General features: G+C 42.2%; 1 protein-coding gene across 2 annotated transcripts; it reads left to right on the top strand.

The window, feature by feature from the left end:
• The first annotated feature begins 23,959 nt into the window (after positions 1-23,959).
• Positions 23,960-98,110, top strand: LOC117417189 (metalloprotease TIKI2-like). 2 transcript variants are annotated; one of them, XM_059035181.1, is made up of 7 exons: positions 23,960-24,421; positions 28,606-29,166; positions 62,222-62,368; positions 66,741-66,915; positions 86,751-86,841; positions 95,559-95,804; positions 97,599-98,110. In XM_059035181.1, the coding sequence occupies exons 1-7, from the start codon at positions 24,317-24,319 to the stop codon at positions 97,813-97,815; spliced, it is 1,542 nt and encodes a 513-aa protein (XP_058891164.1). In that variant the 5' UTR covers positions 23,960-24,316; the 3' UTR covers positions 97,816-98,110. The 2 variants fall into 2 exon arrangements, with proteins under 2 accessions (XP_058891164.1, XP_058891165.1); XM_059035182.1 differs by lacking the exon at positions 23,960-24,421 and adding an exon at positions 24,469-24,544.
• The last annotated feature ends 14,444 nt before the right edge of the window (positions 98,111-112,554 follow it).

Genomic DNA, 112,554 nt, shown 5'->3' with positions numbered 1-112,554 from the left:
TCCGTGCCGTTTCAGAGTCATTCCAGTAGGTGGCAATGCTGTGTGCACTGTTTAATCTACAAAGAATTCTGGAGAGTGAGATAACCAGCATTGGTGGCCATATGAATGAAAGTTAGGCGAGAAAAAGGTTATGAAGGTTTCTCCTGGAAATTAAAACCACAGTCTCCTCTTATTGGGTTCTGGTGCTTGCTGATTTTGTTGGTCGGCTGGGCCCATTTTTCAAAAGTAGAAGGAACAGCCACTTCCATCCAAAAGAGGTCTGCTCTGATGATGCTCAGTTTGCACAATAAGCCAAACACTCAATGCTGGTCTTGAGCAAGCTGCACCTACCAGAAAGATGACAGAGAGAGAGACAGAGAATTGCTAGAGACATTCACCAGCTCTGAAATAATGATTATATTAGACAGTAATGTACCAAGTTCATTGTTAGAGATGGATATCTAAAACAGAAAAGGGAATACAGTGAACAATGTTTCATAAGAGATTTGAATCTGTTACCTGCCACACTCAATCCTTTCTATTGACAATGGCTGGACCAGATTAGGGATATAAAGGGAACACTAAAACCTTCTGCAGTATTTGTCTCTGTGGCTGAAACCATGAATTATTGTAAAACAAAACAAAGCAAAACAATTATGATATAAAAAAACTTCCTCCAGTCTATAAAAAAGATCAAAACCTTACCAAAGAATTAATCACACAGGAGCTGCAGTAAGTCTTGAAGGAACATCTGCTTTTGTAAATGTTTGCACAGCCAACCCTGGCTTCTTTATTTGTAATGATGATGATTATGGTTGTGTGGTAAAAGGGGCACCCATCCCACACACTGTATATAGTATATTTTACCACATCAATGTTATTAGCAACAAATGAACATTGCATGGATTCCTTTGGTGTATTATTTTCTAATTACCCTCATTAAAGGATTACCACAATTACATCAGTTATAGCGAAGGACGACGGTATAACAGAACAGTGGGGCACCAGTGTGTCATTATGCTGGGATAATTGCACATGCACTGAGGCTGAGATTTGCTCACCTGTTTTCAAGAGTCTTACCCCCTTAACTTCCTCAGGGTAAGAGAGACAATGAAGGCATGTTTCTCCGAGAGAGCAGCCACAGTGCAAGCCAGAATCAGTGTGCAGGTACTCAGACAGTGTTTGGATAGACTCAGATAGAGCCTGTCGTTTGTTTATTTACTAGATCTGTTAACAGTTTGCCGTACGCAGATCTGGAATTCACAAACATCTTCTGTTCACTTCCGCTGATTTCAGGACAGCTGGTATCCAGTGTTTGTTGATATTACATGCATAGCATTCATAACATTGTTGTTAAATGTGCTGCCATAGCATGGGATACAATAATGCTGCAAAAACCGTATTCTTTAATAGATCTCAGTAATTGCAGTCAAAGTGTTAATCGCGTCTCAGACATGCATATGAAATGCAGAATTTGCAATTACTTTTGGCCTGTAACAAATGCTATTACAACGTATATATATATATATATATATATATATATATATATATATATATATATATATATATATATATATATATACTTATGTCACGTGATCACGACGGATTATGCACAAAGTCGTGATACTGCCTTTTTGAAGGTGCTATGCATGCTCTTATTTATTTCTTAGCAGACGCCCTTATCCACTTATCCAGGGCTATATAATGTCCAATTCAATTAAAGTGTCACCTATCAACTTTGTTGTTTTTTTTTGGCAGGTCCTAATGCAAACAGTAATAACCCCAACATGTTCATGTGTGTGTGTATAGTTAAGGTTCTGCGTTTCTGTGAGTGAGTGAGTGAGTGTGTGTGAGTGTGTGTGTGAGTGTGTGAGTGAGTGTGCGTGTGAGTGAGTGAGTGAGTGTGTGTGTGTGAGTGTGCGAGTGAGTGTGTGTGTGAGTGAGTGTGTGAGGTAGTGTGTGAGTGAGTGTGTGTGTGTGAGTGAGTGTGTGTGTGTGAGTGTGTGTGTGTGAGTGAGTGTGTGAATGAGTGTGTGTGTGTGAGTGAGTGTGTGAGTGTGTGTGTGAGTGAGTGTGTGTGAGTGAGTGTGTGAATGAGTGTGTATGTGTGAGTGAGTGTGTGAGTGAGTGTGTGTGTGTGAGTGATGCTTAGTGAGAGCTCCGCTGTTCCGAATAGCAAGGCCCTGCAGAGCTGCCAGTATATCTGATTGGCTGGGATGATCTCTAATAATTCTCTAATTTAAAGGAAACGTCTAGCCCAGGTCTGAGGCGCTTCCCTGAAATCGCTCCTCATTCCCATCAAGTCATTCGAAACCTCCTCGGGGATTCTCTGGAGGATTATCTATAATGTGTGTAAAGTCTGCTTCATTTAGCTCTGATGCTTTGTGATAAGAGCAACCAGGGGAGGGAGGGCTGTGAAGCATGCAGGCTTACCTTTCCATGTCAACATTCATAAGGGGAGTCTGTTAAAAAAAAAGAAAAAAAACACCTGACGCTACAAAAATACAAAAAAAACTGAACCTGAGGTCAGTGAATAACAGAGTCTCTCAACTCTTCACTTTTGCACAAGCCTTTAAGTGGTAATCTTACAGTTAAACTGACCCACTCTAGCAGCAATAACTGGACCACTCCACTAGATGACATCACTGAGCTTTGAGCAGCCTACTTCAGCAAAGCCCGACAGGTGATGCTCACTCAGTCAGCTGCATGTAGTAACCCAGTGCTTAGGACACTTTTGGCATAAAAATGGGATGCAGCATACAATCTAGTCAATGAACGAAGTACAGTTTGTAACACAAATACTAATGCTAAATGTTTAAGAGACAATGTGCTTTAATAAAACATTCATTTCTAATGGTTGCTTTTACATCAAGTCCTGCTTGAAGGAAGATTATATTGTTCTAATCTCTGTGACTGCCCGTGAGCCTCAGTAAGAGCAGCACTGCCCCTCGAGGCGTGGCACCTCGGCAGACTCGCAGTCGCTTATTATTTCTCAGCTCTCGGAGCGAAGGAAAGAGCATTCCAAGGCATAGATTGTCCGCACAGATAAGGAAGAGCTTAAAGGCTGGCCTGTGTCTCCCGGCACGAGCGCACTGTATATTTCTCTTGAGTGATAGAGTTTAGATAGCAGCACTGGGTAAGGAATGGTTTGGAAGCCAAGCATGCCCTTATTTATAAAACAATTCCCCTGCTTTCATGCTGATCTACAGCACATTGTGGCGCTTTCTCTTTTGATAAGCTCTCCCATCGCCTTCATGCTAACAGAGCCATGTCCCATTGCACACTGCCTTACTGAGGCCTCCACTTCTCTCTGCTCGGGGACAGCTTCCTTATAGAATTTAAAAGAATAGCAGAGTGTATGAGTGTGGTAGAGTGGCCGGGGGTCTATGGTGGCCAGGAGGCAGGAAGGAGACTCAAGATTGAAGAACTGTAAGTTTATTCTTTCAAAATCAAATTATAAACAGAAACACTGCTCACCGAGCCAAAACAAAAAGGTTAAACAAAAACAAGTGATGAACACAAAATGAAACAGAAAATCCCTCGCCCAAGTCTGTCACTATCACAGTGGGTTTTTAAATAAAAGTACAGGAACGTTTCTCTTATCTCTCTTACTGTAGCAGCAAACCTCCCTGTTCCCAGCTCCCTGGTCATCTCTCTAATGGAGCTCTGGGCTCTCCTTTTATAGGAGGTGGCTGCTCCCAATTATCACCAATTATTTGGGAGCAGCCACATTCTCATTTTTTTTTGGCAGGGGAAGGAATTAACCCCATCTCTGCCAACAACCACCAAAACACACAAAAACACCCCCACTATTACCAGGTAGAGCTCTTCCTCTGTCACACCAAGGCAGTGCAAGCACATACAGAGGGCCCTGATACTCTACAATAGTCTACAGGTTCAATATTTGTAAAGAAGTGTGTACTACTACACATGGATTGTAAAGAATTGAAAATGCAAAATATATAAGCATGTGAGAAACATGGTGGAACTGGGTGGAGGCTGGGCACTGGTCGAATCCACACCATAAGGAAGCATTTCCTTGTTTCCAGTCCTAAGCTGCTGTACATGGCTGCACACGGACTCCAGTATTTATGGTGTTATTAAAATCAAAGAATAATGCAAAAGCATTGATTACCCTACTGATCTGCTATCCACCCTGTGCAGATCTTGTTTATTTGCAGTAGTTTATCAAGTATTTGGCCCAGTTTTTTTGGTATTCATTATTTTTCTTTATTAGTGTGTGATTATTTGCTTTCATAAAGAGGCATATTATTCAAACTTTAATGCTTTACATTAGAACAACACTGCCTGAAAATCATACAGTAAATCACTGAATCTTTGAAGTAAATGTGTTTTTCTTCAGTTCTTTCCAAATGAACTGGACTTGTTTTCATTCCAGAGATTCAGTTTCCTTGACTGAATCCTCCGTCACATCTGTTGCTGTTCAAAGAACACCCACTCACCACAAATGATAATTGTTACATAAACCTGATTTCTTTCATGGCACAGATAATGTTAGCTCTGAATCATTTTGAACATTAGTGTTTAAGCAAGTGCAACACTTGGATTTCCTGCTATAGAACCACTGCTTTAATGGTCAGACCAGCTAGTGTGGATTTCATCTGGTTACTCTTTGCCAGACCATCCTTGGTAACTTACTGTAGTAAAAGCATAGCAAAGTCTAATAAAGGCATAGGGAAAACATGGTAAAGCATAGGTGATGGGCAGTGTTGTGTGATGCACTGCCCTTATGCATTCTAGGCATGATAACACTGTAATTATGCGTACCTACACATGTATTTACTAATGTAAAGTGTGACCACAACTGTATGAATGCATAAAGATTTTTAAAAAATGGCACCATTATAAAAGCTGCTTTTCCAGTTTGAGCAGCTGGTTTAAAATGGAAGATATCTGAAGCAGTCCTGCGTGCCACTGGCCGTGCCACAACCCCCCCCCCCCCATCATGTTCCAGAGCCAAAGGAACTAGACCCCCTAACCAGAAGTCTGGGAAGCAGTGAAGACTCTTTGTTAGTGCAGCAGAGTTAATGATTGAGAGGTTACTGAATATACCTGTTCACATAAACTTTGCAAATTCTTACACAGGACTCTGTCCAGTCCAAACATGATTACCGGAGAGAAAGAAAACAAACCTTTGCCGTGCAATACAGTAGCACACAGTACACATCATAACACAAGTCCTGGATCACGAAATGAAAGAGAAAAGGAGCGCTCTCTCTCTCTTACAAGCAGCAAGCACTTCAATCCGAAAGTTTAACTGGTTCAGGGATAGCAAAAACACTTTCACTGCAAACCCAGGGATTGCAGTAACAGCAGGACCAGGAGAACTTTCATTGCAGCTAAGGCCATTGCTTACAACCTCAGCTGAAGCTAATGCAGGAACAGTTCATTAAAAACAAACCCCAATATGACTCTTAAGCTGTTGACAAGCATTGCTTTTTAGGGGTTGCCAACTAATCACAGAACAAATGTTTTTGAGTCTTTGTGGTGAAAACCCCAACTTGTCCAGTTAGTTGAAATGCCAGCCACTTGCACACAGTGAGTTCATACAAAGGTGCAGACCCTGGTTATTCTCACTGGTGCACGTCCAATACCTGTCAACTGTGTAGAGTTCACATAAACCTCACTGGGTTATACGCAGGCCTCTAAACATTCCAAACTCAAACTCAGCTTTGTTGATCCTTTCAATATTGGACCCATACAAACCTATTTTAAATATCACAGTTTCGAAGTTGAATCAGAAGTTGTAAGTTCAAAGTATTTGTACATGTCTAGTATCATTAGTTTCATAGAGTTTTGTGATGTTTATCTTGAATACCGCACAACCTCCCTAATCCCTGCAGCGTCACACTGTTTTAGTCACTGGAGAGCATTGTTAGTCACAGCTCTCTTCACATTTTCATAATCCTCTGTCGCATCTTCAGCTCAGATCCATCCACTGAGCTCTTTCTTCAGTGACCAGGGTGAACCTGGAGCTGCAGCCAAGCCAAGCTATGGAGCTTTGGTCTTGTCTCAGAGGACTAAAACATTTTAGAAGAGGTTACTTGCATTACCAGCACAAGGACGTTCCTCTGCAGATGCTCTAGATAGAAATGACACTGGAGCAATCTTGGTTAATAGAACTGGACTGTACACTGATTTGGTGTATGCTATTGAAGGCAGAGCAAGCTATGATAAACAACGTGCACATGTATAATTCTCAGGTCTTGTCTATTGAATCTCTGTGTCTTGCCTGTACTTCACAGCCCACCCCATGGCCTTTGGCTGAAGCCTTCATCATGACATGGAAGGCACAGAAGCAGTTGTCCACTCTATATGGTTTGAGTGTTGAGGGATGGATTTAGCTTTGTTTGTCTCCTTTTCAAAGCGCTTAAATTAACCTTCTCAATGGTTGCTCTTTCTCACCCAATTCTGTATTAATCATTTTCTTAGTACCATGTAATAATTTGGGGATAGTGTCAGAGTTTCAGAATCTCTGGTCAGAGCTGCACAGAGGATAGTGCTGAATACTTCAGTTTCAAACAGAGATCTCTCTGCTCATTCTATTGTTAAAGTGGGACCCTGCACTGGGTCAGTTTTCTTGAAGGATACGATGGGCCGACTAGGAGCTGTAGGAAGGCCAATAAAGAGCAGATGTGCCTGGCCTTGAAGCCCCAGATGACTTGGATAAATAAGTCTAACATTTCTCTCTTCTTGGAAAGCGAGAGTCTGTAGACTGCAGCTGCCCCTAACAAGGTGGCCTTTGTTTCTTTTGGCAATTAGGAGGACTTGGTTGCCATTTATTTGCACAGAGAGCTTTGCCAAAGAATAAAAAATAATAATTAACCATGCTGACTATGGCATTAAAAAACAAATCACATAGAAGAAAAAAAAGAAAAGAAAACTAAGGCTAAATTAGATTATTGAAATTGTTTTGGTTTCAGTTCAGATCCAGTGTATTTTTCTTACTATTTTTGTACTACTATGTTTTAATGTTATTTCAAAATCCACAGACCCATGGCCTGTATATGTCACAGGATTGCTTAACAGTTTGATCCATTCCTGGTTGTTCTAGGAGTGTAATAAGACACACCTGAGCTTACCTATACACTGTTGGTTAATTCAGCTTAAAACCTGGAATGGGTGACACAGCTATGAAATAGGAGTCTTATTTCCATTTATATATACACAGTATCAACTGGTGTTCAGCTTTAGTACAGGTCATTAACAATCAATCATAAACTGAGGTTAAACTAAGAAATGACTTAGACGTGTGGCTAATCCCTTCATTAGTGTAATGTACTGTAGACACTGGAGAAGAAATTAACCAGGACTCCTGTCTGCTTTGCTTAGTTTATTATAGTATAACTTGTGTATTACAAGTCACAACTGTTTGAGCTTCAGACAGATAGATGAATGGCATTTCAGAACAATTTAGCTCAAATTTCTTTGAGAAAAATATGAGGAGAACAAAACAACCCTGCCAAGAATTTAAACACTACCACAAATCATATGGATCTTGGCAGCCTTGACAAGACATCAAAAAGGAAATGGATGTTCTAAATTAGGTAAGACTCAGTGCTCTATGTAAGATACACTTGCTTAGCAGACAGAGCGGTGTTAGGGTAGAGATCACATAGACGTTCAGAATAACAGTCAAAACTGAAGAGGTATTTGCTGGTAGGCTTGGAATCACAATCAAGTTCCAATTCTCGAAGACTGCCAAGAACACCTTTAATACACAGCAATACTAGATACAAACAAGACATCACTGCACTCGAGAAGGTACAGAGAAGGGCAACTAGGCTGATCCCAGGACAGGTTCAAATAATTCTCTTCAGCCTAGAAAAAAAATGAAGGGAAAAGGGGACTTGGTGGAAGTCTTTAAAATCATAAATGATATAGATAAAGTCAACGTGAGACACTACTTCAAATTTAGCACAGAGAGAAGAACAAGAGGACATAAATGGAAGTTGAGTAAAAGTACATTTAAAACAGAATGAAGGAAGCATTGTTTTACACAGAGAGTTATAAATGCATGGAATAGTCTATCAGGTGAAGTAGTAGAATCTAAAACACTGGAAACATAAAAAAGAATAGATGCACGAATGGCCTTTTCTCATTCCCAAACTTTTCTTATGTTCTTATATAGGAAAGTGCTCTTTCTTCCTCTTTCTAATTAGTTTTCTTTGCACTTCAAGCCCGGTGTTTATTATTATTTGTTTTATCTTAAACTGTTGGACAAAGTGGCAGGATCAAATTAATCAGCAAGAGGCTCAGCAACCAGGAAACCTTTTTTGCCATAATTCTATCCATTTACCAGCAATGCAGAGTGATCGGGATGAAATGCACTACCTGTGATATTTAGGGCAGTAGCAGGGAAACGATTGCAGGATTTATTTCAGGACTGTCACCCTTCAAGACTTCATGAAAAGGCATGGCGTTCACCCCAAGCAGCTGGCAGTCCAATAGCTTTAATGGATAGATAAACACACCTGAAAGTGGTTTACGTGTAAAAGGATCCAGCTCATTTCAACCCTTCTGGCTGTGATCCAGCTGCCCTGGCTTGAGTGTTTGCTTTGTATGAATTCGGAGCCTGTGCTGGTTCAGAGTGAGCTGGGGTGGTTCTTCTGGTGAGTGTTTGCTTTGTATGAATTCGGAGCCTGTGCTGGTTCAGAGTGAGCTGGGGTGGTTCTTCTGGGGTGGTTCTTCTGGTGAGTGTTTGCTTTGTATGAATTCGAAGCCTGTGCTGGTTCAGAATGAGCTGGGGTGGTTCTTCTGGGGTGGTTCTTCTGGTGAGTGTTTGCTTTGTATGAATTCGGAGCCTGTGCTGGTTCAGAGTGAGCTGGGGTGGTTCTTCTGGGGTGGTTCTTCTGGTGAGTGTTTGCTTTGTATGAATTCGGAGCCTGTGCTGGTTCAGAATGAGCTGGGGTGGTTCTTCTGGGGTGGTTCTTCTGGTGAGTGTTTGCTTTGTATGAATTCGAAGCCTGTGCTGGTTCAGAGTGAGCTGGGGTGGTTCTTCTGGTGAGTGTTTGCTTTGTATGAATTCGGAGCCTGTGCTGGTTCAGAGTGAGCTGGGGTGGTTCTTCTGGGGTGGTTCTTCTGGTGAGTGTTTGCTTTGTATGAATTCGAAGCCTGTGCTGGTTCAGAATGAGCTGGGGTGGTTCTTCTGGGGTGGTTCTTCTGGTGAGTGTTTGCTTTGTATGAATTCGGAGCCTGTGCTGGTTCAGAATGAGCTGGGGTGGTTCTTCTGGGGTGGTTCTTCTGGTGAGTGTTTGCTTTGTATGAATTCGAAGCCTGTGCTGGTTCAGAGTGAGCTGGGGTGGTTCTTCTGGTGAGTGTTTGCTTTGTATGAATTCGGAGCCTGTGCTGGTTCAGAATGAGCTGGGGTGGTTCTTCTGGGGTGGTTCTTCTGGTGAGTGTTTGCTTTGTATGAATTCGGAGCCTGTGCTGGTTCAGAATGAGCTGGGGTGGTTCTTCTGGGGTGGTTCTTCTGGTGAGTGTTTGCTTTGTATGAATTCGAAGCCTGTGCTGGTTCAGAGTGAGCTGGGGTGGTTCTTCTGGTGAGTGTTTGCTTTGTATGAATTCGGAGCCTGTGCTGGTTCAGAGTGAGCTGGGGTGGTTCTTCTGGGGTGGTTCTTCTGGTGAGTGTTTGCTTTGTATGAATTCGAAGCCTGTGCTGGTTCAGAATGAGCTGGGGTGGTTCTTCTGGGGTGGTTCTTCTGGTGAGTGTTTGCTTTGTATGAATTCGAAGCCTGTGCTGGTTCAGAGTGAGCTGGGGTGGTTCTTCTGGTGAGTGTTTGCTTTGTATGAATTCGGAGCCTGTGCTGGTTCAGAGTGAGCTGGGGTGGTTCTTCTGGGGTGGTTCTTCTGGTGAGTGTTTGCTTTGTATGAATTCGGAGCCTGTGCTGGTTCAGAATGAGCTGGGGTGGTTCTTCTGGGGTGGTTCTTCTGGTGAGTGTTTGCTTTGTATGAATTCGGAGCCTGTGCTGGTTCAGAATGAGCTGGGGTGGTTCTTCTGGGGTGGTTCTTCTGGTGAGTGTTTGCTTTGTATGAATTCGAAGCCTGTGCTGGTTCAGAGTGAGCTGGGGTGGTTCTTCTGGGGTGGTTCTTCTGGTGAGTGTTTGCTTTGTATGAATTCGAAGCCTGTGCTGGTTCAGAGTGAGCTGGGGTGGTTCTTCTGGTGAGTGTTTGCTTTGTATGAATTCGGAGCCTGTGCTGGTTCAGAGTGAGCTGGGGTGGTTCTTCTGGGGTGGTTCTTCTGGTGAGTGTTTGCTTTGTATGAATTCGAAGCCTGTGCTGGTTCAGAGTGAGCTGGGGTGGTTCTTCTGGGGTGGTTCTTCTGGTGAGTGTTTGCTTTGTATGAATTCGAAGCCTGTGCTGGTTCAGAGTGAGCTGGGGTGGTTCTTCTGGGGTGGTTCTTCTGGTGAGTGTTTGCTTTGTATGAATTCGAAGCCTGTGCTGGTTCAGAGTGAGCTGGGGTGGTTCTTCTGGTGAGTGTTTGCTTTGTATGAATTCGGAGCCTGTGCTGGTTCAGAGTGAGCTGGGGTGGTTCTTCTGGGGTGGTTCTTCTGGTGAGTGTTTGCTTTGTATGAATTCGAAGCCTGTGCTGGTTCAGAGTGAGCTGGGGTGGTTCTTCTGGGGTGGTTCTTCTGGTGAGTGTTTGCTTTGTATGAATTCGAAGCCTGTGCTGGTTCAGAGTGAGCTGGGGTGGTTCTTCTGGTGAGTGTTTGCTTTGTATGAATTCGGAGCCTGTGCTGGTTCAGAGTGAGCTGGGGTGGTTCTTCTGGTTTGCTTGTTTTCCACGTTGATTCATCAGTGCACAGACTATAGAATACAGCATTGTTAAAACTGCCCTTCAGACAACATACTTGTACTCACTTGATCCTTTTTTTTGTATATCAGTTATTCAATGAACTGGATCTCTGCCATGTCAAATTTTTTTTTTTTTAAATTTCGGAGCAGACTCATGGGTATTCTGTATGGACAGGGGAAGTGGGTGTTTAATGGGGAGCTGCTCTGTGGGTATTCTGTATGGACAGGGGAAGAGGGTGTTTAATGGGGAGCTGCTCTGTGGGTATTCTGTATGGACAGGGGAAGAGGGTGTTTAATGGGGAGCTGCTCTGTGGGTATTCTGTATGGACAGGGGAAGTGGGTGTTTAATGGTGAGATGCTCTGTGGGTATTCTGTATGGACAGGGGAAGTGGGTGTTTAATGGGGAGCTGCTCTGTGGGTATTCTGTATGGACAGGGGAAGTGGGTGTTTAATGGGGAGCTGCTCTGTGGGTATTCTGTATGGACAGGGGAAGTGGGTGTTTAATGGGGAGCTGCTCTGTGGGTATTCTGTATGGACAGGGGAAGAGGGTGTTTAATGGGGAGCTGCTCTGTGGGTATTCTGTATGGACAGGGGAAGTGGGTGTTTAATGGGGAGCTGCTCTGTGGGTATTCTGTATGGACAGGGGAAGAGGGTGTTTAATGGGGAGCTGCTCTGTGGGTATTCTGTATGGACAGGGGAAGTGGGTGTTTAATGGGGAGCTGCTCTGTGGGTATTCTGTATGGACAGGGGAAGTGGGTGTTTAATGGGGAGCTGCTCTGTGGGTATTCTGTATGGACAGGGGAAGAGGGTGTTTAATGGGGAGCTGCTCTGTGGGTATTCTGTATGGACAGGGGAAGAGGGTGTTTAACGGGGAGCTGCTCTGTGGGTATTCTGTATGGACAGGGGAAGAGGGCGTTTAATGGGGAGCTGCTCTGTGGGTATTCTGTATGGACAGGGGAAGAGGGTGTTTAATGGTGAGATGCTCTGTGGGTATTCTGTATGGACAGGGGAAGAGGGTGTTTAATGGGGAGCTGGTTTTTATAGTGATAGCGAGCTGGGATTCATTCGTGTTTGAATTGTGAGCACTGAACACCCATCTGAACCGCTGCCATATTGAGACTCCACTCTGTTCGATGTACTGTCTAGTCAGTGGAGGGGAGCGGAGAGCGTATTAGTGTACATGCAGGTAAACAGCTTTTCAACCAGGTGCCTACACCCTGTGGAGATTTTTAAATAGTCAACAGGTACTGAATTGCTCTTGGACACATCAGCCCCAGGCTACTTACTTAAGTCAGGTGGTCAAATATATATTTTTTAAATGTAACTTGGTAAAACTGAAGGAGACTTGGGCCCTCTGAGGTTATTATTTTTAGCCTCTCATCAGGAACATTTGAAGACTTTTTTTCCAACTGTGCGCCACATGGTACATTGGGAAAATCAAACACCTGCTTTCCCTAGTCTCTGACCATGAAGCAGCCTCATATAAATAAATCTTTGAAAATGTTTCAAGGAAGACAGGTTGGCAGGGAGAATCCTCTCATGTTCATAAGAACCAGAGCTCATGGTTGAAATAAATACATATGATTCCTCATCCTTAATGTTCTTGGCACATACTTCTGCTGGATTTGTTTAGAACATAAGCTCTACTGGAATATTCCAGTTCATACTTTGCATATTAAATATATATGAAGAAAATGTTCTGACTATACACTATATTAAGATAAACAAATATTCTAGCTATGGTTGTAATATTATACTGTCTGCAGCAGCCAGATAGATTGCATTTCTACAAAACTCGTTCCTTGTTATTAATCCAGGAGCACTTATACGGTATGTACAAGAAAGAAGAAAATAAATTATTGGAACATGAAAAGGGAAAAGGGAACAAAGGGAGTGATAAATAAAGGAACTAAAAAAACACACTTAAAAAGACATCAAACACATTGAAAACCGGGGTGAATAATGATGGAAGAAAAGAAAAACAAAGAAAAAAGTTAAAAGAAAACAACTTTAGAAAGAAAATAAGAGATAAAAGATGATAATAGATGTGTTTCAGACAAAGATGATGACTACAGAGATTCACTTTTTCTGTTCTTTCCTTGTATTGAAGTCCCCTCACCCACTGAACTATGAACAGACCCCCCAATAAAGACCATTTCTCAATCAGAGACCCACCTTTCAGTTAAATTCACCCCCCTCTCAATTAGAGCCCCCTTGTGCGTTACAATACCAATCCTCCCTGGAAGATATCTTCTTTAGATCCCTCTCCACCTCCACTCACCCAAGGAGACCTTGTGGAGCTCCTCCACTATGTTAGAGTACACCTCCCCCTTTCCTCCACTGCAGCCCCCAACTCACACCGCAGTCTCCCCTTCCCTCCAGTCAGCTTGACCTGAGGCTGGATGCTCACACTGAATCAATATTTTCTTCTTTTTCATCTCCAGGAAAGGTGAGAGAAGAGGAAAAGGAGTGCAGTGACAGTCAAGTGCATTCTGTCAGCTGGAAGTGAAACCCAGTATCCTGTTATCTGTCAATCTCCGCTCCAGGAAGCCTGTGTTCCCATGTCAAGTCCTGTTCCTGGCTGTCACTGGCTCCCCGAGACAAGCCATCTCCGCTCCCCCTCCCTCTCGCTCCTGTCTTCTCCCATTGTCTCTTCTTGTTTCTCTGACCTCCCCACAGTCTCCAATCAGGTTGTTTTCAGTGATTCCTCCAATTCTCTTTTCTCAGTAGATTTCTGCCTCACTGTCCATCTCCACCCTCTTTCTATCCTTTCACCCACTGTCTTGTTCTTATCAGTAACACATACAAGTAACATTGTTTTTATATATATATATATATATATATATATATATATATATATATATATATATATATATATATATTATAAAATGATTGGTAACACTTTACATTCAGGGTCTCTAATCACTGTATATATACACACACTTGTATGTATATACTTACACATAATTACACTGTTATTAGTCATAGTTACAATGTACTTCATGTGTAATTGTATATAGCATAACCCTCACCCTAACCCTATCCTTAACCCTAACCCTAACTGTAAATCTAGCCCTCACCCTAACTGTAAATCTAACCCTAACCCTAAAGGTTTTCTGATACAATTAAGTACTTACATATATCAAGCAAAAAGATGCACACATTAAATGCATTGTAACTATGCATAATAACATTGTAATGATGTGTAAGTACACATGTATTTACTAAGTAACTACTATGTAAAAACGCAGTAATTAGAGACACCATGTAAAGTGTTACCTTATTTTTCTACATTAGAGATGGTCTTCAAAGGGTTGATGCTCCAGGAGGGTTTAGGAGGGTTTGTAGCAGTCTCCTTGTTTTCTGAGCGGAGGATGAATCAGCACCCTCAGGATGTAGCAGTCTCCTTGTTTTCTGAGCGGAGGATGAATCAGCACCCTCAGGATGTAGCAGTCTCCTTGTTTTCTGAGGGGAGGATGAATCAGCACCCTCAGGATGTAGCAGTTTCCTTGTTTTCTGAGGGAAGGATGAATCAGCGCCCTCAGGGTGTAGCAGTCTCCTTGTTTTCTGAGGGGAGGATGAATCAGCGCCCTCAGGATGTAGCAGTCTCCTTGTTTTCTGAGGGGTGGATGAATCAGCACCCTCAGGATGTAGCAGTCTCCTTGTTTTCTGAGGGGAGGATGAATCAGCGCCCTCAGGATGTAGCAGTCTCCTTGTTTTCTGAGGGGAGGATGAATCAGCACCCTCAGGATGTAGCAGTCTCCTTGTTTTCTGAGGGGAGGATGAATCAGCGCCCTCAGGGTGTAGCAGTCTCCTTGTTTTCTGAGGGGAGGATGAATCAGCGCCCTCAGGATGTAGCAGTCTCCTTGTTTTCTGAGGGGAGGATGAATCAGCGCCCTCAGGATGTAGCAGTCTCCTTGTTTTGTCAGGGGAGGATGAATCAGCACCCTCAGGATGTAGCAGTCTCCTTGTTTTCTGAGGGGAGGATGAATCAGCACCCTCAGGATGTAGCAGTCTCTTTGTTTTCTGAGGGGAGGATGAATCAGCACCCTCAGGATGTAGCAGTCTCCTTGTTTTCTGAGGGGAGGATGAATCAGCACCCTCAGGATGTAGAAGTCCAGCGGGTCTCGGTCCGGTTCGTGCTGTACTCGCAGTATTCAAACAGCATTCACTTGCAAGCCTGTTAGGCAGTGCATTGGTGTCTGAAGTGTGGAACAAGGTCTGGATCGTAGGGGGCTTTGCTGTCAAAGGATCTTCAGGCATTTTCTTTTTCCGTCTTTCATGCTACTCTTTGGAAAATCACTTTCCACCCATCCCCATTTTCCACACATTGTCACACCTTTACCTCCCTCCTGATCACCCCCCTCCTGATCACCCACCATTAACAGACCAATGAGGGGTGCTGTTTACTTCTAGCTCTCATATGGGAGGTGCAGGGTCATATTTGTACATTATTACATGCCCCATTTCTGTATATGATGTGGCCATGTTCTACCATATTACATAAGTCTTCCAGCTCAATAAGACTAAGTGCTCAAGTTTATGCAGCAAACTAGACAAAGCCCAGGCCAATGAGGGCCTGTGTGACCAGGTTCTGAAGAGTACAGAACCGCAATGGCAAGATCACCAGATCTAGGAGCCATGAGATGGAACCAGAGGAAATTGTAAAATAAATATATTTTAAAAAGAAGAAGAATGATGCCAGCAGTTAAGGAATGGGAGAAGATACCACAAAGCCCATTGATGCTGCGGTCATACAGGGAGAAGAGACACGAAAGATACCACAAAGCCCATTGCGATACGATACAAACAACACATGCATTGACGCACACACATTACATAATTCATCCTATCGGTCTGCATTTCATCACGTTTAGTGTTCCAAAGCTTTGTTAACAATAAAACCCTCACAGCCGTATTTTACATTCTTTCTTCCTGCCCTGTAATAAAAATGTATAACTGATACTGTGTTCTGAGATGTCAGTTCTAGTTCTGTTTCTGATCTGTTTGGTTTTGTTCTGTTTCTTAACCTCAGGAATTTGGGTTTGCTCCATATTAGGAAACGGACCTGCAGTATAGCCTTGTGAAATCACTTGGGCTTTGCAGTGTTACTGGGGCACTCAGACCCAGGACGAGTGTGGAGGGGAGTAGAATAGGGAATGGTTATGTGAAGGGAGGGATCAGAACAGATAAAGAGGAGGCTCTGGTGACACCACATTCTAGGGACGACAGTTTCCACAGAAGCAGTGACTTATTAGCTGTGTTGAGTAACTGAGCAGCTCAGAGTGAGAATTCTTCTGCTCACTGATCGCTGATGAGATCTGCTCTGTAGCACTCTGAGCTGCTCAGGGGGGAGCGGAACTGAGTATGCCGTTAAGTGGGTTCTTAAGTAACGATGTGAGCAGCTCATTTAACACACCCACAGCGATGGTGAATTCCACAGTTCTGGACGCTGCTTGGCTTCAGACTGTAAGCTGAATATTCTGTGGAGGCCTGGGGATAATTGTAACACATTTGCTTTACTTTTGTCCTCACATATGGAACAGGCGTTATGCATGACCCGAGGGAAATGGTCTCAGTCCTGTGGGTTGAAGCTCTCTTTCTGATAGCGTTGTGTGATGAAGTATGTTCTGTATTTTATGCAATGTCTACTTACCCCAACCAACACAATTCTGATTGAAATGGAAAAGGCAATACTTTACCGTGTGGCAAGACAGCCAAACATAACTACGTATAATAGCCATTTAATAGTGACTGTAAAGCACAACTTATCCCCTTTTCTCTGGTGTTACTCCAGAGAATTAGACTGAGCTCACTATCTATCAACAGAAGAACAAATCAGGTGCAGATTTATGAAGTGCTTTCGACAGACAGCAGACTGATTTAAATCGAGCCCGTGAGAGATGGGAGACTGACAGAACTGGGCTGGGAAGCCTTGTATATACACAGATCAGACTGACAGAGCTGGGCTGGGAAGCCTTGTATATACACAGATCAGACTGACAGAACTGGGCTGGGAAGCCTTGTATATACACAGATCAGACTGACAGAGCTGGGCTGGGAAGCCTTGTATATACACAGATCAGACTGACAGAGCTGGGCTGGGAAGCCTTGTATATACACAGATCAGACTGACAGAGCTGGGCTGGGAAGCCTTGTATATACACAGATCAGACTGACAGAGCTGGGCTGGGAAGCCTTGTATATACACAGATCAGACTGACAGAACTGGGCTGGGAAGCCTTGTATATACACAGATCAGACTGACAGAGCTGGGCTGGGAAGCCTTGTATATACACAGATCAGACTGACAGAGCTGGGCTGGGAAGCCTTGTATATACACAGATCAGACTGACAGAGCTGGGCTGGGAAGCCTTGTATATACACAGATCAGACTGACAGAGCTGGGCTGGGAAGCCTTGTATATACACAGATCAGACTGACAGAGCTGGGCTGGGAAGCCTTGTATATACACAGATCAGACTGACAGAGCTGGGCTGGGAAGCCTTGTATATACACAGATCAGACTGACAGAGCTGGGCTGGGAAGCCTTGTATATACACAGATCAGACTGACAGAGCTGGGCTGGGAAGCCTTGTATATACACAGATCAGACTGACAGAACTGGGCTGGGAAGCCTTGTATATACACAGATCAGACTGACAGAGCTGGGCTGGGAAGCCTTGTATATACACAGATCAGACTGACAGAGCTGGGCTGGGAAGCCTTGTATATACACAGATCAGACTGACAGAGCTGGGCTGGGAAGCCTTGTATATACACAGATCAGACTGACAGAGCTGGGCTGGGAAGCCTTGTATATACACAGATCAGACTGACAGAGCTGGGCTGGGAAGCCTTGTATATACACAGATCAGACTGACAGAGCTGGGCTGGGAAGCCTTGTATATACACAGATCAGACTGACAGAGCTGGGCTGGGAAGCCTTGTATATACACAGATCAGACTGACAGAGCTGGGCTGGGAAGCCTTGTATATACACAGATCAGACTGACAGAGCTGGGCTGGGAAGCCTTGTATATACACAGATCAGACTGACAGAGCTGGGCTGGGAAGCCTTGTATATACACAGATCAGACTGACAGAGCTGGGCTGGGAAGCCTTGTATATACACAGATCAGACTGACAGAGCTGGGCTGGGAAGCCTTGTATATACACAGATCAGACTGACAGAGCTGGGCTGGGAAGCCTTGTATATACACAGATCAGACTGACAGAGCTGGGCTGGGAAGCCTTGTATATACACAGATCAGACTGACAGAGCTGGGCTGGGAAGCCTTGTATATACACAGATCAGACTGACAGAACTGGGCTGGGAAGCCTTGTATATACACAGATCAGACTGACAGAGCTGGGCTGGGAAGCCTTGTATATACACAGATCAGACTGACAGAGCTGGGCTGGGAAGCCTTGTATATACACAGATCAGACTGACAGAGCTGGGCTGGGAAGCCTTGTATATACACAGATCAGACTGACAGAGCTGGGCTGGGAAGCCTTGTATATACACAGATCAGACTGACAGAGCTGGGCTGGGAAGCCTTGTATATACACAGATCAGACTGACAGAACTGGGCTGGGAAGCCTTGTATATACACAGATCAGACAGTTTAGAAACAGGGGCAGCCTAGGAATGCCAAAACCACACCTGGAAACCTCTGCTCCGAATGGGTTACTGTTCCTTAATATTAAAAACTGAGTCTGGTTAGCCAAAAGGAAATAAATATTAGTACTGTCAAAACGCGGGCCAAAAACGATGAAGTATTGCATCTAATAACAGTCTCTGTCAGCTAACCCAAGACCTGGCATCCTTGCTCCACGGTCAGAGAGCATCGCTGCGCAAGGAAGCCAACGTTTTCCAACAAGACGGAAATGCGGAAATGGCAGGTAAAGTTTAGACCCATTGCTCAGTCAATCTGTAATGGTTTCCTCACTTAAACTTCAGGTCCCAAGACGTACATTTAAAATTGAAATGATTTCTCTGGTCTGCACACAGGACATTAACTTCCACTCCCCCAAATATAAAGCTTGGGCTTTGTCCAGGAAAACTCTTTTTCCATTTTATGTACTGAGCTGAGTATTCTATCTCCAGAGAGAACAGAGACTGGTTTTAACTGGTAGCCATACTGATGCTATTAACACGTTGGCCGTGCTAAACACATTGGGAACCTTTAATAAATGTACCCATCTACTAATAATCGCCTTGCTTGTCAAGTGTTAATACAAACAATATGCCTGCTTCTATTGGTCCACTTCCAAGGCACATCTGACTGCTCCAGAAACATACCATCTCTTCTACCATTGCAGACAGGCAGTGTGCCTGAATACAGTAACTCTAAAGGGAAGCTTCATCTTTTGTCAATGGTTTTGGAATGGGGGATGGGGAAAGTTGCACAGTACTGATTTGTTTTTTTATCCAGACCTAATTTGCTGAAGCCTGGCTTCTTTCAGGGAAGGTACCCTCTCACAGCAGCTGTTTAAAATGCCTCAGGAGATCAGACCAGGAATACATCCAATAAACAGTCGCCAGAATCTCCACGCTTTCATTTCTTTTATGATGAATAAATATTTACAAAATCTCAGCAATATCATCGACAGGCTGCTACTTTTAAAATGGAAGCCTCGTGCCGTTCAGATTCAATCTCCTTTGAGTCACTGTGATTCATTCTCCTTAGAGAGGTTTACAATGAGGATTCAATCTCCTTCGTTTCACTGTGATTCATTCTCCTTAGAGAGGTTTACAATGAGGATTCAATCTCCTTCGTTTCACTGTGATTCATTCTCCTTAGAGAGGTTTACAATGAGGATTCAATCTCCTTCGTTTCACTGTGACTCATTCTCCTTAGAGAGGTTTACAATGAGGATTCAATCTCCTTCGTGTCACTGTGATTCATTCTCCTTAGAGAGGTTTACAATGAGGATTCAATCTCCTTCGTTTCACTGTGATTCATTCTCCTTAGAGAGGTTTACAATGAGGATTCAATCTCCTTCGTTTCACTGTGATTCATTCTCCTTAGAGAGGTTTACAATGAGGATTCAATCTCCCTCGTTTCACTGTGATTCATTCTCCTTAGAGAGGTTTACAATGAGGATTCAATCTCCTTCGTGTCATTGTGATTCATTCTCCTTAGAGAGGTTTACAATGAGGATTCAATCTCCTTCGTGTCATTGTGATTCATTCTCCTTAGAGAGGTTTACAATGAGGATTCAATCTCCTTCGTTTCACTGTGATTCATTCTCCTTAGAGAGGTTTGCAATGAGGATTCAATCTCCCTCGTTTCACTGTGATTCATTCTCCTTAGAGAGGTTTACAATGAGGATTCAATCTCCCTCGTTTCACTGTGATTCATTCTCCTTAGAGAGGTTTACAATGAGGATTCAATCTCTTTCGTTTCACTGTGATTCATTCTCCTTAGAGAGGTTTACAATGAGGATTCAATCTCCTTCGTTTCACTGTGATTCATTCTCCTTAGAGAGGTTTACAATGAGGATTCAATCTCCTTCGTGTCACTGTGATTCATTCTCCTTAGAGAGGTTTACAATGAGGATTCAATCTCCTTCGTTTCACTGTGATTCATTCTCCTTAGAGAGGTTTACAATGAGGATTCAATCTCCTTCGTTTCACTGTGATTCATTCTCCTTAGAGAGGTTTACAATGAGGATTCAATCTCCTTCGTGTCACTGTGATTCATTCTCCTTAGAGAGGTTTACAATGAGGATTCAATCTCCTTCGTTTCACTGTGATTCATTCTCCTTAGAGAGGTTTACAATGAGGATTCAATCTCCTTCGTTTCACTGTGATTCATTCTCCTTAGAGAGGTTTACAATGAGGATTCAATCTCCTTCGTGTCACTGTGACTCATTCTCCTTAGAGAGGTTTACAATGAGGATTCAATCTCCTTCGTGTCACTGTGATTCATTCTCCTTAGAGAGGTTTACAATGAGGATTCAATCTCCTTCGTGTCACTGTGATTCATTCTCCTTAGAGAGGTTTACAATGAGGATTCAATCTCCTTCGTTTCACTGTGATTCATTCTCCTTAGAGAGGTTTACAATGAGGATTCAATCTCCTTCGTGTCACTGTGACTCATTCTCCTTAGAGAGGTTTACAATGAGGATTCAATCTCCTTCGTGTCACTGTGATTCATTCTCCTTAGAGAGGTTTACAATGAGGATTCAATCTCCTTCGTTTCACTGTGATTAATTCTCCTTAGAGAGGTTTACAATGAGGATTCAATCTCCTTCGTGTCACTGTGACTCATTCTCCTTAGAGAGGTTTACAATGAGGATTCAATCTCCTTCGTGTCACTGTGATTCATTCTCCTTAGAGAGGTTTACAATGAGGATTCAATCTCCTTCGTGTCACTGTGACTCATTCTCCTTAGAGAGGTTTACAATGAGGATTCAATCTCCTTCGTTTCACTGTGATTCATTCTCCTTAGAGAGGTTTGCAATGAGGATTCAATCTCCCTCGTTTCACTGTGATTCATTCTCCTTAGAGAGGTTTACAATGAGGATTCAATCTCCCTCGTTTCACTGTGATTCATTCTCCTTAGAGAGGTTTACAATGAGGATTCAATCTCTTTCGTTTCACTGTGATTCATTCTCCTTAGAGAGGTTTACAATGAGGATTCAATCTCCTTCGTTTCACTGTGATTCATTCTCCTTAGAGAGGTTTACAATGAGGATTCAATCTCCTTCGTTTCACTGTGATTCATTCTCCTTAGAGAGGTTTACAATGAGGATTCAATCTCCTTCGTGTCACTGTGATTCATTCTCCTTAGAGAGGTTTACAATGAGGATTCAATCTCCTTCGTTTCACTGTGATTCATTCTCCTTAGAGAGGTTTACAATGAGGATTCAATCTCCTTCGTTTCACTGTGATTCATTCTCCTTAGAGAGGTTTACAATGAGGATTCAATCTCCTTCGTGTCACTGTGACTCATTCTCCTTAGAGAGGTTTACAATGAGGATTCAATCTCCTTCGTGTCACTGTGATTCATTCTCCTTAGAGAGGTTTACAATGAGGATTCAATCTCCTTCGTGTCACTGTGATTCATTCTCCTTAGAGAGGTTTACAATGAGGATTCAATCTCCTTCGTGTCACTGTGATTCATTCTCCTTAGAGAGGTTTACAATGAGGATTCAATCTCCTTCGTGTCACTGTGATTCATTCTCCTTAGAGAGGTTTACAATGAGGATTCAATCTCCTTCGTGTCACTGTGATTCATTCTCCTTAGAGAGGTTTACAATGAGGATTCAATCTCCTTCGTTTCACTGTGATTCATTCTCCTTAGAGAGGTTTACAATGAGGATTCAATCTCCTTCGTTTCACTGTGATTCATTCTCCTTAGAGAGGTTTGCAATGAGGATTGTCTACCATACCTTTTTACAGTGTACGTGCTACGGAACATACTTCACACACTCACTGATTCAGGGGGAAGAAATTACCGGTGACACCCCTAGTGGTCAGTTTTGTAGTTTTTGTAGAAATTTCAGCTGACTGTCCTGAAGATACAATATGCTGGTGACTTTACTAAACATAGCAAATGTCATGCTGAAATAGTTAGAAGAGATGACTAAGAGCATGTATAATAGGATAACAAACAGATAGATACAGGGTTGGACACATTCCCTGAAACTGTAGTCACATTTTTTATTTTTATTTTTACTTAAGGGTTATTCACATATAAACGTTTCCCATAGCAAAAGCACAGCAAAGTGTAATAAAGCACAGTGAAATCATGGCAAAGCATAGGGAATCATTGTAAAGCACAGAGAGGTATGGTAAAGCTGATTAAAAGAAAAACATAGTAAACTATGGTAAACACATAGCATATCCATGGGGAAATCATGGGTGAAAACTAAAAACGTACCATGGTAACCTTTTAAAAGAGGCAGGCTGCTGTTGTATTTATGAAGGACGCCTGCCCTTGATAAAAACACTCCTGATTTTAACGACTGAATTTGCTGAGCTTCAGGCAGAGGCCCAGATGGGTAGGAAATCGATGTTTAGTGTTTTTTCACTAGTTCTGGTATGTATAGAAGGAACATGCCAACATCAACACAAGACAGAGATGAAGTGAGAGAGAGAGAGATGGAGCGAGAGAGAGAGAGAGAGAGATGGATCGACAGAGAGAGAGAGACAGAGCGAGAACGAGAGATGGAGTGATCAAGGGTAATTTCGTAGAGCTGGGGAAGTGTTAGGGTGAGAGAAGGAGTGAGAGAGAGAGGAAGAGTGATCAAGGGTAATTTTGTAGAGCTGGGGAGATGTTAGAGTGAGAGAAGGAGTGAGATAGAGAGACAGAGTGATCAAGGGTAATTTCAGGAGAGCTGGGGAGGTGTTAGAGTGAGAGAAGGAGTGAGAGAGAGAAAGGCAGAGTGATCAAGGGTAATTTCAGGAAAGCTGGGGATGGGGTTAGGATGAGATAGACAGAGTGAGAGAGATGGAGAGAGAGAGAGAGACCATTTTTTTTATTTCACCAGCAGGGGGCAGCATTAACTAGAACAGAAGTGTGTCAGCTAAAGACAAACTTACAGTACAGTACTTTTCCCTGACAGCTTCTATTGAGCAGCTACTGCAACTTCTTCTGGACATTTTCAACAACTTGGATAAATGTCACTTTAGGAAAACAAAGAACAGAACATTTGTTTCCTTTTAGAAGCCCTGTCTTTACCAGTGGATGTTTACTGTGTTTCTGGGTGGCCTTGTCTAGGGTACAATTCGCTTTTAAATAAGCATATCTTATTATCATATATTGTGCAATCATTATTTTTTTACATACTTTTGGACTGTTGGTTCATTCAGAAAACACAGTGACTATATATGAAATCGTTATTGTAAATACATTAATTAAATTGGTTTAGTTCAGTACATTAATTGAACTGAAGCTCGTCGCGCCCCCTTGTGGTAATGTATTATATATTTTAAAGTTGGAGTGCTTGCTCAGAGTTTATGAGAAGTTTCGGATTCTGACAAGTTGACAAGCAGGATGTGTACCCGCCTCCCTCTGCCTGCCTGCCTGTTCCAACAACAATCATGAAATCCCATCTCAAACACACAGACCCCCCCCCCCCCCTCTCTCTCTCTCTCTCTCTCTCTCTCTCTCTCTCTCTCTCTCTCTCTCTCTCTCTCTCTCTCTTTTCTTCATCTTGTTTTTAAAAAAAAAAAAATCCCACGTACTCTCCTGTAAACAGTAAAACATAACTTCATTCCGCTACAGCCAGAGTGGGAGACCAATTCAGCATTGAACAGCATGGAGGAGATTCGGCCTCAGCTCGTCAATTGTGACCAGACAACTTAAAGTAACCGAGCCGGGCTACAGGAGCCTCGGATAACACGTGTAGATTGCTTTAGTTGTTTTACAGAGATACATATCGAAATCAGAAACAACAACAACAACAACACACACACACACACACGCACACGCACACGCACACGCACACACACACACACACACACCGAGCTGCCGGCTACATCTTCTCCTTTTGGAAAGTGGAGATGCGTTGCTACGCTGCCTTCAGCTGCCTGCTTGTGAGTGTGATTCTACAAATCGTTACACCCAACAGCCACAGCCAGCCCTGGCAATGCGAGCGCCCGAAGTCGGTAAGTTTACCTGACTGACTGTCAAACTTTTCAGGGCTCTGCACAGAGCCCAGACTGTACAACACAGGCACATAGATAACAGCACGGTCAGTATTCGGACACAGGTACAGAGATAACAGCACGGTCAGTATTCGGATTAGTTATGGGGTGTTAATAGTTATCCACGTTTTGTAATGGTATTGTAATTTAATATTTTTTAACCGAGGACACGTTAGACTTTCAAAGCTTTACATTTTGGAAAACTTTGCTATAGTATAGTGCAGCTTTCTTTCAGTTCTTAAGAAATAAAACGCACTGTTTAAATGTGTTTTTAATAAGTCGGTTCAAATAGGTTATGTACAGTTATGGCCAAAAGTTTCGCATCACTTTGAATTTTAGGATTGAGACATAGGCTAATTTATATATATGAACATAATTTAACATTATGTAATCAAAGAAACTACAAAATGATATCGTAAAAGGAAGACATAGTATTTCATATTAGCTTTTAAAAAGGCATATTTTTCAATTGTTGTCAGTTTTTCGTTAAGAATATGGAAAACTAAAAAGCGGCAAGTGATGTCAACATAACATTATTCAGCAGGTTTAATTAAACTATGAAGCACAATTAGTTAATCTAATATGTTAATGCTAAACTTTTGGCTATAGCTGTATCTATCTATCTATCTGTCTATCTATACACACACACAGTAGGCTACAGTTATGGCCAGCATATTAATATTATTAATGCGCACGGCTTTCCACCTTTCCTGTAGTCACTGTTCTGTTACTGTACACACATGGCATTAGATACGTGCAACACTTATATACAAGTGAATTACTTCATGTGTAATTATTTGAATAATGGGGGTTTACATTTATTTTATTCCAAATATTTACATTATTCGTGCAGGCTACTGTCATCTTTCTTTCTTTCTTTCTTTCTTTCTTTCTTTCTTTCTTTCTTTCTTTCTTTCTTTCTTTCGTTCTTTCCTTCCCCGCATACCGTTATAAAAAGTGTTAGTATCAGGTATTACAAACATAACAATGATTACAATCGTTTGTTTATTTATAAGCTATCAGCTTTGTGGGTGCTGGTGAATGTTAGCAAGTAAACTCCTGTCCCTGCTTGTTATGTGTCTGTATCTGAGGGATTATGGGATTATCTCTTTGCTTGTTGTCAGACACAAGCAATCAAACGATTCATTTTAAACAGAAACTCGTTCGGTTTCGGTGCAGGCAAATTATCCATGACATTACAACGTCCCTACTGCACGCGCGGCATTCACCAGTCGCATACCTTGTGAATGCACCTGGTTTAGATGGTGTGCGAGCTGCGATTATTGCAATGCGTGTTTAGTATACTATTACACTAGATTGTAATGAATTCATGGTTTTAGAATAATCAATGATTTCTTTGTATCCAGTGGCACCGCTTTAGTAGGTTACATGTTTTTATTAATTAAAAAAAGGTCTATATACTCTGATTTATACTCTTCTTCGGGAGACCATGTCAATTAGGGAAGTTTGGCGTGAACTGTGCATTCTCCAAATAAATGAAGCCTGGGTGCATAGATTCATTTCAAATGGGTTTACTTGTATTTACTTAACGAATTACACACATTGCTATCTCTCTACCTATATCTACACCATGTGTTCAAATCACTGTACTGTGGGTGTACAGTCTCTCGCCTTTGTTACATTTTGTAATAAACACGTGTCTGGACAGTTCAATATTCCACGTATTGGATGTGATGTGATCGTGTTTGAATTCCTAATAATCTGTCAGTTCAAAGAGTTATATTTAAGTCTGCTGAACCGGGTTGTAGGCCTACTTGGTTTTTCTGTTTTTGTTTGTTTGTTTGTTTGTTTTTGTTTTGTTTTTTAAATTAAGTAATTAATTTATTTATTATATATAAACACATTCATATATTTAAACAGAAATAAGGGAGTGTAATTTCTGGATTTACCAAGCCGGTAAATGGCTTTTGTTTCTTTTAATTCTATCAAATGACTTCATTAAAAATTATGATCACTCGACTTTTGTTTATTATAAACATATTGTTTTCCTAAATTATTATTACGTATCAATATGTCAGAATAAGTTTGAAGCCCGCGCTGGAAAATGTTAAATATCTGTGACTTCTGTGTGTAACTAAATTGCTTTTGGAAAAATGATACACAGACTAATAATAATAATAATAATAATAATAATAATAATAATAATAATAATAATAATAATAATAATAATAATAATAATACCTACAGCAACCTTTAATATAAAACTAATGGTACGATTCTGAAGCAAGTGCAAAGACACGTTTTTCGAAGCAGAATAAAACTAGCCAAAAACAGAAAGACAGAAGGATGCCGTTAAATTATTGTCATCTAAATGAATATATTTACTGTGTGTGTGTGTGTGTGTGCGTACATTGAACATTGAAGGTACATTGAAAAGGCAGGGGGGAAATTAAGCTCTGGAGAAATGGAAGAAAATGAATGCAAGAGAAAGATGGAACAATCAGAGAAAGCATTAGCGGGGTGTGGAAGGCTGGTTTGGGTAATAGGGATAGAGAAAGCATTAGCGGAGTGTGGAAGGCTGGTTTGGGTGATAGGGATAGAGAAAGCATTAGCGGAGTGTGGAAGGCTGGTTTGGGTAATAGGGATAGAGAAAGCATTAGCGGAGTGTGGAAGGCTGGTTTGGGTGATAGGGATAGAGAAAGCATTAGCGGAGTGTGGAAGGCTTGTTTGGGTGATAGGGATAGAGAAAGCATTAGCGGAGTGTGGAAGGCTGGTTTGGGTGATAGGGATAGAGAAAGCATTAGCGGGGTGTGGAAGGCTGGTTTGGGTAATAGGGATAGAGAAAGCATTAGCGGAGTGTGGAAGGCTGGTTTGGGTAATAGGGATAGAGAAAGCATTAGCGGGGTGTGGAAGGCTGGTGTGGGTAATAGGGATAGAGAAAGCATTAGCGGAGTGTGGAAGGCTGGTTTGGGTGATAGGGATAGAGAAAGCATTAGCGGAGTGTGGAAGGCTGGTTTGGGTAATAGGGATAGAGAAAGCATTAGCGGGGTGTGGAAGGCTGGTTTGGGTGATAGGGATAGAGAAAGCATTAGCGGAGTGTGGAAGGCTGGTTTGGGTAATAGGGATAGAGAAAGCATTAGCGGAGTGTGGAAGGCTGGTTTGGGTAATAGGGATAGAGAAAGCATTAGCGGAGTGTGGAAGGCTGGTTTGGGTGATAGGGATAGAGAAAGCATTAGCGGAATGTGGAAGGCTGGTTTGGGTAATAGGGATAGAGAAAGCATTAGCGGGGTGTGGAAGGCTGGTTTGGGTGATAGGGATAGAGAAAGCATTAGCGGAGTGTGGAAGGCTGGTTTGGGTGATAGGGATAGAGAAAGCATTAGCGGAGTGTGGAAGGCTGGTTTGGGTAATAGGGATAGAGAAAGCATTAGCGGAGTGTGGAACGCTGGTTTGGGTAATAGGGATAGAGAAAGCATTAGCGGAGTGTGGAAGGCTGGTTTGGGTAATAGGGATAGAGAAAGCATTAGCGGAGTGTGGAAGGCTGGTTTGGGTAATAGGGATAGAGAAAGCATTAGCGGAGTGTGGAAGGCTGGTTTGGGTGATAGGGATAGAGAAAGCATTAGCGGAATGTGGAAGGCTGGTTTGGGTAATAGGGATAGAGAAAGCATTAGCGGAGTGTGGAAGGCTGGTTTGGGTAATAGGGATAGAGAAAGCATTAGCGGAGTGTGGAAGGCTGGTTTGGGTAATAGGGATAACTGTGCAGACACAATATAGGGGTTTGTCCATGAGAAGGGGTGCTGGTGATTGTCACTATTATTCTGGACTGGTAAGGAAAATGACATGATGATATTGCATTTGAATACAATATATTATTATTATTATTATTATTATTATTATTATTATTATTATTATTATTATTATTATTATTATTATTATTATTATACAGTAATATAACCCTAATCTAATTTTAATTTTGACCATTTTACGTTACCAAGTACTAAACACTAATGTGTTTGAGAGAGAACAAGAACAGTGTTTCCAAGAAAGAAAGGTGTCAATAGTTTGAGCTAAAGACCTTTTTCCTGTTCCTTGAGTATCCTCTGCCCTTCCAGTTCCTCGGCCTGTACAACCCTACTCAATCAAACCCTCGCCCGCTAAACTGCTGCTTTTGTTTTCCGACCCAACAGCCAAGTCAAATGAACTCGTTTCTGTGGACGATCAAGAGAGCACCCCCGTCCTACCTGTTCGGGACGATCCACGTCCCCTACACCCGCGTCTGGGACTTCATCCCTGAAAACTCCAAGAAGGCCTTCCAGCTGAGCAGCAACGTGTTCTTCGAGCTGGATCTCACTGACCCCTACACCATCATGGCTCTCACCAGCTGCCAGCTGCTGCCACGGGGAGAGAGTCTGCAGAAGCTGCTGCCCCAGGAGCTGTATCGCCGGCTCAAGAGCCACCTGGACTACGTCAAGCACATGATGCCTCACTGGATGACCCCGGACCAGCGGGGCAAGGGGCTGTACGCCGACTACCTCTTCAATGCCATCGCCGGCAACTGGGAGCGCAAGCGGCCTGTCTGGGTCATGCTGATGGTCAACTCCTTGACCGAGGCAGACATCCGCTCCAGGGGGGTCCCCGTGCTGGACCTGTACCTGGCTCAGGAGGCGGAGAGGCTGAGGAAGAGGACCGGGGCCGTGGAGAGGGTGGAGGAGCAGTGCCACCCACTCAACGGGCTCAACTTCTCACAGGTAAGGGAGGCGTCGCCCTGGAAGAGACAAGGGAGGGAATGAGGGGGTGAACAGGGAAGTGTTCGGCATGACCACTTAGAGCCTGAACACATCCCAGCAGGGATGGAACTAACACTCCTGTTGCATGGTAGTTACTATCATTCCAGGTTTTACTCTGAGCTTGATTAGCCACAGTGTATAGGTAACATTAGGTTCCTTTAGGTGTAGGTATAGGTTCCATTGTGGCAGAGATCGAACTTGTCCATGTTTATCCCAGGCAGAAACCAACACTAGGGGGCTCCAGAGTGGTGCATCCAGTAAAGGCGCTCTGCGTGCAGTGCAGGATGCGCCCTATAGTCTGGATGTCGCTGGTTCGAGTCTAGGCTATTCTTTTGCTGACAGAGGACGGGGGGAGGGAGGGTTAGGTCGGCTCACCGCGCACCAGCGACCCCAGTAGTCTGGCTGGGCGCCTGCGGGCTTGCCTGTAAGCTGCCCAGAGCTGCGCTGTCCTCCGACGCTGTAGCTCTGAGTGGCTGCATGGTGAGTCTGCAGTGTGTAAAGCAGCGGGCGGCTGACGGCACACGCTTCGGAGGACAGTGTGTGTTCGTCTTCGCCCCTCCCGTGTCAGCGCAGGGGTGGTAGCGGTGGGCTGAGCCTAAAAATAATTGGACATTACTAAATTGGGGAGAAAACAGTAAAAATAATTGGCGACCACTAAATTAAAAACAAACAAAAAAAAGAACCAACTCTAAAACTCAGAGTAAGATTTCTACTAACCAAGCCATCGCATTGCAATGCACCCTTGGGATGGAAATATTGCATAGCAGTTTTGCCCATTCCAGGTATTAATATTTACTTCATTAGCCCTAGTGTATAGGTAACAAGCACAGGTGTGTCTTTATTAAACTCATAGTAAAACCAGGAATGGATCTTATTTTCAATCCCTGCCAAGTTCTAGCGATTGAAGTCCAGGTCCAAGGGCATGATGTACATATAGTGGGCTGTGTTCCTCCTGTGGCTCTATAGAGACAGTGCTTGGTATGCACATTGAGCTGCCACCTGGGTTATAATATCAAGCGTTTGAGTTGAAAATGCAGCGGTGGTTCAGCATATGCTTAGTCTAAAGAGAGAAGCACATGGGCAGCCTGTGTAGAGCAAGCTGCTTAGAGACAAAGCTCCAGTCTGGAGGGCTGCCTGCCGGCCAGCAGCACAGAGGGAACTGTTCTGTCCTCTCTGCTGTTGGGTTAGAGTTTCTGGAGGGTCATAGAAACTCAAGAGCATGTGAGGTCACTGCTTCTGCTGCTGAGTGTAATAAATCAACAGAAAGACAGACAGGAATCCGCAGAGGCACAGTCAGTAACTTCATTAGCAGATGATAGAATACAAGTTGGAAACAAACACTCTTTAGAAGTGTCGGGTCGACCTCTGTAGACTTCAAGCGCCCATAATTACAGCAAAGTGTTCAGTTGAGACCCAGTTTTCTAATTCACCCGAAACCCGCTGCTATTGAAAGCTATGCTATTGTCCTCCCTAGCGGCTCATTCTCCTAGTGGAGTCTGGATCCCAACTAATCTGAATGTTGTGTCCTTTACATTTTATAATGCTCTGTGTGGCATCACCTGCCTCTGCAGCATGTTCAATATTATTGTACCGATAAACACATTACTGCTGGTCTGATTGAAATCTATATAACAGCAACGCTCATATCAGAATGTCATTGTTCAAATCGATTTACGAAATAGGAAACTTTTTTAGTCAAGTCACTCCGAGAAACTTTTATTGAAATCTCTGTCAAGTATTTAACAATTTTCCCTTTTGGAAAGTATCCCTTGAAACTTGTTATTGTAAAACAATGTTCAGACACTACACTGGGTAAGTTTCCAAAAGACAATTGTTAAGTGTTGGGGTAGTTAATTCACTTCAGTAACAAACCATCAACCCAGAAACCCAGCAAGTCTCCACCATGGCAAGTCCAGACCTCCTCTTCTCAGCTTACCAGTGAGGCACATGTCAGCAGGCTGCTAACTGACAGGGCTGCCTGGTGTTCTATTTTAGTACAAGTTCCATCAGCTCCTCCGATAGGTTTGTGTCTGTGTGTGCGGCAATGGGTGGCTCACATCTCTCGGACACACACAAGCGTGGCCACATGTACAGCGATGGCCAAGTTTTGCATCACCCTGTAGAATTCTGCTTCATAAAGTCGAATGAAACCTTCTGAATAATGTTACGTTAACATATTGACTTACACACCGCTTTGTAGTTTTCCAAATATTGACAAAAATGGAACATTAAATACTGTACTACTATTATGGCTATTTAAATGATGTCTCAATCCTACAATTTTAGGTGATGTGAAACTGTTGACCATAGCTGTACATACGCACACATGTATGCTGATGTGTGCAAACCCCAGCACTCAAATGTAGATCCCCCACAGGGGCAAACATGCTGCTGTGTACATGCAAACAGATACTAACATGCATACCGTGCAGGGCTGTAATTGTATCTGTCAGTCACAGGCTCCCTGCTGCTCAGGTCAGTGTTGTGCTAATTTGAGAAGTTCTCCTCGCTAAGCTGGCTCTCTCATCAGCACCTCCTAACAGCACTGTCATATTTCTACAATCATTACAGTATACCACAAGCTGGTTCTTTCGTAAAGCATTCCTGCGTCCAGAAACCTGTAATAAAGTTGTTTCACTGTTGCTTTACTGCGTACTCCTTGAAGCTATCAGAGCATGTTTAGCTTTCCCAGATAGTTTTATGACTCTCTTTATTGTTTCAGATGCAAGCTAATACTTTATTGTACCTGGTGGCAGGGGCACCCTGTAAGAAGATTCCTTATATCTGTCTGGTATGCAGTACTAGTGTACACATAATGGACTTGATACTCCAAGATACTTACACCGATATTAGTTGAGACATTCGATTGAGGGGCTTCTAAAGGCGTTTAGGTAGTTTATTATTCTTTTTAGAATTGTTTTAGGTGTTCTCTGCTTCTCTGTCTATATTTACTTATTCCTCTTACAGGACTCTATGTTAACTTGCTACCCATCTTTCCACACACAGCATCCCCAGTAGCCTGGGTTGTGTGTTTAATCTGTGGTCCTCAGGTTTTGTTGCGTCCTCAGTGTTGAATTTCTCTGGCTCCGAGTTCTCCAGCACTGGCTTGTGTATGTTGGGCTTGGCTGGCACTGCGGTCCCTGTGCTGAGCTCTTCATTCAGCAGTCACTGGCACTGAGCTATTAGCACAGAGTTCTCTTTATTGAAAACGCTGAGTGGGTTTCCTGTATGGTACTGACTAACCTGCAATGCAATACCTTCATGCTTCAAATTTAATTCACAGTTTTTTTAGATACACTGGTATCACGTTGCTCAGGATTTTTCTATATCTATTGAAATCGCTGGCTCAGACATCCTAACTGTACTCTGTTTTCAACATACTTACTTATAGGAACCCAGTTCTGCCAAGATATCCTTTTAAATTCCTTTTCAAATGGAACACTCATTATCATCTTCTCTGACAGTGAGGTGTCACAAAAGCATTGAGTGGGGGTTAATATTTTGCACATGTTTTTTGTGGTTTTTTTAGAAATGGGTGTTTTAGAAATAATGGAAATTATTATAAAGTCTTTGCTCATAGTCGACTTTACAAAAGCAAAGCAGCACACAACTAACAGTGTCTGTTCAAGAGATACCCTGGACCAGATGGCTTGAGGGGTCATGTGGGCCAGGTGCATTGACATGAGATTCAAGGCAAAACTTTCAATGCACAGCATACCCACACTACAGTCCCATCACCTTCTCATTGCACAGTTTACCCACACTACAGTCCCATCACCTTCTCATTGCACAGTCTACAGTCCCATCACCTTCTCATTGCACAGTATACCCACACTACAGTCCCATCACCTTCTCATTGCACAGCATACCCACACTACAGTCCCATCACCTTCTCATTGCACAGCCTACCCACACTACAGTCCCATCACCTTCTCATTGCACAGTTTACCCACACTACAGTCCCATCACCTTCTCATTGCACAGTCTACAGTCCCATCACCTTCTCATTGCACAGCATACCTACACTACAGTCCCATCACCTTCTCATTGCACAGCCTACCCACACTACAGTCCCATCACCTTCTCATTGCACAGTCTACAGTCCCATCACCTTCTCATTGCACAGCCTACCCACACTACAGTCTCATCACCTTCTCATTGCACAATATACCCACACTACAGTCCCATCACCTTCTCATTGCACAGTATACCCACACTACAGTCCTATCACCTTCTCATTGCACAGCATACCCACACTACAGTCCCATCACCTTCTCATTGCACAGCATACCCACACTACAGTCCCATCACCTTCTCATTGCACAGTCTATAGTCCCATCACCTTCTCATTGCACAAAATTAAATAAAAAAGAGATGAACGAACACCAATAATAATCAACAGCAGATTCTGAGTGAGGTTTCATCAGTGCAGGAGTTATTCTGAGTGAGGTTTCATCAGTGTGGGAGTTATTCTGAGTGGGGTTTCATCAGTGCAGGAGTTATTCTGAGTGAGGTTTCATCAGTGTGGGAGTTATTCTGAGTGAGGTTTCATCAGTGTGGGAGTTATTCTGAGTGGGGTTTCATCAGTGTGGGAGTTATTCTGAGTGGGGTTTCATCAGTGTGGGAGTTATTCTGAGTGAGGTTTCATCAGTGCGGGAGTTATTCTGAGTGGGGTTTCATCAGTGCAGGAGTTATTCTGAGTGGGGTTTCATCAGTGCAGGAGTTATTCTGAGTGGGGTTTCATCAGTGTGGGAGTTATTCTGAGTGGGGTTTCATCAGTGTGGGAGCTATTCTGAGTGAGGTTTCATCAGTGCAGGAGTTATTCTGAGTGGGGTTTCATCAGTGCAGGAGTTATTCTGAGTGGGGTTTCATCAGTGTGGGAGCTATTCTGAGTGAGGTTTCATCAGTGCAGGAGTTATTCTGAGTGGGGTTTCATCAGTGTGGGAGTTATTCTGAGTGGGGTTTCATCAGTGTGGGAGCTATTCTGAGTGAGGTTTCATCAGTGCAGGAGTTATTCTGAGTGGGGTTTCATCAGTGCAGGAGTTATTCTGAGTGGGGTTTCATCAGTGCAGGAGTTATTCTGAGTGGGGTTTCATCAGTGGGAGTTATTCTGAGTGGGTTTTCATCAGTGTGGGAGCTATTCTGAGTGGGGTTTCATCAGTGCAGGAGTTATTCTGAGTGAGGTTTCATCAGTGCGGGAGATATTCTGAGTGGGGTTTCATCAGTGCAGGAGTTATTCTGAGTGGGGTTTCATCAGTGGGAGTTATTCTGAGTGGGTTTTCATCAGTGTGGGAGCTATTCTGAGTGAGGTTTCATCAGTGCAGGAGTTATTCTGAGTTGGGTTTCATCAGTGGGAGTTTTTCTGAGTGGGTTTTCATCAGTGTGGGAGTTATTCTGAGTGAGGTTTCATCAGTGCAGGAGTTATTCTGAGTGAGGTTTCATCAGTGCAGGAGTTATTCTGAGTGGGGTTTCATCAGTGTGGGAGTTCTAACACCTTTCTTAGAGTTAGAAACACATAAACAGCTATAAAGCTTGACTCCAATACCAGTTCTCAATGGCACTGTGTGACTGTGCCAGAGGCTGTTAGCAGGCAGGTTCCTTTGCTCTAACTCAAGAGCCAATCAGGTTCCATTGCTCTAACTCAAGAGCCAATCAGGTTCCATTGCTCTAACTCAAAAGCCAATCTGCTTTTTGGCTTTGGACTGACTGACACTCTTCTGTGCACTTCAGATTGTGCTGGGGAGATTTACTGCATGAATGCAGTTTTAAAACTTGCATTTTTGGGATTAGTGGACTTCAATTTAAAAAATATTTTCTTAGTTGAGTGGTTTATTTTTAGAATCATACAATTCCCTTTATTAATAACACAGTATATTAATAAAGTATAGACCACATTTAGACTGTACTGCATTTTAAACAAGGCATACTTTTTAAGACTGCACTCCATCTGGGGTCCATTATATGTACATATGGAGCTTTGTAATGTTACAGTACCTGTTGCAGAATTGCCAAAGTATTTTGCGTTGATCCATTTATTTTATTTCATTAGCTGTCCCCAGTTCTGCATACCTGTCAACCCGTGTAGTGATACCCGAAGACGGAAAGATTTAGTACATTTATTTTTGTTAAAAACGCTGTTAACTTATTTTTTTCTGCCATGTTAGCTGCGTATCACTTGACTTTATTCTAGACTGTCCCCAGCCAGACATTCATTACAAAGAGCTCCAGCGGTAGGAGTTGTTGTTGGCAGGCGTGTTGGCTGGTTCGATCAGATTCTAGGCGCTTCTTATATAATGGAAAAATAAGACTTTGAGCTGAGATCCAGTGCGTTCCAAGAGCTATAGCCATGATCATTATGGCCTCATGGGAGGAAAACATGTAGGATCAGGAGGTTCCATGATGAACGTGAATGGAAATTAAAGAGAGGGGAGAATGATGTGTAGAAAGAACAGCCTGTATGGGGAATTTCATGCTACACTCTTGTTAGCGGTGTTAAGTATGACTATAATATTATTCATATTATTAATAATAATAAAAACATGTGACCCAAATAGTGGCCTGTCTTGGTACTCAGGATGGCATATACATTTACAAGGGGGTCCTGGAATGGAAGGCAGCAGAAGCACCCAATCACCTTCAAGCATTTGTGAGTATGGAAAAAAAAAATCCTTTCAAATCTCTTCCTGTGATTTGCACACATTTTGATTTATTAAGATAGACCATTACAAAATCAAATATGAAAACTGTGATGTTATGCTTGCATTGGCCGTTGAAATTACAACTTTTCCATTGCAATGCTTTGATGTCGCTCCAAGGCTGGATTGTATAAGACGAGAACTTGGCTGGTTTCTGGTTTCTAACCAGCATTGCCAGCCAGCCAGCTCATTTGGAGTAACAGGCCCTGAATTCGTCCACAAACAGGAGATCTAACTGTAACTACCTTGGCCAGCTCAATAACAGTTACAAATAAAAGTAGGAGACTAATTTTATGGTGTTTTACAACCTAATGTGGACTTAATTCTGTGCAAATAAATTATTTAAAACTGGCTATCGTAGCGTTTGTTTTAAATTGAAGCAATTTTCCAGTATCAGAGGTATTTTCTGTTTAGGATGGGTAGGGCTCTAATGTTTTTAAATCCAGACAGAAAAACCTGCTAGCTTGCAAACTACAAGAACCCCAAAACTTCTGTTTTCACCCGCCATGAAATTTCAATCCTGAAATAACAGCACATTATCTGTTTGGTGTGTGCTTGTGATGCTATTGCATCAATCACATAATAAACTTTAGTCTAGCAGAACCACAACCATCTCAGCCAATTCCTCCCACCATCTCAAACTGCAAACACAAAAACCAAAAAAAAAATCCAGATTGCCTAATCTCCCAAGAGCACCCCATACTTTACAGTAACATCATCCACTTTTATATTCGATCACCAACAGACTGAAAAACAGTCGGTCAGCATTACTCATAAATATTCATTTGAACAGGATAAGTCCCTTGAGTTTCACATCTCGCATGTCTGTAACAAGTAAATGGAGTGGTTCATAGCAAATTAAACATTATTAAAATAATCAATGCTGGTCTCTGAAGAACATTGTTAGATCTGTTTTGTTTTGTTTTTTTATTTTTGTATACATTTTTTACAAGCTGTACTGTAGCTTTAGTATCCACTTTCTTCTTCTTTCTGGCATACCACCACTGCAGGTATTCGCTCCGCACGCGCTGTGTGTTCACGCTATCAGAAGGCTGTGTACGATTCAGATAATGGATTGGTTTGGATTGAGTTTCTACACAGCTTGGGGTTCTGGATCGTCAAGCCACTATTGATTTTAAAAAACGGAAATTCAGAAGAATTTTATGAATCTAGGAGTTGGCAGTACTGAATCTGGCACCATGGTTTGTGAAAGAGCGCGCTGAACAGTTTGAACTCGAATCCTTTTGAAAATGTTGCCCAAGAATTTAGCACCATTTGCTTTCCGTCCGTGAGTTTGCATAAGGACACAAAGTGTATTGGAAAATGGCACGGATTGGACTGCAATTATGCATATTGGTCATCAGCAATGACTTACTGTGTCTAAGAGGTTTTTGTAAAACATCCATTCATGGTGGTCTACTAAAAATGGAAGACACCAGGGAGAGAGTAGCAGTAAACGAGGGGCGCATTTCAACAGGTGGAAAGTTACAATGTGCATGCGGGCTGTAGACTGCAATACACTGCGAAACCTATTTAGAACAGTCCTTCTCTAAGGAGTACTTTGCCTGTGAGATATTAAATATGAAATCGATCGCTTTAAATTGTTGATCATTGTTACAGGCTTGGCCACAAAATGTGGAAATAATAATGCAAAAAATAATTTTTAAAAATGTAATAAGTTTCCAAAGGAAGAAAAAATAAGTTTCCATTATTTTTGTCACTGGCCCCGCTATAAAGAAGCTCTCAGGTTATTCTATTTTAATGAAATTGTTACCATCTGGAGTTACTGCCTCCTCACTGCTGTATGAGGTTCACAAGTGTGTCTCCTGGATATTCGCACTAGAGAGAAATGTATTTGAATATCTGAGTCTGTAGTGTTTCCCCTTGTAAAAACGTATCCGTTCAGTAAGTAGGTCTCAAAAGTGTAGTACTGAAACACATATTCGTTTCGTTTCGTTTCGTTTATTCACTTTCTGCCCGCAGGGCCAGCACAGGCATACATTTTCTTGGTCATTTCAACTGGATAATTAAATTGCCCCTAACCCTTTCAACACCTTACTTCCTGTTATTAACCAACCAGCTGCTTCCCCTGAAGATTGACTGGCTACAGCACCAATGAGGTGGAATGCTGAAACCACTTTCTTTAACCTATGAAAATACATGTTAGCTATAATATGTTCTTCTTGAAAAACAGAACATTTGATGTAACGAATGGAAGGGATCAAAAGGTAATATGGTAAAAGGTACTCAGTGTGACAAAGAGTATCACAACTACGTGCTTTGCCCAAATGCCCCCCCCCCCTTCAAACAGAGTCATAAAGCCACAGTGGAATATATAAGAAGCCCCCACACTTCACTTGATAGACACTAGCTTTATAGGTCATGTCATGGGAATAGTTACACTTTCTTTTTTATCATTATCTGTAGGCCTTATTGAGATCTACAGTACACCGAGCATGTTAATATTTCAGGTTAGCCATGCTTATTTATACTGTGCATTTACTATGATAACCACATTGTGCTTGTTTATTTTACCATGCAAGCGATGAACTATGCTTTACTGCACTTTGCCATGCTTTCCCCATGACATAGAGTTAATGCGGTTCATTTCTGGATCACACTGGCACGGCCTTCTATTCTTGTTTCTGCGTGTATTGTAAGTGCGGTAGGATTAGTGGGCCTTATTAAACTCCTTTCTTTCTGAGTGTTTTGTCTAGTGGGTGGAATTCTTTTAGTACAGGTGTAGTGCACCTGTTGGTTCCTTTCATTTCACGGCTGAGACATTTTGTTTTCTGTTGGCGAGCTGGCACAGCTAGTTTTAAATCTCTTTATATATGATGCGAATGGGTCCAGCACTTGTTTGATATTCTTAATGCTATATCAGTGCCAATAAATGTATTTTAGCTGTGACGCACAACGCAGTTCTTAAAACTCCTGCTGAATATTGTTTTTTGTATTGTTCATTTGTAGACTCATCCTGAACTGCAGAATCGGGTTTCATGTGATTAACTTCTAACTGTGACCTGAGGACACAATGAAGTGGACATGGGACTTAGGAAAGGGGGAAGGAGACATTGCTTCTTGTAGAGAGTGATGAGGGGATGGAAAGGCTTACCTAGTCATGTGTGTTGAGGCAGAATCACTTGGATCTTTTAAGAACAAATCTGACAAGGATTTGAGATCAATATAGCAACTAGGAACCAAACAACCTAACCCTCACCCTAACCTTAACCCTACCTCCACTCCTACCCCTAACCCTAACTGTACCCACCATCCCTACCCCTACCCCCAACCCTAACCCTACCCCCAACCCTAACCCTACCCCCCACCCCTACCACTACCACTACCCCTAACCCTAACCCTAACCCCAACCTTAACCTTACCCTGCATTGGCGCCCGAGTCCCGTACTCCTCATTCAGTGAAGTGCAGCTTTTCCTTCTGTGTTTGGATTGCAAGCCTAATTCCCGGATTACGAGAGATGCTGGTGCAGATTTAGAAAGGGTTGAAACCTGATCTCAGAACAACAGCTCAGTCTTGAATGAGGAGATTAAATCGTATAGACCCACAAAATGTGGCAGGCCCAGTGATAATAATTGTCTCACTTTGTTAAAGCTCTTTCTAATCTCTCAGGGATAAGCAGATTTCCTTGTTGAATATCCGATCCTGTGCTCTGTGTTTTTAGGAATTAGCTTTGCTCCAGCTAAACCCTCCACCTGTTTATTTACAAAATTCCAGTTTGGGTGCCAGCCTTTAGGACAGCATCCCAGAATCCCTGGAAGTGCCTGGGAAATCGTACAAGGACAGTGTGTGTACATGCTTCCTTTGAAAAGCTGTCTCGAAGTGGGTGAGGCAGCACAGTGGGGTCAATGCACTGAAAATCATACATTCGCCTCTTTGAGCTTGGTGGGATTGGTTTGGTGGTCTCAGAATACCATTACATTAACTAACATTGAAACTAAACTGAAACACATTTTTTTCAGACAAACTCGTCTGATCCTTTCACTTAACTAGTTTACTCAACCATGTCTTGACCTTCAGGGTTCACTTGCTGAGGTAAAATGTTTGCGTTTCACCAGCACTGAGGAGTAGATTAAAAGGCTTGTGGCTCAGTCAAATGCCGCTAGCAAAATGATACTGTGCCTGAAGTTTATTGGACTGGCGTTTTGATTGTACAGTGCTGTGCTACTGCATGGTTTAGGTGACACCACCAGAAGCAGAGCTCTTTCCTTAGTCTGACCCCTTACCCCTCATGTTTACAATCTCCTGCAGGAGAGACAAAGACAAACTTCACAGCTTGACAGCCTAAAGGTCATGAAACCCAAGAGATTGTGCAATCCCACTGGAGAAGAAAACATGGCTTTGCTTGGAAATCACAGAGGTTTTCAGTTTCCTTGAGGTAGTCTGTTTCACCTGCAGATTAAATATAATATCAAACATCTGGGAGCGGTTTAGAAGCAAAACAAGTAAAACAAAAAAAGTCAGATATATTTTAAAGATTTCTCTAAGGTCTAGTCTCGAAAGCAGCAATCCCGCAACAGACTAAGAAATATGTCCTCTTCCACCTGGAGATGAAAGCTAGTGTTTTTGTACATCATATTTAATACAGCTCTTCAAATAAATTATAAATATATAGAAAGAATTCCTTCAAATTCTGCCTGCTTTTGTAAATAAAATCAATGTACATTTACAAAAACGTGACACTTTGGGTCCTCCTTTTTAGAAACAGTCCAGCCAGTTCAGAAGTTCTTACCTTCTCCCTGCCTCCTACTGCGGCCCTCAGGAAGGGATTTCGAAAGCAGTGCAGACCCGTTGACAGGCAGCTGTTTGATGGCCTGACTTTCATTTGCACTTTGACCCTGTGATGTTTCAGAGTGTGTGTGGAGAGGGCAGAGAAGGGGAGGGAGGGAGGTAGGGATCAACAGGGATCATCTCTCTTGGGGAGCTTTTAGCTTATGCTATTAACCCTTGAACTCCTGTGTTCGAGAGGTGGTCATATACGTTTTGGTGCAGTAGTAAAGTCCATCTGAATGCATGGTTATCGAGCCATGTGTTAAATTGGCCATTCTCCGCTTTGGAAGGCTCTTACTAATCGTACTTAATTATGCCTCTTGATTTATGGTGGCTTGTCTAGTTTTGCTTCCTTTTTGTCATTTTAATCAATTGCATATTCCAGTACAGTAGTATTTTCCTTGATTCATTATTCGTTCTGGAGAATACCTCTGAAGTTGAATATCTTAACTGGAACTGTTTCTCATATTAATGGTAATAGCTTGCCTGTAAACTGAGAGAATGCTGGTTTCTCTCTTAAATTGAGAGACTGTCTGTGCTGGGTTTGAAGACACCTCCCTCCAGGCTGTTGGTGGTCTGCATATTCTGGTACAAAGCAGTGATGATGAGATCAGTAACAGAGAGGCAGACTGGTTGCGATTAGCGTACCGGGGTACCGATCCAACATTCCAGCTACAGCACCTCCTCACCGCACACGCACACACCCACATGGCACTTGGATGAGAGAGTGCGAAACTAGGCCTTTTTGAAAACAGAGCACTTTCGGATATGAAAATTTAGCTTGGCTCAGTAAGCCTTTATGTAAGCAGAAGGTTTAATTGGTTTCTGCTGCCTTGGGTGGGACTTTGCCAGTCACTGAGCTCTGGTGTTGGGCGAGCTTTGCACGGAACTCCAGCCTAGACAACCCCCTCAGCCTTTTCCCCCACCCTGCCCACGCAGAGTCCTGAGAACTGCAACCAAAGTCATGTGTTCTGATTTTAATTCTTAAAAATGGGAAGAAATTTGACTCCATTGCTGGTGTTGCATTTTATATCCTGAATAATTATGCTTAATATATACCATGTGGTGAGGCAACAGAAATGTGTCATTATGACAGAGATCGAATGATTCTTGGTGTTAGATCTCCCTCCCGAACCTGCGAGGCAGCTGCATAAAGGGAACAGAGTACCCTGGACTAAGTGGCATGGCAGTTTATTCCCAGGATTAGGTGGAAATCAGCCATCTAAAAAGGGGGCAGAGCTACGTTACACTAAACCAATGACCCCGACGGGAAACGGCGTGGCATCCGTGAATTGGAGCAGCGGATGCGCTCGTTGACCAAGGGGTCACGGGTGACGTTATAAAAAGGGGATGTAGTGATGTGATCTGTTCCTTTGTGAATGGTTACGCTAAATGACCAGAAGGAGAATCTGTGCGGTGAAACGTGAGCGTTTTGTTTGTTTTTGTTGGTCGTTAATAATACTGTTTGTAATTATTTGGACGGCTAACACGATCCGGAGCTGTCGCCAAAGGCCAGCACTAAACCCGGATCAACACCACTGCACTTTTGTTGTCACTAAAGAACTGTATTCACCACGAGCACTAGAGCACGCACTGTGGACTGGTGTTGGTGTTTGTGTTTGTGTTACGTGTGGGTGAACTGAAACGTTATTATTATTATTATTATTGCGGGGAAAACCTGCGGATTATAAATAAGCAATACACGCCACCTTGCCTCCGTTATCCACACGAGTAGAGTGTCTTTTATATGTTATATTAATGGGTCTGTCTGACTGGGTTCGAAGCAGTGATTCACATGTGAAGTTTTTCAGGGATAAATCCAGATTTATCTGGCTGTTTTTACTTTATCACTGTGATTTTTTAGTAATCCAAACAAAAGTTCATTTCAGGTAAAAAACAAAAAAAAAGGGCCAAAGCTGTTTTTGATCAAATGAAAAACTGAGATCGAGTTGCACTGGGGGGTCCAATACGTGTTAGCAAAGGGGACGAGATAACAAGGATCTACTAAACAAAACCAGGCACATCATTTGTAAGAAAGTAAATTCCTGGTTGTTCATTTTTTTGCTATGTCTCTCTCATTGTTTATGTAAATTCCTGTACTGTTCACCCATTGGCTATGCCTATCTCATTGTTTATGTAAATTCCTGTATTGTTCACCCATTGGCTATGTCTCTCTCATTTATGGCTTTGATTTCAAATACACAGCAACGTATCTGAATCAAAGAGTGGCAGCCAAGTGGTCAAAGGCTTGAATATCACTCCTCAAATCCTACAAATCTTGTTAGAAAAAAAAAATAATAATACAAAATTCAACATATTTATTGCCAGACAATAAAGTGGAGCCTCTCACCTGAAGCTGGTGCGTCCAAGGAGCTTTCTTTCAAGTTGCCCCAGTGTGAATGCTCCTTTATCCAGGCAAGCGCAGCTGGGAGCCCCTGTCTGAAGAGTCAGTGGTTTTCTCTCATAAAGATAGTTTGTACTGCAGATAGATAGCACTAGACATGTGTAAGGACCCCACTGTGTCTCGAAATCCTGCTAAAGTGAGAGTTTTCTTTTTCTTTTCCAAACTCCTGTACATGTACAATTCAATAACACGCTATCCAACTCCCCTACATGTGCAATTCAATAACACGTTATCAAACTCGTGTACATGTGTAATTCAATAACACGCTATTTGCTGATTATTGTTTTGCGCACCATATATATATATATATATATATATATATATATATATATATATATATACACATATATATATATATATATATATATATATATATATATATATATATAAATATATTTAAGTTTTCCATTTGAATCTCAAAAACTGTGGCAGAAAGAAGTTGCATCACCAACTATAGTTGTAACCGTGATGAAATGAAAGGTTAAATTGTACAAAAAGAATTCACAAGCAATTCAAATCAGCAAGCAACTACTGTGCTGAATGTAGACTACTTCATATTACTTGAACCCAAACCGATCAGAAGTGATCAGAGGCTTTGTGATCTTGTAACGACCCATCTCTCCTAATCCACCCTGGAAACCCTGGACGTTCAATCATTCTCTGTAAAATAATTGCATTTTTAAAGGATAAATAATTCCTATTTCTTGCAAAGGCATGTCCGGATCTGTAATACATTACAGATGCTCTGATGTCTGGTTTAAGAGAGTGAACGCCAAGCTCAGCAGGGGAGTAAGGTATTAAAACACACAACACAGGAGCCAGGACTCCAGTCACTAACACATGAGGCGCAGCATAGAGCAACAGTATGTACAGTACAGTAATGGAGCTGGTGTTAGGACTGCAGATATATTCACATGTAGGAGCCTAAGCAGATACAACAGGCAAACGATTAAAAGAGGACAGAGATGGTAATATGTGTGCACCCTGTGGCTCTCTACCCTGAGCTGTAGTGTTTCCTGGGGGCTGATTGCAGTGTTCATGTACGTGAAAGGGTTTGAATAACCCAGTAAACTGAAGTGATGAAATGCGGCTACTGCAGCCTGACTCTCAGTGTGGACGTTATGTCCAACGGTGGCAGATCTTGATTCCGCACCATTGAAAAGCATTCCAACAAGTGCCTGTTGTGCACCAGGGTTAAGAAAACCAGCATCGCTTACAGTGCCTGTGATTCTCTTTAGTGTATTTTGTCTGTAAAAGTAATCCTTCTGCAACACTGCTGCCCTGAAAACATCTGCAACTGCTAAATGAAGCTTTACAGCTTTAAACAGCTGTTTCAGCACGGGGGCTTTTTCAGTGAGACAACCCTGGTTCAATTTTGGATCTTAAAAAAATGTAAAAAGTTGTTCAGTTCAGTTTCTGAAACAGGATACAGCTGATCTCCTAACGAGGTGGCTATGATTAACCTGAATTGACAGAGAACCTTTGACGAATGTGCTCTGTTTTCAATGGCAATTTGTTTTTAATGAGTAAAAACAACACAGACTTGCAATGCAACCAGGGATGAAAATAGGACTCCCATTGCATAGCAGTTTCACCCATTCTTATTTCCATCCCTGCACGCTGTGTAACCCAGACAGACAGACGGACGGATCATATCTGTATTTTAAAATAAAACTGGAAAAAAAAGACTCTTTAAGATCAGAAGCAGATGCAGTGGACACACCTCCAAGAGAGAATAAAGTCTATCACTCACATATGAAAGTCGCCCTTCAATAATAAACACGTGTACCAGTCACAGTCTTGACTTCATTTTCTCCTGTTGGAAAGTGCCGCTTATCAGGAGCTCAGGAAGCCCACTGTCTTTCTCGCTACACAGGGCTGTTTCTGGAATGCGTTAATTATCAGACCTTGAATTAACAGAAAAACAATGAAAAACTAAATCTCTGCAGAGAATCAAAAGAAAGCGTCCTTATTATTATTATTATTATTATTATTATTATTATTATTATTATTATTATTATTATTAGTAGTAGTAGTAGTATTGCGGTTTAAAAATAAGGTTGTAAAACAAATTGAACTCTCACTGCATCTCCCCCTTCATGTCACCGTCTCCCTCTGTCCAGAAAATAAAACGCAAAAACAAACAACAATCAAATGCAGCTTTTATAAATACTTTTTAGAATTACATTTTCATTTCGGGAGTAAACTGGTAGGGCGATGGTTTCTACCAATTGCATCTTGCACGGTAAATGTACAGACTATGCTAGGGGGGGTCATCCTCACTTTAAACTAGCCTTTGAACTTGAGACTCGAGACGAATAGCCCCAGACACCCTGGTCTGTGTGCACGAGAGCTTGCACTGCCAGTGCAGGGAGAGTCAGTGCACAGTGGTACAGTCAGGTCTCGTTCCTGCAGGCGGTAACACTGGCTGCAGCCCCGCTTTTCAAATCCCTGATGTGAGACCTCATTTACGAGCTGCTGCTGGAAGAGCACCGAAAGCATGCCGATAAGAAGCTGTGATTTACTCTGTGTTTTTCCCCTCCCAGTATCATTTTCTCTTCCTTTCATGTCTGAAGATTTAAAGTCAGGCTTATGCATCACTATGAATACTATGTATGCCATCATCAAGGGGACTTCCACAGCCAGGTGTTTGATTCTGTATGACACACGCATTCACAATGTTTAAAATTCAAATCCTAGCCTTGTATTTAAAGTATTATGCTTGTATTTAATGTATTTGCATTGATTTTTACTGCTTGCATTTAATGTATTATGCCCTGTATTTCACTGTATTTATTGCATTTTTCATTGTTCCTCACTATCTTGTAAAGCGCTTTTTGCTGGTGGTCCACTATGAAAAGCTCTATATAAAGTAAATATTGATTGATTGATTTCAAAGCAGGATAGCCCTGCATGTGAGTTCAGGTATATTAGGCTATTGGGTTCAGGTATATTAAACTGGCAATTATACTTGGCAATTGTACTGGGTTTTAAATCGATTTTAACAGATGAATACATCATTATTGAATAACTTTAAAATGTGTTGCAACTGGAAGTTGCAATCCTAATTGGGTAATACTTTAGGTGTCTCTAATAACTTAGTATTTACATTGTAGTTACTTAGTAAATACTTGTGTACTTAAATACTTACATATAATTACAATGCTATTATGCATATTTAGAATGTACTTAATGTGTAAATCTTTTTTGCATGATATATGTCATTACATAATTAGGGTTAGGATTAGCGATAGAGTTAGGGTAAGGGTTAGGGTTAGGGTTAGGGTTAGCGATAGGGTTAGGGTTAGGGTTAGCGAACTAAAACTTCTCTGATGCAAGTTAATATATACGGTTACTCTAGACACAGCACATAAATACAACCTCAAAGCTGAGACCGCAAATGTATTGTTTTTGTGCATTGCCTTTGAGTGCAGCCTCCCGTATGCTGTGAATGTGAGTGTGAGTGGGGCGGGGGGGTTGCCTTTTCCCCCCTCAAAGTGGTGATTAGTGAAAGTCATAACATATGACATCTACCGGGGGCTGTTTGCATTGAGCACACAGTCTGCCTCAGCAAACTGTCTCATTTGAGAAGTGGGCAGGTCTGTGTGCAGGGGTGATTCGTTTTGTAGCTGCGTCCAAGGCAATGGCTATTAATATGCTGAGTTAAAGTACAGGGCTCTGCAGATTAATAGCTGAATAATACAGCTCCTCTAGATGAACAAACAAGTATGAGGCATGTTTGGAGGGTTTGGGTTTCTGGTAACGGTTGCCATGGGAGGCCATTATTTGTGTACTTATCCCAGCAATGTATGTGCACCAGAGGTCTGTTTTGACCTGCCAGTCTCTTTTTGTTGTTGGGATGGATCAGTGTAATGGAGACAAGACATGGTTTTGTATATGGAGCTATGTAACCGACATACTCGTTTCTTAATTTGTAAGCATTTATACTTCAGGCCACATATTTTTGGTACCGACTCATTTTGTGGACAGGGCTGTTTTTGCAGCCCGGGGCTCAGCATGAATGAAGAGCGATTTTAAAGCAATTAAAGCAATTACTTGATCAGTTGGGGGATTCTCTCTAATCCCATGTCATCTCCGATATGATGCTAAACACTCTTCAGCCTGTTCAGGGTAGCGATCCACACTGAGTCGCTGTGTCTGTGCCTGCGCTCTCCGTCATGACACAGAGACTCTCTCATTGTGAGGGAGGGAAGGAGGGAGGGAGGGCAAACCCTTTTGACGATGACCCAGATAGCTGAGGCCAATTATGTGTAATTATGAGGTCTTTCTGTTTTGACACCCGAAAGCCTGGTCTGATGAGCCCCTGGAATCAAAGCCGCAGTGTTGGAATGAGTGAGGCTCCCACCAGGTGCCTCTGTGAAGAGGGGCATCTCGGGCTGGGGGGGCTTGTGGGGGGGTGTGGGGGGGTTGGGGGGATTCTGTCACCGGCTGACAGGTGGTTTCTGTTGTTTATTCAAATATTTGGGTAATGAGTTTTGGCAAACTAGATTCCAGTCCACGTTATTAAAACAACTGCAGATATTTGCTCTGGCATCCAAAACTAGATCTTTCAGTATCAAGCAGATAGTTCATAACAGAACATTTAATTAACAGAGCAGCTTTAATTACCGCCAAGCACCTGGCAGGTGATTTCAATCGTCATCTACTCCACAACCACTATATCAGGCCACTGCTTTCAATGATATGAGATGTACAATAAACATGAGAAAATGACTCACGCTTTCTCCATGGTTATGCTGTGTGTTTGCCATAGGTTGCCATGTTTTAAACTTTACCATACCTCTCTGTGCTTTACAATGCTTCCCTATGCTTTACCAGACCTCTCTGAGCTTTACAATGCTTCCCTATGCTTTACCAGACCTCTCTGTGCTTTACAATGCTTCCCTGTGCTTTACCAGACTTTTCTGTGCTTTACAATGCTTCCCTATGCTTTACCAGACCTCTCTGTGCTTCACAATGCTTCCCTGTTATTTGGATTTGGATTGTATATTCTAGATCTTTTACTGAGTCTTCCAGTTATAGGACTTCTCGAGGATTCCCTTTACAGGATAATAAAGTTGCAAAAAGGGCTTAACGCTCTGGTCCTCCAGCCTCTTAGCTGAATGTGAAGTTACTGCACGTGGTTTGTGCCATCTCCCTGAATAATCGCTAACAACTGGGTGCTGTTAGGCTAAGCTGCTGGTTTTAAATGACGTGTTTACACAGACATGAACCCTCGGAACACGGTCGATTGGCGTCTCGTGTCATTTTTCATTAGCAGTTCTTTTTCGAGGTGAGGAAAGGCTTGTTCCGTTACGTACAGTTTTCTACCACATGTTTAGAGAATTGCAGTCAGCAGCTACATAAAAATAATAAATAAATAATAAACATCACATTAGCAGACGAGGTCAACACTCTTGTGTGTTTGCGTGTGTTTCTTTTTCTTTTGGTCTAAACATTTCTGCCAATAAAAAGTGATTATGTGCAGTTGTTTTAGGGAAGGACTGGATTTTGGCTGATAAGTAGCGTAGCTGCTAAACACTTTATGGAGGTGTACTTTACCATGGACGAATTCAAGTGACGTAAATATAATAATAGAAATAAACATACATCCATACATCCATACATAAATAAATAACACATTCATACATGCATACATACATGAATAATAAAAATAGACCTAAATAAATACCTAATAATAAGTAATAAACTTGTGCATATGGAACAGTCTGCGTGTGTGTGAATAGCTGCTGCACAGTTAGGAGAGCTTCTTTATTCTAAGCCTCTCCGTTGTCATAGATCAGTAGAGAACAGTGATCCTGACGCACACTGACGCAGGGCAATGTTTGCAGAGAGAATGATGTGTCAGAGAGGAGCTGCTAATGCTGATGTGACAGGAGCATCTCTCACTGCCTTCTATTCATAACAAGCACTCCAGCAGCCACACCTGCCTCATTCTCTCTCTCAGGCTGCCAGACTGTGAGTAATACTAACTCAGCATGCACTCATGCCCTGCAAAGATGCCTTCACACAATGAGACGCTGTAAAGCATTAGAAATGAAGCAGACACCCTCCATTCTCTCTCTCTGTGCACTTTCACTCTCCTACCTTTCAGCATCACTCTGAGACCAGTCGCCCAACTTTTTTGGACTAGAGTGTATCCTTTAACACAAGTGCACCCAGTTAAGCTTTCTGCCAGAAAAAGAGATTTCAAGATGGGGCACCTCATTTCCACAAATGATAAGGAATCGTTCCCTCCAATAATAATACAAACATCATCTGTACTATTAAGGTCTACTTGGCTTGGATGCAGCTGGCAACGATCGCTTGTACATCCCTGCCATTCATAACACATTGAGGATGCTGACACTTAGAAGAAAAACTGAAAGGAAAAACAAAAGAAAATCATAAAGTACAGAGTCCCAGGACTCGATCCTCAGTTGCTTCCTCTGTTTCATGTTGAAAATTAGCAGCACCTCCTTGCACAGATTTATTTTGAAATGGCTCCCAGTGCAATTTGAAGGGTAATGAAAGGATGCAGCAGGTAGCCTGTGCATTTGAATCCATGCTGTCCTGGCCTTGTCGAATTAGCACAGGGGAAGTCCTGTGTCAAAATCAATTGCAAATCAGAATTGGTTTTCGTAAGCAAACAGCTCCTAGTGTACCAGGTCAGGGGGCAGAATTAAAAAGCTTTCTGGAAAGAATATGCAGCTACTGTACTGCAGCTTCTTTGTATCATGATGAGTTGAGGTTGATTGCATGGTAATGTGTATGCTTTTGTTTCCTGATTGTGTTAAAAAAAAAAAAAAAAAAAAAAAGATAATGCAGACAGCAAAGAATGTGTTCAGACACTTGGCAGAAACAATCAGTCACTTCCCCTTTGCTTTGTTTTAGCAGCCTTGGTTGTAAAGTTGTGCTTCAATTCTTTAATTTGATTATATATATATATATATATATATATATATATATATATATATATATATATATATATATATGCTGTCCTGGCCTATATATATAATAGAAGTTAATCTTGATAAGTAAACAAATCTAACCTGTTGGTGGTTTGTGTTCAGTTTTGTCATGAGAATAGAAAGGCACATAGTAAATAATTGGATACTGGCACCCACCAAAAGTGTGAAAAATAAATAAATACATATTTTATTTCTTTTGCACGTAATAGTAGCCTAGAATCATGCACTGCTAACTTACACACCTGCTGCAGTCACACAGAAACATGCTGTACATTCATATATACCCAGCACTACAATTAGAGGCCAGAGTTCCTGAAGAGACTGGCCACACAGCAATCACTAGTGTTATTGGATCGACCACAAATCACTCAAGCCAAGCATTCTACCCCTACCAGAGAGCGCCCAGACAGAAATCTGTTTCTGTGACATAAAGACGACTGTGCAACCAAACCGCCAATGCAAACATATTCTTCACAAACCTCAATCAACATAGAAGTGATTTTGATGCTTTATGGTCCAGTATTGATATATTTAGCCACAATGTTCTTGTATTATTTTTTTAAGACTTTAATATTATATTTAAAATGGCACAAAATGTTTTCAGGAGCTGAATGTTTAATGACGAAAAAACAGTGGTTCTTAAACACAGGGATTCTTCACATGTATTTATGTATGTAACAAGAGGGAAATCAAACAATACAAAAACAATACAAGCAACCAATCCAAAATATAACCCCCACAAAGCTCAAAGCACTACTTTGTCTATGTGATTTCTGAGTTGTTTTAGTTGCTGGCACCTGCATATTGTAATATGTCACAATGAATGAATGATTGTAGTGTTGAGAACCCTTGTAATGTGTTCATCAGACACCTGTGGCACAAACTGCCCTGCTCTATGACTTGCACAAGGTAGAAGATCCTGCTGTGTGCATCACTGAGTTATAAGGGGGGTGGACATGTGACAGGAAGAATGATAGCACAATCACACTTCTAAGGAGAAAACCCTCCTTACTCCTCACCCCTGCTGATGTCCAATACAAACTGATATCTACCCCAGGAGAGTGGCTGTCTTTTACGTACATAAACAATATTCGCCCGGTGTTCCGGTTGAAATGCAATGTCTTGGGCTCCTTTTCACCCAGAATCTGTAAGATCTCTGCAAAAGCTAAGCAAGGGAGTAGCCCTTGTAGCTAGGGCAGAATAAATCTGCAGCCGCAAATATTTTCCGCAAAAGAAACAGCATTTTTTGGGTATTTCTCAGTGTACTTAATCCAGCAAGAGAAGAGAGAGCCAAAGTGCTATAAAACTGTGTTGCGTAAGAGATTATCGAGGGATTATAGATGTGTTGATAGCAGGAAATCTTACATGGGGCTCAGGACCTTTGCACGCAGATGTTGCCCCTGGGTGTAGCTAAAGCCTTGCCTAAGTCTTAGGAATCACAAGCGCCGTGAAATTGACCATTTCGTGTGATTTGCCATGAAATTGCCTGCTTTTCTATGATTTCCAGTGTTGTTGTTTTTTATCAATCTGAATACACTTTGCCAGTGACAATGAAAAAAGCTTGACAGCACAGTATAGTTTGCTTTAGCAATCCAGACCTCATGAGACAGCCTTGCAATCTACTGGTTCGTTTAGTTAGCCAATAAGAGGTCTTATACAGAATTGTAGGAGTTTTAATCTCGACAGTTTTGTGATGTTGTTTATTTGTTATTGGTTTTATTAGCATGTGTGAAATTCAGTCCTGTAGGAAATGGAATTGTAGTAAAAAATGGAATGGATTTAAAGCGTGTGTGGTTTAATCAGTTAATCTTTAATTGATTAAAAGCCCCAATTTGCATTGACAGAAAATGGCTCTTACATACTCAGGAGACAGTTGTACTTGTGGGGCAGGATTGAAGATGATGGGATTTTATATGCAGTGTCGCAGTGCCCCACCCAGCCCATTCCAGACGATTGCCATGCTGAGGCGCTTGGGAGACTGCACTCTGGTGGATCCCTGGAGCCAGCATCAGCGCTGTTGTGTGTGCTGAGGGTCCAGAGAGGCCTCAAATAGGCTGATCCCTGAAGCCAACATTACACTTCAGCCATCAACACCGGACCAATAGGAAATCCACGTTACCTGGAGGAGGAAAAGCGCTAAAAGCTTGTATATTACAGTGAAGCTATGGCTTGGTTGGTCCTCACCACTGCTTTCTCATTTTATCAGCATGAAGTAAATAACAGCGACTCTCCTGTAATGAAAATTAGCCAGCAAGGCATTACATTGGCAATCTTGTGTAACCTATCCTTAACCTTACCTGCAAACCCATGGGGTCATATCCATAATGACCTCAATGTACCCAAACTCATAGTTCAGCTTGGGATTCAAACATATATATATATATATATATATATGTTTCAACTCTCCAGACTCACTTGTTCTCTCTTGCTTTCCATGCTCTTTGAGCCTGATATCTGTTAATAGCTGTTGTGTCGTTGCTACTTTTTTTTTTTACGTATCCAAAATGTTTTAGAATTTTCTTTTCACATCCTAGCCTTGTATTTAATGTATTATGCATTGTTCCTCACTATCTTGTAAAGCGCTTTGTGGTGGTGGTCCACTATATATATATATGTACACCATTACTCTGAAGATTAATAAATGCAGAGATTTTTTTGTAAGGCCTTGCCGCGTTGACAGCTCAGAGCAGAAACTCACATAGGAAATAGTTTGGAACAGAAAGCCACCAAACGCCATCCCCAATCGCAAAATACATCCGTCTGTTTAGAGCCAGGACGGGGGGGGCGGGGGGGGGGGAATATTAGTATCATATCGCTGTCTGAGCGGGACGTCCAAGCGGCCAATCAGCACGCAGGAAATTGATGGTGACAGCGTTCAGCACAGAGAGACCGGTGAACCCACTTGTACGGCTCCCCTGTGCTCTTTGATTCGGGGCTAAGGTTCCCAGCTCTCGATCGCTCGAAGAGATTGATTATAATAAACAAATCAGTGCGAGAGGCCCAGGCTGTGCTTCGTTCCAGCTTCCCTGGCAACGAGCCACTGCTGGGGGAGTAATGAGCTTGAATAGAGCCGTTCCGTGGCATGTACTGTAACGAGGCTTCCCTCGCTAACTGGAAACACATGGACGCCTCGGCCGGGCTGCACCTCACACTCAAGCTGTCTCTTCAGCTCTCTGTCTAGGAGGACCAGAAATCAAGAAAGAGAAGAAAAGAAAAGAGTGCACCAGAAAGCTGCAGAAAGCTCCAAACTCGCTGTGACAGTTAAGCGATACTGTGTAACGATAGAAAGAAATTTACATAAATTCAAACTGATTGAACGCCAGCAGAATTCCATTTGAGTAACGTGGATATATTCTGATGAATTTAATAGCTGAAGAGAAGAAAAAGAAAAAAAAATCCCACATTTTCATAATCACCCCAAGTGGAACTCTGGAATTTGTGTTTATGAATGTGTTGCTAGGGAGGTGAAGGGGTTGCTTTGGGTAGTCAGTTTGAATGCCATGATATCTTGTTGTGCTGCTCAAGCATGTATACGTGTCCTGCTTGATGAAGAGTGTTAAGCACATGTGATGGGTGTTACTGTGCAACACAACCTTGCACATGCATTAGACAGAGGAGTCTGGGAAATCCATTGCCAACTCCATTACAAAGTACATTACAATATAATGCAGTACAACACACATTTAAACCTGTGGCGCCTTTCATCTCATGCAAACCAAAGCTCTGGACATAGGCAATATTGCTTCTGCTAAGTGATGCTAAACCATCTCGTTTGGTAATTGGTGTTTTCTGCCTTAAGAGCCCAGATCACTGCATGTGGCTCCCTGGCACAGAGGGGGGCACTGCCTGAATCATTAGCAGTCTCAGCCAGCCCAGCCTTGTTTGTCTCTTTCCACAAGCCCGGGGGCATTGGACCTGCCAGCACCTTGCATTGCTGATACCTATCTGGGCACTGTGGAGCGACATAACTGAGGGAATTGTATTAATGCTTGTACTGTGATTCTTGAAATGTATTTTTTTGTTTACGACTGTAAGTCACCCTGGATAAGGGTGTCTGCTAAGAAATAAATAATAATAAAATAATTGCTGTTTCCAAATAACTGCATTTTTAAAAGCTTACCAGTTATGAACTAACATGTTGGTCCAGACTCCCAGCATACAGCAGGTACTCATGGGCTTGGTGGATTGGCAGTGGATGCCCCAGTCAGTGCTGTTAAAGCCACAGTCAGTTGTGATTATTGATAGCAAAGTCTATAAGCTTTTTACATTATTTTGTTTTATTATTTTTTCAGAAATAAGGGTTTTAGAAAAAGAAAGGTTCCTAGTCTCCTCCCCTCTGTGCTGCAGCCTCCACTTCATTTCTAATTGCCCTCTGGTCCTGGTTTCTATTTCACAGTTACAGTATTGTCTAGGAGTAACTTTAGTTTAATAATGACTATCCTTTTGTTTTAATCCTGGGTACTTGTTCTGTAAACTCATCATCCACTATCATACGAGCAGGAAATATCTCACTACATATCCGTTTAGGGACTTCTTGCAGACCCCTCCAGTTGGTCCATTCTTCAAACACAGATGCTGCCAGAGTCAAGGAGCGCTCTTTCTCTCTTTGTGTCCCGCAGACCCAAGCAAATATTGATCCACTCTGTGCAGAGCTATCGAGTGTTCGCGGGGGCCGCCCTGCTTGCAGAGTGCTGGGGGCTGCGCTGAGAAATGTCCCGTTTCCCAGCAGCGTCTTGTTTGCTGACAACTGTGAATGCTTGTTGCACGTTATTCATTTTGCTGAGTGGAGGATCGGGGGTTATAGGGGCGCTGCTTGAACAGATTTCTAATTAAGAGCCAGCACAGCTGAGCGAGTTGTTTGACCAGCTTGGATTTTTGGGGAATAGGGTGGATTTGGCCCATGCTGTGCTGGACAGAGAAGCTCTGGCTTCGACGAGGCCCTCTTGCTGCGACTGGGATTGAAATATCCCAGCAGTAATACTCACATTCTCTCTGCACTTGGATTTGTCTATTGAAGATATAGCAGGTCCCTGTTTGGGTGTTAATCCCCAGATTTCCTGTGCTCTGGGGAACTAAGGGATGCCTTTGCCTAGTGTGCAGTTTTCCCAAGCCAGTGGCTTTGAGAGCTGGTACTGTGAGAGGGCTGCCCCATCTATGTAATTATTAAATCCAATACAGGTCAATGAAATCACAGCTGGTTTAATTATTAAATAAAGCTTCAGTACCTCAATCCAGGAGCTGGGCTTCCCTGGGAATGAGAGGTTGCATCTCATTGGATCACAGTGGATCATTCCAGCTTTAATATCTTGTGTCCATGAACCATTTCCTGGAATGTTTCTGTGCAAGTAATTAAATTCCCAGTATACACAGATGCACCCCGTTCATATTTGTGTGTATCTCACTATTTAGCCTGAATTTAAACCTGTGTTCAATGGTACATTTTGCCATGCGGATTTGATACAACCCTCAGTGCAGTAATTGTAATGGCACCTGCCCTAAAAAAGTGCTTATGTGAATAGTTGATATAATAAATACAGCAACAGAGGATGTAGGGACCCTAACCTTGTAGATCATTGTAACAGTCTCTTTGAGGAGCTCTGGGTAGCCAGCCCTGCTATCAACCAGACGGACACTGTTGTGGCCCTCAAAGAGATGGCTGGAGCAGGTGTTTGGGGAGAGTCCTGCAGCCCCCGTGGTTAACGAGGGGCCTGAGCAGTGTGGTTTGAGGAGCCCCACCCTGCAGGAAACCGGGATTCCGTGTGGTCCTCCTGGAACCCCACAGCCACAGCAGCCATGGCGAATAAATCAGCACTGACTAGCAAGCAGCTGGAGTCTGTGTGAAACAGGAGAGCACATCTGGCTATCTGTCCCCCAGTACTGCAGGGGTATTAGATAACCTCTGGAAGTCCAGGACTTTGTTCCAACCATGTCCCTAATTACTGAATTAAACCAATGTTTCACTTCTAGGGAAAACTGAGCCCCTGGATCATCTAAACTGCCCCACAATCTATTTCGAATTCAGCATTGTTTTCGTTGAATGTGTGTGTTGTTTACTCTGTTCGTCGATAGTTTAGAGCTCTGTAATCTAAACTTCAGCTTGTTTACTTTCACCAAAGTTAGATTTAACCGCTTGCCACTTTTTCATTCTAGAAGTCAAACACTGCATTTCCACATAACAACACAATAAAATCAATAGTTGCGAAGATGTCAGATATCGTGGGTTCATGAGTTTGTGGTTAGTGGTATTGAGATCCTCCACTGTTCACATCATTAAAATATTCTGTGATGTTGTTTGTGTCTTTAACGATGTTAACATTAGACAGGAAATACCAACAGCTCTCATATTCTCTAACGTTTTATAAACCATATGGGGCACTGCACCTTGTTGTTGTTTACCTTTAGCTATAGGACTTTTTGCATCACACAATTTCATCGTTTCTTTCAAAGTCGAATGTGGATATTCTGCACAATGTCTGTCAGTTTGTTGATGACAGTCTATTTTAAATGTCATCTATCTATATCTGTGAGTAATGCATTCAAAGCATGGAAGGCTGGATCGGAAGGTCTGTTTGATTTCACTGTGAGACGGGTCTCCAGCTGTGCCCCAGATGTTGCTGCAGTTCTCCTCCGCTACAAGCCCCAGAGCCCTGACCCCTCGTGGCCTGGGACTGGAACACAGGGACACCTGGTTTCTTGGCAGCCCATCCATAAACCTGTGACACGTTCCTCTCACTTTCATCGTCTTCCTGAGCGCCATAGCGCAGCAGGGGGTGAGGGATTACACTGAGGTCAAAGGGCTTTGCCTTTACCCCCCCACCACCACCAATGTATTGCACTCCAAGTAGAAGAATGTCAAAGAAAAAATGATGCAGCAAGAGAGACCAATCGCGATAAGCCCATCATCACTACCCATTGTTCTATGGTTGATAACAGGGCTCAGTAGTGTGCTAATAGGACAGAAACACCTGCAAAGTTAAACTTTCTGAATTTTCTTGATGAAGGCTCAAACTGAAATGTTTGTCTACTGCTATATTTTTCTGAATACTGAACCTCTATTATAAACCTTGTCTGTCAGAGTACTGAATTCTTGAATGAGCTGGATTTCCGATCCCCTGTTGCAGTAGTCTATAATATACTGTATTAAATGTGCAGATATATGTATATGTATATAGAATGTATAGGATTGATAGTGCTATAAAAGGAAACTGGGTTATGTATAACTCATGAGATATAATACAAGTCTTGAGTTGGATTCTCTGAAGCGCTGCGTGTCTGTGTGTTTGTGGCATCTCGTGGAACCTGCAGCCGAACCGCCCGCTGATGGATGACCGCCAAGGACCCCTCACGAGGATTCATCACAGCAGCTTTTTTAACTTGAAGTAAGAGGGAGGCCCCTTGTATGAAGTAAACACTTTGCTGCGGATCTCCCTTCTCACTCTGGCCTGCAGTATGACATAATGGACTGCTGTTTGTCTGTCTGTCTGTCAGTGTCAAAAAAAAAAAAAAAATTAGCAGGGTAAAGGTACATGGCGTCATTTCTAAAGCAGCCCTGGATTTTAAATAAATTTCATCTGTGATTATTTTTTATTTTTTTTACAGTTAAACCAGGTTTTCCGTTCTGGGAATTATATTTGAGGAAGTTTCAGGGCACTATGGTCTAATTGTATATATATATATATATATATTTTTTTTTTTATTGTATTTATTATTTGAACATTTTTTTTTATTTTATTTACTGTAGGTACTCAAGAAATAACTCCCAAAAGCAGATTATGGACCTGTGATATTCTTCACCCAATAAATCTGTTTGAACACATTTTTTTTTTATAAAAATCTAAACTCCACGAGCTGTGTGTCCCCCAGGCCTGTGCCCCTGGAGACCTGGGTTCAAGTCTGGTTCAGGGCAGTGATTGGTGTGTTGCAGTGGTTCAAGGGACAGCTCTTGCCTATGAAAATCCTAGTTCTGCCCCCGCTTCAAAACTTGAACTACCAAATGAAGCCAACATGCAAGTGCTTTTATGAGTCCAAACTTTATAAAACCAAGGAAAATGATACATTTCTATAATTACAATAAGAATGAACAGGTTCTTGGTCTGACCAGCTACCATATATACTGATCACAGGAGTCTGATCCTTCGACAACTGTAACTTACTTACAAGACAAGGTTATTGAAGGGTATCAAATTAAATGAAGGCTATTTCTCTCTGCACATTGCTCACCAGTTCTGTCACTTTGTCTGTCAATCAACAGAATCTGCAGTCATCTCCACTGAAAGACTGGTCTCTCCTTTCAACTGCTCGGAAAATACCAAAAACAAAGCAAACTTTAGCAAACTAAAAAATCCATCCTGACACTACTGTTGACAAACAACTAATGCCTCATCCCCTCCTCCCTCCACCTCCACTCCTCCTCCTCCCCTTCTCCCTCCTCCTCCTCCCCTCCTCCTCCTCCTCCTCCTCCTCCTCCTCCTCCTCCTCCTCCCCTCCTCCTCCCAGCTTGTGAAGGTCACAGTGCAGTTTGCTGTGCTCATGGAAACACCCTGCCCCTGGCATCACTATAAAGCCCAGTCCTGCACAGCCCCCGCCAGCCTCTCCTGCTCTCTCCTCTTACTGCACTTGGCAACACTTGAAAGGAACTGGCAGGATGCTGCCAATGGTGAACACACACACACACACTCACCCTGGGCAAGCAGGGTTGCCCAGGTCACACACTACGTGTAACAACACAAGCAGCTCCATACTGCAGTGATTTAGTGTACAATGTAACAACTTCTCGAGGGCGAAATGTTCTTTGGTGCACTTTAAATTTTCTAACAAATGGGAGATTTTCTATACATACTGTATATATAAAATACAAATCCACCCCCCCCTTCGCTCGCAAGTACAGTCCCCAGGGGAAGGTCGGCAGCTTTAATGAATTACTCGGCGGTCAGCCCGGCACTTCCTCTCCCTGTACACTCACTTCCTGTTTCCCCCTATGGGAGATATTCATTAAGCTGGTCTGCTGGTGGAGCAGGAGCTCTTGTAACCTGTCCCCCAGGAACCACTAACACAGCCACAGGCATTCCTCTGCTTTATGGGGGAATGGAAGGTAGTGGGGCATAGTTGTTAGAGCTGTGGGACTGGGAGGCAGTGTGACCTTGTGGTTAAAGCTGCGGGACTGGGACACAGTATAGCCTAGTTGTTAGAGCTGAGGGACTAGGAGATGGTTGGGGTCAAGCTGTCACAGTTGAGTTAAATGAAGCTGTAAAGTGTAGGCTGTTAGTGTGTTCAACTGTAAACCCCCCCTCCCCCCCCCATCAAGTGATCTGGGAGACTGTCAGTGTGTTCAACTGTACCCCCCCCCCCATCAAGTGATCTGGGAGACTGTCAGTGTGTTCAACTGTACACCCCCCACCCCTGCTGGCTGGAGGAAGGAGTTTTCAGAAATCATTTATCATTTTCCAGAGGCAATAATGAGCCTTCTGAGTTCACAAGTTCAGCCTTAAAAGGGGATAATGAACAGAAAGGGGCAGCCGGGACTGTCTGTGGGTGACAGATTGCCTGAACTGGGACTCAGCTATTTACTTGTACAAGTCTCAAAGGTCACTGTTCAGAACTGCATTCCAGGAGAACCTGCTCTGTCTCACTGCTGAGGTACAATCCACCTAGAGGGAAACCCCTGCCTGCCTTCTCTGTACATTCATTTCAACATTGCTCACGCTTACGGAGAACAGTCTTTTGAACACTACAAATGCAGATAAAGTGTGTGTGTGCGTGCGTGTGTGCGTGCCTGCGTGCGTGTGTGCGTGCGTGTGTGCGTGCCTGCGTGCGTGTGTGCGTGCGCGTGTATGCGTGCGCGCGTGCATGCCTGAGTGCGTGCCTGCGTGCGTGCGTGTGTGCGTGTCTGCGTGCGTGTGTGCGTGCGTACCTGCGTACGTGCGTGTGTGCGTGCCTGCGTGCGCGCGTGCGTGCCTGCGTGTGTTTGTCAGTGTCTGTGTGTGCATGTGTGTGCATGTGGGGGGTATGTGTGCGTCCCTGTGTGTGTGCGTCCCTGTGTTTGTGTGTCCATGTGTGGACAACCCTGCTAACTCAATGGGCTTCTGTCTGCCTGCCCAAGGGAGGCCCATTAAAGAACATTTTTCTGTAATTATCTCTTTACAGAACTAATTTGGTGCCCACAGCAGCTACTGTTAGCAAGCAATGAGTTCCATTTCATCTCTAAAGATTTCTGCTTTGAAATTACCCCTGCGTTTAACCTTCCCCCCTAGAATTTTACTCCCAGATTTTCTGTAGCGATTTACCAGAGCAGGCAGGTTTATAACTCCCTGTCAGCGGTGATTCATTTATTTAAACTCTTCAGACTGTTGAAATAGCATTTCTTATCTTAAGTACTTTCCTTATGAGCATCTGTCAAGACAATGAAGCCAGTACGCCCTGATATTTTACAGTCCTTTTTTTAAAAACAATTTTAGAAAGAAAGTTAAAAGAGATTAAATTTATCTGTGTTGGTGTGTCTGAGCTCTGGCAAAACCCTCACTTATAAACCTAGACAAAAACAGATTATCAAATCTATCTACTCCAAATTGTCATTTAGAAAGGAAAAAATGCAGCAAATGAACATACTTGAAGAGTACTATACCATACAAGATAACTTGTTTAGTATTTGTTGTAGAATTGTAATATTTCTTTTAGAAAAAAATTATCTTTGACAATCCTTGACAAAACTCTTTGACCATCAAATCTGAGAGTAGACACAGGTTTGCAACTCTTTAAATACCTATGGAGAGCTGAATACTAATTTATCAGAACAGGTTGCATAAGCCAGGGCATGTTAACATGATTTGCTGGAGTAAACAAATACATGCAGTCAATGCTTTCCTCTGGGACATCTGTGTGAAGCACAGGGGGCTCCATGGGAGAATTGCCTGTGGGTGAAATTGTATCCCCACCCCCGATGGGGGGTCTGTCAGGACGATGAATCAGAATTGCTGGGTGCTCAGTAAGAGCTGGGATGGGACCGGAGACAGGCTGGTTATCCCAACAATTCCTCCTCTCAGCTGCTGTGTCAGGACGGGCGCTGATGGATACTCTCCCCATACATTTTCTCAAAAGAGGGTTCACTTTTTTTTTTATTTGCACCTGTAAATCTCCTGTAGTCGAGCCTTCAAAGGGAGCAGCAGTTTTTCTTAAAGTCTCAGCAAAGCTGGCCTTGAGGAGGTGTTGCATTTTCAGAATTTTAACTGTGAACTGATTTATTTTTTTACAGTTCCAGTTCCAAAATGTTACTTTTTATTTTGGTCAGGGAGTTTTGTCCCCCATTCCAGGCTCAAGCCCTTTAATAGTCACCATGCCTCTGACTGTGTGTTAAATGAGTAGACCTTAACTTGAGTTCCCTCAAGAATTTATAGCAGGAGAGTTAAGAGGCCTTGTGTTTCATTAGGTGCCGGTTTCATGATGACATCTCCTAAGAATAAAGATAACTCCTGTAATAACTTCTGCCTGGATGGAATGACCCATTGACTCATGTATGTATGTATCTAGTGCCACCATGGACGACACTCCTAGAGGACATGTAGCCAATGATGTTAGTGTACACAGCAGGGCCAGTACAGCTCACTCATGCTAGCAGCAGCAGTTCTTGAGTCTGGTTGCCCATCGTTTGATGCTTCCATCTTCTGGAATCATGTTGGGTTCACAGTCTCTTTTTGTATTTCACTTTTGTTTTTGCAAGAGATCATCCCACCCACAAAAACCCAGATTACTCTCTTCAGTTTTATTAATTTTGGTATATTTCTCTCTCCGATGAGTCAGTCTTCTGCTGCAGTTCGGAAATCTGTTGTTCCAAGTGTGTCCTCGCCAATTATGAGGAATCTGGGTGTAACCCAGCTCTGGGGCAGCTCCCTTTCACAAGCTGCACTATAAATTTAAGCAGGGCTGGAAGTCTGCAAGATGTACATTTCTGAACCCTGATACTTCTCCAAATAAAGAGCTCCTGCAGGTCGGGCTGTGCCTGCTGCCAGATGGTGAGCAGAACCACAGCAGCTCCGGGGGGGGGGGGTTCAGTGAAACCCATTCTGACATTGGGATCTGGCTTGCCTGGGGGACAGTGAGGTTGCTCATCCCTCCTCCCTTCAATTCCATGCAGTAATGCAGTTTCTTTGTGATTGGCTTGCAGGTGCTGTTTGCTCTGAACCAGACACTGCTGCAGCACGAGAGCCTCCGGGCAGGCAGTGTGCAGGTCCCCTACACCACAGAGGACCTCATCAAACACTACAACTGCGGGGACCTGAGCGCCATCATCTTCAACCACGACACCTCGCAGGTGAGCAGCACAGTGGATCCCAGATATAAAATGGGAACGTGACAAATGTTTCACTCCAAGTTTAAAAAACGTGAGGTTCACTTTACACAAATGCCTGAAAGACGCGAACTGCAGCCTCCATTAGAAGGAGAGATTGACTAATAAGTCAGCCCTTCACATCACCGTACTAAGATTTTGGGTGAAGATGGTAGCCCATGTGTAAATCACTCCATACTTTTTTTTAAAGCACTGCATACTGTTTTACAAGGGATCACAGTTCAGCACAGTTTACTCACCTGCCTCCGCTTGATAAGACACACATGGTCGTTTAGGAGTGGTTAGCACAATCCAGACGCTTGGCAACAGAAAAGAGTTACAGTGTTGCATTACATGAGCAGCGTCCAGCGTGTCTCCCAAACCACATGACAGAGCACACTGCCCCAGCGCTGGACTGCCCTCCCTGATTAGATTACAGTGTGCTCTGCACAATGCTGGTCTTCACAGGGTCTGAGGGGTCTTGTTCAGGGAGCACTGGTTCCGGGTGAACCCTGTTTTTTACTAAGCTGACGAAGGCTGTGGACTATCAGCCGTGGATGCTACTATCTCTTTTTACAGTTAAAGTGACAGAGAGGGGAAGGATCGAATCAAAGACTGGCGCCAGGTGGCATGGCATGCACAGTGCTGTATTTGTGATCCATTCGATGTTATCAAAACTAAGAGATACTTACAAATTAGATGGGCCTGTCTCTAGCAGAGGGTTTGCTTAGTTATAAATATATACCGAATCTTTCATTCAAATCTCATGACAGAATCGCACTCTTCCTAATTACACTGTGTTGCTCAGCAGAGCTTGAGCTAAGGAAAGTCATTCTGAGAATTCCAATGTTTAATTAAGGTTTAAACATTTATTTTCCTTTCATTGTGCTTGTCATATAAACAGAAGACTCTGTGAACGCCCAATGGAGAGCTGTGTTTATTTCACTCATTCCTGTAGTAACTACAGCACTCCAACATGGTTTCGTAGAGTCTTCTGTGTATGCGCTTAGGAATGTGCCATGCATACAGAATGGGAAGATCATTTTAATTGTTCTTATTATTGTGGTCGAGTCAAGTTTAAGTCACAGAACATGTTATAGTAAGAACAATCCATGTTTAAATTGATCTCCTGTGGAGAAGTCTGGGCAGAAACTTGCAAATACAAAATTCATCACGGTTTAAATGACCGCTTTTATACAGGGTGCATTGTTCCATTACTTCTGGGTGGTTATAGACGTTACACTGTTTGCTCTCCTTGCATGCAGATAGTATTATGTTTGGTTGTAAAATATTGTCATCTCTTTATGTGTTTAAAATCTCGTTAAAAACTCCCTCTGGAAATACTCAGAAAATATGATGACAGGGAAATCGCTGGTTTACATTTGAAGCCAGTTCTTTCCAGCCCATGATATAAAAATGTTAAGCTCTGATTAGCTTTATTAAAATTGTTACTGGTTCCCCTTTTATTGGTTTGAGCATATTTTGCTTCCTTGCTTTTGGTCTCATGGTCTGATTTCATTTAGATCGTTGGAGTGAGGTTGAAACAATAATACATATCTGCGAGAGAAAAAAGCTAGGTTATTTAATAATGAACCGGATTTCCATTGAGTCAGTATGCAATTGCAATGCGCTTCAAAAAAATATCCAGGATAACTGATACAGACTTGCCAGCTACTTAATGCTAGTTTATAGTTTATCAATTTTCTAAACATTTATTACTAGTAAACTAAAATGAGGCTTTTACAGGTGGAAGCCTTTAGTGAGCAAGTAGTCTGAGTGACGTTATCCAGCAACAAACTCCCCGTCCCCAGTGGTGCTGCTTTCCTAGAACAAGGAGAACATGTCAGGGGACCGTTCTACTTGTGAGAAGTCTTGCTCGTTAAAATATTGAGCATATTCTTAAAGAGAAGATGATTATCAATTCAGGAATACCAAGATGTTTAGTAAGTAAGGGGTCTGAGTGAGGAAAACTGGGCAATCTAATCCCTAGCCCTTGCTGTAAATAATGTGTTGTTGCAGCTACTGTATATATATATATATATATATATATATATATATATATATATATATATATATATATATATATATATATATATATAAAATGACATGCATTCCAGTATGTAAATTAAACATCAGAAAAGTACATCTGGATAAAGGAAGAATGGGATAAAAATCAGAAAGAACAAAATAATACTGTATTTTCTTGTCATCGACGCAACTGTTTTAAAATAGAAATATAAAAGGACCTCATTTAGTTCATTTAGTTCAGCTAATGTGCTCTCAGCAGATAGCATATCTTCATGGATTCTCTCTCCCCTCTCTTCCCTTGTTTTCATAATGAGCCTGATGAATCATAACGCTGCCTCCCGTGTAACTCATTAAACCCTGCTTGTGACGCTCTTAGCAGACCGAGCTGGCACTGGAAGAGTTACTGCAGTAGATAATGCTAATTGGGGCTGGGTTCTGGGGGGAGAGCAGAGGTAATGGGAGGACATCTGGAAGCTTTTCACATGATCTGAGCAATCTGACAGAACCAGAAGAGGGGTAATATGGGACCCCCTCTCCCTCCTAGTCGACCCATTCATCATCATCACTCACCTACGGCTAGACTTTCTACAAGTCACGCGCATATCCCTCAGGATACCCAAATCGAGAAACTGTTTTTATATCATCAATTCGATTCGGACTTCTTCAGTGTAACAGCAATAAGTAAGAACCTTGATTCACTTTCTGCATGCAGGTGCAGAGCTGCTTGTGTGTATCTTAACACAACAACCACACAAAGCTGGTGGCATCAGAGCTCTTCATAATGGAAGGTAGCCAAGTACAACCAGAGACTTTCTGGAAGGCTGAAGAGACAGCCAGAATAAAAAAAAAAAACATTTAAAAGATACAGACACAATTGGACTAATGAAGTGCTTGTCTCCTGACTGGTTGAGCGCTCCCAGCTGTCGCAATGGAAAGGGAATATGTGGGGATTGGGTGGGAGAGAGGAATCCTTTATCTATTTATATATGCTTAATTCAATGGGTTACTTTGATTTTCAAGAGATTATGAATCAATGTAATCACTTTGTCCAGGATTAGGGCCCCATGTTTCAGTATTTAAAATTGCTAGTATCTAAATAAACATCAAGCAGTTATTACCAGTAATTACAATTGTTACAAGATGTTACAAAGTCATTTCATATCATTTGGGTAACACTTTACATGAAGTGTCTCTAAATACTGTGTATTTACATAGTACTTACTTAGGAAATACATGTGTACCTACAATGTTATTATGCATGGTCACAGTGTAGTTAATTTGTACATCTTTGTGCACGATATAACACTAATCCTATCCCTAACCCTAACCCTAAACCTAATCCTATCCCTAACCCTAACCCTAATCCCAACCCTAACCCTAACCCTAATCCTAACCCTAACCCTAACCCTTTTACAATTGTGTTCTTGCATATATCGTGCAAAAAGAGAAGCAACAACCATCACTGAAGACCCCCCCCCCCCACCCCCACCTTGCAAGCACTAAATGAATCACAGTAACCGTGAGCGATTTTAAACAAAGGGAGCTCTGCAGTCCAAACCATGTGTGTGAGGTTCTACAGTCAGGTATTCCCCTCTATGAAGATGTTTAGGAGCTTCTCCTCGTGGACTGGAGGGAGTGACAGAAGTTAACAGCTCTCTAATGGAGCTCCAGTGTTCCTGCATCTCTCTCTCAGGCTGGAACCAGAGGGGCCCCCGCGGTTACCCCCATAAATCAACAGGAAAGCTGTCTGCTCAGTTGGAAAAATGTGGAGTTCATCACGAAACTCCGAGGCAGTGGTGGAACTGATTACCAGATGCATTAGAAGACTGGATTTAATCTCACCGTGATAAAAACAAATGTTATGGCAAGAAATCTCAAATCTGCTTGAAAAACTGTTCAAATTACACTTTGCACCTGCTCCTGAATGCAATGTCAATGCGTACCTCCCAGCACAGTGTCCAGTGTTGAAGGTTTCTGTCATCCCTCATGACCCCAACACTCTTCTTGTAGCTTCTCTCCAGCTCGTTTCAACTGCAATTTAGAGGGCTTTCTAATTCGCACGTATTCATCACTAAGGCTGTATTTTTTTTCACGGTTATCACGGATTTCACGATTTCTGTGACATTTGTTGCATAATAACTGTAGACAATGCTATTCTGCTTTAATAAACATTATGTTTAATCGTGAAATATCTATTTTTAGACCATGATGTGCCGTGAAAAATGAACCAAACCAGTTCATCCGTAACCATCTGCAGAATATTTAGTGCATTTGTTACCATGGGTTCGTGCGGTAACACTGCCAGTAACACTCTGTGTTTCTCCTCCAGCTCCCTCACTTCATCAACAGCTCCCTCCCCGACCATGAGCGCATCACAGCCCAGCAGATCGACAGCTACTTCCGACAGGAGCTGATCTACAAGAGGAACGAGCGCATGGGCCGTCGCATCACTGAGCTGCTCGAGGGCAACCCCGGGCAGGCCTTCTTCTTCGCCTTCGGGGCAGGTAGAGAGAGGAATCACCATGACTACGACCCAGGGGCCTTGTTCAAATCCGGAGAGTGCCCGAGTTAAATGGTCACTTATCTTATCAGCAGAAAATTCATTAAAAAAGATATACTCCCCCTGTGGTATAGAGGCTTTTGAAGTACAGTAATCCATCGTGATTCGCCCTCACCGTTTATCAGCATAATCAAGCTCTTCAGCAACGATAGTTTAGTATTGAGCAGAGAAGATTAGTTCAGAGATTGTAGATCCTACCAAAGTGTTCGTACACTGTGTTGTATGAACTCCATGTGCTACCATTGCTAGTCATGTCACGTGAGCTTGTCAGTGTGTTGATATGTAAATAAATCCTGTTTGCCTGTGGGGTGTATCAACTTCAACCTCTGTCTCAATCTCCTGCCTGTCGCTCAGCAGTGAATGCACACATCCACAGGGCAGATGGCTGCTCTGTCGCAAGCATTAATACCCTGAATCTTTCTAAACAAGGGGTTTAGGGGAGCTCCCTAATAAAATCTGAATCTCAAAACAATAATTGTGTGAATATATTAATTGTTACAGCTGTGTATAATGGTATTTAAAACAGGATTTGTTTTACATATCCGCCCTTACTCTGGTCCCGGATACGTGACAGATTACTGTAATAGTGTTTATTTCAGGGTAATTCACACATTTCGTTAATTCACGGGTATGTTTTTGGATGGTGTTTTTTAACCCTGAATTATTTTTGTTGAGCTGTAGAATGTGAAATGAAGTTATACAGTATAATTCAAATAGGAGCTAATTTGTTGAGTACACATGAGAACAGGGCATATTTTTTTACATGGGACTTTAAAGTCCTGTCAGTACTTTAAGAAGTCTTAATGGCAATAAGATACGGCCTTGAGGTCCCTCCCGGACTGAAAGGGTTCATTGTTATTTTTTATTGGGAGAAGCGTGCATCTTATAATGTGACTTGCTGTAGCAATGGAATCCAGTGAATCCTGTCCCTCGCTGCACACAAGCACAAAAAAAACATTCCCTCAGCAAAGGGCAGGGGGAGCTGTTGAGCACGGTGGGATTCTGCCTTCCCTAATAATCACTTTGTATGGAGGGAGTGTGAACTCTGATATCCAGCTTTCCCCTAAAGCTCTAGCAGCAGCCCTCTGGGTCCCAGGGCAGCTGTAAAGATTAATGGCACAGTGAACAGAATAAAATAAATAAAAAAAGAAGCGTTGAGTTTTTCTGCTCCTCGTTCCTCCTTCCACGCTGCGCTCACGCTGTGCACAGTTCACACGAAAGGGAGGCGGTATTTTCTCTGGCAGAGGACAGCCATAAAGCTCGGAGAGCCTTGGAATCTGAAGCTGTGGTCAAGGTGAAGTGCCTTTTCCAGAAGGAGTGTTTACCCAGACAGGCTCGACTCTGAGACCACATCTTGCATCCAGCAGAGTGTCCTGTTTGTACCCTGCTTCGGGGGGCTGGACTGATTTATATCAGCGGGCCAGTGCACAAGTGATGCCTCTTTAGCGGCTCGGAACTTCAAAAGGCACTGGGATGTTGTTGTTGTTATTAGTAAACTCTCTTGAGATTTGAGAAGCTTCTGTTAAGTCTGCTTAGCTTTTTCGAAGCTCTGAAATGTTTCTGTGATCCACTGTTTAGGTATTGAGCTGTATTTCTTTTTGATCTCAAGTAGCAGTCCCAATTCTCTTACCACACCTGGTTTACATCTTTGCTTTCCTGTTCCTAGCTATTGAAATATGTCGGCCCTCAATGCACTGACGTTATTAGGAGCATTCCTGATGCAGTAGACACCCATCACACTGTTAATAAAACACTAGCTTGTTTCATTATGTGTGCTGCGTGCTGACTTTGGTGATCCGTTCTCGTTTGATAGGCTCTCTCACCCCCCAGTGGTACCTGCTTCTTTTGTTTAGACAACTCCCTTACCATTACACAACTGCTTGGAAAGTCGTATGCAATTTAAAAAGCTGAAATATGATTCATGGTGATCGCAGTATTCCTTCCTCTGTGCGTTTTTCACTCTTACTGCCTCTCACAGTTATTTGTATAATGCTTCTTGAACTGGATCCAGCTGCATAATGTGTGTATTCTTTGATTCAGCTGGCGGTTTTTAACAGTGTTTGATTTCACAAGTGGACAGAGCATCGTAAGCTATTATGTGTAGATGTTTTAATGATGTTTAACGGATTCGATTTGCTAATTTTACAAAGATTGTTTTAATATAATGCTGTGTAAGCCATGGTACATATTATTTTAAGATAAAACGCAACTGTGGTTGTACTACAGTAAGCTCTTCTCTAGACCCATTTCTGTTCCAGGAATTGCCGTGTTTTTAGGGATCCATTTTACTTCATGTACAGTATATAAACTTCTGCATTCCGTCTGAAAGGCTATTATGCCCCTGGGAGTACCATGTAAATGGCATGTAAGAACTGCAATGGGAGGGGTTGTAGAATTGCATGTGAGAGAAGGACACATAGATGATCATGTGATATGATTTGCAGTTGCAGTGTAGGGACACTAAATAGTCCACATACAAGAGCACTGTTAGATACAATAATGTTACCAAACGCTTAAAAGGATGTCCAGCTCTCAGCTGTGCCCCCCCCCCCCCCCTTCAACTGCTTACTCTGTGAGGGGAGGGGTGGCTTTTGGCCCAGTGTTCCAGACATAACACAGCTGGTTAGAAACACACTTACCATGGAATATTTCATTTTTATGTGCATATAATTTTACCACATGAGATAGCAGAGGGAAAGATAAATCAAATTGCGCATTTAAAAAGAAAAGTGTGATTTCTACAACTTTGTACAAATGAAGTGCTGGCCTTCCTGCTGTTGTTTGTGCCAGTGAGGCACTGCCTGGAAAGTGCGGAGAAGAAGCAGCAGCGAGGCAGCAGCTCCACGCCGTCTACAAGAACAGCAGAACCTGTTTCATGTACAAACCGGGCTGTTGACTTCAAATGAGCCAGGGAGGGCTGATTTTGAGAATACACAGACAGACATTCATGAGAAGTGTCCACGAATAGGAGCTGTGTTGCATTTTGCAGGCGTGGAAAAGCATTTCAACTGTGAAAGAGCAAGCGACTAGTTTGTGACTTCACCTTTTGAACAGAAGAAATGTGTTCTTATTTAGTGATGCTAAACTGCACTTCCAATATCACAATTATAGTGATTTTTAAATTCCATTTCCATTCGATAATGTGCTGAAAAACGTGAGGAGCGTAACATGTGGGTTTAAGTCGTCCGTGTAGATCTGCATTACCGCAGAGAGGAAACTTCACATTCAATGAATTTGGAGTTTGCATGTAATGAATTAAAGACAGCTGACACACAGCCAGTCCCCTCTCCCGACTCAGAGGAGCAGCATGTGCAAATCATTTCTGTTCAAACAGGCTAGTGTTTGTTGGTTTGACGGCTGTGGGTGAACATTTTAAGAATAACAGTTGCCAGCTTATTAAAAAAAAAAAAAAAAGTGGAACTAAACAAGTGCTAATTACTGTCAGTCCCTGGCGGGGGCCCCAGATCTGTAACGATGCCTGCCTGTGCCATTGCCTCGTCGCAACAACATGTAATCACAGTTATTTTGGTTCTGATTGTTTATCTCCCCAGACACAAAGCTGAGTGCAGGATGATTAATTTCAGTTTTATTGTACGTAACAAAGTACTAGCGCTGAGAACTTGGAAGCAGTATTTAAATGCCTGTTTCTATGCGATCTGCATTTTGTTTTCAATGGAATAAAGAAGATTGGGTTGTAGGGGCTCCCAAGTGGTGGTAAAGGCACTCCGCATGGAGTGCAGGATGCGCTCAATATCTTGGGCATCGCCGGTTCAAGTCCAGGCTATTCCACTGCGAACCGTGGAGGGGAGTTCCCAGGGGACGCCGCACAATTGGCCGAGCGCCGCCCGAGGGGGGAGGGTTTAGGTTGGCCAGGGTGTCCTCGCCTCACCATGCACCAGTGACCCCTGTAGTCTGGCCAGGCCAGGCGAGATCCCAGAAAATGAATAAGGGATTAAAAGAAGTGAAGTACACTGTACTGACGCATACCTGCTGTACCTCCAGTTCTGGTTCAATACAATAAAACTGAACAATGTGTTTGTCAGATTGATGCAGACACCAGTGCTATTGTTACCAACCTGAATTTTACCTTTTTTCCCCTCTCCACTAAACATGTTTTTTTTTTTTTTTTTTTTTTTAAAGTGTAAATCAAGTTTTCTTTTGTATTGCTGTCATTACACTGCCTCAGCACAGACACACCTCATCTGTGCAGTACACATTCAAATCCGACCTTTTATATATCACACACCTTGGTATTTTCTGTTGCTGGGACTTGGATTGTGTGATGTATCAAAACACTTTTTTCACCATTTCAGTGGATTGTTTGTTGTATCCTATCCCATGTTCTCTGTGCAGTTGAAGCTTGTTAGAATATTGTTTTTTGCTCAGAGATTGAATGAACAGTTTACAGCTGAAGTCCAGTCACAGTGCAGTCTAGTGACACTTCACTGCCAGGGTTTGAAGTAGTTGAGAGTATTCGCTGCTCATCGTTTTATAGAGCTTGTGTAACGGCCCCTTGAACTGTCTCTGTCTGAGTGTGCTTCTGGAGCTGTCCTGTCGGTTACAAATATCTGTGTGTGGAGGGGGGATGTATGTATATACATTTTGCATTGAGGGATGGGTGGCCTGAAACATTGCCTTCTCCAGCCAACTACTAATACTGGAATATCTGGAATATACCGGATGAAACTATTCAAGAGAACTAAATTCACAAGCACTGAGCAAAGCCAGGCTGCATAGAGGACGCTGCTTTTCATTAGGAACGCTCTCTTACATAGCGGACGCTGCTTTTCATTAGGAACGCTCTCTTACATAGCGGACGCTGCTTTTCATTAGGAACGCTCTCTTACATAGCGGACGCTGCTTTTCATTAGGAACGCTCTCTTACATAGCGGACACTGCTTTTCATTTTGAACGCTCTCTTACATAGCGGACGCTGCTTTTCATTTGGAACGCTCTGTTACATAGCGGACGCTGCTTTTCATTAGGAACGCTCTCTTACATAGCGGACACTGCTTTTCATTAGGAACGCTCTCTTACATAGCGGACGCTGCATTTCATTAGGAACGCTCTCTTACATAGCGGACGCTGCTTTTCATTAGGAACGCTCTCTTACATAGCGGACGCTGCTTTTCATTTTGAACGCTCTCTTACATAGCGGACGCTGCTTTTCATTTGGAACGCTCTGTTACATAGCGGACGCTGCTTTTCATTAGGAACGCTCTCTTACATAGCGGACACTGCTTTTCATTAGGAACGCTCTCTTACATAGCGGACACTGCTTTTCATTAGGAACGCTCTCTTACATAGCGGACGCTGCTTTTCATTAGGAACGCTCTCTTACATAGCGGACGCTGCATTTCATTAGGAACGCTCTCTTACATAGCGGACGCTGCTTTTCATTAGGAACGCTCTCTTACATAGCGGACGCTGCTTTTCATTTTGAACGCTCTCTTACATAGCGGACGCTGCTTTTCATTAGGAACGCTCTCTTACATAGCGGACGCTGCATTTCATTAGGAACGCTCTCTTACATAGCGGACGCTGCTTTTCATTAGGAATGCTCTCTTACATAGCGGACGCTGCTTTTTATTTGGAACGCTCTGTTACATAGCGGACGCTGCTTTTCATTAGGAACGCTCTCTTACATAGCGGACGCTGCTTTTCATTAGGAACGCTCTCTTACATAGCGGACACTGCTTTTCATTAGGAACGCTCTCTTACATAGCGGACGCTGCTTTTCATTAGGAACGCTCTCTTACATAGCGGACGCTGCATTTCATTAGGAACGCTCTCTTACATAGCGGACGCTGCTTTTCATTAGGAACGCTCTCTTACATAGCGGACGCTGCTTTTCATTTTGAACGCTCTCTTACATAGCGGACGCTGCATTTCATTAGGAACGCTCTCTTACATAGCGGACGCTGCTTTTCATTAGGAACACTCTCTTACATAGCGGACACTGCTTTTCATTAGGAACGCTCTCTTACATAGCGGACGCTGCTTTTCATTAGGAACGCTCTCTTACATAGCGGACGCTGCATTTCATTAGGAACGCTCTCTTACATAGCGGACACTGCTTTTCATTAGGAACGCTCTCTTACATAGCGGACGCTGCTTTTCATTAGGAACGCTCTCTTACATAGCGGACGCTGCATTTCATTAGGAACGCTCTCTTACATAGCGGACGCTGCTTTTCATTAGGAACACTCTCTTACATAGCGGACGCTGCTTTTCATTAGGAACGCTCTCTTACATAGCGGACGCTGCTTTTCATTAGGAACGCTCTCTTACATAGCGGACGCTGCTTTTCATTAGGAACGCTCTCTTACATAGCGGACGCTGCTTTTCATTAGGAACACTCTCTTACATAGCGGACGCTGCTTTTCATTAGGAACGCTCTCTTACATAGCGGACACTGCTTTTCATTAGGAACGCTCTCTTACATAACGGACACTGCTTTTCATTTTGAACGCTCTCTTACATAGCGGACGCTGCTTTTCATTAGGAACGCTCTCTTACATAGCGGACGCTGCTTTTCATTAGGAACGCTCTCTTACATAGCGGACGCTGCTTTTCATTTGGAACGCTCTCTTACATAGCGGACGCTGCTTTTCATTAGGAACACTCTCTTACATAGCGGACGCTGCTTTTCATTAGGAACGCTCTCTTACATAGTGGACGCTGCTTTTCATTAGGAACGCTCTCTTACATAGCGGACGCTGCTTTTCATTAGGAACGCTCTCTTACCAGGCTGCAGTTAATCTCCTGTAATCAAGCGCTTTATCCTGCAGAGATTTCTCCAGTCACTTTTCTTTTTCTCGGTTTTCTGTAGGAAAAGACTGCTTTGCAGAAAAAGAAAACACAGCCCTCACCGCAGGATTTGAGTAGTATGTTTGATTGTTTAACTAATCTGCTGCATTAGTGGATTGATGAAAGTGCAGTGACCTATAACTCTAGTGAAGGAGTCAGCTATGGGATATCTGTGAAAGTGCACTGACCTGTCACTCTAGTGAAGGAGTCAGCTATGAGATATCTGTGAAAGTGCACTGACCTGTAACTCTAGTGAAGGAGTCAGCTATGGGATATCTGTGAAAGTGCACTGACCTGTCACTCTAGTGAAGGAGTCAGCTATGGGATATCTGTGAAAGTGCACTGACCTGTCACTCTAGTGAAGGAGTCAGCTATGAGATATCTGTGAAAGTGCACTGACCTGTCACTCTAGTGAAGGAGTCAGCGATGAGATATCTGTGAAAGTGCACTGACCTGTAACTCTAGTGAAGGAGTCAGCTATGGGATATCTGTGAAAGTGCACTGACCTGTAACTCTAGTGAAGGAGTCAGCTATGGGATATCTGTGAAAGTGCACTGACCTGTAACTCTAGTGAAGGAGTCAGCTATGTGATATCTGTGAAAGTGCACTGACCTGTCACTCTAGTGAAGGAGTCAGCTATGAGATATCTGTGAAAGTGCACTGACCTGTAACTCTAGTGAAGGAGTCAGCTATGGGATATCTGTGCTTTACTTCCTCTGCAGGTTGATCTGGATGACAGGACACAATGCCTCAGATTCCAGGCTGCTGTCCCTCCCAACATTCTTCTGAAGCTGTAATTCTAAAGATCGAATTCCGGACCGTGTTTGATGTATCAATCATGGGTATATTGATGTTCTATTTGAAAGTGCTGCTGGTTTACTGACTGCTTGATTTGTCTTTCTCTGAAAAGAACAATGTACAGTATTACAGTATGCACTCAAGTCCTGTCGCTGCTACGTAATTCACATTTATTCTAGTATTTCTACCACAGATGGAACCGATATTGCTCTTTCTACTACGCTGCAAATTCACGGTTTTTAACTTAACATCAGCAATAAAAGTAACAACTATAAAAGAAAAATCATATTAAAAGACCAGCAACAACCATGTATAAAACAGAGGACTAAATCAAGTACCTATTTGAAAGAGGCCCTGAACCCAGCCTGCTGTCCTGAGTGGCCACCCCCCCCCCCCCCACCTCCTCACGGAGTCCAGCCCTGTTGGCAGGGAGCCACAAGGACCCCCACTGTGCCCGCTCGCCCACATCGGCCCTGCCAGAACCTGAGAATCCACAGCGGGGCTACAGGAGGTGTTCCTGGAGGTGCAAGGGCTGCCTGAATGGAGTCGCTTGTATTGGGACTTTTCCACAGTAAACAGCCTATTATTCTTGCAAGGCTTGGCACAGGAAACCATGCAGGGACAATTTTACCATTTTGTATTTTATATGCAATTATCAGTGTGATGCATTACCTGCCAAAAACACCAGGTTCCAAAGAATGTTAGGTTTCATACTGCGCTGATGTTTGTAATGCTCATTGAGGGACTTGAGCTCTGCAGAATTGATAATGGAGTGTTTACATGCTCAATAAGGTGCCTGAGAGAAGGGAATAGAGTGTTTTACTAACGTTTGATTGTGCTCCAGAGTCGAGGTGGAAATACTTCAGTTCAGGGTTATGGGAGGGCAAATGGCTGTGTGCTGAACAGGATTTTAAAATAGCATCACTCATCCTCTGTTTGTAACGGTTCATTTATCTTATTTACTGATTTTTGGAGGCATGAGATCCTCATTATCTCATACCATTTATAAAGATGGGGACCGCATCAATACTCATGTCCACAGCGGTATGTAATGATGCGTGATCAGTCATGGTTAGTTTTCTATTTATGCTTTGTCAATTAGTAGACAGCTTCAAAGAAATGCTCTGTTTTCGGGCCAGCTCCTGCACTCACACTTAATCAAACACATCCATTCACCTGCTTTCCTTCTAAAGGAGTGCGGTTTTACTGAGAAATACTGACAGGGTTTGAATTGATTTTTTCTGTTTTATATATGCAGTTGTGGTCAAAAGTTTACACACCCCAATGGAAATTTATAATTTCTAGAATTTTAGGAAAAATATTTTTTAGCAAAAGTTTTGCTTTTGTGGATGAGGAAAAAAAGTTACAAGACATAGATGTCTACAATTATTTATTTCAGCAATTTTTTTTTTTTTGCAGAACTCTAAAATTGCTAATTCAAAAGATTCATACCCTTTGATGCTATGCTAGTATAGTCTTACAAGGTGGTAGAAATTTCAATATGATGATGCAGAACCTAATTCTAGAAAAGTCTAGAAAACGCTGGATTATATGTGAACATTCTTAGAGAGTATAAAAGGGTTGGGCATAGGGTGATTGCTGTCATTACCAATAAGTCAATATGGGAAAAAGTAAAGAGCTATCTGAAGACCTTAGAGAATTATAACATCAAGGTTCTGGAATGACCTAGTTAAAGTCCTGATCTGTTTTTTTTTTTTTTTTAACTGTGGTGCACCTCAATGGGATCGGAGAACCAACACATTCAGTACAACAATCTCTGTAATGGGAGCTAAAGTAAGGATAACTGGAAATGAATAACTAGGCATTAACCTTGTGGAAGTGACATAAGAGCAAGATACCTTTCTGGAAGATAGAGCCATTCTTACAGTAGAATTCACTACTGACACAAACAACTTGGATCTTAACCCATGCAAATGTATTTCAAATGAACCTGGTACCGTCCTGAAGATCTAGGAGCCAGAAAATTAATTTCTGTGTTAAATACTGGAGATCCAAACATACAGTAATAGGGGGGAAATCTGTGTGTGTTTAATTCTCTGTCTGTAAGTTCCCGGTGCAGAAAGCACTGGGATCCCAGTAAACAAGGATAGGAACCACACTTTTGGAATCGAGCAGGTTCTGCCATCCTTGTTTTTGCAGACATCCCTGACGTCATGTTTTTCCGGCTCTGTGTGCGTGTGTGTGTGAGTGTGTGTGTGCGTGAGCATGCGTGTGTATCTGTGTGTGTACTATCGTGATGGGGCACATGTGGCGCACATTTGTATAGATTATGGGCAGTGTGTCTAATGTGTGACAGTCGTTATCAAAAGAGCCAAAAGAGGCAGCCAGGCAGCCGCACAATCCCTCCGGAGCAGTATTATTAATTCCATCGGGGCAAAACTAGGAATCGGGGAGCTGAGCCGCTGATCAGTCCAGTGTGGATGATGGATTGGTGCTCCCCCACCCCACCCCCTAGTCTGTAACATGTTGTTGGGTGTATAATTACTTATTTCCATTTTTTACAATATTCCTGCATTTTTCTCTGAATAAAACGCAATGCTGTCACCCAGACGGATGTGCATGGAAGTTGCTTTGTGTGCTCAGTTTCAGTTTGTATAATAATCCCGCTATCCATCTCCCTGACTCTGTCTCCATATATACACATGTGTGTTTACTGTATGCTGCACAGTAGTATGTTAAGTAAAACAAACCATGTACTGTTGATGATAGAGCATTTAGAGAATCTGGCTAAGTCAAGGGTTTTGAGATGAAGTCTGTAATGGGTTTCAGGAATAAACAGATTTTAATCAGGTTTCTGTAATTTTATCTAAAACCCTTCACCCCAACACATACGCTGTGTTCCCACATAGCTGAGTTTAATAGAACAAGTTGTGTCATTGTTTGTCTGGGTCTCTAACAGATTTGTATTTTGTGTGACATGATACTGGCATGTGGAGTATGACAGTACGGGAAATGAACATGTTTCTGTTAGTCATCGGCTCCAGTATTCAGTGAGTTCATTCTTCATTCAAATCTCAGTCTGGATTGAGATGGATGGGTTTTCAATGGCTGTCACGCAGACACACAGAAGTATAACATAATATTCACAAGTGTGTATGTTGAATCCCTCTTCAATTGATGACCAGCAAGAAAGAGAATGGCCTCTCTTAATATCCACTGACATTTTCCCCCGCCACAGTTTTTAATCAATCAGTCACCCTTTCTGCAGAGCTCACAGGAATACCACCCTGGGCTCCAAGTAACCTGGCCTCAGCCAAGCGCAGACTGAACCTCTTTTTAAATATTTACTGGGACACAATGCCAGGTTTCCTTCTGCCTCAGCTGCTCTGTGTCTCTGAAACTCTCTCCCCCGGTCAGACAGTCTCTGTGCTTTGCAGCCCCTCATTGAAGCCCTCCATCCATCTTCGTCCCTCCACAGAAAAGGCTTTTAACCTTCCTGGGTCGACAGTAGCACTTCTGTGGAGTGTCTGGAACATAAGAGGAATCTCAAGGCCTCACGTTAGAGTAACAAGCTTTGACAAAGTTACAAGGGGAAGATCATCGGTTGGCTGCACTAAAGACAGTACACGGTAACACATTTCAAAGAAAATGACTGGTACAACAGGTTGGAGAATCGTCCGAGCAGCTAAAACAAATCAAAGATTAACAGCCGAGGACTTAAAGAAAGATTTAGAAGCATCAGGCATAATAGTACACGAAATAACTGTACAAAGGCACCTGACCACAGAAGAGTTGTGTGCACGTAGACCACTGCAAACCACTTTTAAAGAAAATTCATAAAACAAACTGTTTAAAATTTGCCAAGGAATATGAACAGGAATCTGAAGATTCTTCAATAAAATTCTCCAGTCCAATGAGGCTAAAATAGAACTTTTCCCCAATATGGACCATATGTTACCTATATGCACTGTGGCTAATAAGGCTCATAGTAAAATGGCTGGAATGGCTGTAACTGCTATGCAATAGGAGTCTTACTGCCATCCCTGGAGCAGACTTGCCTATAATTAGCAGAACTGTCCTGTCATGTTCTGTTGATGGCAGTGCGCGTTTGTTTAGATTTTTGTTCTGATGACTGAAGGAACTCAATATGACGTCAGCCCACAGCTTGACATTTCACAAATTGTATTACTGTCTGACAATATTGAATACAGTTCATATGTCTTTCTTTTTCTCATTCCCAGAGCTATCCTGCTGCTTCCTTCATTCTATTCATTTATAACATGCCAGACGCACTTTATTTAATTACCTGCAGTTTTAGGACTTGCCAAGATGTTCTTCTTCTTCTTCTTCTTCTTCTTCTTCTTCTTCTTCTTCTTCGTCTTCTTCTTCTTCTTCTTCTTAGTATTATTAATATTCTGTTTTGACTGGCACTGTTCTGGGTTATGCAGTAACATCAGTATAAAAATCCTAAATGCTTGGCTTTGGGGGCTGCTATTACATATGCTTTGTATTGGTAGAGTGACCAGATTTTCAAAGCTCAGAACCAGGACACATTGTTAAATAATTGATAAGACTAATTAAAGCATTTACATAGAGGCTATTTAATGGTCATTTAAATAGCAATCCTCTCACTCTTAGTATTATCTTTTTTTTTTTAAGTAGCTAGCTAATTTCAGTACATTCCCGGTTGTATAATTTGTGACTAATTAGTTTAACTTGCCATATTGTGTAAGTATTGCTACTTTTATATTGAGTTTATTATTATTAATACTACTACTACTGCTACTACTACTACTACTACTACTACTACTACTACTACTACTACTACTACTACTAATAATAATAATAATAATAATAATAATACTAATTCCATAGATGGTCGTTAAAAATACATTTATGTTTTTTTACTCACTGTGTCAGGACGGCTCTGTTTATTTACGTTGTTGATGTGGTTTAACCTGGTGGATTCGGATGCTTGCAGCCTCTCGCTGCTCTGTGTGGGCTAAATCCTGTCAGAACTGAACAGCTACAAAATCACTGTATTACACATAATTGTAGATTCATATTGAATATAAGCTAAATGAAAACACACGGCACACTGAGGAATAAGCATGAATGTCTGTGTTAATCACTTTATAAAAATAATGTTCTTGATTACTCGAGTAACCTTGTTTTATTTGATTTTGTTTTCTGTGCAGGTGCTGTAAACTAAGTTATAGAGGAAGCGGTCGATTCAAAACTAAACATACATTTTGAAATGTGTTGGTGTTGTTTTGTTATCAGGTATTTATGTCAAACAATTGTATATGAAGCAATGCAGTATTAAATGCTGCCAGCAGCCATTTACAGAAACTAATGGTAGCAGAATATTATTATTATTTATTTCTTAGCAGGCGCTCTTATCCAGGGCGACTTACAATTGTTACAAGATATCACATTATACAGATATCACAATGTTTTTTTTAAATACAATTACCCATTCATACAGTTGGGTTTTTACTGGAGCAATCTAGGTAAAGTACCTTGCTCAACGGTACAGCAGCAGTGTCCCCCACCTGGGACTGAACCCACGACCCTCTGGTCAAGAGTCCAGAGCCCTAACCACTACTCCACACTGCTGCCCGTAATATTGTTATAGAGAGGTTTGCATTACAGACGGCTGCACGTTCTCCCCATTGAAACCTCTCAGTGCCTGAGGAACATGGCCCTGACCTGGTGGGGCCTGCCTTGTTTGCTTTACATGAGCGGGGCACTCAGTCATATCAAATGTTCCACAAATATTTAGAGGATAGGGGAAATGAGTTAGATGTTCTTACAGAAAGCTGCTGACCCTGGAGCTGGCCTGGGAGTCACTGGAGAGCAGTCATCTTCTAGGAGGGTTGGTCTTTTTACGAGCAGGCTGTGTGTGTTGAGTGGTTGCCCCAACGTACACACCAACCCCACACATGCATAGGATGTGAAGACAGTTCAAACAATAAAAGAAAGCTGCACTACAAAGTACTGTCACCAGGTGGCGCTGAAAGCTATAAAAAAATTATATTTGGATAAAAGGTTAGAGGGGAGAGATTAACCTTTATTTATTCATTCTGAATTCGATTTTTAGTAACACCTAAAATCCAACAAGCGTATGGTATGGGTGCATAAGTCTCAATGGAAAGCTGGAAAGCAGGTAGAGATCGCTCTCTGTAACACTGGAGTAAAAAGGAATTCACGTGTAGCTAGCCCTAATTAGTGATTAGGTTCAGACAATTTAATTATTATTATTTATTTCTTAGCAGACACCCTTATCCAGGGCGACTTACAATTGTTACAAGATATCACATTATTTTTACATACAATTACCTATTTTTACAGTTGGGTTTTTACTGGAGCAATCTAGGCAAAGTACCTTGCTCAAGGGTACAGCAGCAGTGTCCTCCACCGGGGATTGAACCCACGACCCTCCGGTCAAGAGTCCAGAGCCCTAACCACTACTCCACACTGCTGCCCAATAATTGGAGCAATCTAGGTAAAGTACCTTGCTGAAGGGTACAGCAGCAGTGTCCCTCACCAGGGATTGAACCCACAACCCTCCAGTCAAGAGTCCAGAGCCCTAACCACTACTGCACACTGCTGCCCATAATTTAATGCACCTGAAATCCGACCAAATAATTAATACATGATTTAACCAATATTTATAGTCTTTGAGACCCAATCTAAGTGTGACTTCAATCTGTTTGGAGGATTCTGAAGAAAATCTGCACTTTTTATCCAGGTTTTACTCTCCTGTCCTCCTGAACCCACACAGCTTCCTCAGAGGTTTTTCAGAGGTTTATCGCATAGTTAGCAATGAAAACTCAATAGAAATGGCCTGGTAATTATGGAAAGGAATTGGTGTTTGGCTGGGGCCGTCTGTGTGCTTGCCGCGGTGCCCTGCTGTGCGGAGCGCCGTTTTGCTATTTTACAGCCACACTAACACGGAACTACTGTTTATTTGCATCTCACAGCTTAGCAACCAGATGCCACCACCCTGCATGAACTCACTGCAGCTGACTGTCTACCTAAAAGCAAGCATGGCTGGGCAGACTGGTGGCGGTGCATCCAGTTCTTGGGAAGGGGGAGGGATTCACAACAGCTGAGCGCCCCAAGACACCATCCACAGAATAGGCAGAGAACAGAGCTGTGCACGGATCGGTTTAGCGTTGTAGAGGAATGTATTGGGCACTGCCCTCCCTCTGTCTGTCTGGGATCAGACAGCAAACCATGCTGCACATAAGAGTTGGATATGGAAAATAATCGGCGGGTAGGGTGAGATGCCAGTGGGGGCTGGTGACTCAGCAGTTAGCATGCTTGCCTCAGGTCTGGTGAGTTACGAGTGGACGCACTTCAATTAACAAAAACATGGGGCTGATGTTCTCAGGGGCTGTCTTCAATAAGGAGAGAAGTCAAGTCTCCACTGATCCTGTTCAGTGTGGGGACGTGGTCTCTTTGAAGGGGAGCTTGCATGATCATTGCGCTAACCTGTGAGAAATAGCTTGACTTTACCTGGCTAGCAAAGCGGACAGAGCATCTTTGTGATGAAGAATTCACAGTCAAAAGACTTTCCCGTAGGAGTATCTTAAATATGCTGTGGACAACGGGACACCAGGCCAAGCTTGGTGGACTGGTTGGATGTGAGGTGCTGCATCAAACAGACGAATGCAGTGCTGGCAGCAGCTGACTGTAGCTGACAGCTCCCTCTGCACTCAGCAGCAGAGTCCTGCCAGATAAGCCAGTTCCACCTCTCAGAGACCTCCAGTAACGGCAGGGATTGATGTGCCTGTCCCTCTTAATGAAGATTAACAGCCAGTATAAAGGAACACGTGGCTCTTCTGCTATCTAGCCTCTCTGGCTTTTTTCTTCCATTATCCCCAGCCCTGCCTGTTCCACCAGTCCACATGTGGCAGCTGTTTCTCTGCACACCAGGGATGGGGGTCAGCTAGCTATCACACAGCATCTCGATGAGCCCGGCTTTGGAAAGACACGGACTGAACCGAAATGGAAAATTAATCCATTCTTTTTGTTTTTACTTTTCAACGAGTATTTGAACTGCTGGGCAATACTTTCAGCTCCATCATACAGCCGGCTACATTAAAACTTTCTTAATAAACGATGAGGGCTTGATCAGCACACCTGACTTGGTAAAGAGGCTGTATCTGAGGATGAGCCAGACTCTGAGGATGTCTAGATATATATATATATATATATATATATATATATATATATATATATATATATAGATCTATGGCTTTGTCACCATTTGAGAGACGTATCCATGTCAAATGACTGCTGTCTAATATGTTTCTGCACCTATGTGTTGACTTGCTCATCAATTAACAAAAAGTAACAATAAATAAATGGTGAGTGCTTTTGCAAAGGCAAAAAATGTCAGCCTATAGATGTTTACTTGAAACGCTGTATATGACTTTTTATTTTTTTATTATTTTTAGTTTAAAGTTTAAAGACAACTCTCCCACTTCCTTCGTCTGTTGAGAGATCCTGACTTGTTGTTCCGTAGGGCTCTAATGCCATGCAGATGGGATGTCTGGTACTGTGGGAGAAGCACGGAAACAAATCCCGTGCCTCAGTAATATACAATCCTTCCTGCCTGGGTGCCTTGCTGATGGAATGCGCCTCTCAGGCAAAGCCATGTGCAAGTGGCGCCACCCTGGGTGCATGGCCAGCCAAGGTACTGCAATTGTCAAATAATTGTGACAGTTACTGTACTGGTACAGTAGCTAGTGACAACAATTGCTTTAAAACCAGTACATTAACATTGCACCGAATGTAATCTGATTTAATATTCCCTAGCTGAGTTTGTGCATTATGAATTTGCCATGCAGTTACAGGGAGGGTTGTGCTGTCTGTCTGTGTCATTTGTTTGAAAGGAAGTTTTAGTTTATGTCTGCTGGGAGCATAAACAGTTTGGTCAGCAAGCCCAGTATTCATGCCTGTGGTCACATTGCCTTCAGTTCTGAGGGTTAGTACAGAACTCAGTGCTAGTGTTGTGTTAGGTGCAAACTTTGTTGTGGAATCCTAATAGGACAAGACAGTTTGTGTCTACTGTGTGGGCAGCCTTTTATTTTCTGAGAGGTCAAGGCACCTGTTAATTTATCTCTCAATCTGTTTCTTAGTTAAAATGCTATATTTTATAGTGTAAATGTGTTACTTTTAGTTACATTCAAATACAGGTTAAAAAATGCTAGCTTTACTATTATTTACAAAGTAATTTCCTTGCATTGATATAGCTGCCAGAGCCCCATATTCTTCAGGTAGCTGCTTGTGCCAGTGTAGGACTATGGCATTTGCAGCCCTGCTGTTTCCACTGTAGCACACCATCACTGTCCTGAGGCATCGCTATTAAGCCCTGGCCTGTTGCCCTTCCAGAACGGACCCTGTCTCACTGCGTGGCTTCCAGTGGGCCATTTCATCTGGTCATGAATACAAACTATTACAGCATGGAAAAGGAAACAGCGCAGATTTTCACTAGGTTTTTTTTTTTTTAAACTGATGAAACCTGATTCCAGAAGGGCTGCAAAATGAGACGTCTGATGTCTTTTTAATTGGGCAGATTTGTCACTTGTTAAGCGGAACTGGAAATGTGCACATGTGGAGTGCATTACCCATGTTTACCACTGAGGATTAGCCAGCCCTGATGGCGCTGGGGCTGAAGGCGTGCCGTGGCAAGGCCCCCCCACTCTGAAAGGCTGCCCCGGTGCCAGGACCTGGATGGTGGCATTCGGGGTGCAGACATGGCACACTGTTGCTGTGACAAGCTCAATTAACTCTGACTGAAAGCTTCCCTGTTTAGTGGGCATTTATAACAAAATATTTAATGGAACATTTAACTTTCTCAGCAATAGAGATGTGAAACCTTAAATGCAGCAACAGAATACATTACAGATCATATACCTTACCCCAAAGTAAACTCATTTCAGTGTTAGCAGAATGACACATTGCTTTTCCTTTCTCTTTCTGTGTACTGTGTATGCTGGGATTCCATAGAAACTGGATGGGAGGGTTTTAAAACTGCCCACTGTTCTTACCAGGTATAAAAAATCTGTTATAGTGTATTCAAAAGCAGGTGCACTGAGGACCAGTGGTTTCTGTGTACTTAGCCGGCCAGCACCAAGAGGCATCTATATGCAGCTGTTCTGTACAGCTGTCCCAATCGGAAATAGGAGGTTGATTTTGTAAACTGTCAGAAACTCTCAAGTTGATTGAAGGTGTGCTCCAGACAAGGTGTGCTGTGTATATACTGTGTACGGGACATTAGGAGCTAGCCAAGCATACAGGCGCACCGCATAAATCTCATTAATAGCTGGAACTTGGAGGGATGCTGAGTGTTAGAAAGTTTATTTTGTTGGAGTTTTAATGAGCCTGCTGTCGTGGTAAGCCGTGTTTTTTTTTTATTTTAGTGTTGCAAATCCATGTGCCTTTTTATTTTTTTTATTTGAGATGTTTCCAGGAGGTCTTGGCCCCGTAGAGTAATTTTACAGCATGCCTACAGCATGCGTAAGGTTTCGCGTGCAAGTCTGTGATCGGAGTTGAGTGAAAACATTGAGAAGTTAGATTTAAGTTGTTAAAACCTTTCAAAAGTGTACAAAATGTTCTCTTGCACATAAAGCACAGCACTGATTGAACTGCAGTGTGGACAAGATGTCTGGGAGAGGGATGAGACTGGTATCCAGACACAGCCCAGAACAGACAGAGAAGTGTTTCAAATCACATTCTCTTTGAAGCTGAACAAAACCCTTTTGTGGAATCAAAGGCAACACTTGTGCGGAACAAAAGTATCATCCTGAATATATCATGTTCCACTCTGGAATCTTCAGCTTTCGGAACAACACTGACAACGGTGCAAGAAAAACAAAGACTGCAGCTGTGTGACTGCGAGAGTGTATCCATGACTGGAACTGGGCTGCAGCCCTTCCAGTGTCAATACCTGGAGGAGTCTTCTTGTTCCTACTGTCTCTCAAGGATTCGCACTCCATCCTGCAGTTTTGTGTGATGCAGTGGTGGGGATGTGGATTTTGAATGATCCTACCCTGTGGATAGATACTGTAAGTCACTTGCTTTACCCAAACACTCTCTCTCCTTCACCAGGCCAGTTTCCAGGCTGGTAATTCCTCACCTTTGTGTGTTTCCAGGGCATCTGTAAACTTTATTTTATAAATGTATTTACAAGCTGTGTGGTTCTGTGCTGCCATCCTGACCCCAGAGAAGAACACAGCCTGTGTGCCTGTAAATACTGAAATAGCATACTCCAGGCAGCAGCGTAAACAAGCCTGTTCCCACAAGCCTTTGAAAGCCTGCCAAAATCATCTGTTGTGAATGATGTTTGTGGTCTCGGGAGTAACAAAGGATGTGGTCTGTTTCAGCTGGGGCTTTCTAGATGTACCGTGTATGTGGATTCTTGAGTTCCAACAAGTGAATAATTGCATAGGTTATACAACAGGGAAGGAATCCATTTAAAGCAAATTCTAGGACTTGAGTTACTTTTGAATTACATCTTGTACTGAATCTCCACCTAGCAGCTGGGGAGTCAATAATACTGACATCCGCATAAGACACGTGCTTACCTCTGTGCTACAGATCTTGAAATTACATTCGTCTTTGAACTGCATGGTTTGCATGGGGAGCCACTATAAGAGAATGGCATCTCAGCCTATTGAATTACATGGAAATGCAAGGACTGGACGCGAACCGCAGACCATACGGTTCAAAGACACATGTCTTCCCATTCAACTGAAGAGCCAGCTCTGTGTTTGAGACAAATGTCTTTCCATTCAACTGATGAGCCAGCTCTGTGTTTGAGACAAATGTCTTTCCATTCAACTGATGAGCCAGCTCTGTGTTCGAGACAAATGTCTTTCCATTCAACTGATGAGCCAGCTCTGTGCTCCAGAGGCAAGTACAGGTCCTGTGCTGATGTCAGTATTACTAACTCATCAGCTGCTAGCAGGAGATTCATTACAATCTGTATACAGTGAAGTTCAGCCCTGGTGGAACTTTGCTCACTAAATAAATCTATATGGTAATGTTATATGGTAATGGCTGCACAACTGGAACATCCTTTCCCACAGTAAACCCAGGCTGATGCAGAGAGGTGCCAGTTGGAATGCATGAGGCTTGCTTATCTCTGCCTATCTGTTTCTGAAGAAGACTCTTTTGTGATTTGATTTGTTTCAGGTCACTTCCTGGGAAACTACACCGTGCTGGACATCCTGAGGCAGGAGGGCTATGAGGTGGAGCACACGCCTTCTGGACAGCCAGTCACAGAGTGAGTCTTTACTGCGCCTAGCCAGGGTCCATAATGCACCAACGACAGTTATCTGCTAGATTGATTGCACCCTCCCAGACAGACTTATACCTGGTTCATGAGTGACGACTTATACTAATAATAAGTCAGTGTGTCCAGTGAGAGGTATCCGGTTGAAATGCTTGTCATTGGGGGTGAGGGGGAGGGGGAGGGGGGGGGGCAGTATATAGACCTGGCTGGCGAGATGTTGTTGAAAGAGCAGCGTGAGTTTAACTGTTGGGTAATCCGAAAGCAAAGTCATATTCTTCAAGTCTAAAATAAGATCAAATAAACAGCAATCTGGAAGCGGGGGGGGGGGGGGGGGGGCAGTGAAAACAAGCAATGCAGGGAGGTTGGGCGCCCCAGACTCCTTGATCTCCATTGATGAAAAGGACTGACTTCCCACTGCGTGCTGCTGTTTGCCTGTGTTTTTATACACTTTGCAACTGCGAGAGACGAAGACACTCCACTCCGCTGTCCTGAGGGAGTGAGGGAGTGAGTGAGTGAGTGAGTGAGTGAGTGAGTGAGTGAGTGAGTGAGGAAGTGAGTGAGTGAGTGAGTGAGTGAGTGAGTGAATGAGGAAGTGAGTGAGTAAGTGAGTGAGTGAGTGAGTGAATGAGGAAGTGAGTGAGTGAGTGAGTGAGGAAGTGAGTGAGTGAGTGAGTGAGTGAGTGAGTGAGTGAGGAAGTGAGTGAGTAAGTGAGTGAGTGAATGAGGAAGTGAGAGAGTGAGTGAGTGAGGAAGCGAATGAGTGAGTGAGTGAGTGAGTGAGTGAGTGAGTGAGGAAGTGAGTGAGTGAGTGAGTGAGTGAGTGAGTGAGTGAGTGAGTGAATGAGTGAGTGAATGAATGAGGAAGTGAGTGAGTAAGTGAGTGAGTGAATGAGGAAGTGAGAGAGTGAGTGAGTGAGGAAGCGAATGAGTGAGTGAGTGAGTGAGTGAGTGAGGAAGTGAGTGAGTGAGTGAGTGAGTGAGTGAGTGAGTGAATGAATGAGGAAGTGAGTGAGTAAGTGAGTGAGTGAATGAGGAAGTGAGTGAGTAAGTGAGTGAGTGAGTGAGGAAGCGAGTGAGTGAGTGAGTGAGTGAGTGAATGAGTGAAGAAATGAGTGAGGGAGTGAGTGAGTGAGTGAGTGAGTGAGTGAGTGAGTGAATGAATGAGGAAGTGAGTGAGTAAGTGAGTGAGTGAGTGAGGAAGCGAGTGAGTGAGTGAGTGAGTGAGTGAGTGAGTGAGTGAGTGAGTGAGTGAGGAAATGAGTGAGGGAGTGAGTGAGGAAATGAGTGAGGGAGTGAGTGAGTGAGTGAGGGAGTGAGGGAGTGAGTGAGTGAGGGAGTGAGGGAATTTATAAATGCTGAGCCCTTCAGTGTATGGAAGATGCTCAGCTGGATAGAAAGCCTCTGGTTGCTGAATGCAGCCCATCTGTAAAAGTCTGTCTGAGCATACAGTATATTGTCTGTTTTCTACAAGGTAGTCTTTAAATCTGAAAAAAACACTATTCATTTTAGATGATTTTGTGATTTCCATGTAATCCTAATGACCCCATGGTTCCATTATTAGATTGAAATAACTTTCAAAAGCTAACATCCTGGCCCAGAAATAGAGGCAGAGTTTCAAAGGTAAAAGGTTCACTTCGTTTATTGCCGACCCAGTCAGCCCCCAGCTGTTCTGTCTTAAAAGTGCAGCTAGAATAATAAAGCCCCCCCCGTCACTGACCCTGTTCTGAAGACTCATGCAGGGTAAGCACTCCCAGGTGTGGATCGGTCCTGCAGCCAGGAGGAATTACAGCTTCAACAGGCACAATTATAATAGCAGAAAATAAAACAATTCATTACAGACACAACCAGTTCTGGTTTAGGGCTCTGGGATTGTAGCCTGACAGCTGTGTGATCCGGTCAGAATTGGAATATTGGAATACTGGAATTGGAATATTGGAATATTGCGCGTTTCCCAGAGAAAAGACACAAACTAACAAATATGTGTGGAAACATTCTGGCAGTTACAGCAAACACAGTTTACAAATGATAGTCCTGGTCTACGAGTCTCAGTGTCTTTGTTATACCTGCCATCACCGCAGTCTCTCATGGGGACTTTAGCAAAAGGATGCAATGAAATACAGGGACATTTTTACCAGGTTTTACTTACTTTGTGGGTGTAACCTCACCACTAAATCATTAGCACATATTTATTGAACTCTGCTGTAAAAAGTTCAAAAACAGTTCTTATTTTGTAAAACTACTTATTATATATACAGTATATACAGTATATAAATGTGACCCTTTCTACCTCTGCTATACAATACTTATCTATAATCAAGAAGCATCGTATGGTCACAATTTCAGCAAAATTAAACAGACAGCAAAGAGATTTCAAATATTTTACCAGGATTAACCTTTCGAGGTGACATCATCTGGTTTACGAAGGTGTCCTGTTTGTTTAGCTGTGCTGAAATAAATGTGCTAGCCATTCCATGCATGTGGTTCTTTGGTCCAGAAGGAGGTCCTGTGAGCTAAACCTGAACAAACAAAAAAATAAAAGTGATGAAAAAGTTGAAACATCGAAATATCTGGCTAGCGATGAAGCATTCTCCAGTCCACAGGAGGGTCTGGCAATAACTGACATCAAAGTGTGACTGCTGAGAATTGTGTAAAACCTGGGGCCCCATATGTGATGTCCCTTCAGAAGTATGCACAGCCCCCCAGAGCACTGAGTTCACTGTGCAGCCTGTCTGAACCCCAGTACTGGAGGTGAACCCCAAGACGACTGCCCTGGTAAAGGCAGAGACTGACACAGTAACAGAACAGAGCTGTGAACACAGAAAAGGAAGCCTGGGACTTACAGAACCAGAACAATTTCTTTACCTTTCCTTTCCTTTGGAATACAGCACCTGTTACACCATCTAACAACCCATATACTTTAGGAATGATGGGGTCTGTCTCTAGCAATAATCTCAACAGTGCATCGTAATACTGCTGTCCTTCAGCTCTGCATTATTAATAGTTGGTGTTTTCCCCCTCAAGCGGTAATTTATTTACCTTGCTAACGTCGCTACAGCCATGCGCAGCAACTTTCACTGCAGATCTATTCCTCTAGCGGGTTGCATCTGAGAGTTTGACCTGTCTGTATTTAAGATGACAGAGAGCGGGGAAGGGTAACTCCGAGGAGCCCTCAGCTCCCCTGCCCTCCAGACGTTTCCTGTATCGGTTTCATCCAGGCAGGGGGGCGGTTGCTGGATCCGGGCTCAGAGACATCATGCAGGGGGGTTTGGGGATGAGGCTTGAAGGGTTACGAGCTGGTTTATTTCATACTGGTATCGCGTACTCGTATGCTCAGTTGTTTTTTTTAAATAGATTTCTCCAGCAAAACACAATGGAGATTCAATATCTCACTTCAGTGTCTTCCCGATAGATGACATAGCAAAACAGCAAGCCGCTTGCGCACAACTGCAAGACCACGTACATACTTCGAACCCCAGACATGCAGAGAAAGAGAAGCCAGCACAATTGAAAGCAGGTGCACGGTTGCTATTTATTTCATGTTTTGTGTAACTTCAGCTGCAAGTATAAAGCACATACACATTGACAGAATATAGTCGCTAACTGTTTTAGGAGGGCCAGGTTTATGCTGCGAGGAGTCAACAGTGGGCCCTTGAGGGCCACACTGGCACAATACTGCATGAGGAGTCCCTAACGGGACCCTGAGGGGTATAGATCCAGAAAACAGTCGTGTCACTGGCCTTTTCGGAGGGGTCAGACTAAGGAAAGAACATAGCATGAGAATAACTCATTCGTATCACCATCAGAGACCCTTTTGATCAATACCTGCCCACTAAAAGAAGTTACTGGCATCATACAGCACCTTTTGGATACAGTTTTTGGCACAGGGGTTTGATAGCTCTCTGTCTCTATATTCAGCTCACGTGAGCACTGAATTTTTCCGACGCTGGCTTATGCAGCAGGCAAGCAGAAGATTAATGTCTCCAGCGCTGTGGTATCAGTTCCCTCCACGGAATCTATCGCTGTGCTGTACCTGCCCTGTGGATACTGGGGTCTCCAGTGCTCTAGTGCCTTCCTAATGCTAGATTCCAGTCTGTATCTGCTCTTCCAGCACTGACAGTTAAACAGTGCATTGCATTTCCTGACAGTTTCAAGGTATTACGTTCTCCTTATGCAGTGCCTGCTGTGCTCAGTAGACAGATAGCTTCTGTGCTCCCTGCTCCCAGTCCCTTATTATTTACAAGCTCAAAGAGTACTAGTGCTCTGTCTTCTGTTCTCTGGCTAGTCGGAGGTGTGGATGTATTTCACTGGCGGTCTCTTAACACATGTTCTGAAGAAACACACCAGAATATAAAAATGCAATATTTATTATTTTAAAGAGAACAGAACATTCCCCTCCTTTTCTTTTTAAATAAAAGGAGTAAGAGGAGAAAGCGGGCTCGCAGAGTGATTTATATGTGTGTATAAGGTGTCAGTGATGAAAAATTGCAGTTTAAGTGAAGGTGACATACAGAACCATGCGAGGGAGACTGAAAACCGCAATCCAGCCGAACTTTACCCCCTTTCGAATCCGTCTCTTTAGGGATATCAGTAAACCTGGAGCCAGATAATTAGAAAGGAGCGGAGTGTTTAAAGTAAAGGGCTCTGGAAAACAGCTGACCCTTCAGTCCTCTGATCCAGTTGCAGAACGTTTAGTCTCAGCCCCAGAGGCAAAGAATTGTCTTTAAGAAACTGCAGAGAGAAAGAGCAATCACCCTTCCTTTCACTACAGAAAATCTGACTTTTTTCCTTCTTTTTTTCTAAGGTGTGGGGGGTTGCAGAGTTGCCATGCGTTTATGACCCAGTTATAAAGAAATGTATTTTGGAATCTGATCAGTGCATTGGTTGTAAAACAGTTTTATATTTTTGTACTTTATTTTTATGATCTATTTTTATCAATGTATTGATAATTAAACATGACATTTGAACATAAATATAATGCTGATAGTTCAAATAAGTAAATTCATAAATATTACCACAATGATCTTTTTTCAATTTTTTTTATTAAAGTCAAGATTTTCAATCAGACTCTTGTTGCTGTAATAGTAAAGCACCTGAAGACACTTACATGTCATAATGTTTATAGACATCACTTGGCTCATTGCTGGCATTAAAATAAGCAGGAAAACTTCATTATATCACAACAGTTCAGAAAACAAATGTCCAGCACAGTTGTGAGAATCATATTTTCAGTCGCCCACTAACACTGTAGTTCGGTCTACAAATAAAGGTGTTTTGAAAATACATGTTTATCTTATTGCTGGCATTACAATAACAATACAAAATATGAAACAGTTTAGTAACAGTCCAGCAATGTAATGTGAGAGTAATCCTATTCACAGCGCTCCACAAATGAAGTTTAGTGTTTTACTGGCATTACAATAACCAGGATAACATATGAAACACTTTGATAAAAGTTGCTGCACATGTTCGCTGATGTGTATCACCCGGTTGTAATTTATATAGCACCCCTTTTTACAGTGTAGAATCTTTAATGGTATTGACTTGAGAAAATGTGTAGAATAGTATCCTACCGTCCTCATATAGATAATCAGGACATTCTTTTAGCTCTTGTCTTTTGCTGAAACATTGCTTTTTTTTTCTTCTTCGTTGGTGCAGCTGCCATGCTGAGTTTCAGCAGAGACACGTGAGTGAAGTCACATGATGAATGAAGTCAGCTTGGCTGGGTGTAGTGCAAAAAACAAAACAACACAGAACACTGGAGATGCAACGAGAAAAAGACAATTCCATTCCCAAAATGCCAATTCCGCTCCCAATGCCTAATTCCGCGATTCCGCAGTCGTGGAAAACCAGTAGCCCGGCTATATTACCTACACAGAATATCACAGCTCTAGCAGCATCTTGTTTCTGGTTAGAGTATGGTTCACTTCTGCTTCACCCTCATTTTCATTTTGATTATTGGGTTCTGTAAATGAGACAACATTCAGTCACTGGCTTCTCGGATGCATAGAGACAGAACTCCGTCCAAGATGCACTGCCAGCATACTAGGGACAGGAATCACCACAAAAAAAGTAACGATTGTGTTGGTGGGACCTCCCTGTTTTGCATGCAAAATGAACACAGTAATGTTGCAAAAACTGATTTATTTCCCCAAACCATTAGGAAGTTTTCCAGCCTTAATAGAAAAAAAAAGCAGCAACATCTTAACAGCCAAGTCTATCTAAAGCTTTCTCGGAGTGTGAGCAGGGTGTTGGAGAGGACAGAAAGGAACGCTTGGCAATCAGGCAGTAACCCAACACCTAACTCACACACACAGAGCAAAATACAAAGTAGAGCCTAACATTTTATAACACTGTCAGCTATATTTAACATAGTCACGCAGCTTGGCACCACCTGGTCAGTGCATTGCTGACTGAACTATGGATACCTCGAAGTACAGCTCAAAACAGGAAGATAAATCCAAGATGCTGTGCATTAATCATATTAACAATATATATCACAATGATAGTATATTAATCAAATTCTCAGCACATGTTTCTAATTATATGCCCTTCAGTCACTGTGTGCATTATTGTACCACGGTGTGTTTCCTATCTATGTATCTATATGCTTTTTCAAAGTTTTGACAGGGCAAAAAGATTGACACATTAAGTACATTGTAACTAGGCATAATATGATATGTAAGTACACATGTATTTACTAAGTACCTACTATGTAAATACACAGTAAATAGAAACACATAATGTTACCCAATTTGCTTACAGGCATTCTTTTGGTTTTTACATGGTTGTGGTGCTCTACAGCAGGGTTTCCCAAGCCTGGTCCTGGGGACCCCTGTGTCTGCTGATTTTCATTCCAGCTTAATCAAACCCTTAATTGAACTAATAATGTGCTTAATTAGACCTCCGACTGTTTAAAAGCTGAAAACAATTAAAAAGATCTAATTAAGTTAATGAATAGTTCAAATACGGGTTCAATTGAAAATGAAAACCAGTAGACACAGGGTTCCCCAGGGACCAGGAATAGGAAACCCTGATCTAAAGAATTGAGGCTTAAAGATATCGGGAGTTCGCACTAAAGACAGTAGTGTTGTTGGTGAGAATGCTTTTAGAATCCTACGTTTTTCATGAGGCATTGAAGTTATCAGCTGCTCCCTTAATCCGAAGCTCTTTATTTCAACGGTCTCCAACTCTGTGGCCTATTCTGTTGGTATTCCAGAAACAGACACAAATTACATCAGTTTTGTCTGGCTTGCAGGTATTTATAAGCTTTATAAAAAATACCATTGGTGGTATTTTTTAAGGAAAGTGACCATGTTTTCATATTTGAAATTGGTTAGTGGACTAACACACTCCTAGTCACCCAATCCTTTGAACTTTTTCTCCGTACTGATATGAGTCAGGGACCTGTCTTCATGACTTTTCTATTGATCATGTAGTGTCAACACTGAATTCAACTATATATATATATATATATATATATATATATATATATATATATATATATATATATATATATATATATATAATCCACAGACCACCTCCAACAGTTTCAATTCCTGTCTCACAAAGTCACGTGAACGTACTGTATGGTCCAGAAGAACTGAACAGCAGCCTAGCTGTAGTTTTGAAAAGGTTCTGGTTTTCATTCCACCAGTTCTCTGCAGGACCAGTGTTGACCACCCCTGCTCTATAGTATCAATAGATTGAATAAATCAATCCATTTCTTCTGCATTTGTGTTTTTCCCACTGTATCCCAGCATTAGACTCCAGCACCTTCAGGGTTAAATTAGTGTGCAAAGGAAAAAAAATTGGCAAAGCAACATCAACAGCCCATTCCTCTCATATCTTCAGAAGAAGTGCAAACTCCCAGAATAATTGCATGGCTGTGTGATTGTTGGCAGAGGCTGAGCGTGTGGATGTTTGAAACAATCAGCCAGTCCCGAGACCACCAGCAGCAGCGTGTTGTCATGCTTTCACACTGGGGAGGATTAAAGGAGAGGGCTGTGCGCACTTCCTGAAGCAAGCTGAAGGAATTACAGCGAAGCCTGCAGGGCCTGAACACCACTGCAATCGCACAAGATAACAACCAGCAGGGGGCAGCACAGTAAACAAGGAAACAGATAAAGATAGAGGATCTTATATTCCCAACTATAACCGATAGATTAAGGGTGTTGGGTTTATTGTTAAACGTTTGCAGCTGATATAGGAGAGCTAGGGGTGTCCAAAGATGGCTCTTCCATGCCAAGTCTTTGTTCCAACCCTGTTCTAAATTGTTTAATCGAACCAGTTAAACCTCCATTCAGACCCTGAAGTAGTTAATAATATCACTGTACCTGTTAAACCTGGAGTGGAATTACCCTCCAGGACCGGGATTGTTGGACACCCCTGACATACACAGAAACATGCATACATGTGACCCCGTGCACCCCAAAATAAGCATCTTAACCGACATGCAAAAGACTCAACTCATCTCACCAATGGGACAGAATCCGTAACGGCCGTGTATCACTCAACACTGCCTGTTGCACATGCATGTGTATGTGTGTGTGTGTGTATATATATATATATACATATATATCATGATGTTGTAGCACGCAGGTTACTTCTGATGAAGGCTGAACTGTGTAAGAACGTTGGGAGCTGTATTGTATGGTAACACTTGCATGATCGCTTCAGCTCTTTCTTCTCCTTTTCTTCCTGTGATGCAGGAAGCCCTACCCATCTGCAGGCAGCCCCTCAGAGACAGAGCTGCCCCCACTGAGGCACCCCTTGGGGACGGGCTTCCCTGATGCAACACACCCTGAAGAGGAGCCCCTGACACCCCACCTGCTGCTCCCAGACAGCCTGAGCCAGCTGGAGGAGTTCGGGAGGCAGAAGAAGCGCCCCAAAAAACAGCAGCGGCAGCAGGGCAGGCAGCGGCAGTTCAACGACCTGTGGGTGCGCATGGAGGACAGGTCAGTGCCAGCCTGTCTCTGAATGACCACACACCAGACCTGGCTCCATTATAATTACACAGCCTCTCTCTGAATGACCACACACCAGACCTGGCTCCATTATAATTACACAGCCTCTCTCTTAGTGACTACACACCAGACCTGGCTCCATTATAATTACACAGCCTCTCTCTGAATGACCACACACCAGACCTGGCTCCATTATAATTACACAGCCTCTCTCTGAATGACCATACACCAGACCTGGCTCCATTATAATTACACAGCCTCTCTCTTAGTGACTACACACCAGACCTGGATCCATTATAATTACACAGCCTCTCTCTTCATGATGTATGCATTGAACCTGGTCCGCTTGATCTGGAGCTCTCCTGGCCTCTGTTCCACCTGAACCAGTGTAACAGTAACACTTTGAAACAATTGGCTGCAAATTCATAATGAATTGTGACTGAATGCCGCAGGAATAACACCTGAATATCTCATGCGCTTCCTCTGAGTTCTGGAGTAATTAATTTTGAATTCAGCCCTGTTCATTCATGTGGAGTTAACATTACCTGTATTCATTCCATGTTCCTTTCTAACACATTCCTGCATGAATGCATGCCTTAGACATGTGACCACCACCATGATCAACAGCACTTTGAAAATATCCTCCACAGCCCAGTGTTTTGGAATATTGTTGTATTATTTGAGGGGTGACGCAAGTGTTTTCTTAATTGAAAGAATCTTCCAGAACAGATTCAGCCTGGCTTGTAATTATTTTATAATGCCACGTGTTTTTGGCATGATGGTGAGGATGGAAGTGTGCAGTAACTTTCCTCACCAGCTGAGGGGGACAGAGAGCTGCTATCTAAATTCATACCCTGTAATTTAAACAGCAATATTTTACACTCATTTTAAGTCAGGTACACTGGGACACTGTAACAATTAATAATTTATAATAATAAAAAAAAAATAAGAGAACAAGTTATGTTCACACATCATGCTGAACAGTTATCCCTTAGGGTCTCTCCCAATTTCAAGATGTGCCAGGCTTGGGTAAAAGGTCGCTACTGCAGGTTAGAACTTAGGAAGAACTTGCCTGGATCTGTGCAATGCACAGTTGCGATTTTGATGACACCATGCCAAGGAATTTTTTAGGAGGTCCTATTCCATGTAGGGAGGCAGCAGTTATGATTTGTCATTAAAAGCTTCTGCGAGTAGCTCTGTTTGTTTGTATTAAGGTATCTTCATTTACTGTGCATGTATTGAAATGAGTTTCTCTTGTCTGATGACTTTGTTGCTGCATTCTATATGAATATTGATTGTATTCAAATGTAAGGGCCGTACCCATTGAGTCATATACACATACATATTACACTAGCGGCTCTACTCAGATGTGATCTGACACAAACGACTACAGCGATCCCAGGAAAGTAATAAATAACAAGGTGGAATGTCTGTTAATACATGATGTTATTCTTCCTGCATGGTGTCTAATTGTATAATACAGCTGTATGAGTGATGCAGTAACACTGTATTGAGCTTATTTATTGCAGTTTAAAAAACGACATGCAAGGAATATGCTATGTCCCGTTTGCTTGGCTGCACAAATGCAGTTTGGTTTTTCGGTTTTTTATTTTTAAACTTTAAATTTCAGTTTTACCAAAAACCGTTTGGATGTCCAAAACAGCTGAAATAGTTGATAGAAAAACCCAGCTGATCATAACCGGCTTGCATCCTAATTCCACATGCTGTCAATGGAAATGCATCATTTTCTTTTTTTATTTATTTTTATTTTTTTACATTTTTCAGCACAATACAGCTACCAAACATCCGAACCACCAAGGGCACAGTGGAGGCCCCTTTAACATCGCAGGAGCAGCAAAAACGAACAGAAACCCACAATCTGCACCCCCCCAGATGGGACCCCACCTCACCCTCGTCCCCCGCCCCCCCTGTCATCCCCCCCCAGGTTGCTGTGGTCTGCCTGCTCGCTGTGCTCTTGCCCCAGCTGCTGCAGCCCTCCTGACCAGCAGAGAGAACCTCAACCTTGCAATGGAGAGCAACTCAAAAAGACTGAGAAACTCACTGTACTTGGCTACTCTGTCAAGCAGGGACTTTTTTGTAAAAAAAAAATGTTCATACAAGATAATGTATATTTATTCACCCTTAAAAGGAAAAGTTTATTTTGTTGTGTTTGTGTTTTGATGAAGAAAAAAGAGTGTTCTTCAGGCTGGAGGTTCTGCTTAGCTGCATAGCCTGGCTCAAAAGATACATTATTAGCAATTAGTGTTTCAATCAGTGGTTCTGTGCAAATCATTAAAAAAAACAACATTTATTTTGTATTTACCTGGTTGTTCTTCATCTCTCTCTCTCTAACCATAACATCCCAATTTCATTTATACAGCATCCTTCATATGCACGCATCCCAGAGAAATAAACAGCAAGCCAAAAGAGCTGCAAACTGAAAGACCTCGCACACTGAAGCCCTCGCACACTGAAGCCCTCGCACACTGAAGCCCTCGCACACTGAAGCCCTCGCAAACTCAAAGCCCTCACACACTGAAGCCCTCGCACACTGAAGCCCTCGCACACTGAAGCCCTCGCACACTCAAAGCCCTCACACACTGAAGCCCTCGCATACTGAAGCCCTCTCACACTGAAGCCCTCACACACTGAAGCCCTCGCACACTGAAGCCCTCGCACACTGAAGCCCTCGCAACACTCAAAGCCCTCACACACTGAAGCCCTCACACACTGAAGCCCTCGCACACTCAAAGCCCTCGCACACTGAAGCCCTCGCATACTCAAAGCCCTTGCACACTGAAGCCCTCGCACACTGAAGCCCTCGCACATTGAAGCCCTCGCACACTCAAAGCCCTCGCACACAGAAGCCCTCGCACACTCAAAGCCCTTGCACACTGAAGCCCTCACACACTGAAGCCCTCGCACATTGAAGCCCTTGCACACTCAAAGCCCTCGTACACTGAAGCCCTCACACACTGAAGCCCTTGCACACTCAAAGCCCTTGCACACTGAAGCCCTCGCACACTGAAGCCCTCTCACACTGAAGCCATCGCACACTGAAGCCCTCGCACACTCAAAGCCCTCGCACACTCAAAGCCCTCGCACACTGAAGCTCTCGCACCACTGGTTTCTAATCGATTTCTTGGAATTACCAAGAGGCCATCATTTGCCGATCTCAAAGTAGGAGCCGGAACCATGAAGGAGGAGGAGCACTGTTGTGAAATGCAATGTGCTGCTTCACAGGAAGCCAGTGTTGTGACCTTAAAACTGGGTAAATACAACAAACAGACTCAGTGTGTGGAAGCATTCGTGCTGTGACGTGCCATGTGGCCGGAAGTACCCTCACATCCCCACCAGATGACAGTGTGTCCCATAGCAAATACCAGCCCAGCAGCCCAGGAAGGAGAAATGAAAGGGACTAATCCAAAATATCCCAGATGAAAATATAAATGATTTTTGAAGACAAGAATGTGGAAATCTGGAGGACAAAATAACATCAGTGCTGTGACATCATTAACAGAAAATAATGACATAAGAAACAGCCTTAATCACCAATTCATTAAGGTGTCACAAACAAAATAAATCAAAAGCAGCAAATCCATAAATTTCAATGCATTTACCCTTTGAATAGATGTACAGCGGTTGAGCATACGATTATTAGAACAGCTCACTGTGCCCTCTAGTGGTGCAGAGAAGGATTGCATACATTTACACATGACAGAGCACGGAGTATTAAAGGTGTGTACCCGGAATGTTTGAAAATATTTGCACACTCTTTAAGTCGGTGCACAACTCAGATCATGGAGGGCCGGTGTCCCTCCTGGATTTCGTTCTAACCATACCCTAAATTAGTTAATTGGAGCAATTAAGCTTCTAATAAGGTCTTTTTTTTAGGATGCAGTTGGAATAAAAACTTGCAGGGATACCAGCCCTCCAGGACCGAGTTGTGCACCACTGCTTTAAGTTAATGGGCATCCTGTTTAATATATATATTTTTTATTTAAAAGGCTGTTTTTTTAATGGATAGTTTGCAATTGTACACATTTTTAGTGGCACTTTTTACACTCTTTTTAAGCAATATCTGATTTTGAAGCTGATGTATTACCACAGGTACTATTTTACACCTGTGAAATGCAGTCGTTTCTTAAAGCAGTGATAACCAAGCTTTTAAAAATCGATTTCATTATTTAAAAATATATATACTGCTATTCCTAATGAAAATATAAAAATATAAAAACAAAGATAAGGGGGCCAGTGATAATGTTGCTTGAGAAATGGTTAGAAAATGCATTTATCAAAGCTTTATTTCAATACATTCCCACCATTCCACAAGTTCAAACCAGCCTGTTTCTGATGTTGTCATGTTGTATTTGTTCAGTCTGAGCGCCGTGCAATTGCACATAATTCCACGTCAGTTGCAGTTTGTGCAAAATTGCTGCCAACAGTTAACCAATTTAAAGTACTCTTATGGGAATATTGTAACACCTAGTAAAAACAATCATTTGAGCAGTTAGGGGCAGCAAATGGTCAAATTGCTTCAGTGGAAGTAATTACACTTTCTTCCACTTGAATTGCTGAGTATAAGGCATGCATGCAGAGCCACAGAAACCCAGGGTACTTCTGTTTTCACATCTCTTTGAGAAGTGCACCGTGTGATTAGAGCATGCATTCCGAGTGAAGTAATGACTTGGAATGGATTCTGGTCCATGTAACTCTCCCTGCCAACGATATGGAAGGAGATGACAGCCATTTCTGTTGTGCAAAAAAAAGAAAAGGGTGGGGAGGTTCTGAAGATATAACCCCTATTAACCTGTCCTAAACAATCAAAGGCAAGGACTTCCCTAAACCTAGACTCTGATACAAAGTGTCATCACATTACAAGGATGAGAGCATTACAAGGGATTCTTGAGATACAGCTAAACACAATGTCATTGTTCCAGCCCCTCAGTGGAAACCACACCCTCGTTCCGCCACTAGGTCCTTTCCTCTTATGGGAACTAGCCTTGACTGGACACAAAGTGGTCTTTGCAATGATAGGTGGCTGCTGGCAGTGGTATCCCATGATGCTCTTGTATTGCTGAGTGCCTGGGTGCTCATTGGATGACTCCAATGGAAACCTTGAATTTCCTCACAACTCAACTCTCTTTGTCTCTCTGTCAATGATCTCCTTGCAGCCAAGTATCTCTGCTGATTCTGAGCTAATGGTGCATGTAACTATGAGCACACACCAGCCATAGCCTGGGCCAAAGCTACTGCTTCATGGAGAGGTACTAAAGTGTTCTGAAGCCCCGGCCATTACAGAGAAATTAGCGTATACTGGCTAGAGGCGGTGCAATGGTGAGCCGTGTCAACGCTTTCAGCAATTCATCTCCAGCGGGGTTGAATCCACTCTTGAGGCAACAGAAGAGAGAAGCTGACATCAGCCCTTCTGCATCCTCAAAGAGCCACTGAATATACATCAATAGCATTTTCACTTCATGTTTAAAAGGCAATCAATGGGTCCCCTTGTGGCTTGCCCAGGTTTTATAGGACCGTGGAACAGCGTTTCATTTATTTTTTATATGTAATGTAATGTATGCCCTTATATATGCAGTGCTTTTAATTACAGAAATGCAGAACACATCCCTCCCTCGTCTCTCGCTGGATGGCAGCAATGTGTTTCATGGCTCCCGCTAGTGGACACAGTGAGATTGTCTGGGGGTCTCCTTTTTCTGTTATCTTTCACAATCAGTAACCCTGTCAGCACCCAAGCGTCCTACACCCAGCAAAGGGAGTTGAAATTTCAGATGGGGTCCCACACAGAGAGTGAATAAATACATTCAGATGCAACTGGACTTTACCAGGCTCAGTGTGAAAACAAGACCAGGGAAACCACATGAAGAAAACAAGTTTATTAGCATTTACTCCATTTCTTGTGTTATGTTAGTTAACACAATAAAGCTTCACTGAAAGCTGCCTTGTTAACGATAGGTAGGATATGTTTGTAAAGCTTGTTAATTGCTCGTTTAGAGGTGGATCCAAGCGTTCTGTGTCATTGGTTTTACCTGCAGTAATGTTGTTTAAACCAAGCCCAATGCTGCGCCCTATCCCTACTGCTGCTGTGTGGTGGGCAGGTCTCGCCACAACCTTTGATCACATAAAACTGAACAAGATCAACACCATCATAGCACATAAAAAGTGCCTGTCTCCTTCCACTGCTGTGGGGCAGCGTGTGAACCTGCACTGAGTTGCCTCTTTTTATTGGACAGTTTAATGTGTGTTTACAAGATTAGAAATGGTGCAGAAAGTCAAGGTTAGCTTGGTTAATGGATAGAAAGAGGCAATAGTGCAAGGTCCTGTTGAAATCCATTGTGTGAATTAAAAGGCATCTAGGCATCCGCAAATCATAAACCATCCGGCCCAGCCCAACGGGAGATCTCAGGAGCAGAGCTACATGAGACGAGAGTGCAAGGCAAGTGCGCTCTTCAATGAGATTACAGCTGGGTCTGATGGACACTGTGGTGTTACTGTCCGTGTTACAATGGAACCTGTTCCCATTGGGCACCATTGAAGCGCCTTGCTTCCCCTGATAGATCATGAATGAAAGAAAGTCTGAAAAGGATATGAAAAAGTGACCTGAAAGAACCACTTTATTAATAGCTCAAATGTGTTGTGTTTGAAACAAAAGTCACAGTTTTATGTACGCTCCCTAAATAGATTGTAAGGTTTGTTTTCCTATATAATACCTTACAAGATAGACTACAGTTTGTGATTAAATCCCTTTTCTTAAAGGTTCATTTTACTGCCCACAAAAAGCCTACAACCACCACGCCAAACAGACCCTCCACCCTCACCCCTCGCCCCCACAGACCCCCACACAACAGGAAAACTGGATTCAGCGCATATTCCAATTCTAGACACCTGTTTTCTGTAGAACAGTCTACTTTATGCATAGCTGTCTCGCCACATTGTCATATAAGCCAAATGCAGTGAGAGTTAGGAAATCTCCAGCCAAATGCTGCAGGCTTCTGTGTGGACTGCGAGGTGGACAAATTGAAAGAGGGCGTCCTGGCCGGAAACCCACAAGAGAGATGGAACAACTCGCGTCTCTGGATTTCCTCTGTTGGAATATACAGTTCAGCTCTGCCACAGGGCGTTTAGACTGGGTGGGCATGCCCAGCTCAGTCTTTCTTTCATCTATCGGCAGGACTGGAGAGAAGGTTCCATGCTCCTCTCTCTCTCTCTCTCTCTCTCTCTCTCTCTCTCTCTCTCTCTCTCTCTCTCTCTCTATTTCTGAAATATATAAAAGCTGCATTTGGTTTCAGTCATGATGGGCAAGACTGCCTATCAGATAGACTGATGATAGAGGGTCATATTGAAGTGCTTCCTGAGCCTAAGACACCCAAAAAGCTAAGTTGGTTCTGTCGAGTGTTAAAACATGTACGAGGCCAGGTCTGCTAATCACATTCTAAACACTAGATGGCGACAACAGTACATACAACTAGACAACAGAACAAGAGACGGGCCAATGCAACCTAGACAGCAATATTTGTATTTTCTATATTGCAATGTTTTTCTTTACATAGGTCTACTGTATTATGTGTGTAAAATAATGTTATTCATCCTATTGTTTAAAACCTTTTTAAAATGTATTCATAATAACTAAAACCACATCATTAAAAATATGTCAATTGTAATTTTTTTTTTTTAAGAGCTGCTTTTAAATTAATTATAATAACCAATTTTGCAAAGCAAAGACAGAACGAAAAAGTCGTTTTGAACTTACACGTTTATATTCAAGCAAACCCCAAACAGCATATTCCTCTGTGCAGCAGGGCACAGCTCTCTCACGCCCATTAAACAGGAGGCTTTATAAATGTCATTGTGCTCTTATGTTACTAGTTTTATAATGGGAGCCAACGTGTCCATGTAATTACATGTGCCGCCCAATACTTGTCACCATCCCTGAATTATAATAGCGATGTGTTCATGAGACCAACGGAACAAAAAACAATTATATTCAACAAATGAGCCAAAGGGTTCTATTTGAATCAATTTCGAAAGCGTAATTTCAAAATAATTTATATAATAGTTTGGTACCATTTCAATTAAAGGTTTCTGCTCACATTTGTACTGTAAAAAGCATAGGCCTATGTTAGATTTAAAACACTACCACCATAACTGGCGTTAACAGGAAATAATAATAATAATAATAATAATAATAATAATAATAATAATAATAATAATTATAATTATTATTATTATTATAATAATAATAATAATAATAATAATAATAATAATAATAATAATAATAATAATAATAATAATATCGCGTCTCACACTTTTTTTAAAGCTATCCACATACTTTTTATTTGCTTTTGTTTTTTTCACTCCTTGGGAAAGTTCAATTCATTTTAAGAGATGTACCGATAGAAAATACAGTCGACATCAACATAAGGCAAAACATCTCAAAACGGCTCATAGCATTAATAAATAGGGTTCAAATCAAATATTTTCAAAATACGATTCCTAAATTAAAGACTTAGATTGAAGTACTTTTAAATTGTTTATTGTAAAAGGTTAGCCTAATTGATTGCTTACTAGAAACATATATACCATTTTGACTTTTAATATGATAATTTAAATGATTACCGACATAAATAAATACATAAAGTCGTGTTTATTACATATTTAAAAAGCATGAATCCTGCGTGCAAAATATATAAAAGAGTATCCGGTCCCTTAGTAAAATAAACCAGAGTGGGTATAAGAATCAAACGTCACTGCATTGAATTGGGATTTCCATTACGCGTCCTCAGAAGGACTGCGGGATACACACACACACTGCTCGGAGAACACCGTGTGCGCATTTGTTTATTTCTTCATTTTTTTTTTTTTTCATTCTTGAATTCTTAACAATGTTCTTGGCTATTTTGACAAGATAGCCCCATTTAACAAAACAGAGCTGCGAGATGCGTTTTAACCTCTTAATAAAAGCAATTATGAAACCAATACTAGGCAAATCCATAACTGGCATGTTTGAGAATTATTGAATTAAACAGATCGCTCTGAAGAGAGCTCAGAGACCTCACGTGGAGTTTGTTAAACTGACAGCAATTGACAAAGAATTCCAGAAGCACATCCTCCCTCGTCATAACCACGAGGCGCACGCCGCGTTCTGTTCCTATCAGACCTCAAGACCAAGGCACTACTGTCTGTACTGAAACGAAAACGCACGACCTTATATAAATAAAACGCAATACATCTAGCAAGTAAAAGGTAGACTTTTTTTTTTAAAGGGTGGGTATTGTTTATTGTTTCATAGAGCTCGCACATCGAGGTATATGTTTATAACTTGGGACTAACTGGAAAGCGTTATAGATTTCAAACAATACTGGAAACCGATTCCAAACAATACAGCAAACATTAAAATATGAATTAAACTACTGCTACTAGAACTACTAGTAAAAATAATAACATTAATAAGTATAATAGCTATTATTATTATTATTATTATTATTATTATTATTATTATTATTATTATTATTATTATTATTATTATTATATGTCCAACAAAAACAATAAGGTAACGCAAAATAGCCCTTTTTGTCTCAATAACCAAGCTGAGTTGTCCTGAGACTGCACGGTAACAGGAAACAGTTGTCTGGTTTATAGAACAAGTTTAAAAACCAACAGCTTTTCCGCCCCTTTAGCCCCCCAGGACAATGTTTGCTTTTCCTAAAATACCATTTTGCCATGGCTTGTTTGACAGACTGGGGATCCTGACACTGACTCGGTTCAAAGTGGGCTGACCCGGCCGGTGCCTGTGTAGCTTTCAGAGAGAGGGGCCTGCATATAAATGGAAAGATTACAGTGAGAATCAATTTCTGGTAAACTCATTAGGAATGCGTCATCCCCTTAAACGATTCCCTCTCTCCCCAGCCCTTGCCGTAATTACTTACACAAGTCGCTGTTGCCCTTTGGTTCACAGCGTTTCATAAATGAAGGTTAAGTTTGCTTAACCGCTCAGGAATTGCCGTCCATGGTAAAGCATAAAATGTGCAAGCCCTTGGGTGCTCCTCTTCGGAGAGGAGAGCTGTTGACTTAGGGACGCCAAGGTTAAATGGTGGCTCCCGAGCCCAGGTTATAGTTTGTATGTGTCAGGGCGCTGGAGAGCGGGATCTCAGAGTCACGTGGAAAGGTTCAAGACGCACACAAGGTCTTAACAAGCTGAAGGATAAAATAACCAGTCTCAATTCTCCAAGTATTTCAGGAGAGATGTTTTATAAAAGATGTGCATTTGACAAAAGACCGCCGACAAGAGCATGATTCAGTCTTTGCATGAACTCAGTACACGGATAGTTACATTCAGCATTAATAAACAAAGTCATGTTTTAAAATGACATATTCAGACTTAATTTAACTCGTTTGTTTACAGTATATTTTATAATCCGAATTATTATTATTATTATTATTATTATTATTATTATTATTATTATTATTGGTAGTATTATCAGATCTTAACCCTTTGCTGCCCAGTGTCCAGTATATTTGACATTGAGGAAATATGCATTCGGTATGGGAAGATAGTAAACACAGGACAGTAAAGAGTTAAAACAGATTAGTTAGGAGATTCTTCAATTTCAGTCTATTGTATACACATTTTATTAGTTTTGTAAATACATGTAAAATGTAATCCCTTTGGCACGACACAGCATTTATTAAACACACCGCTAATTTAAAACAACCGCTCTTTTAGTGAGCCAGCTCTCACCCAGCCCAGTTTTGTAACGCCTCGGCGCAGATTATATTCCTAACAAGCACGTCCAACAAAGGAGATGCATTCCCTGTGATAAGTGCAAGCCTGAGGCAAAAGCACACTTAACCCGCCCGACCGCGCGGATCTGTTTTCAAAAGTTGGGCACTACTGGAGCCTGGAATACAGGGGGCTTTGATGGAAGTACGGAGCCGCAGCTCGAAAACACTTGACGTAATGAAATATGGTAATCTCGGTTACATAAGAGACATGTAAAACGAGAGCAAGATCGGCTCGGAACCACACCTCTTCTGCGTGTTTATTTTTGCTGTTGTATATCGGATGAAAAACAGAAACGTGCAGAATCAATTTGGACAGCATAAATTACATAAATGTTTAAACATTCAATGGGCTAAACACGGTTTTTCTTTTCTTTTCTTTTTGTATAGCAGAAATACCTCAATACATCTCCTATGTAAATGAATGCTGTTAAATTACAATGCTAATTCTGTTTTCTTCAGATTGTGTTTTTAATTATTTTTTACTAAGAAAGTGTGGCAGCAGTGTGGAGTAGTGGTTAGGGCTCTGGACTCTTGACCAGAGGGTTGTGGGTTTAATCCCCAGTGGGGGACGCTGCTGTTGTACCCTTGAGCAAGGTACTTTACCTACATTGCTCCAGTAAAAACCCAACTGTATAAATGGGTAATTGTATGTAAAAATAAATAAATAATGTGATATCTGTATAATGTGATATCTTGTAACAATTGTAAGTCGCCCTGGATAAGGGTGTCTGCTAAGAAATAAATAATATATATATATATATATATATATATATATATATATATATATATATATATATATATATAGCAGGATTTCATGGGAAAACAAATGATCCTGCATTCTCAATAAAAGGAAAGGCATCACGTCTTCAAAGAGATCCTTTTATATATAAAGGGATATTTAGAATGTGTTACAAGAGTTCCATACAAAGGCAGGGTTTTACCCATATGCAAAATAAATATCGTCTCATTGGCATATCTGAAATAATACTCCAATAATACAAATGCAGACCTATATGATTACATTCCAGATATAAATATTGATATCTCAGTCATACGAAAATAAATGGGATAATTAAAAACACATTTCCCTGATTCACTGAAGGGCCTGTCCCAATGCATGAGGAGAGGGGTGAAAAGGCTCTTGATTAGCCCATCATGTGGGTCATTTCTAAGTCCTCCTGGGAGGTCCTGTTGCCATGGATGTAGCTGGCTACAATTAAAATGGCTTTTGGTATCTTAGATGTGGGGTCACTATTGAGGCTGGAGGCAAGGCTGAAAAAAAAACCTATGTGATATTGCAATGTACTGTTAGAACCCTAGAACCATATGGAATCATTGTGGAACCTTAAAAAAAAATAAGAATTCCAGAGAACATGTGGTAGGGTTCTATACGCCCAGGAGCCCTCTTTCATATGAGACCGCATTTACAGTAACTCATTTCTTATGGCAGCATTCCCACCTTTAATATATTTATTATTACCAAAAAAAATGTATTACATATGTGTAGTTTGAAACAGCTGTCAATGGTAGACTATATATTTTCTTCAGTATGGATATGTGGTAAGTTTGCATTTTGTAAGACTTAATAATAAAGGCTTCCATACTTTCTCACATATAATTTCCTTGCAGCTGAGTAATACAGGTCTGCAAGCAGCTGAGTAATACAGATCTGCAAGCAGCTGAGTAATACAGATCTGCAAGCAGCTGAGTAATACAGGTCTGCAAGCAGCTGAGATCTTCAGCACTCTCAAGTTGGTTTGTTTTTCTTTTGTAACAGTAACATGATTTTTTCTCCTTTAAAAAAGAGGAGTTAATGAAAGGAAGGAGGAAAAGGTTTGAAAATATGTCTCAATGTCTCAGCAGCAGCAAAGACTAGAAAGTGCAGTTTAATTCAGAATGCAATGCACATGTAAAGCAGAGGAGTCTCATATCAATGTAAAATTTGGCTACAGCACATCCAGGGTGGCACCCAAATTCAAAAAGGGCGAAACAGAGGTCAATAGCACCAAGACAATGGTGTTTAACAGTGTCAGTGAAACACCCACTTGGCTCAAAAAAGAGCTTATTACTGACGGAAATTAGACATATGTTCTGCTAGTTATTGTACGAAGCATGTTCCCCATTGCATCTCATGTGTTTCTGATGCTGTTTAGTGCAGTGGTGCTTCTACAAACAAGAAGAAGAAGAAGAAGAAGAAGAAGAAGAAGAAGAAGAAGAAGAAGAAGAAGAAGAAGAAGAAGAAGAAGAATGTGCTTGAGTCAGCAGCTCTGCATGGGCACAGGGTCACGTTAAACACTCCTTTGCTGTCTGTTTCTTTGTTTTTGCACACCTGCACACTTCATTAGATAATGACACCTGGGAAGAGCAGTAAAGCAGGATTAACCCTTTCAGGTGTTTTTGTTTTGTTTTGTTTACACAAAACAGCAACAGCAGAAAAATATAATTCCTGCTACCAGTTACAAAAACACACAAATAGAATAGAGTTAAGCATACTACACACAATGCAATCCTATCTGCCAAGTCATTTGTATTTCCACAGAACGTCAAAAACAGAAAATGCACAGCAACAGGGCTTATATATTTGAACTTCAAATACGGGGGAAGTACAAACCCATTGAAACAATAGCGTCAATGCACAGCTGGGTAACGTTTAAGACAACATGCTGATTTGTGTACAAGCAGTGTACAAGGTCACTACCTCTATACAGAATGAGGACATGTCACAGGTGTTGACAAAGATGGGGAAAATATTGAATGTGGAAAAGTATCAGAGGAGATGAGGGATATAATACAAGGAGAGGCCTCTATTTCGTTCTTTGACCTGCTGTATTTACAAGATGACCAAACACACAGGTGTCCTGTATGGAACCTTGGCCAATTTAGAATCCCGGAAGAGAAGCTGTCCAGCTCATCAGGGTTGCTGAAGTGTGCTGAGTTCAGGGGGGTGGGGACAATTCCCTGGAGAGCTGCCTTCTCAAACACAAGCTAATGGTACTCGGCTGTTGGAGAATAAGATCAAATATGAATGCTCTTGAAAACACACTTGGGATTATTAGCCTACAACTACCATTGTTTTGCAGAAAACTGATATTTCCAATGAAAGAAAGAAAGAAAGGTTACTGTAAGTCTACATAAGTCTCTATGTCTCTGGGGGGGTGGTTTTATTGATAACGAGGTATGAGGACCTGGTACAGTCCTTTTTTTATAAACTGTTTGGCGTTTAAGTATTAAACCATTCAAATAAAGCACTGCCAGTTAAGACCAGCGTTAAAAGATAACTCGAAGCAGCAATTTGCAATCAGACCAGGGAAAGGTGCACCCGAAGACTGTAAAGTTTTTAGACGTCTGTAGTGATTGCAGGCCATGGTGTTAATCATAGTGGTACTGTAATTTCAACAGTCCATCAAGCATCCCATTAAATCTCCTGTTAGGGACGAGTGAAAAAAGGGGCCATATAACCCAGTGCCATGGCTTTAACTAGCCTGGCAGCTCCATTATGCCTTGTGAGTTTATCATCTGCTTCAGGTGTATCCAGGTAACTTCAAGGACAGTTTGCTGTTAAAATGCCAGAGTCAAGGTAATTGCACTCTCCTGCATCATAAACATTATTTACACACAGCGCTCTGACCTTGGATCATGATGAAGGAAATGCAAGTAATACATGTCTGCCTTTAATTGTTTACCAGCATTATTATGTTTGCAAGTTTGCAAGTTTCCAGCCCCCTCCGAACAGCCGTCTTCATTGTTAAAATCCAGTGAGCAGAAGCCGGATTTAGGGACCAAGAGGTTTTTTGCACTATGATATACATTTTTATATTTACACTATGGTACATATACAGTACTGGCCCAGATTCAAGTTCAGCTGCATATATTTCATTGTGTATGCATACAATAAAATTCAGAAACCATTAACATATTTTGAGGAAATAGCTAGTTGAACAGAATGGGCCTAGTTAACTACACTTTTGCTCTTTTGCTCTAAGACAATATTTAAACTAAAAAAGAAAAAAAATAGCAAGAAATCAATTCGGTTTAGTTAAGCATTTCAGTTTTTCTATAACATATATTTTGTACTGATCAAGAGTGTAATTCCTGTGGATATATACTCTGGATATGGTAATAGCATGCACTGTAATCTTCCTTCTACTAGGCTGTATGATTGATCATGATGTAGGCATGCGTCTTCACTGCTAGTTTAAAGTCCAAATAAATAAAATGTTCATTTTCTTTATTATGACTGTGTGGCAGCCATCAATTTTGACAGCTTGCTGTTTTCTGCCAAGTCTTGCCAGTAACTGGACGCTCTCTCTCGCTCTCTCTCTCTCTCTCTCTCTCTCTCTCTCTCTCTCTCTCTCTCTCTCTCTCTCTCTCTCTCTCTCTCTCTCGTCATCTCACATAATTTGTGGTTGACTTTGTTATTTGGTAAAAACTCCTTAAAGTTATAAATCAGAGTGTTGAGAGAAATGAGAAACATACAGGAATGCAATGGAAACGTGGATGTGCAATCGGACTTTAACGTTGTCTTAGGGGAGAATCTTGTAGCTCCGCAGAGTGGTGTCTTCATGTAAACAGGAACACATGGTAAGGTATTTGACCCCAAGGGGGAAGCTGCAGTGCTATACACACATACACAAGGGCAGTCTGGCTCAAGGGCTGCAATATAAATCTCACAGCCAAATTACAGAGCCGCCTTTCAACATTATACTTAAGAACTTGTAATTAATTGGCATCTCAGCACATTGAATTAAATGGAAAGGCAGTCGTTAGGCTAATGGAGACAACTTGGTTCTTACCTCTCTTAAATATTGATCATTACAGATCAATGGACCATCCTAGAGCAGCATGCCAGAGTGTGATCTGGACCCTGCTTTCAGCACAGTGCCAAGAAACACATTGAGCAAGCAGCCAACATGCAACATGGAGCAAGGAGTTTAATAGAGAGAGAGAGAGAGAGAGAGAGAGAGAGAGAGAGAGAGAGAGAGAGAGAGAGAGAGAGCATAGCTTTGTGTACACAGAAAAGACACACACCGATGAGGATATATCTGTGCATTTTCAACTAAAACCTTATTTTTCAGACCACTTTCCCTAACCTTAACCGTGAACATGTACCATCCAGTCCCCTCTGACAGGTCCAGTCTCACCTACAATAGTACATCAGAACAGCCTGCAAACATTACTGCCATTCACTAGCATTATATATGCACAATGTACATACAAATAACAAACATGCATGTAGGGGGGAACAAATGTTCCTGGGGGAAGTAATATTAGTTTACACCAGGTGACAAACAGAGAAAACCCCCTTGATTCAGATCTCTGTAGTGACTGGGTGGAAGGTGTCGTGCTGATACATGCAGAAGGGACAGGGGTCTCTTACATTAGTTACCATCATATTGTTAAGCTGGCAGTAACAACCACTGCTCATGTGTTTCCATCTGTAAACAAACAACAAACAAAAAACACAAATAACCACCTTTGACCCCATTATCTTGAATTTTCCACCTGATGCATTTATTCACAAGTATACTTCAGAAACCCAGCTACACTCTGACTCAAGTGAATAGAGTTGATTTCAGTTCCAGATGACTGCTTTTTATTTTCCTTGTACAGGGTGCTATGTCAAATAGCAGAATGAGATTGTTTTGATAACACTGACCTTTTGCATTGCTTGCGGACATCTCTTAAATGTTGTTGTTTTTTTCTCTTCTTGTTTTTGCAAGGGAAAAAATACAAATTGAAAAACAAACAAGTAGAACTCAGTGATGGTTTTGCTTGTTAGTGTCACTTGGCCATCTGATTCACTTTCTCAGACTGTGTTCCTTTCTCATCAGTCTTCAATTATAAACAAGAAACAAGCAGCTACAGTGAACACTTCTTTCTCAATTGCAAAAGCATGTTAACTAATATATCCCATCTCCCAACCCCTGAGATCAAATAATATTCT

Source organism: Acipenser ruthenus, chromosome 12, assembly GCF_902713425.1.
Source record: "Acipenser ruthenus chromosome 12, fAciRut3.2 maternal haplotype, whole genome shotgun sequence".
NCBI lineage: Eukaryota > Metazoa > Chordata > Actinopteri > Acipenseriformes > Acipenseridae > Acipenser > Acipenser ruthenus.
The sequence above is the reverse complement of the archived record's forward strand: the minus strand, read 5'-3'. Positions and strand labels throughout refer to the sequence as shown.

Bases quoted from the DNA above. Each gene is read 5' to 3' on its own strand.
- LOC117417189 (XM_059035181.1), top strand. From the start codon at position 24,317: ATGCGTTGCTACGCTGCCTTCAGCTGCCTGCTTGTGAGTGTGATTCTA. The intron at 29,167-62,221 runs GTAAGGGAGGCG...ATTGGCTTGCAG, and splicing joins ACGGGCTCAACTTCTCACAG to GTGCTGTTTGCTCTGAACCA. The intron at 86,842-95,558 runs GTGAGTCTTTAC...CCTGTGATGCAG, and splicing joins TCTGGACAGCCAGTCACAGA to GAAGCCCTACCCATCTGCAG.